General features: G+C 48.8%; 2 protein-coding genes, 1 long non-coding RNA gene and 1 pseudogene across 11 annotated transcripts; 1 reads left to right on the top strand and 3 right to left on the bottom strand.

The window, feature by feature from the left end:
* Positions 1–6747: 6747 nt before the first annotated feature.
* LOC130708753 (uncharacterized) lies at positions 6748–13327 on the bottom strand. Of its 3 annotated transcripts, XR_009009125.1 has the most exons (4): positions 13162–13327; positions 11330–11486; positions 9799–10070; positions 6748–7926 (listed from the first exon to the last, which is right to left on the bottom strand). It is a non-coding gene; the product is annotated as an uncharacterized LOC130708753 (long non-coding RNA). The 3 variants fall into 3 exon arrangements; XR_009009124.1 differs by having other exon boundaries at positions 11330–13327; XR_009009126.1 differs by having other exon boundaries at positions 6748–7494; positions 11330–13327.
* Positions 13328–15491: 2164 nt separating this feature from the next.
* On the bottom strand, positions 15492–36421 carry ASB1 (ankyrin repeat and SOCS box containing 1). Of its 3 annotated transcripts, none has more exons than XM_057551188.1 (5): positions 36297–36421; positions 32321–32462; positions 29950–30252; positions 22578–22963; positions 15492–21387 (listed from the first exon to the last, which is right to left on the bottom strand). In XM_057551188.1, the coding sequence occupies exons 1-5, from the start codon at positions 36334–36336 to the stop codon at positions 21182–21184; spliced, it is 1077 nt and encodes a 358-aa protein (XP_057407171.1). In that variant the 5' UTR covers positions 36337–36421; the 3' UTR covers positions 15492–21181. The 3 variants fall into 3 exon arrangements, with proteins under 3 accessions (XP_057407171.1, XP_057407170.1, XP_057407172.1); XM_057551187.1 differs by lacking the exon at positions 36297–36421 and adding an exon at positions 34590–35443 and having other exon boundaries at positions 32321–32467; XM_057551189.1 differs by lacking the exon at positions 36297–36421 and adding an exon at positions 34547–34581 and having other exon boundaries at positions 32321–32467.
* Positions 36422–53234: 16813 nt separating this feature from the next.
* Positions 53235–129175, bottom strand: TRAF3IP1 (TRAF3 interacting protein 1). 5 transcript variants are annotated; one of them, XM_057551721.1, is made up of 19 exons: positions 128940–129175; positions 125733–125801; positions 125146–125307; positions 123220–123363; positions 122710–123111; positions 120235–120306; positions 119109–119184; positions 115676–115777; positions 114064–114159; positions 106787–106807; positions 105733–105817; positions 105209–105292; positions 102386–102509; positions 102139–102172; positions 99262–99338; positions 55893–56116; positions 55326–55419; positions 54942–54973; positions 53235–53904 (listed from the first exon to the last, which is right to left on the bottom strand). In XM_057551721.1, exons 1-19 carry the CDS (start codon positions 129060–129062, stop codon positions 53895–53897), a joined length of 2031 nt encoding a protein of 676 aa, XP_057407704.1. In that variant the 5' UTR covers positions 129063–129175; the 3' UTR covers positions 53235–53894. The 5 variants fall into 5 exon arrangements, with proteins under 5 accessions (XP_057407704.1, XP_057407702.1, XP_057407703.1 ...); XM_057551719.1 differs by having other exon boundaries at positions 53235–55419; XM_057551720.1 differs by having other exon boundaries at positions 53235–55419; positions 102404–102509.
* On the top strand, positions 100830–100929 carry LOC114238223 (U6 spliceosomal RNA; annotated as a pseudogene).
* Positions 129176–144179: the final 15004 nt, after the last annotated feature.

Genomic DNA, 144179 nt, shown 5'->3' with positions numbered 1-144179 from the left:
ACGGCGGCCACAAGGAAGTGGGATGATATTTGTCAGGTGCTGAACAAAAGTGTCAGTGAAAATACCTTTCAGAAATGAAGGAGGAACCAAGACATTCTCAGATGAAGGAAAACTAAGAGAATCTGTCACCAACAGACCTGCCCTAAAGAATGACTAAAGGAAGATCTTGAAATGGAAAGGAAATGGTAAAAGAAGGATCTTGGAACATCAGGAGGGAAAACTGAACAACAACAAAAGGTAAAAATATAGGCAAATAGAATACATCAGGCTTTAGGAAAATATTCTGTTAAACATTCATGTTTTTTCAGGCCTTTTCAATGGTTATCATTATCAGAGGCATGGATGGTGAGCCCCTGGGAAATAGCTGATACTTTTTTAATTTTTTTGAAGCTAATTTAGAAGAGTTTTATTCAGGTTTCATAAATAAAAAACAATGTCTCTCTGATTACTTTGTTTGCTTCTCAAAATACTCACCATCCCTATTTATAGGTCAGATTTCCCACTGACAGAATTACATACTCATAAAAACTTTAACTTTATCCCCAAGTTTATTCCAAATAGAATTGCCAGATCTAGCAAATAAAAATATGGGGTGTCCAGTTAAATTTAAATATTACGTGGGACGTAGTTATACTAAAAATTAGTTGCTGTTTATCTGAAATTCAAATTTAACAGGGCATCCTGCATCGTCTGGCAACCCTATAGGGCTTAAATCATCAGCGTCTATAGGACAGAAAAACAACTCTCCTGGAACCTCAACCTCTCTCAGCAAGAACCTGCCAAGGGACCCGCCATCTCGTGTCGGCACGTATTAAACAATAAATAAAGTCCTTCTTCAGAAACGTCCCATCTCCATAGATGAGGAAGTTTGGGGGTTAAGTTTTAATTCGTAAGGGTAACACTTATCTGCTCCCAGGGACCCTACAGAAGAAACAAAAAGCTTTAGAGCTACTGCCCTGCAGAGGCCAGCTGGGGTGGGGGGTTGTATAACACAGACTCGCTGAGCACATGCCCCCAGCCCTGATCTACACACATTCAGGGCACAGACGTGAAGACCAAAGCCTGTACTCAGACCCTTACGACAAATGTCCAGGGGTGAGGTCACAGGCCTTGGGGAGCACAGGGGGCAGCGTTCAGCTGGGAGGGAAGGGAAGGCTTCCCAGCAGACGTGGCATCTCGGGGCGGGGGCAGCCCCAAGAGAGTTTGAAGCACAGCTTGTGAGAAGGAGCATGGCACGTGGGGGGGGAGGGGGGACGAAGCGGCTCCACGTGACGGGGGGGGGGGGTGGGGGTGGGGGTGGGGGCACATCAGCGCTGGCGATGACGGAATTTACACGGGCAGGCGGGGGGCGGAGCCACATTCGGGAAAGCGCCTTCCAGCCGCGGGGGAGGCTGGAGCAGAGCAGACAGCAGGCGGGATGCTCTCCCAGCTGGCGCAGGAGCCGCCAGGGGCGGACACGGGGAAGATGGAAGGGGAGAAGGCGGGCAGGAGGTGATGCAAGGGGTCAAGGTGCACTACCCAAGTCCTGTTTAGCAGATTCTTCCCTTCCACAACATTCTCTGAACCCCTGCCATGTGCCGGGCATGGGCCTGGGGGTCTTCCCTGCATTGCCATAGCAACGGATGGGGGAGGTGGGAGCAAGCTGAAATTGGCAACACTGGTCCACCAGGCTTTTCGAGGTCTGTCCTCAAGTCGTCCACCCTGGCCATTACCTGCACGTTAAGTGTGGTTTTATCTCGCACACCTGGAATTGCACATGGGTTTTTTCTTTTTTTTAATAAATTTATTTATTTATTTATTTTTGGCTGCGTTAGGTCTTCCTTGCTGCGCGCGGGCTTTCTCTAGTTGCAGCGAGCAGGGGCTACTCTTCGTTGCGGTGCGTGGGCTTCTCATTGCGGTGGCTTCTCTTGTTGCGGAGCATGGGCTCTAGGGCTCACGGGCTTCAGTAGTTGTGTCACGCGGGCTCAGTAGTTGTGGCTCACGGGCTCTAGAGCGCAGGCTCAGTAGTTGTGGTGCACGGGCTTAGTTGCTCCACGGCATGTGGAATCATCCCAGACCAGGGCTCGAACCTGTGTCCCCTGCATTGGCAGGCGGATTCTCAACCACTGCGCCACCAGGTTAGTGCCCCGTTTGGGTTTTATAGGCCATGAAACTCGAGCTCTCCCATGTCCTGGGCCCCTCGGTGCTCTAGAGCCACCCTCGAACCCACAGCCCCACAGCTTGGCTCACGCTCCTTCTGAAATAGTATGGATATCACATTTGGATTTCAAAACCATAGATGCACAGTTTCCAAGCCCCCTCCCCAGGGCTGCCAGCCGTGAAGCCAGACACCCGACAGGAGACCCGGGGGGAGAGGGAGCCTCGGGGGACCCACTGGTGCACAGTCACCCGGGGCCAGACGGCCCGCACGTCAGGGTCTCAGCAAGGGGCTCTCCGGAAGCTATTTCAATCCACAAAATGATTTCACTTTTGCTGAAATACATCATTCACCGGCATTTACGAGGCACCTACCGGAAGCCAGGCCCTGTACGAGGGGCCAAGGATACACAGCAAATGAATGGGCAGCCCCTTCAGAACAAAGGGCACTGGTTTCCCCAGAAAACACCAGTTGCTACTGCAACTTACTTCCCCAAAGAACAGCCTCTTCTTTGGCCGGGAAGGCACTGCGACCGACATCCAGGCGCAAACAGACATGCAGAGCTGAGGCCCTGGCTCAGTCCCCGCCGCCACGTGGGGGGGGCGTGAAAACGGCGGGCCACGCCCCCTCCTCCCTGAGCCTCAGCGCTTGTGGTGGAAGCCAGGCTGAGCCCAGGGCCTTCTCCGACCAGGAGGGTCAAAGCCAGTGTCCTCATGCTGGGGCCGCCATTCCCCGACGCTCACAGTGGGGTCACGTCCCCGATGCATGTAAAAAAGGCCGTTAAATCATTTGCCCTCTGTCCTCGGCCCAAGGATAAGCCACTTGAAACCACGGAATTGGCTTTACTCGTGTCATCAGTACATGTGTTTACACCCACGAGCACCTTGCCCTGGACCTTCGTGTACATCGATGTGCAGGACACAGCCTTGCACGCCCGCCTGCAGCACACAGGAGATGTGCTCACTGCAGTTCCTGGCCAACGTCAGGGCCGGCTGCCCGCTCCAAACAAAGCCGGCGTGGAGGGAGTGTGGACCCCCACCCACGCAGCAGCGCCCTCCTCGCCGCTTGCCGTCAGCACGGGTCCCCACATACCTTTTTCAGCACATCTCGCATCCTCCTGGAGCATAAATTTTCAGTAAAAAACAGGACCAGAAGTTCCAATTGTCCCTCCTCAGACATGTTCTGAGTACACGCCTCTGGCTGACTCACAGTCTGCACATCAAGGCTAAATCCAAGTCGAAAGCAAACTATTAGATGACACGTCCTTGGGACAGAGATTCTTCCACATCCCATCATGTATCAACTAAAAATATTTGATAAAGAAGCTCTGAGTTAACCCCTTTGAGTTCTCCCAGGCAAGGGGGCCAGAAACCCTGCCTCGCCTTTTGCAGCTTCTCGAGGCGGCTCATGGGTGCATCACCCCAGCCTCTGCTTTGTCATTACAGCTCCGCCTTGACCCTCCTGCCTCCCCCTTATAAGGAGAAAATCCAGGATAACCTCCCCATGGCAAGATCCTTAATTTAATGCCATCGGCAAAGTTCTTTCTGCCCTACTAGGTAACATATTCACAGGTTTTAGGGATTAGAGCACGGACATTTTGGGAGAGCCATTATTCTGGCTATCACAACACAATAGAAAGAATTTTTAAGATGAAAACTTAAGCATAAACAATAACTGGTAAGTTACATGAAAATACGAAGCCCAGATAAACTGTACTCTGTTGCCCGGATGGTAGCCCCCGGGAGCTAACACAAGCCTTGCTTTGCAGCCCTGTGGAACCTTCAGCATACGATTGTTAAGACCAGGACTCCTGTGAAGACCATAATCTATCACACACTTCAAACGTGTGAAAGGAATGCAATCAATGCCGGTTCACTGGTTTTCTTTATGAATTTGCCAGCCCTCTTTGGTGGTTCTTGGAGGGGCCCCCAAAGGCACACGCCGAGAAACATCGGTTTGCAGGCTAAAATCTAAACTCATCTCCACGGCACGCTCTCTCGTGCTCCATCCCACTTCAGCCCCGGCTCCTCTGCCCCAGCACCCCAGCCATTCTGAACCCGCAGAATCTCATGACTGCACACTCTCGAAAAGCCGCTTCCCTCCTCCTGGGACACCAGTCCCGTCCCGGTGCCCCGAACACACCCCCGCAGGCTTCCAGAGTCTTCCAGGCCACACCTCCACCCCACGCGCAACGGAGCCCTCATCCTAGGGGGCCAAGGGCATTTCAGGGACCTGCATGGACCATCTGAAGGTGTCAGGGTGTGGCCAGCATCAAGGGACTGTGGTACACAGAGGCCCGAGAGGGGCAGGGGCACAAACAGCGAGGGGGAGGCGGGGAGGCCACAGGTGGAGATGCAGGGAGTGGAACGCCTGCACACCCAGGAGAACCGCGCCCAGTGGAGGCGGCCTCTCTCCTCGGCCACAGTGGGGAGGGGACGGCAGATGGAGCTAGAAGTGGAGGACTTGGAACCACCCGCCCCCCAACCCCCCACAAGCCAGAACACCCACCAGGGTCAGCAGTCAGAACTTGAGAAATAGGTTCACAGGAAACTTGTGGGGTTTTACTTAAAAGTGATCGGCAGTTTGTACTACTCTGTTTTCCAATCATGCCGAAGGCACGGGATTGTGTGGCTTTATTTTTCTTCTTGCTGACTGAATACAAGGGGTTTGGTTTCACAGCTCTACTGAGAGATAAATAGACTTAACAGTAAACTGCACACATTTAAAGTGCACAGATGGATACACCTGACACACGTGCACCCCATCACCACACTCCAGGCAGTGAACATAGCCACAAGCTCCTTGGTGACCCCTCTCTCCTGCACCTCTCCACTGCCCCACGCCAGGCAAGGCTGGGCGGCTTTCTGTCACCATAGTCTGCATTTTCTAAAATTTTATATAAAGGGACTCATACAACGTGGCCTTTTGTGTCTGGCTTCTCTCGCCGAGCATGTTTTCACGGTTCATGTTGTTGCAGTATCACTAGTCCATTCCTTTCCATGCTGGGCAGTACTCCATTATATGGGTTTTCCACAGTTTACCTCCTCTCCTTGATAGATACTGAGATTTTTCCAATTTGGGACTGTTATGAATAAGTATGAATATTTGTATACAAGTCTTTGTATGGACAAATGTTTTCATTTCTTTGGGGTAAATCCCTAAGAGTGGAATCGCTGGGTCCTATGGTAGGTGTATGTTTAACTTTTTAAGAAACTACCACACTGTTTTCCAAAAGCGCTAGTGCCATTTTACATTTCCACCAATAGTGACGACTCCTGACTTTTTGCCCATCTGTTAGGTATGTACTGGATTCCCACTGTGGTTTTCAGTTGCATTTCCCTTATTACTACTGAAGTGGAACGCTTTTCATGTGTCTGTTGGCCATTTGGATTTCCTCTTTTATGAAGTTCCTGTTCAGGTCTTTTCTATTTGGTTATCAATCTTTTATTCTTATTGATTTGTAGAAAATTATTTACTTATTCTAGATGTAAGACCTTTGTCTCATCCCAAATATCTTCTCCCACTTAGTGATTTCTTTCATTCACTTTATACAGTGTCTTTTGATCAACAGAACTTCTTCATTTTAATGCAGATTAATTTATCAATCTTTTCTTTGTGGTTTACGAATTTTGTGTCTTTTTTAAGACTCTGAGGTCATGAAGATTTCCCTATTTTATCTGCAATTTTTTTTTTTTTTTTTTGCCATTCTCGTGTCTATCAATAAATGCACCTGGAATTGACTTTTTAGTATGGTGAAATGTGGAGATCCATTTTCGTGTGTGTGTGAATATCGATCCCCATTGTCCCAACATTATTATTCAACAGACCATTTCTGCCGTTGTTCTGCAGTGTCTGTTTCATCATAAATCAAGCACAAACACATACACATTGATCTATTTCTGGTTCTTTGTTCTGGCCATTTGTCTCCCCTTGTACATAACCCCATTCTCTCTCTTTAGCTTTATACTAAGTCTTGAAATCTGGTAGAGCAAGATCTCTCAGCATCTTTTTCTTCCAGAACCTGTTGACTAGCTTCATCCTTTTACATTGCCATATAATTATTAGAACTGTCTTTTCAAATTCAAAAAGAAACATGTAAGGATCTTTATCAGGATTGCATTAAATCTACAGGTCAATGTGCAGAAATTTGACATCTTTTATATAGCCTCCTTATTTGGTTCTTCTCTCATGTTTCCCAAAGTTTTCTTACGTGTCTTTTGTTATACATATTCCTGTGTACTTGATTTTTATGCCATTGTAAATTGCACCTTTTTAAGTCTTAATTTCTAATTTTCTGGTTTTGGTGCACAGAATGCAATTGGTTTTATAGTTGATTATGTATTCAACAACTTTAAAAACTTCCTTATTAATCTAAAAATGTACCTGTAAGTAATTTTGGATTTTCTACACTTACATTGTCAAATAAGTTCTGTTTTCACTTTTCTAATTCTTATATCATTTGTTTATTTTGTTTGGTTGCTAATTGCCTTAGTGGACCCAACTCAAAAGTAAAGCTTTAAATTTTTCACCGTTAGTTATAATGCTTGCTGTGGGTTTTTTATAAATAACCTGTGTCAGAACAAAGACATTCCCTTCCACTCCTCGTTGCCAGGGGTTTTTTATTAAACACTTTTTCATCTGTTAACACGATCATATCATTTTTATCCCTTAATAAGTTGTAAATATAGTGAACTATATAACTTATAAATATGGCTAGGTAAGGCTAAAACACACACATACACATACATACCTAAGCCGAAGTGGGCACTAGCTCAAAACATGATAAGTTTATCATCTGTTTAGCCCAGGATGGAAGCTGGATTGGCAGGAAGCTCTTCACACGCCACCACCTGGTAACTCCTCCATCCCCAAGGGGCTGGTCATCATCCGCACCACCCCACCACCGGGAAAGAGACGGGGAGGAGGCCCACGTGCTCTCTTCCTAAAAGCCTTAGCCTGGAGGCAGCACTCCACTGATGAGGAGGTCACCTGGTCACAGCTGGGTGCTTCACGGTGACAGCCCCATACTATGAAAGAAGAGCACAGATTTCGGTGGAGAGCCAGCGGACACCAATATAAACCCAAGGTGGTCTTAGTGCCTTACAGTTTATATATTGCTAAATCCAGTTTTCTGAGATTTCTTTAGCATTTTGCATCCATGCACATGTGACACAGACCAGTATTCTTTTTCTCCTGCTGTCGTTGCTGGGTTTTGCCATCGAGGGTGGGCTAGCGTCATAACATGACTTCGGTTGTGCCGGTGGTTAACGCGTGGCCTCTCAGCCCTGACACCACTTCCCACTGTCCTGCTTCTGGTCCAGACCACGTCTTCCTTGCAGCTGGCGCAACGTCAGGTTCTGTCGGTAGAGGGAGCTGGAGGGACACTGGAAGAGCAAGTTTCTCCTCCTCGTTCCCGGGTGCTTGGCTGGAGCCGTGTACCCAGGAGCTCGCCTCCCAGTGAGCTTCAGGGCACCTGAAGTGGCTTCCTGGTGGGGAGCTCAGTGGCACCCCTGTAAGCAGTTTCCAGAGGGTTCAAGGGCACTCCCTGGAGGGCTTCTCAGCAGCTCACCAGCAAGCCCAGCCACGACCCAGCAGGCTTCTAAGCAAAGTTGACAGCACCTCCCTTCCCCAGGGCAGCTTCCAGGTGAATCACGTAGGCACCCCAGTGCAGGAGGGGGGGGGCGCTGGGGATAGAGGGTCCCGCCTTCCACTAGCTCAGAGCTCTTGCCCATCAGTCATATGGACCAACTCTGGCCAAGATCAACCCTGAGAACTTTTCTGCCGTCTGTCTGTTGAGTTAAAACAACACCACTGGGCTTCCCTGGTGGCGCAGTGGTTGAGAATCTGCCTGCTAATGCAGGGGACACGGGTTCGAGCCCTGGTCTGGGAAGATCCCACATGCCGCGGAGCGGCTGGGCCTGTGAGCCACAATTACTGAGCCTGCGCGTCTGGAGCCTGTGCCCCGCAACGGGAGGGGCCGCAATAGTGAAAGGCCCGCGCACCGCGATGAAGAGCGGTCCCCGCACCGTGATGAAGAGTGGCCCCCACTTGCCGCAACTAGAGAAAGCCCTCGCACGAACCGAAGACCCAACACAGCCAAAAATAAATAAATAAATAAATAAATAAAGTAGCTATAAAATTAAAAAAAAAAAAAAAATTCTAAAAAAAAAAAAAAAAAAAAAAAAAAACAACACCACTATCTCCAACAAGGTATCAATCCAGCCTTAGGGAGGGCTCCCTGCCTTCCACATTTGTTCCTTCCGTGGGTACTCTCCCTTGGGGTATTCCTTCAAATGCTCTTTTATCTCCCTGGAAATAGTTAATAATCCTTATCTCAAACCTTCCTTGCTCATATTATTGTGTGGTTACTGTCTGCTGGACTGGACCCTGACTGATACAGAACTGGTACCGGGAGTGATCACAGGAGATAGACTTGCAAAGTGGGATCTGGGAATTGATCTGTTGTGATTTCAAGCTTAAGCAGTGTTGAGCTCATTGCCAGTGGGAAACGGGAAGCTAGTAATCCATGGCATGCCCCCATGCACCAGCATCAGAATTAATGAAGCCTTCGCCTTTGGTTGCTTGTGATGAAGTGCTAACTGAAGCAAGTGACTTGGAGCACCTGTGGCTACTGAACCTTTTTTTTTTTTTTTTAAATGGTAGTAAAGACGACTACAGGAAGTACGGTATGGGATAGAGCTTTGAGTGCACTGGAGTGCATATAGAGAGAAAATGACAAGTCATGGTGACTTAACTCTCAGGACAAGTAACAGAACCAGAATACTTCAATAAAGAACCTCTTTCTTTTCTTGCAGTCATAGGGCTGTTATTTCTAAAAATCATACAGAAAAGTTCATTGTATTGCTTGTGAACAGCTAGATCCAGTCTCACCAGTATCTCAAGGGAAAGTCAGGCACTGACTGAGAAAGGGTGGGAGCATGAAACTGGGAGTGGGGACATCTGGTTAGATCCAGGGAACTGATCATCCTAAAACCCCAAGTTGTTCTAAGCCTCCCTCACCAGTAGAGGTCGTCTGTCCGTGGCATCTTCCTTTGCTTGAAAATCCGGTGACACCCTTGCCAAGGGGAGATGCCTTGAAAAGGGACACCTATTCTCAAGACCCAGCACAACTACCCCCGTTGCCATCAGACACATGACTAAGGTCAAATCACAGCATGCTCCAGTGGGACAGGAATACACAATGCTCTGGGAAAGCTAGCTTACCCATCTAGAAAATGAGCAAGCCTTTTCTAATATATACCAGAAATATGGGAAACACGTGTGAAGTGGATTCTAAGGGTGTCAGACCACGGAGGGTGGAACATAACACTAGATCAGGCCAAATTTATGGATGATGGTAAAGGGACTAGAGTCCAGATGTAATGCACTCACTTGAGCAGCTGGAGGTGTTTCTAATCAACATATCTGACTGTTTGACTGAGACTTATCCTCAAAAATGGCCTATGTTTAGCTAGGTTGAGATGCCAGAGCTTCCCTGGCATGGAGGAGGGAATCCAAAGGCCTAGGGAGAGAGGAATGTTGGACTCGATTCATCCCGTGTGACCTGCACACCTCCCTCCCAACTACGGACTTCCGGAAGACCCAGAAGACGCTCCTTTCACTCGGGCACCGAGAAACACATTAGTGAGAGGAGCACTCACCTCCTTGGAAAGCTTCGGGACTGTTCTCCTTGACGGCATGCGTGATGGTGGGGATGCTGCCACTGATGGGGGCTCCCCGGTTTCAATGGAGACGATGGGATTCCAGGGGAGCAGAGGCCAAACGGCAGGCATCGACCACCAAAGGCAAGGTGGGTGCATCCACCAAGAAAGACAGCAGATGTGTACCCGCAACCAAAACACCTTGGTCCCCAGGGATCTTTAACAGTGGTTCACTGAACACGGTGCCCCTAAGAATAAGAGCACTGACTGATCTATAAAACAGGGGGACCAAAAAAAAAAACCTTTAGGCCTAAGAGCCAAAACCCTGACCCGAGTCACAACTGTGGCTAGGAACTGCCTCTCACCCGGTTCTCAGACCCAAGTCACTTCACAGGCCAGACCCCTTGACTGCAGGGGAGGCTGGGTCTGAGACCCCTCCCCCAAGCCTTCCCAAGTCCCAGCTCCACCGCTCAGCTGTGATACTGGAACTGGGACGATGTTAAGCTGGTCAGGAGAGGGTGCTGGAGGGACGCTGGGAAGAGGGGGGTTTCTCTTCGTAGTTCCATAGTGCGTCCCCTCTTTCTAACCCCCTAGGCACCTGGCTGGCATACGAGACACCGGTGGAGCGTACCTGCTGCAGTGTCAGCGGCACCCAGCAGGCAGCTTCCTGGTTGAGCTCCTCAGGTATCCTAACGGGCTTCCCAGAAACTTCAACTTCCCCACAGGCAGCCTCCCAGCTTTCCCCGGGAGTCCGGCCTGCTCCCGCCAGCTTCCCACCAGGTTCAACGGAACCCCCTGCAAGCAGCTTCCCAGCGAATTTCTCTGGCACGCCAACAGGTGGTTTCCCGCCCACCAGCCTTGGCCCAGCAGCCCAGGGCAGCCCAGTGAACCTCTCGGCCCTAGAGTAGGTGCAACCACTACAGAACCTTTAGATTATGTGCTGACAGTAAGCTTGGAGAGACACGCGTCTGGAGGCCTGGAGAATTTCTGTACACTCTCATTTTTCAGAGCCACAGTTACCAGCACACTTGTGAACGTGTGTTTAAAAGGGGCACACTGCCCCCTAACTTTGCCACAGTCTCCCCTGTTCCCTACTATCACGCCTAGTGTTTCTGCACTAATTATGGCTCCTACATGGCCCCTGTAGGTCTTATGGTCGATGACACATGTCTACCGGGTTCTTAACTTCAGGAGACGAGGCTCCTAGAGAGATGCTGGGAAAAAGCTTCCCCTCAGCAGTGCTGGGGAATGTGGGACACCCCCTGGATACAAGGGACCAAACTCATACGGCTCTGAGATGCACTGGGGCTGTCACACCAACCACCCCTCCTCAGCGTGATCTGTGTCCAAAAATAATCCTGCTTTCCAGGCCATGGGATTAAGCCCACTAAGCTTCAGTCATTCCCTGAAGGTCTTGGGCAGCAATACAAACTAAGCCAAAATGAGACAGAGCTCTTCCCTGTCATTTTCTCTCCCCTTCCCCACCCGCCCCCTTAACGCTGGCAGACCCCCAATCCTGTTCTCAACTCACCCTACACAGTTAGCCGAAATCCCCAGGTTCAAGGTGGCTTCAGTAACAAGGCCTTTATTTCCACACCCAGCAGACTAATGCGAGGCAGGCAGTACCCCTGGAAGTCTGACTTGGAAGCTGGACAAATCCATCGAGTCACATGAGGCCAACAATGTCCCTGAAAAAAGGTAAACCATCCCTGAGAGCCACAGAAAGGGCCCAGCTGAGGTCCTCCTAGCCAGTGCTGGGTCACACCCACGCCCTAACTAGTCAGGAAGGAGATGAGGCCCATCAACAGGCCAGGCTGCTCATGGGTCCCTCCAGGGCCTGGAACGAGCACAGGTGACGAGTCCCTCCCAGCTGGCAGAGTGGTGAGACGGCTTCAGCGAGAGAACTCTGGCAAGGGCCCCGGGCAGGCGAGAGCACCCGAAAGCTCCCCACACACCTAGCGCTCGTCAGGAATATCCCGTTCAACCCCATGAAGCGCAACTTCCAGCCCAGGGCATCCTCACAGAGGCTCTCGCAGCTCATCTCTGGCGCACATCCTGTTCCGCTGAACGAAGAGAGAGCACGTCCCCTGCACGCTTAAGGCCTTTCCCCAGCATGAACTTCCTGATGCTTTACGAGGTGAGGCCCTTGACTGAAGGTTTTCTCACATCGGCCGCACTCATAGGCCTCTCTACGGCGAACGTTCTGCTGCTGAATGAAGAAGCCTCTCGGGTGGAAGGCCTCCCCCATCTCTGCATCCATGAGGTCTTCTTCGAGGGTGAACCCGCCAGGGGTGAATGAAGCCGGACCTGCAGCTTAACGCTTTCGCACACTGGGCATACTCAACAGACTTCCATGCAGCACAAGCTTGACGTTTTGGCAGGAGGTTTTCCCACGTTTGCTGCACTCCTAACACTTTTCTGGTCTGTGAACTTTCCAGTGTAAATCAGAGCACACCTTTGGCAAAATGCTTTCATTCCATGCATTCAAAGGGACTTTCTCTAGTATAAACTTTCTGATGCCAACTGAGCTTAGAGATGTCGCTAAAGGTTCTCTGATATTACCGCACTTATCAGGCTTTTGGGGGGGGGGGGGCGGCGGCGGTGCTGCGCCCTTTGGCTTGCGGGGATCTTAGTTCCCCGACCATGGATCGAACCCGTGCCTCCTGCAGTGGAAGCGCGGAGTCCTAACCACCGGAACGCCAGGGAAGTACCAGGCCTTTCTGCTGAGAACCTTCTGGTGCCAAACAAGCGTGTATCCTTCGCTGAATGCATCCTTCCCACGGTGGCTGCACTCATAAGGCTCTTCCCCAGCGTGGATTCTCCGCCGTTGAAAGAGGCGGGGATTACCTTCACTCAGACCTGCCCCGGTGTGGTGGCCGTAGGCTCCCTCCCACTTGCCGTACTGTCCGGGGTGAGCGGCCTCCCAGCCTGCGGCGCTCCTGCCGGCCTTCCCCGTCCTGGTGCTGGAGGAGACCGGCGCTGGCGGGGACCCGTCCTCCCCGCACACTGAGGGCTTCTCTGACACGTGGACTCCACAGTGCCTCGCCACGAGGCCCTACCCTGCCCGCCTCTGCTGGGTTTCTCTCGGCTGGGCTGCTTTGGGGCCGGGAGCGCTGAGGCCGAAGCCTCTCCCACACGCCTCCTCACTGCAGCTTCTGCCCGCGGGGCTCCCCGGTGCTCAGCCAGGAGCAACTCGTCTTTCCAGCCTAGGCCACACATCTCAGGGAACGCGCCCAAGCAGACGGACCTGCGAGGGGCGTCCTGAGACGCGCTTACAAAAGCGCCCCGCTCGGCCGGTGCCTCCCGCTCTATTCCACACCGACCACCCCGGGGCCGCAGGTGCCAAGTTCCCCCACATCCAACCTCCACGCAGCAGGCGCCGGGCCACTCCTCCTCGGAGAAGCACAGGCCACATCCTCGGAGACCACGCGGCCCTGCCGCCAAGGGAGCCCCAGCCGAGAATCCTCCAGGACCGCCCCACCCAGCTCTCGGGTCCTTCGGGTAAGGGCCGACCCCTGAGCCGATGGGATCCCAGGAGGACGGTTCCGGAAGTCCCGCCCCCACCTCGTCCACACGCACAGGAACGCCCCCCTCCCGGGCCCTCATTGGCCCTCCACCGTCGTGACGTACATCACCACAACGGGCGCTGAGAAATGGCGTTCTCACGTGGGGCGGAGCTTCACCTCCTCTTAAAGGAGACGTGCCAAGATTTCCGCGTCAAGTACTCAAATGCCACTTCCTTTCCGGCAGTAGCTGCCCCCTCGGCTGTCCGAGTACTTCCATAAATTAGGTAAATTCTATTTTCTAGGAATGTGTCCATTTCCTCTAAATTTTCACATTTACTATCGTAAAGTTGTTTATAATATACCCTCTTATCTTTGTATATGACCTATAAAATTGCCCTTTTAAATTTTTAAATGATTTGTATGTCCTTTTTGTCTTGATTAGTCTCTCTGGAGATGTGTCAATTTTTTCCTTAGAAAGAAGCAGCTTTGGGCTTTGTTGCTGCCCTCTGTTGGTTGTAATGAATTCTGCTCTTTATTATTTAGCTTTCACCCACCCACACTTCCCCACCCTCCATCCCCCCAATAGCGTTTATGGTAGTAGGTGCATGTTATTAGGACTGTATAAATACTAATCACAGCTGAGGCATCTAGTATTACCGTGGTAACTTTTTCTTTCTTGCCCAACCTTTTGTTTTCCTTGGAGTTATGTCCCTTGGTTTCCTAGGTACTTGTCAATAAATCAATCCCAACTCCTATCTAAACATGTTCAGAGACAACAGGTATTCTAATAATTAAGGCGTCTCCTCTGGGGCCTCAGCTCCTCACATCTAGTCTAGACTGGGTGCCTTCTGTGCCTGATGCACAGCTGTCATCCTCAAGGCTTTCACTGTGCTCCTGGGAGTCACCTTGCCTCTTTGTGTTGGATCCACATTTCCTTAATACCTGGTTTTCTTCTTTCTTGGTTTACCCCTTTGTTCTGGAAGAGTACATCCTCTAATAGTTTCTTAAGAAAGGGTGTATGGAACATACATTTTTAAAGAAACTACAAGTCTTTTGAGCATGACTTTTATTTGCATTTCCTTCGGAATTCTGAAAGGTCCCAATTCCTCTGTTATCCAATGTGACATTTGAGGATTCCAAAGCTATTTTGATTCCTGATACTTTGTATGTGTCCTGTTTATCCGCTCCAGAAGTTATAGAATCTTTTCTCCCCAGCATTCTGAAATTCCACAGTGATGTGCTGTGGCTGGTCACCAGCCGCGGTCAGTACTTGGCCAGTCCTTGTAATTTGGAAACATAGCCTTCCTTCTCAGAATTTTCTTGAATTATTTACTGGACTCCACTGTTAGAAGTGTGTGATTTTCTTTGGCCACATTCAGTACTGGTATCTTTAGGTGTTTCCTTTTAGGCTGGTGAGATCTCTCAAGAAGTCTCTTTCTCCTTTATTTCCTGCCTGGAGGATACAGCCTGTTTCCTGAGCTGAGGATTTTACATACTGAAGGCCGATGTCTCGCCTCCCTCAGTCTCCCGCCGGGCTGGGGCAGGAACAACTGCCCAGCTGTGTGGAGTGGAGAGTTGTAACGGCTTCTGAAACGGGCCTTCAGCCAGCCCTCCTGCTTTCACTCTTTCACATCCACTTCTAGAGGCACCTGGAACTGCCAATCCCAGAGCCTCTGGGAGCTTTGCAATAAAATCAGATTCTCAGATGCTCTCAATTCTTTTTTACAACGTTGTCTCCTCGGGTATTTCTAAGTCAGTTACCATTCATCTATTTTCTTGAGAGGTTCCAAAATTTTGTTGCTATTTATAGTCATCCTAGTGGATTTATGCCTTTTTAAAAAATTAAAATTCCCTGTAATTTCAATGGGATTTCAGGAAGGAGCTATGGTAAACGGCCACATCGAGCTGTAAGAAGTCTGGGAAATGAAGACCTATTCAGAGAATTCAAGTCTCCAGCTAGAACTGTGGGTCTGTTATCACAGATGGAGACAATGAAGGAAAACCAGCAATCTCTGCCACACAGATAGATGCAGCTGGTTTTGAGGTAGACTGAAAGTGAGGCCATCTTTCAGTAGAGCAGAAGTGTACACATGGGGGTAGGGGGTAGGGGGTAGGGGGGCGGGAATCAGTGTGAGGAACAAGGAAAATATCCGAAACAGCAAACAGAGAGACATGCCAGGGAGTCACTGAGAGATGAATAAATGCTTTATTTAGTTCATTCATTCCCAAAGCTTCACACCTCACCCTCCCACTTTCAAACTAAGTCACAAAGAACAGGGGCCCGCAGCCTCCACGACCTCCCCGCCCGACAGAGCACTGTAGGGACGGTGTCACCTGACTGAAAGCCACGCGTTACGGACACTTTTAGGGGTGCACTCTGCAAACTAGAAACCCCACCACGTAAAGCAGGCTCACCCATCAGTTTAAACCTGTGCAGCATTTTGGGTGCCTCCCTAGAGCGCCGGGGTCCCTGAGCGCAGTTAAAACTCCTGTGTTACATAAGCCCTTCTCTGCGAATCATTAGAAACTCTCCAGAGAGCCAGCTGCTTCTACCTGAAGTTCATATACAAAGATTTCACATGGTCAGTTCTTCTATCCAATGAGATAAACAGTCCACAAAATTAAGGCATCTGGGGGGAATTAAAGGGGAATAAAGCATTTACTAAAGTTACAATAACATATCAAAGATGTCCATTGTATTTCTGAAAGCTCTTAACCAGGCACAAGTGCAAAGAATAGTCATGGTCCCAGCTGCTGCGGGCAAGCACACAGTCATTACCAAAGGAGGAAGGAGAAACTGAGGGCTGATGGTCAGCATTCCCCGTGTGCAGGCACACGGGCCCCAGTGCGTGTCACACCTCACGTGCTCGACACCAAACAGAAGCAGCGGGAGCTGTGCAAACACCGCAGGGCGGAGCAGGGGCACTGCCGGCTAAATCACAGCAGCAAACTGATGTTATACACACAGGAGAGCCTTGCTCACAAATACCACACTAAACTGCACGTATGCACACGCATACATCACTTGGGAGATATCTGAAATCCAAGCGACTTTAAAAAGAAAAGCTCCCCGTGCATTCCAGACACTGAGCAATTACAAGTTAAGGCAACAGAAATCACCCTTCCCCACGCCTCGCTTCTCCATCGGACTGTCTTCCTAGAATTCATAGCATATATTCCACACATCACTGCACTTCAAACTCTGCACGTCCCCCCCGTGGAATTCTCCTAGGACGTAATCCCACTAACCACTCATGTGTGTACATCAGTTATTTTATTCCACATCAAGAGAGTCAGGTTGGGGGCGGGGAATGGAGGGAAGTGAGGCATAAGCGAGCGAGGGAGAGAGAGGTCATGTGGCCAAATGAGGCACTTCCAGGAGGGAGAGCCAAGCTGGCGGGGAAGCCAGACCACTCGGGACTGGCCGCTGAGTGGCAGGCGGCTGAGAGGGGCACAAGCAGAAGCCGGCAGCCCCGGCGCCAGAAGGCCCACCACCAGCACCGTCGCCATCGCTCGGGGGTGCCTCAGGTGCGCAGGCCTGAGGTCAGGGGCAGCCTCGCTGACGAGGCCACGCGAACCTCCCGGGAGTGTCCCTCAGGGGATTCGGGAGGCCAGAGGCCCATCACCCCAGGGACGTTGCTCTGCCGTGGGCAGGACACAAGCACGCACTTCCTAACAGCTCACACAGTGACCTCAGAGCTTGTTCTTGGACTACCAGGCAGAGCAGACGCTGGTCTCTCCCTCCACCACGTACAGGCCGTTTCAAGACTCCAAGAGAAATTCCTCGGCATGTAAACATACACTGTAGCGAGACTGCGGGTCCCCGACGCTGGATTTCAGAGACAGGCAAACTCAAAAAGAAATTCTGTGCTTCGACAAAAGGGCAGCCAACATTTTATTCTGCAACCAGGAGCATTTTAAAATAAAAATATCGCCCTCTAGTATCACCTTCATTACATAAGAGGACATTTTGTCACCCAAATTAGGAAGGACGTAATCTCAGAATAAAAGACAACCCTTTAAGTTGAATGAACTTGACTTCCTATATTATTTAACATGTGTCCTTGTACTTCCGACCTGCACAGGAGGCCTATGCCGTGGGCGCCGTGACTCTTGCTGCCCCCTGGGGCACAAGCCCAGCCGACCACCAAGATCACAGGCTGTCCCAGCACCATCATGAGAAGAGGGACCATGCTCACAAGGACAGCAGTGTACACGTCACAGGGATGGCTTAAGTGCGAAGTGCTTTCACGTACATTCCCTCACGTGTCCTGCCAAAAGCTCCGTGGGAAAGGCACGGCCAGACCCGGCCCGTGTAAGAGAGCAGCCTCTCTGGGAACAGGACCTGCTCAAGGCCAGGCAGGAGGCAGCAAGCACAGGAGAGCGCTTCTCTCTAGGGCAGATTTTCCTTTGCTCAGCCTGACCTTGGCTGCGTGTTCCTCTCTTTCTATTTATGCGTGAACCTTTTATTTGAAGAATCAATTCATGGAAGCAAGAGGAAACAATTAAAATGATGGCCCTCAGGCCTGATAACAGAAACATATTCAACATCAGGAACCTGCTAATTGTCCTTTCTTTTTTTAAAACTACCTGTTTAACAACAAGTGCATGTTGACTACAACTTATCAAATGTCAAAAGAGACCATCAAAAACTAAGCACCACTGCCTTAAACCCTTTTCTGGAACAAGGTAGGGCATAAATAAGTAAATAAATACATAAATAGCGTAAGTAATACGAAAAGGCACGGATATGTATGACACTGATGGGCTCTGGAAGTACACGCAGCAACGCCACCCAGGACGCCACAGCTGAGCCCTCAGAGGTTCTCAGAGGCGTCAGCGCTGCCTCCACCACACCCCGCACCCCCCCCCCCGCCCCCCGCCTGTCCGCTGCAGCCAAGGCCCAGGCACAGGACTCCGTTCAGCGGCCGGCAGGCGCCCCAGCAGGGGCAACAGCAGGACACTCCCGGGACCAGGCTGGGGGGACCTCGGGTCCATCATGCCCCTCCCGGCGGAGGGCTCTGGGGCTGCAGCTTCATCAAGTACCACCACGTTTCCTGGCCGTGTGGGACTGGTGCCCCAGGGCTTAGAAACATGATTTTATAAAGTGCTCTGATGGAGACAGTTACTCTTGCCTATGCTGTATCCTATCCCTGCCAACAAAAGAAAAAGGGAGCTTTAGCAAAGCGTCACTCAAAACAAGCAGGAATGGCGTTAAGTAGCGATCTACGTTACGTGCAGATTCAGGTTTGGCAGCTGTGAAATGTCAAACTAGAGCCTGAACCTCAAAGTTGCTGGGATTGTGAACAAAGCTCTAAAGGGTGGCTGCACAAAGAGAAAGCCAACCTGTCTCTGCAAAGGAAGAGCTGAGGCCCTGGCCCCTGCGGACCGGCCCTGAGCACAGCATGCTCGGGGGCCCCACTCCCAGCTCAACCTCTCCCCAGTCCCACTGCCTCCCCGGCCAGCTCTGGGCCAGGCCCAACAATGAGCGGCGACTCAGTCCACTCCTTCCAGAGAGACCCCAGAAAAACGGTTCCATCCCCCCGAAACAAGCCCTGCGCTCACTTCACCTGCAAAAGGAGGCTGACGCCCGCTCCGCTGGTGCAGCCCCAGGGTCGCACCGGCATGGCTGGGACCCCCGCACTGGCAGCATTCCCAGATGCTGCTCTCCAGAAGGTCTGAGAACAGAGCCACCCTCCTACCCGGGGCCGGGCTGGGGAGGCTCTGTCCCTAACAGACCCCTGCAGAAAACACCCAGCAGGGCGAACCCAGAGTGGCCTGCGAGCCTGCAGCACGGCTCAGCCGCAGGGAACCCTAGCCATAGGGCAGCTGCAAGAGCTTAAAAGTCAGGGGAGCTAACCACTCCTGATACTCCTCTCTCAGCCCGACCCAGGAGGCGACAAGCCAGTGCTGACACACCCCCAGCGACACGAAGCCCCCTCCAGTGGCCCAGTCCACCGCTGGGTGGCTCGAGCTTCCATACAACCCTTCCCTAAACGCAGGCAGAGCCCCAGCTCCCCACAGCTCCTGGCCCAGCCGCAGCCCAGCTGTGGTGTGCTCCCACCACAAGGGCCACAGGAGCACAGCTGATCCCCGGCCTGGGCTGAAGCCCGGCAGCGCTTGGCTCCAGCTGCAAAGGACCACATCGGTCACCCACCCACCGCAGCGCCTCTCCTCTCGGGAAGCCTCTCCTGACTGCCAGCTCTGAACGCGACCAGCCAAGCGGGCTCCCCGTCCTGAGGGGCAGCACACAGCCCGGTCTCAGGCCTCAGAAGCCATCCAACGCTTACGCCTCGGCCACAGCTTGTAATGAGGTGAAGCTTCCAGCGGCTACGTCATCCCCCCCAAATCATCGATGACTGTTCTCCCCTCAGACCTCATACGTGCACATACAGGCCAGCCTGGCTTTCCAACACACCGTCCATCCGTGACACAGGAGGTGGGGTTCAGAATTCCATCCTCGAGCCACGGAAGACAAGGACCAGACACTGCCTGTCTGGTCGGTGAAGACACATAATGACGCTAATAATTAAATAAACCCCTATCATTAGTTCGACTGTTACAAATTAGATTTCTCTTATTGCAGAAAATCCAAACACAGATTTGAAATCTGCCTGTTTCTAAACACTTCTAAAGGTCAGAATCACCATGGATCCACACAATGGCCCTGAGGCCTCAAATTACCAGATGTGATTTCCCTGGAAACAGCAGCACCTGGATGCTCTAGAGAGGCAGCCGCTGGCCCACCTGTGCCGACACGGCCGCACACCTGGCCGCGCAGCCCACGTGTGAGAGTGAGCCCTGCCCACAGCCGAGCCGCCCGTCAGGTGACAAGCCAGCTCATTCCTCTCACTTCTCACCACCCCCAGCAGGCCAGGGGAAGACCTCTGACCTCACTGCTATCCCCTTTCTACGGTTCTAGGAGCAACTACCAAGACATTAGGTCCAAAAAAGTGAAGATCAATCAACCAAACACCAGATGTTTTGTCCACTGAACACAAAGCAACTGAAAGCTTAGAACCATCCAGAAGATGACTCAAGTTTCCACTTTCCGGTACGTGCAGGGACTAGAAAACAGCGCCACAGGCATCTTCTTCTTTTAGAACTGGCAGTGAATGCTGTTGGACGGTCCTTGGTCCGAATGTAGGCAGTCAATTACTGGCTATTTCAGCGTTGGCCTCCTAAAATCAATCAACTGTCTGGAAGCTCCCCAAAGTGAAATGGCAGAGAACTCATGAGACCTGTTGGCGTGATGCTAGGCACAGGTAGGTATCGGAACAGGTGCAGCACTGCAGAACTCTGAGCGTTACCTAAAGAGGCTGTGAACAAATGCAGGTATTGACTCTGAGGCAGTAAAGCCAAACCATGTGGCCAGGAAACCATCCTTGAATGAAGACAATTAATATGACGCCTCCGCCACAAGGAGAGAACAGTGAAGCGGCAAGGAAAGGGGGTGCGTATGATAAATGTCACACGTCTACCCCAGGAGCAGGGAAAACAAACTAGTAAGTTCAGGAACTGCATCTCTGTACTTTTATACCAAGACTCCTTTTCATTTCGCGTTAATCAAGCTATCAAGTTGAGAGGCAAACGCAGAAGCACAGTTCTGGAAAGTGCTAGTTCTCCCTACTGGGGATGTTAGCAGGCCTCCAAACTCAGCCTGAACTTGCTCACATTTCAAGGCCCATTTCATTTATTTCCAAAACAGAGATACTGAGGAAGAACAAAATTAAGTTTGGTATGAGACTGTCGGCTGATACCGACCTAAGGACTGTCCGACACCCCAGGCACCTGAGATGGAATACAATCCATGAGAACAAGGCTGAGTCCGCTTCACCAGCAGCCAGGTGGGATTTAGTCAGCAGCACAGGACGCGGTCACAGGGGCAAGAATCGGTGTCGACTTGCTCTGCAGATTGCTTCCTCCTCGCTGCAGTCAACCACTGCTCGTGAATTCTGCTCATAAAGTAGAAACTTTTTTATGGGGTCTGGCAGAGGCAGCGAGGGAATCAGATGGAGTCGGTGTTTGCCAAGCGCTCTTCTCACGGCCACGCGGCACAGATTCAGCAAGGTCCTGGGGACACCTGGAACGCGTGGGAAGAAAGGGAGAGACAGAGAGAGAGAGGTTAAATGCCTCTCCTAACCCTACAGACCAGAGGCTGGCTGTGAGGACAAGCGGAACCGCGCCAATGCTGGCTGCCGCTTCCCACCTCCGGAGGAGAGCAGGCTCTGGTGAGAAAGGTCCTGTCAGCTGCTCAACTCTGCGGAATTCCCTAGACAGAGGAACAGAGCTGACCACTGCAAGCCCCAGCAGCTGTGAGAAACTGCCCTCTGCCCTCTGTCGGTCTCTGCTCTTGGTCCCTCCCAGAAGCTCCACGGGGGTCTGAAGGGGACGGGCCGAGCAACACAGGAGGAGGGCAGGCTGACAATTTTGCTCTGGGTCAAAAAAGCCTCGCCGTGTCTCTGCCTGTGAGACAGGCATGAACACAGGGAGCCCGACTCGTCAGGGTGGCCCCGGCTGGCCAGCAAGCCACTCTTTCGGGGAAGGCTCAACAGCAGCACGTTTTAATGACTGGTTTACGGAAAGCCAGTAACAAGAACACAACAAACAAAAGTTCTGCGAGAGGTAAGGGACTGGGGAACAGGTGGTCACTCAGATGCCCTCAAGACCCAGACGGGAAAGGGGCAGGGTGTGGGCAGGTCAGAGGGCGCACAGGGTCAACTTCTGAGTCCTGGAGAGAGAACGACAAGAAGGACCAAGCCACGGATCGGCTGCAAACTCCCTGACCATCAACTTAATTCACTGGCAAAATCCTTCTTCATGAATAAGCAAACTGTAGACCTTATTCTAACAAAAATCATCCTTAGCACGCAATGCAGAACAGTGGTATTTGAGTGGAACTGAAGAAGGGGAAGTGAGGCTCCCTAGAGAAGGAAGGGCTTGTAATTTGTTGTAAAGCAAACACTTAAAAGCCGTACACACACCAGTGAAAGAATCTGGGACCACAAAGCAGGGCAAAGGGGTAAAGAGAACATAATTCTAGGAACTCTGAGAACATGCACTTTGATAGATTTCTTGGTATTAAATCTTAGTGTCTGGGAATTTAAAAAGAGAAGACCAATGTGGAAGACCATTCTAGAAAATTCCTAGTCCTCACTGAAGGTTTTGACGAAGTGCGTAGTTGGAGGCGGTTTTTTTTGTAAATTGCTACAACTTGGTTCATTCAACTGCCTTAAAGAGCCTGCCAGTCAGAGTTCAACTAAGGCCACTTACTTCGGGCCTCTTTAAAGACCTGCAGAGCCTCAGGGTCCACCTTCCTTCTGCCTCTCGACTCTGGGCCCGAGGACTCCCACCGCACCAGGCTCAGGTTGGCCCCGAACTCCACAAGCAGGCTGACGAAGGCCGCCTCGCAGCCGTGGCGCAGCACGGCGTCCATGACGCAGCCGGGGGAGCCCCTGGAGAGGCCCTGCGTATTGACAGGACCGTTGCAGTTGAAGTCCGGGTTTGCCCCAGCCTGCAGGAGCAGCTTGAAGCACTGGAGGTTGTGGTAGGCGGCGCTGATGTACAGGGGGCAGACCACCAAGGAGGTGAGCCGCCGGGAGAAAGGGGGCTGGACGTCAGGGGTCAGGTGGTGGTTGACATCGACGTCGGCCCCGTACCTGCAGGGTAGACACACGGACAGTGAGACCTCACAGCGGGCCAACCGCAGCCAACGCATCTCCACGGCACCCGGTGGAGCCGGGCCCGAACTCCAGGAGCACTGGGAGCACCGGAGAGGCCCCCAGTCACAGTGGTCCCGTGACCACCAGCAGGCACCACGGCAGTTAGGAACCTTGGAATCCACTCACACAAAACAACTCGTAAGGGAGTTCTTCCAAACCTTTGAAGATCCAACAATCTCATGGCTATTTTAACTGTTTCAAAGCAAAGAAAAAGAAGGAAAGCTTCCAAATTCAGCTTATGAAATTAACAAAACAACAATCTCCAAACCTGACAAAGGCCACACCATAAAGAAAAACCACCAACTAACGCACTTAGGAATATCAACTTAACAATCTCCAATAAAACGTTAGCAAGGAGAATCTAAAAACATTAAGAAAGCAACATACGATGACCTCATGGGGGTTATTCCAGGGGCAGTTCTTAAATTAGAAACTCTATTAACATAATCCATCATATTCATAGAACTAAGGGGAAAATCCATGATTATCTCCATAGATGCAAAAAAAAAGGCATATAACAAAACTCAACACTTAAGCATGTTTGAAAATACTTAATAAAAAAGAAAGTAACGGATATTTCTTTAACATGATCAAACATATTTCCTCAACCCAGAAGTCAGCCCCTCGCCCAGCAGGGAAACACAAGCAGCAGCTCTGCCAGGAACAAGACACACAGTCCCACTTTCTAGCCCACTAGTTTTAAAGACTTTTTTTTTTTTTTTTTTAAGTACTAGTGCAATTAGACAAGAGAAAGCAATTAGCTGACTAAAATTGGAAAGGAAGAGGTAAAACTTTCCCTATTTACAGAGGATATAACCGTCTGGAAAGCCTTAAATAATTAATGAAAATGCAGTTAACAAGCAATGAGAGAATTTATTAAAGTAGCAAGTTTTAACCAACAGCCTTCTATATACAAACAAAAACAAGTTGAAAGATAAAATGAAAAAGACCTCATTTCTGATAGCAAAATAAATTTTAAAGTGAGATTTCTAAGCATAAACTTAACAGTATATGTCCAAAATTTGCATGAGGAAAATTATAAAATACTACTGCAAGTCACATAAGTAGACCTAAGGAAATATAAAGACATACCATAGTCTTAGATAAGAAGACTCAATATCATTAAGATGTCATTTTCCCTAAGTTTATTATATAAATGAAAATACCCTCCCCAGAACTAAGTAAGTTGACTATAAATGTAAATACATAAAAATAACATCCCTGGAGTTACATAAGTTGATTATAAAGTTGATTTGGAAGATCAGGAAAAGATATAAAAACAAAGCTTTTTTAACATAAGTAAAGTAAAACAATAAGTGACAAATTGGGGGAAATGTTACAAAGGGTTGACATCCTTAATATATAAAGACCTTCTAAAAGGAAAAGATCAACAGCTCTATAGATAAATGAGCCAGAGATGGATACAGACATGTGCCAACAGCTCTCAACCAGATGAAAAGATGCTCAGCCTCACTCATAACAGAAATGCAAATTAAAACTACTCGGAGACACCACTTCTCACCTATCAGATTGGGAAAAATCCAACAACTTATTGACGGAGCTTTAAAGAAAAAGGAAGTCTTATTCATCGCTGGGGGCCAGGCATAATGGAGCAATCCCTGTAGAGGGAAATCTGGTGATAGCTGGCAAACTTACCTATGCATGTACCCTCTGACTCACCAATCACAACTCCTGCAATCTAGTCCCAAGACACATTTGCAAACCTCTGAAAAGATGCATACACAAGGCAATTCATTAAAACAGTACCCGTAATAGCCAAAGGCAGGAAACGAGCCACAGGTTCGTCAAGAGGGACTGGCCCGTGCACAGAAAGGAGCACTGTACCATCTGAAAAGGAATGAGGAGCAGTGCTAGGGACTGCCCTGCAGTGACCTCCAGGACACCCTGATAAGTGAGAAAAGCAGGACGATGAACGTGAAGTACGCTACTGTTTATCCTGGGGAGGAGGCTGCAACACCAATGTGTACATGACACACACCTAGACACATACACATATCTGCCTATTTTTTAATGATGGAAGGATAAACCACAAAACCTTTTAAATGGTCATCTATAGGGCAGGGGTGAAGCAGATGAGGATAGAAGCTAGACTGCTTTTAATATACTTTGTTTTATAGATTTGACTTTGGAACCATGTAAATACATACTGTAAAAAATTAAACAGTGGGGCTTCCCTGGTGGCACAGTGGTTGAGAATCTGCCTGCCAATGCAGGCGACACGGGTTTGAGCCCTGGTCTGGGAAGATCCCGCATGCCGTGGAGCAACTAAGCCCGTGAGCCACAACTACTGAGCCTGCGCGTCTGGAGCCTGTGCTCCACAACAAGAGAGGCCGCGATAGCGAGGGGCCCGCGCACCGCGATGAAGAGTGGCCCCCGCTTGCCACAACTAGAGAAAGCCCTCGCACAGAAACGAAGACCCAACACAGCCAAAAATAAATTAAAAAAAAAATTAAACAGCAATCCTTGAAAATTGCAAGCAAAAAGAAATACTTTAACCCAACCGTGTACCCAGTTGCGCCCTCATGTCCTGCCCGCCAGGGTGGCTCTTCTTTTCAGGCACCCTGAACACCCAGAGCAGCCAGACCGTTCCCAGCATCAGATTCACCGAGAAGGACCTCGGGCAGGAAGCACAGCGAGGCAGCCTCGCGCAGCCGCCAGAGGTGGGGGCACTCACGACGGTCCCCGAGCTGACCCGCATGGCTGCCAGGAGCCCTCCTCTCCTGACTCCCAGAGACAGCCCAGATGTGCGGATGCATCTCACACAGGCCGATGCAGGGGCCGCCTGACCCGGAAGCCTCCTTCTCCACCAGAGCCAGTCTCTAAACGACTCTACAGGCAGAGCCTTCAGGATCCCCTCAGGGGACCTGCCCTCGTCCTTGCACCCAAGGACGCCCAAATACATGGCTTTCTATGGGGCATTTAGGGTTCGCCCAGGCCAAGCACTAACTACCAACTGGGTCATTTTACACTAAGCGGGGGCCGCTGACTACAGCAGGGAGGGTGGCCTGCTCAAGCTGTTGGAGTCCTGGCCGCGTGAAGAGGGTGCCTGCTAAGGAGGCTGCCTTGCAAGGGTGCGAGAGCCCACAGCGGGTGAGGAGGCATGTGTGGGAGGGGCAGCAGCGCAGGAGACTGGTTCAGTACGGGGGATTGGCAAAATAAGCCAACATGTTAAAGATAAGGGAACCAGGTCTCTCAGTGTTGCAGAAGAATAATAAATCTGGAAAGGGAGAAAAGTAGGCTGGACCCTGTGGTGCTGGATTGGATTAGAGGCATCAGGGTGAACTCTTTAACTGTCAACGTATAACAGATACAGAAACGTAGACAGAAACATTTTAAGTAACCTTAGCTCTGTCCAGTAGGAGAGCCTGAAAACAGTGACACCCCATAAGCAATAAGCACTCCTAGTGTCCACATCTTGGCTTTTAAACAGCATTCGCCACGAAAAGAAACCAGGATTCCTTGGAGAAATGACTAATTCCAGGGATGAATCAGGCAAAGTACACAAGAGCCTAGAATAATTGTAACTCCACAGGAAACCATGAGTCTAACATAAATAAATGAATAAATTAAAAATCTGATGAGGAATAGGATATATACATGGTTCCAAAGTACCTAGCCACAAAAATACTTTTTAATTACAGAGGGAAAAAGAGGAGCTTTACAATGGAAAAAGCTGGCAGACACCACCTTAATCCAAAGATGAAAGTGAACATCAGCAGTATTGGGACCAACGGAAAGCATGTGCAACCTGAGAGGATGTAATGAGAAGAGCACAGCCTCACTTCTGTGAGACTGCTGCCCAAAAGGCGTTACCCAACTCTACCGTGAGTAAACATCAGACAGCCAGCACCTGTGTACTTGAGCTTCCATTGCCCCAGACGGTCCTGCAATGCCTCACAAATTTTGTCATCACATATTTCATCTGAATTAGGAAATGACAAAACGTAGGAAGTAATGATGATGGGGCCTGACATGCAGGGGTCCAGGGCGGAGGGAAGAGCATCGTTTTCCATGCCTTAATAAAAATAGCTGGCCAACACTCACAGCCAGCAATCACGGTTTATCACCCGTCTCTTCAGCACCATTCCAAGCATCCAAAGGAACTTCCCCCTAGAAGTGACACTGCTGCCTGTCAGCAGCACAGAGCTGAGGAAGAGAAAAGACAGCGCACAGACCAATGAGCTCACGTGACGACCTGCTCCCCACTGATGCCGTGCAGCACCATCAGCCACTACAATGCAACTATCACCCAGTGTCCTCCAAGACACCCTAGGAGTGACAAGAGAGACGTTCTAAAACACGCACCAAACCAAGCAGAAACCGGTATTTCATTTCATACACTCAACAATTAAGAGAACTAGATTTCAAGCAGTGATATTGTTTTTCCTCCTTATTCTTACAGATATGTCTTCTAGAATGTTTGTAATTTTGGGCAATACGACAATCTGGTATTAGCTGAGCTGTGGCAAAGACAGTCATTCATCCACTCATAAAAATATACTGGATGGGATCCAGTTAATTTTAATCCTGAATATTTTCCAAAATTCCCCTACTGCTTTTAATATCACTGGCAAGGAACCACCAGGACGACTCAATAAATCAGTATAACTTTTGCACATACAGAAATACCACTCCTTTACCTTTTTTAAAAAACATCAGCAATATATATCAAGGGAAATGAGAAGTAACAAAATGGAAGTTACTTGCAGAGGGACACCAAATCACAACAGTGACAGAAGAGAGCCCTGCTTATGAGGGACAATGACACAGGGAAGGCAGGAGTTGTGTTTAGATTGTATTATCTGTTCAGTAACTTAACCCCATTTTCCAAAAGTCAATTATCTGGTAATTTAGAATCCGGAAAACTTTTCAATAGAATAATATATGCTCTTGGTACCTCACTGTAAAAGTAATGTCCTGTGCTCCAGCGGGGCAGCAAAATGTCTTAATAACGTTTCCTCAAGAAGGGCACCTGTAAATATATCTGAAAGTCAAGTCTGCAGTTAATTCAAAGCAGTTGTGCATCATGAATTGACTGAAATGCCCTATGGGATTTCTGGAACCAAGATGAAATTTCATGGATTGATCCTACTGAAAAACATTTCCAAATTAATGACTTACATTCTCCAAGATGCAAAGATACGGGACTGAGGTGGTTTAGATTATCAGGCTAGAAATCCTTCAAAAGAAGGGGAAAAAAGCATCATCACATCTTTATCACCCTCCAGTATAACCACCATATCACCCTCAATTGTCTTTCCAAAAGTCAATTCCATAGCCATTTAATATATAAATCCTTTTGATATAATAAATATATTCTCAGTACCTAATTTAAAAAACCATGTCCTGCACTGGGCGAGGGGGACGCCAGGTCCCTGCTCCTCAGAACACCCCCAATGCAGCCCGTAACAATGCTGTAAACCTCTCCTGTAATACTTTCCCACACCGACAACCGGCTACCTGAACTGCACTCAGTCCAGCCACAGAACAAACAGCCTCCAGAGCCGGGGGGGTGGCGGGGGCTGCTGGGCAGGGAAGCATCTTTGGTAGAAAGAAGTCACTGGAGACATGAGACTGAAAATGCAATCTGGCTCAAACTTTTAAAAAGGTAACCGTTAGTACAATTAAAATAAGAGCAGAAACCGTCTAAAACCACAGAAAGGGAAAGCAAAGAAAACACAGATCATGGAAAAAAGATATAAAATAAAGGTACAGTTAAGACACAGAAAGACAACAGTAATAGACCTAACATCAGCTATGGTAACAATGTTAACTGTATTAAAAAACAAAGAATCCCTTTATCCTACAAAAGCTTCTTGCTTTTCACCCCATTTTGCAGTTCTCAGAGACTATCCACTTCCTGAAGTGTGAAATAAAAGTTCATTTGCATCACCTAAAAAAATAAAAGAATCCCAGACAGTCAAACAGTAAAAGTGAGCTCACAAAGAATTACTTAAACCCACTAAGATTAAAACTAAAAGTTACAGAATGCTACATAAATGAGCCCTCAATGAAGCCAATGGTTTCCTTTTGTTTTGATAAAGGGCACAATCCATAAGCAAGAACTTTCATGAGCCCGATGAGCATCAAAATATGGTAAAGCAAAATTATTAGAAATACAAGGGGAAACTGACAAATCACAACAGTAATTACAGACCAATAGACTTCTCTGAATGTGGGGCAGATCCAATGGTTAAGGATGTAAAAAAAAAAGAGAGAGGGAGTCTGAATAACATAACTGAGGCTGTCATCTTGTACTATACAAATAAAACCCTGTGGTTATATACTTTGTTACAAGTATCCATAACAACGTAGCTGGATATTAAAAAAAAATTTTTAAAAAGCCCAAAGAATCTTCAAAATGGAAATTATATGATCTGTGTTATCTGAGCACAATACAATAAAACTGGAAGTTCACAAAAGTTTTTATTAAAACTTTCTCCTCCATAACTATAAGAACAAAGAGGAAATCAACTTCGATTATACTGATTCAAAAAATGAGAACAAGCTTAGCAGACACAGCCAAAGCTATAGGCAAAGGTAAATTAATAACCTTGAAAGTTTACATTATTAATCAAGAAAAAAATGAATAAGCATGCAACTCAAAAAGTTAGGGAAAAAATTAAGTAAAATTAAGGAAAATGGGAAAAAATAAAGATAAAAATAGAAATTAATCAGTAAGTAAAAAAAATAAGAAAACTGATAAAGCTAAGAAGCAGCTCTTTAGAAAGACTAACAAAACAGACAAATCCTCTAACAAGTCTAATTGGAGAGAGAGAGAAAGAAAAGGCAAATACAGAACACAAGAAATGAGCATGGGGCTGCGAGAACCTGCCGACGCAGCCACGCTCCCCGTGGCGGCCATCGCAGGGCAATGGGGGCCCAGCCCCTGTGGTACTGACCTGATGAGGGCCTTCAGGATGTCTGCCCTGCCCACCCGGGAGGCATGGTAGACAGGGGTGCTGCGGTGGTGCCGGCTTCCATTGGGGTCGGCGCCGGCTTCCAGAAGGATCTGGGCGCTCTCCAGGTGCCCGTTCACCACGGCCACGTACAGGGCCGTCTGTCCCTTCACGTCCACCAGGTCCACCTCAGCCCCCTTCCGGATCAGGAAGTCCACGCAGTTCCCGTGGCCGGCGGTGGCCGCGATGCGCAGTGGCGTGCAGGGCAGCCAGCCACAGCACCACACTGACTTCTCGTTGATGCGGCTGAGAGAGAGCACAGGGAGGCAGGCTGCGAGGGGCGCTGGGAGACCGGCCAGCCGCCCTACCTCCTCTCGGGCGGGACCCGGAGACGGGGAGCAGGAGGGCAGCCTTCGCTTTAATGATGCTTCCAGGTGCCCTGCTTCATGAAATGCTTTCATATACCCACCCTGCTGGGTCCATGCCTGAGGCAAGACAGGCAATAAATTAAGAGCCCAGTTCTACAGATGAGGAAATGCGAGGCGCAGGTAAGACTGTTGAGCACTAGAGCTAAGATCTCCAGTTTCCTGACTTGTGGTCCAAAGCTCTTTGCTCCACAAAGGGGAGAAGGGCCTGCCCGGGAGGCAGCGCAGGATGGAGGACAGCATACCTGCTCGGGACCTGGCTCAGGGCCCCGAGGCCCCTCTTCACCAGCTACCACCTGTGAAGGCCTGAGGCTGGACCGTTCTCTGGGCCTCGGTATCCTCACCGGGGCTAGGTGACCACTGTGGTCCCTCTACCTCTGACACAGCACAAATGACAGCCTGCACGAATCACCACACTCCTGGCCAGCAGCAGCAGAGGGAAACCGTCCAGGCTCAGCCCTCATTGCAAGTGACACTCAGACCAAGACTCCCCATCAAGGGATGCCAGGGTCATGCGGTGCACGAACCCATCACGTCACCAACTGAGGCTCTTCACCGCAAGCTCCCAGCGCAGCTCTGAACGAAGCTGAGGAATACAGATCACTAAGGCAGTGACCCAGAGACATGCAGCAGGTCAGGGTTCCTCCCTCAGCTGCTTACAGCTTCCACTAGCCAAGGAGGCCAAGCAACGCTCCAAGGACTCATCACCAAAGTACACAGCAATAGAAAAATATCGTCGAGAAATCAGAGATTCACTGAACCCGAGTGAAAGACAGAAAAACGGTACTTGAAGAAGCAATATGAACATACTTGGTCTATTTTAGTAGCTTAACTCTACTTTATTCTACTGTTATATCTGCAAATTTAAGGTTTTCTTTGGACTTGAGTCATTCATGTTAAATATTCATGTGCAATCCACCTAATTTCTCTTTATGACGATCCTTTCTGGCAATTTGGAGCTTTTTTATTTTTAACACGAATATCTGTTCTAAAGAAATAATGCTAAGACATTAGAAGGGAAACAAGAAAGAAACTTATTCTTGTATTGTTAGAAATCCTTCTCTTGGGAACTGTCCACGAAAAGTGGTATAAGTTTCAGTATCAATACACAGGCATTTCTTCTATCAACTCACTGCCATCCTAGCCCTGAAGGGGAAACAGAAACACAGAAAGAGCCTGAAGGAGTTTCTGGTTGCAGGTTGAGTTTCAAGTCTACTTGAGACTCGAATCTTAGACACACGGAGACCAGGCAGAGTCTCTGTGCTCCCCGGGTGTCTCGAGTGGGGAAAAGTAACAGCAAGACTCCGATGCCATGAGGGGCTTGAGCCGGTCTGGAGGAGCTAGCAGGATGTGGCAAGGCAACAGGCAGGGCGCTACCAACAAAAGGAGCATGTCCCTGGGTAATGAGACAGCTGGCCAGAGGCTGAGCCCCAGGCCCTGGAGGCAGATGACTGAGGCCCTGAGAAGCCAGAGGAGAGCGCATCAGGAACGCTGTACAGGTTTGGTCCATCAGGAAGTCCGGACCCAAAGGGGGATAACGATGCAATAATTAAGGGAGGAGAATTTATGCATGCGCCTTAGGATGAAGAGCCAGAAGAGACTCGCAAGGGAGCAGGGCCGCTGTTGAAGACAGTAATGACGCTGTCGTCAAGGGTAACGTCAGGGAAGCTGACGCCCAGAGAGCACCAGAAGTTGCTGGAAAATATAAAGGTCAGTGACAGAACTGGACTTGAACTCAGGTCTCTCTGCCCTCGCCATCAGGGTGTCGCCTGCAAGTCTGACCACGCTTCCGGCAGTCCCCTTTTCCCATCCTCCGAAAGTGGAAATGCTCAGGGTCTCCACCTGCAAATCGGAGACCGCCGTGCCCCCCTCACAGCCCCCGAGCCTTAGCTTCGTGCAGACCCACAGGCCAAGCCCTGGGCAGCCCCCGGGCGGTCAGCCGCGCTCACCTCCGGTAGCTCTCCTCCTGCAGCAGGCTCCGGAGGGTCTGGAGGTCCCCCACGTAGGCTGCATCGTGGAGCCTCGTGTCCTCACAGTGCTCCAGCGGGTGGTCACAAAACTGCTCCCTCAGCCACTCCTTCAGATTCGGACCTGCACTGAAGAGAGGGGCGCCTGTCAGCTCAGGGAAGCCTTGCCAGCGCCAACCGTGAGGGGCCGCCCTCGGCCGCCAGCCCTGCCTCTCCCCCACACGGGTGCTCTCCAACTCTCAAGAACACATCATTCCCCTGCTCCAGAAACTCCCAGAGCCAGAAAAATGTAGAAAGTTTCCCTTAATGAAGCTAGCGCACTCCTGACACCAAACCTGGTAAGGTTTTAAAACTTTGATGGGGTGGGCGATAATAAGCCAAAACTCCTTAAGGATAGAGAAGATCCTAAATAAAATATTAACAAAGTGAAATTTAAAATATGTATCAAAAAAGTCACCATAAAATTACTCTAATTTATTCCAAGAATGTCTTAGTATTGGTAAAAACCATATAATCAGCTGCTACGTTACAAAAGGACACCTGACTTTGGCAAAACTCAATAGCCAGAAAAACACTGCTGCTTGTAACCTAAATGACTCTGTCATGTGATCTGGGCAATGGCCTCGCCACGCGGGAGTCCCTGTGAGTGACACATCTGACGGTAACCTAAGATGGGTGTACTTTTCTGAATATAAGCTGCACCGCAGTAAAAAGGAAAAATTTTAAATACATGCATACAAATAGAAAGCCAGCCCTATATAATGAAGATAGAAAACAGAAAAACAACAAAGACTAGAATAAATGGTGAAAACCATACCATGTACTTGAGTGAGCGTCAATGCTAGGAAAATTTTAAGTGATACCAAATAAATTAAGAGGTTTAACAAATCTCTTTGGGGTTTTTATATGAGATGTGACAAAAATCTTCTAGAAGTTTATTTGGAAATAAAAATAAGAATCACTTTTTGTTTTTTTTAGTATGTATGAGAAGAGATCTACCCTACTAGATAATAGAAATTATCTCTCATCAGAATAAAAAGATAAATAAATCAAACAATCAACTGCTCAGAAAAGAGCTTAGTATAAAAAACTTGGTATGTGAGAAATGGGCAACAAAATCAGTGAGGAATGGGAGGAGTAGTTGCTATAAACTGAATGTCTGCGTCCCCCAAAATGTCCTGCCAAATAATATGCTGGGAGTCCTAACCCCCAAGGTGATTAGTAAGAGGTAGGACCTTTAGTAGGTAGAACCTTTAGGTCATGAGGGTGGAGCCCTCATGAATGGGATTAGTGCCCTTATAAAAGAGACCCTGGAGAGTTCCCTCATCCCCTCCACCATGTGAGGACACAGTGAGAAGACAGCCGCCTAGGAACCAGGAAGCAGGCCCTCACCAGACATCAAATCTGCCAGTGCCTTAGTCTTGGACTTTCCAACCACAGAGCTGTGAGAAATAAATTTCTGTTGTTTATAAGCCATCCAGTCTATTCTGTTATTACATCCTGAATGGACTAGAACAAGTACCACTGATCACTGAACAATGCAGGCTTCATCTGCAGGGGTCACTTATATGTAGATATTTTCAACAGTAAATAGCACAATACTGCACGATCTGTGGTTGGTTGAATCCACAGATGCCTAGGAACCTCAGATGCAGAGGACCGACTATAAGTTATATGCAGATCAACCCCCAAGTTGTTCAATAGTCAACTGTAGTCAACAAATTTGTACAATTAGATACCTACAGCTGAGCCTTGAATAGCATGGTCTGAACTATGTGGGTCCACTCACACATGGATTTTTCTCACTAAATACATACTACACTACACAATCCACAGTTGGCTGAATTCTTAGATGCAGAACCTCGAACATGGAGGGCCAACTATAAAGTTTTACGAGGATTTTTGACTGTGCAGGCGTTTGGCAACCCCTACCCCCTGTGTTGTCAAGGGTCAACTGTAACTGAGTTCTTCACCTCACACTGGAGCCCAAAATATCTCTAGATAATTAAGAGCTTTATAAACATAACTGCACAGACAGGGGCATAAGGAAAGAGCATGAACTTAGACAGCCTTCATTCAAGTCCCCACCATGCCAGCTGTCCTAGTGTGTGACTACGCACAGTTTAAAGCACGCCCTGCCACAGGTGGACTCTCTCCAATGCCGAAGTTGCTTTTTATATTCAAATCAAATCTCTTTTGAGTACCTACTGTATACAAGGCTGGGCCATAGTACAACAGGGGTGATGCGTACGTTTCCTTACACTCCAGGATTTGATAGTTCAATGGCAGAGGTAAGACACAAAGGCCACAGGCAGGTGGGCAGAGCAGCGAGGGTTCACAAACGCATGGGTCACTCGAGCTCATGCCACAGCCAGACCTGCAGGAGATCAACAGGCAGGCATCAAGGACCCCTTGGGCCCCTGTGCCAATCCTCCTTCGGTAGCTATCCTCCACTGTAGTTATCCCACGGTTTCACTCCACAGGCTGAAAAAGTTAAAAGTAGGGGTAAGATTCAGAAGGTGTAAGGAGACTGACAAACTTCTAAGTTCTCCTCTAGGCCTCCCTTTGCTGGCCTCTTTTTGACCCACTACCTGCCCAGCTCAACACAGCCTCCTCTTCCCCAGCTCCAGCTCCAAGATAACTTTAAGTTTGCACTTTTCTGATCAGCTTCTCCAATGACAACACAATTACTCGACACAGCACTTCGGCTTTACCTGTGGCCCCTCTACTCCCAGGCCTGCAACACACTAAACAGTAAAACAGCACCGCCTGGATACTGACAAGAGTGCCTCTGTGTAAGGCAGAGCCAGTCTTCCTGCCACAGGACTCTTCTCCACACTGGGAAGCAGCTGTCAGTCCTCTTCCCCCAAGTGAACACCTCTCAGTCCATCCCACACTCTCACATGAAGTGATGTCCCAGACCCTAAGGTCCTGGCTGTCCCTGGGGTCAAAGTCAATACCAACCAAAGCCCAGGACGGAAGAGGCTTTGTTTGTATTTTTATTCACTGCAGTATCCCCAGCCCCAGCCAGATCCAGCCAATAGCAGGTCCTCAATAAACCGTTTGTTGGATGAATGAATGGAGGGAGGGAGGGGAGGGATGAAAGGCACTACTTGCACCCGTCTCCAAATCAACATTACATCTTAAATTTTGGCACATTTAAGAGTAATAAGCTCCTTAGTTTATTACTAACTAATAAATTCTTTGGAGGGTTCTCTCTCCACAGACACAGATGAGCGTGTAAAGTCCAGAGCACATAGAAGCACTTGGTACCCGAGACAACAGACAAGGAGGGAACCTCCCCCCACCCCCGACCCCGCAGGTTAAGAGGAAGCCTCTCCCGAAGGCGAGCAAACGCACTTCCCCGCAAATCCACATTTGTTTGGCAGGAATATTTCAAGGTGGAGACCCTCAGTCAGATGACTATTTTGGGCACGGGCCTTTCTAGCCGCCTAAACCAAACTATGGCCCGGCTGCCTCCTCTGCCGGTGGGCAAGGGCCCCTGGACCTGCTGTGTCACTGACAGCTCGCTGGGGGTGGCGTTATCGCTGTCCCTGGCCTGTGCGGGGAGGGGGGCGGTTGTTGACGGGGGCCGATGCCAGGCTGGAGAGAAGGCACCCGCCCCCCCGGGGGCTGACCTCTGGGGGCTCTCCCGACCGCTGCGCTCAGAGCTGGAGAATGACCCACGTTCTCTCCTTACAGTTGGGGTCTCATCCAGCCCTAGAGGCCAGCCGGCTGGCAGTTACGGTGCAAGCTCCACAGGAGGGGAAGTCGGCGCGAGGGCTGCTCTCGCGAAGCCGGGCAGCCGGGCACCCCGCGAGCCGCGCTTACCGACCCCCGGCTGCGGGGCGCGGCTCCGTGGGCCCCGGCCGGCCGCGGGCCAACACGCAGGGCCCCGGCCCGGGCAGCCGCCCCGGCCCCCCGCCGCCCCGCGGCCCGGCGGCCGCGCGCACGTTACCTGCGGGCCCAGGTCCGGCCCGCCCGCCGCCCTCCGCCATGGGTGCCGGCCTTCGGCCCGTCGGCTGCCCGCCTCCCCGCGGCCCCCGCCCGGAGCGCCCCCCGCAGACCGGAAGCAGCGCGACCGCGACCACTTCCGGCGCCTCGGGCTGTGGGCCGCGTCGGGGGCGCGGCTTCCGGCGGACGCGCGCCTCCCTCGGAGGCTTCTGGCGCCTCTAGCAGGGCGCCAGGGCCTCCACCTCCCGCTTCGCTCCGGATGTGAGGACGGACGAGCGCCGGTGGCGGGCGCGCGCTGTCGGAGACGCGTGCTCGGGGGCGCGGGCTGTCGGGGGCGCGGGCTGTCGGGGGCGCGCGCCGTCGGGCCCCACAGGGGCTGTGTTTCTCCACAGAAGCAGAGGAGTCTGGGAAAACACGCTCACCTGGGGGACGGAGCTAATTTGCATGTTCTGGGAACTCTGGTTGGTCGGGCCCGCCCCCGCCCCCACGGAAAGGGCGAGGCCTTCTGCCGGGCGGGTGTGGGCGGGGCCGCGGGAGGTTCGGGCCGGGGTTTGAATCCCACCCGAGCCGGGCTGCTGGGGCGTCCCCTGGGAGTGCCGGCTAAAGGAGGCCTGCGGCGGGCAGCGATGGCTCAGCGCCAGTGTGTCCCCGCGCGCTCAGCCGGGGGCCGGGAGCAGCCCCGGGAGAGCGTGGACGTGAAGGTGGGGGACTTCCAGCTCTGTTCCTTGCAACAGATTCAGTTGGAGGGGCACGGCACGGCTGGGCATGTATTACTGTGGCATTAGATGAATGCCCCCCCGAAGTTCCTTCCATGAAGTCAGGGATCATGTCTATCAAATTACTATAACCCAGTGCCTGACACAAAGCGTTTATTGAATAAATTAGTGAACAAAGGAATAACTTTTCTTGCCCACTCGCTTATTAAAATAATGTCGGACCATGTGTACTGAGTTTTGGTTTGTCAGCATGGATTCCTTAGGCTCCTTCCACGCTCCCCGCCGGTGGGGAGAAGGGTTCTGCGGGAGGAGGAGGAGGAAGTCTCCAGCAGGCGGGCGGGGAGGGGGGACTGAGGACAGGTGAAGAGCGGGTTCCGAGTTTTACAGGTGGAGAAAAGGAGCTCCAGCAGGGGACCGATGCGTGTGAGGCTGGAGACCCCCCAACAAGCGTGCGTGTGACCCGCGGGCCCGGCCTGGCGTAGGCGGAGCCACGCGGAGGGGATCCGCACCCCCAGGAGGAGCGCTCAAGTGCAGTGGGTGGTACCACCTGGGCAGCAGGCCCTGCAGGGGTGTCTGTTGGGGAAGGGAGCTTCCTGCAGCTCTGTTTGGGCTTGATAACAGCGGAGACCACCACTGGCAGGAAAGCCAGGAGCGACGTGCCCTCCAGGGAGCCAGGGGCTTGCCGTGCCCACTGGCCCTCCACCAGACCTGCACCTCGGGGACACCTGGGAGCTTGAGAAACTCAGAAGCCTGGACCACCCAGGTGTCCATCGGCGATGAATGGGTGGGTAAACAGTGTAGTCTACCCATGCGGTGGGATGTCATTCAGCCTTAAAAGGGAAGGAAATTCTAACACATATGACAGCATGCGTGAACCTTAAGGACATCAAGCTGAGTGAAAGAAGCCAGTCACCAAAAGGCGAATACTGTTTGATTCCACTCGTGAGTTTCCTAGAGAAGTCAAAGCCATAGAGACAGAAAGTAGACGGTGGTGCCAGGGGCTGGGGGAGGGGGAGCGGGAAGCTGTTTAATGGGCCTGGAGTTTCAGTTTGCGAGGATGATAAAGTTGTGGAGATCGGCTGGTTGCACAACAGTGTGAATGTACTCACTACAGAACTGTGCCCTGAAGGTTAAAATGGTAAAGTGTATTATGTATATCTTACCACAGTTATTTAAAAAAAAAAAAAAAGCAAGCCTGATGCCACCCCACCCCAGAGATCCTGGTGCAGGCGATCTAGGATGTGGCCTGGGCGTCAGGATTTTTGAGGCTCCCAGGTGATTCGAATGCAGCCAAGCTGAGACACCTGCCCCAGCCAGCTTCAGCTGCACTGTCCCCCGTCCCAATATCAGGGGCTTTGCATCCAGAGGTTAAGTGGCTTGAGCAGGGTGTCGCTCCCTGCCATTACCCTGGGGATCCCGTCTGTTCTCGAGAAAGACCTGAGGCCCCACTGGGTCAGCGGTATCCCACCCCTCCTCCTAACTGCCCGCTGGGCATGGGTCAATGCTCTCAACACCAGCAGGTACCGGAGGTAGCACTAATGCTCGCCCTGTTTTCTTCAGGGCCCTGAGGTCAGGGAGTCTTGGTACCGTGCCCACAACACACAGTGGCCCAGTCAGGACTCAAACCCAGGACTGTCCCGCCCTGCGGCCGCTCTCCTCAGGTCTCACCTTCCCTCCAGGTCCTTTAAGCCCAAAACACCCACCGACAAAGGGCTGCAAGTGAATGGAACAGACAGAATTAATCAGATCACGCGACCCCCTCCCAACAGGAACTCCCTGGTGCTGCCACAGCTCTGGGAGCACCAGCCCTGGACAGACACAGGGCCAGTGCCACCTTCAGGCAGAGTAGGGGGCTGTCCCTGCCCCCCTCCAAGTCCCAGGGGTACCCTGGCATTTTCCCACCCCGTCACTTCCTCCTACCCCAAAATCCCCCGTCGCCTCCTGCTGCCATCTGACAGCTCAGGCCTGCCCCACAGCAGCCCACTTATCTGTGTCCCCAAAACAAAACACCCAATGTCCCCAAATGATCCCTCCTTGGAGTTTGGACCAGTCTTTCTGGAGGGCAGCTTGGCATAAAATGTTCATAATCCTTGACCAGAAATTGCTCTTCTAAGCGTTTATTCTAGGGAAACAATCAGATGCGTGAGAGATGTTGCTACAGCGGTGCTCATTAAGCATAATGTTTATAGAAAAAAATGTCCAGCAATAGCTTTCTGGCTCAGGAGGTCCGGGAAGGGGCAAGGACTCCTCTCTTAATCAGCCCCTGGTGCCCTCCCCGCTGCAGGGAGCCAGGACCTCTGGAAACGCTGCAGGTGCTGGGGCAGCTAGAAGCCAGAGCCCCAAGCTGCGCGGGGGGAGGTCTCCTGCCCCTGGCTTGGGGGCACTGCTGCTGCCGGCAGCTCGACCCCCGGAGCCCGGCCCAGGACGGGGCGGCAGAGGGCCACCCCGCAGGGTGGGAATCGGGCAGCTCTCCTGAACCTGGGCCCCTGGGCCTGTGTTTGGGGCGTCTCCTCTCAGGGCCTCGGGCCTCAACCCCCTTTCGGAGATCTCCTTTGCTGCTTCCCTCCCCTCCTGCCCTTGGCCTCCAAGGAGGAAGCCACTCCTCACGTTTACCCAGGAGACCACGAGCGAGGGCAGCCCTCACTCTAGGCTTTGCCCTGCAAACACTTGACCAGCCCTGTTCTGCAGACCCTGCCTCGGCCCCTCAGAGTCCCCGTCGGGGAGTTGGTTTCAGCCGAGGTGCCTACCCTCCGAAGGGGAGCGGAGCCTGGAGTCCGCCAGGAGCCGGGGGCCACGTCCTTCTGGCCCAGCAACCAGCTCAAGGGGCAGCTCCTCCAGGCCTCGGTCTCCTGTAAAATGGGGCTGATGAGCCCTGTCTGCAGGATTATTGTAAAGACACAAAATTCCTCAGGAAGTGCACTCGCTTCCTGGTCCAGAGAGAGCCTCAGAGCAAAACGGGCATCGCTGCCACGGCCTGCTCCGTCCTCCACGCAACACTGGCCCGGGGCACCTACCGCGCTGCTGGTCCCTGGGGGTGGGGAGCGGGGTCCAGAGGTGGGAGAAGCCTGAACCTGAGTCCCCAGGGAGCAGAAGGGGCAGATTCTTGGAGAATGACTCCCCCATCCCAGGCCAGCCCAGTCTGCCCCAGGCTGAAGGGGTCGCAGAACGCAGGACCCCAGTTTTCAAACCAGAGTGAGCTGGGACCCTCCCCCGCCCCCCGGCAGTATTGCTCCCAACCATCCTGCCTCACCCTCCCTCCCTCCGGCCCCACCAGGTTGATTCTGTGCCCTGCGACTCAGGCTCTGTCGCTCTGACCAACAAACTCCTAAATGGTCCCCAGAACTCCTGAATGTTCCTTCGCTGGGCATCTGGGGCCCTTTACAATGCAGACTCCAACCTCCTCCCCTCCTGCAGCTCCCACCTCCCACCTAGAACCCAATGTCTGCACACACCCGGAGCCCCGCCCACACCCTCAGCCAGGGGACCTACCTCCCAGCTCAGCCGATGCCTCCCCCATCCCCACCCGACCAGCTGGGCGCCTGGGTTCCCTGCCAGCCTCCACCCGTGCGTTCTGGGCCCCATCTCCTCGCACCCTGCCCTGCAGCTGCGGGAGGGGCTGTCTTATCTCTCCTGGCAGACGTGCAGCTTCCTCGAAACCTGCTTCTGCCCCCAAAGATACTTAGATTCCCTCACAAGAGCTCGCTCGGGACTTGATATTGAACAAACAGCCAGAAGTGACAGCCACCTCGGCTGGGCACTGAGCCTGGTGCAGGGTGAGCCAAAGTGCAGGGTGACCATGGAGCCTGTGGCCCAGTAGGTGAGGTGAATGATGGTTCCCCAAAAAGATAAGTCCACCTCCTAACCCCTGAAACCGATGAATGGGACGTTGTTTGGGAAGAGGGGTTTTGCCGATGTAATTAAGTAAATGATCTCCATCATCCTGCATTTAGGGTGACCCTAAATCCAATGACAGATCTTTGGGTTTGAAAGGAAGAGGGAGGTTTGAGACTCAGACACAGAGCAAGAAGGCCACGTGAGCAGACAGAGCCTGGAGGGATGCGGCCACAAGCTAAGAGCCACCAGAAGCTGGAAGAGACAGGAAGGGTCCTGCCCGAGAGCCTCCAGAGGCAGCGTGGCCCTGCCGACACCCTGATTTCAGACCTCGGCCCTGCAAGCTGAGCAAGAGTGCGCGTCCGTTGGTTGGAGCCTCCCGGCGTGCGCGCCATTTGTCACGGCCGCCACGGGAAGCTCACACCCCGCCACGGACCAGGATCACAAATCACCCGCGGAGTGAGGGCCACGACGGATGGAGTGGGGCCGGCGAGCGGGAGGACGCCTGCAGGGTCAGGGAGGGCGAGACGTTAACCACAACGAGAGAGGACGCATCGCAACCGAGGCACCGGACCGCCGGGCAAAGGCCCTTCTGGGGCCCGGGAGGGGGGGCCCTGTGGGCCTGGTGATGCCGGGTCCTGTGCTATGTCGCAGGAGGTCAACAGGGTTTTACCAAGCAGCGTGGTGATCAGACCCAGGTTCGGACAGAGCCACGCTGGCTCCCGTGTGTGGGAAATGGAGGGGGAAAGGGCGCGGGACTCCAGAGAGACCCGGGCAACCCCGTCCCCGCACCAGCTGAGGGGACAGAAGACGCTGGCCTTCATGGGGCCGCTGCCCCCGCGTCCGGCGCTGAACAGTCCTGGGCATCCCCGGGAGCTAAGAGTGTGTCCTGTGAGAGACGGGCAGGCGGCAAAACAAACACAGACCAGACGTCCCCGGAAGCTGGCTCAAGTACAAGGAGCCTCTGGTTTGGTCTGGGGACACGGGGTGGCCAGGGCGTCAGGCCAAGCTGAGCTTGAAGGCTGGCTGCACGGGACCCGGCAGCCTCTCTGCTCTGTTTCTCTCCTTGACCTGCCGTGTGTGTCTCTTTGTGTCGCCAGGTGACAAAGCAGTGGCTTCAATAATCACCAGGTGTCGTCGTGTGCCATCCCGCATGGTTTCTGTGCGGCAGGAACCTGGACCGGGCACGGCGGGAACGGCTTGGCTCTGCTTCATGGCTGAGGTCTCAGCCGGGAGACCCCGAGGCTGGGGTGGGCCATCTGAAGGGACACGGGCTGATGCTGGCTGTTGGCTGCGGCTTAGCTGGGGCTGCGGAAGGAACACCCGCATGTGGCCTCCCCACGTGGTTAGGGCTCCTCACAACGTGGTGGCCGGATTCCACTGGGAGCATCCAGAGAGAAGGGGAGACAAAGAGGAGAGAGGGAGCGAGGGAGGGGGATGCATGTCTTACGACACCTTGGAAGCCATGAGCATCATTCCCGCTGCGTTCTATTGGTCCAAGAAGTTACAAAGGTCCGCCAGTGTTCAAGATGCCAGCATGGGCCCCACCTATCTCTCTGTGGAGGAACATCAATGTCACGTCCAAAGAAAGGATGTGAGATGGGATATATTTTGCTGCAGCTATTCTGAGTAATACAATCTCCTTTTCTCTCCATCTCTCTCTGTCTCTGCCTTTGTCTCTCACTGTTTCCCTGAACCTCGGTGTTTCTCTGTCCCTCTCTCTCCCTCTCTCTGTCTCTTTAGCACCCTCCCTGTCTCTCTCCCTGCCTGTCCTGTGCATGTGCCCATCCCCTCTCTGCAGATGGACTTCCTCGGCCTGGCCGTCTCTCAGCTTCTGCCCCTGGCAGCCCTCAGTCTCACTGAGTCAGAAACTCCACCCTGACCCCAGGTGACCATCAGTTCAGGCATCCACCTCCCCCTGGGTCTCTGGATTCATGTTCTGGGGACAGAGCCCTGGCCAGCCAGTCGGCCATGATCAGCTTCCTCTGGCCCAGGAGCCCCTGCTCCAAGCCTGGACTCCACAGGCTGTGTCGACCAGCAGAGTCTGGCCACCTGGATAATTAAAAGCCTTTGCTGTGGTCTGTAGCTGAGGGGTTGTTGCCAAAAGCTCGGCCTCTGTGCACCAGTGCTGAATCAGACCTTGGAGTTTTGGGTGAGGTAGAAAAGAGCAGCTTTATTGCTTTGCCAGGCAAAGAGGGCCACATGACCCTCAGAAACTGTGTCCCAACCCAGGAAGATTTGGTGAGGAGTTTATAGCAGTGGTTCAAGGGCGGGGTTGCTGGTAAGGATTAGGGTGTGTGCAGGGCCTGCACTCCTTTCATCTGGCCTCAGGTGGTCTCCTCCTAATAAGCTTCTCTGGTTCCTTTCATCTGGCCTCAGGTGGTCCCTTGATGAGCTTATCAAACTGTGATGTGCTCTGGAATGAAGAATGCTGACATCTTCCATTTGTTGGGGGTTTTAGTTCTGTAAAGAGCTCAAATACATTGTTATATGTATCCCTTGAGGAGGGACCAGGTCCCTGGCCCAAGGCTGCCCTATTGTTTCTTGGCTGCTCCTGCCTTGTCTCTGGGCCCCCTCCCATCCCTGATTAGCAGCTGTTTGAACCTGCCCTCTGGAACTCAGGGAAGGTCATGGAGGCTGGAGTCTTGTCCCTACAAACAAGAAGCAGGGGACATGGAAAGGCTTCGGTGCCCAGGAGCCCCACAGGGTCCTGCTCGGTTTCAGGGTTTCCCTCTGAACATCACAGTGAGTTGATGATTTGTCAGGAGAGGCTCTACTCAAACCAGTAAAGGAAAGAAGAATCTATTGGCCTGTTGTAGCAGAAGCTCTTGGTGCCCTGGAACCACTGCAGGGAGGTGAGAGAGAGAAGGACCCGGGAGTTGCAGCCCTTACCTGAGGCAGGGCAAACTCTGACTGTACTTCATACCTCAGAGCCCCCCACGGGATCCAGCTGAGGCCCGAAATCAGATTCCACCTGTTTCCACTCTTCCATGTCCCCCGTTGCCACTCCCCGCCCCCCTCCCCAGGCAGCCGCTGCCTTAATAAATCACTTGCACACAAACCCTTGCCTTAGGGTCTGCCCAGGGAACAAGGAGTTGGCGCATGTAATTGAGAAAGCTGGCAAGTGTGAAATCCAGGCTGGCAGCCTGGAAACTCAGACAAGAGCTGGTGTTGTCATCTTGAGCCCCAAATTTGTAGGGCAGCCTAGCAAGCTGGAAGCTCAGACAGGGTTTCTATGCTGCAGTCTTGAGTCAGAATTCCTTTTTCTCAGGGAAACCTGGTTTTGTTCTTAAGGCTTTCAACTGGCTGAGGCCCACCCAGATTATCCAGGGTAATCTCTTTAAAATAAAGTCAGTGAATTGTAGATGCTAATTCCATTTATAAAATACCTTCACAGAAGCACCCAGACAGGTGTTTGACCAATAACCTAGCCAAGATGACCCATAAAATTGAACCATCACACCTACCAAGACATCTACAGAATGGGATGTCAAGGGTGGGATGGTCTTCAGGCACAGCTGGATCCAGGAGCTCAAAGTCTGGCCCTAGGTCTCACCCACCTCCAGACTTGCTTTCCTCCATGTGCAGTCTCCACTGTGACAGTTTCTTCTGTGTTGCATCACCACAGGCCTTCAAGCTCCTCACTCAGTAACTGCAGGAGAAACCTCTCAGCCCACATCACATGTCCATCCCAAAGAGTACTCTGACTGTCCTGCTGGGCTACGTGCCGACACAAAGACCAGTGCAAGCCCGTGGCTGGGTCCTCCACCAGGGCACTGGGGTGAAGGAGGAGTTCCCCAGAGAACTGGAAAAAGGAGAGCCAGAAGGTGGCCAAAGGAGCCAACACAGCATGTAGCTCCTCTAAGCCGCGCTGCTCAAAGCGCCTTGCTTTGGTCACTTTCCTTCTCAGAACTTATGATATTTGAAGACAACATGAATTTATCTTATTTTCTCAAAGGTCGAAAGCCAGAAAACACATGCCATTCAACTGTCAGTGGACACTGAGATGGTCACCTTCATCCAGGTGACACAGTGCCACCTGCTCTGCTTTTCCCTGCAGTGGTCGGTCACACCGGGGTCAGGACAAAGGGTGCATACCCTGCACAGGGCCCGATGAGAGGCTACTTCTGAATCCATAAAGTAACAGAAGAACGTCCTGGGTTACAATTAATAAAGGTCATTGTTACTAGATGTGAACAAAGCCGGCCTTCATTTCTTTATTTGGTGGCCCATTTGGTGAAGCACTTAAGAAGTGCCCAGGCCAACATACACATATAATGGTTTTAATTACATCCTGTGAATTTATTTTTCCAGAGAGAAATATTTCTCAGGGAAATGTCCATAAAAGCAACTTTCGCAGCAGTGTGATTGTGTGTGTTTCCTAGAGGAAGTCTGTTTAGTTTAAGTCCCACTCTGAGTACAACTTTTTACAAAGCCAGGGGGCCCGAGAAGGCTGCCAACAGCCCCAGAGATGGTGATGTCGTGGCCTGGGACACCAGGGATACTGGGCGTGCAGCCTGCCCCCCATGAAAAGAAGGCAGAGTAGGTGAGGGCGGAGTGGTTCCCACTGACTCACTCTCTGGGCAACCTTTAGTGAGTTTGCAGGGTTACTTCCACACTCAAAATAAGCTTGACAGAATGGGCAAATATAGATACAACATCGTATGCAACAATTTGAAAGTACAGATTCTTTTCAAAATAACATGAGAAGAACACGTGTAGGCAAGTATGGTGGTTCCTCAACAAATTAAACAGAGAAATACCATATGATCCAGCAATTCCAATTCTGGGTATGTATCCAAAAAAATGGAAAGCAAGTATGCAAATAGATATTTGCACACCCACACTCATAGCGGCATTATTCACAATAGCCAAAAGGTGAAAGCAGCCCAAGTATCCACTGACAAGTGAGTGGGTAAACAAAATGTGGTCCATCCATAGCATGGGATGTTATTCAGCCTTGAAAAGAAATGAAATTCTGACACAGGCTACGACGTGGATGAACCTTGAGGACACTGTGCTGAGTGAAAGAGGCCAGTCACAAAAAGACAAATACTGCATGACTCCACTTATATGAGGTCCCTGGAAGAGTCAGATTCATCGACACAGAAAGTAAAATGAGTGTCGCCAGGGGCTGGAGGAGGAGGGATGGGGAGTTAGTCTTTAATGGGGACAGAGTTTCCATTTGGGAAGATGCAAAAGTTCTGGCAATGGATGGTGGTGACGGTTGCACAACAATGTGAATGTGCTTAATGTCACTGAATATACACTTAAAAATGGTTAAGATAGTGAATTTTATGTTATGTGTATTTTACCACAATAAGAATAAAAGGGGGGATAATGACATGTCAAAATGTTGTTTGTTAAGCCCAATAAAGTGATAAATTGTGAAAAAAAGTTACATGGCATTTTACAAAATTGGCTACGTGCTAGGCCATGTGCAGCCTCCACTCAACTCAAAGGTGTGGCTGGTCCCATTCTCTCATGTGATGCAATCAAACCAGGAATCAAGAACAAAAAGATAAAACGGGGGAGGGGGAAGTATGCATCTGACAACAGGCCAAAGAAGAAACGATTATGGAATGAGAAAATATTTGCAACTGAACCAAAATAAGCCCTCCATTCAATGAAATAGTATTCAGCTATCAACATGATGGTTAAGAGAACAAAATGACAAGGGGGAAATACACTAAATTCTTTCCTGAAGATAAGAAGTCAACATTGCATAACAATATAAGTCACATTGTCTCAACAGTATAAATATGTGTGCTGAGGTGTATGTGTAGCATATGCATAAAAAATAGATGCGATTGTAAAAAAAAAAAAAATTTAAAGATGGGAAAACAGATACCAGCAACTAGCATATAAATCGTTAACTTTGGAAGATGGGATTATGAGTCATGTTTATCTCCTTCTTGATGTTGTTTTCTAAGTGAACAAAAATTAAGCCGGAAACCGAAACAATGAATGTCACTGGGACGAAAGTAACAGTAGCTGTGTGGGCGGAGCACAAGGAACCCCCAGCACCCACCTTTTGGTCCCCTGGGTGTTGATCCAGCCACTCAGGCAGGATCAATGGAAGGGCCTTGGGTGGTCAGAGAAGGACACGAGACCCCCGCTTCCATCCTCTGCCTTCCCAGGTGAGGGGTGCACCGGCAGGACCCCTGGAGTTGATGAGGCCAGTTCTGCTCTGTCTGCAATGCCCCCCTAAGTCCTCTGGTTCTTCTCTCATCCTGGAGCCCCAGCTGACCCTGCCAGACCCCGGGGAGCACCTCAGTACCCCAGAGCCTGCTAAATCAAGGGGACTCAGAATTTTCAGGAGGCCCTCCAGCCCCCAGCCAGAACCAGAGATCTAAACAGAAGACGTCTCCTCCCTTGATCGGAGGGAAGGGAATTATAAATATCAACAATGAGACAATACATAATAATATATTCTCAAAATATTAGTGGTATAAATATGTGTAGCACACAACTTACAAACAATAAGATACAATACTCTATTATAAATTCCACAGAGGTCATAATCGATTCTCACAGAATGCTTTTGTGGATTTTTGCTGAACTCTTGTGTTCATAGTCAACCTATGGCTGTAACTGACAAACAAGTGTAGTTCTGACCTGAATGTCGGTTAACATTTTCATTTATTTTAACAAGTAAGAGGAAAGAAATACAACAATTCCTGCAGAGGAACTTCGCTTGTTTGGCAGTGACACGAGTGATGACGTTGCTGAACTGAATAATCATTTTTGAACACTGGAATGAATTGCCTCCGTTTTTTGTGCTATTCACCATGTAATGGCTACAGATACGCATACTTCATTATCACTCTCACTCTATCAAAGTTGCCAGTTTCCATGGTGTAAATACTTCAACCTTGGCCAAAAGGGACTTAACTGAATTTGGATTCAGGGAGAGATGCAACAACAGTAGTATTCCACCATACAGATAGCCCCAAAGGCAGACACGAGAGTAGAAAGTGATAAAATAATTAAGAAGTGATGCGTTTTCAGTATCCACTACTTTTGTTTTTTAACACAACAGCTCGCAGAGTTCCGGAAAGTTTAACAATTGCTCGTACAAGCAGCTCCAGACCACCGTGCACCCCTCGACCTGTGCTCTGGCCCTCGGGGTGCCAGTGTCTGGGGCATGTGGCCCTGGAGGTCTGGAGGTGCCCCTCAGGCAGGGCCCTGCCAGGCTCCTCCTGGGGGGACAATGAGGGGGAATGCTCACCCCAGAGACAATTCTTCTCTTTATAAACTGTGACCTTTTCATTCCGTTGCTAAGGAGTCTAATAAGAGTTTTATTTTAAAATCACAAATGGTTGTTTTGGCAGCTGTAAAAATAGGGGAAATACTGAGATGGGTGTGCAGTTTTACAGGCGATAGGAGGGAGGCTTGTGGAGGGCTGGAGGCTGGTCCACAAGCCCTGCCCGCGGGTTGTGCTGGCAGCGGGACACAGAAGCCACTGCTAAGGGGACAGCTTCCTTCCACAGCACTGTGGGCTGCAAGAGGCACGTCCACATGCTGATATGAGGTTCTGATTTTGCATCCATCCGAACGAGCTTAATGCCTGCCTAAAAGCCACGGTTTAAGAGCTTCTATTTGCAAGTTCTATTTTTAAATGCATCCCGGTGTTTGTACTGAAACTGCCCCAAAGATGCTTTCCTTCAGAATCATAATCCCTGGAAATGGAAAACCCACGGGAAGAATGCAGCTCTGCTCCACTCCCTGGGTGCGTCCGGGTAAAGTGAGGACTGAGGTCACCTTCGAGGTGGGTCCAGCCACACTGGGGACAGGACGGGAGTGAGTCGCAGCGGCCGGGCGGCACTCAGGCTGCATGATGGTCCGTGGCACTTGTGCCTTTGTGGGCCCTTCTTTCACAAAAAATATTAAAAATTCTATTTTACAACCACATTGTTATAAAGGCAGTTGTATTAATATTATATATTCAAACATTTACTCTGACCTAAAAGTTAATTTTTTTATTATAAAAAGTTACAACACTTTCCTGGGCCCCTCAAAGTGCTGCACCTGCTGTGCCCGGTGGGTTGGTGGGTCCTGCCGACGAGCCCAGTGGCTGTGGCCCTCGGGCTGATGGGCCAGGTATCAACGTCTTGGCTCAGGTGTGCAGTTTGAGATGGGCAGGGGGTGACCGTCACCCTACAGACCCGGGCGGTGAGGCGTCCTTGCTGGGGCGCCAGCCAAAACAAACAGGGGCTTTTAGAAATCACTGACTCGCCCTTTCTTAGCTGTGTGCTCACCCAGATGACAGAACAAGGAACCCACCCCGGGGACCGGCAAGCGATGTGTTCTCAGCCCAAAGGCCAGCAGCCCTGGGCCCGGCCTCATGCTCTTCAACTCAGCCCAGGTTTGCTCACCCCAAAGGCAGCCGGAAAACATGCCTGGGGCTTAGACCTGGCAGAGGCCTGAGACTTGCTATCACAGCCTCGGTTTTCTCATCTGTAAAATGGGTAGCTAAGGCCTGACTCCCAGCCCCAGAGAGGCTCACATGAGAAGGTGGGAGGGAAAGATCTTTGTAAACAATTCCATGCCAGGAGGGCTCTTTCTTTTTCCCCCGTAGCTCTAACAAAAGAGCGGAAGGGGCTTCCCTGACAGAGGGAATTCCAGGCCCTGACCAAGGTGCCAAGCCCTGGAAACCCGCAAGGCAGCTACAGCCAACCCAGAGAGCCAGTGCCAGGCACGCGATCGCAGAGGACAACTTTCCCCGGGGTTTAAATGAAAACTTCGGAACACCCTGGAAGGGTCTCAGGCTACTTGAAAGTGAAATAGAAAAATTAGCACATGCTCTTGTCCCAATCGGTCTCTGTCCTGAGAGGCACATCCCCCTGAGGCTGCCTGCCCGCCGCCCCCAGCTTCCTGGGGCCGCGACGAAACCTCCCGAAAGGCAGTTTGTATTCAGCAGAGAACGATGACATCCACCCCGGCTGGAGGAGGGCAAGGCGAGGCCTCTCCCGGCCTCGGAGGGGAATGGAGGGTGTTATTTTTGAAAAAAATAACAAGACTAAAATTCGAGCTTTCTACTTTGATATTCATGCTTATTTTTCTTCTCAATAAGCAACTTAAAAAATGATAACGGGGGGCTTCCCTGGTGGCGCAGTGGTTGAGAGTCTGCCTGCCAACGCAGGGGACACGGGTTCGAGCCCTGGTCTGGGAAGTTCCCACATGCCGCGGAGCAACTAGGCCCGTGAGCCACAACTGCTGAGCCTGCGCGTCTAGAGCCTGTGCTCCGCAACAAGAGAGGCCATGATAGTGAGAGGCCTGCGCACCGCGATGAAGAGTGGCCCCCGCTTGCCACAACTAGAGAAAGCCCTCGCACAGAAACGAAGACCCAACACAGCCAAAAATAAATAAATAAATAAGTAAATAAATAAACTCCAATCTCTTTAAAAAAAAAAAAAAGTGGAAGCCATATTTTTAAAATTATAGTTATGCCACATACAAAAATGTGAAATGACTAAGAATACTGATACGTGAGAGCAGTTAACGGTCATTTTCTTTTTTAAAAAGACATTTACACGTAACACTGTCAGCGGGTGTCACGCCGGGCTCCGTGGGAACATGGCCCAGCCCTGCCGTCCACGCGGACCAGCCGGGCCTCGCCCCCACGGGCACCTCCTGAGGTCGCGCTGTGCCGGCTTCAGCACGGAGCGCCCGGGGAGGGGCCGTCTCCACGTGCCCGTCGCGTCCTGACGGCGGTGCCAGGAGCCCCGGGGCTCTTCCTGCTGCTTTTCTGCAGGCAGGGTCAGCCTGGTCCCATCTGGCCGCGGCCCGGGGAGGTCCTCCGGGGCCTCTGTCCTGCCCGGCCAAGGTCATGCCAGCTGCACACGGCACAGACCCACTTCCTGCAGCTCCATCCGGACGGCTGGAAGGGCGTCCAACAGGCCCCCTGCGATTCCCTTCAGGCAACGCCAGCTCAGACGGGAGCCTTTGGGGAAGGCCCTGCCACAGTCGTGAATCCAAGACACACGTCCACGTCTCGTCCCGGGCAAGCAGAGGCCCTGTCACCTGTCTGCAGTGTGGACGCGTCACGAACGCCCCCTGACCTGCGGCAGAGCTGTGGCGACAGTGGGACCCACACGGCTCTCCTGTCGCTCAGAGGGGCCCCGTCACCCCTTCACGGCCATGTGTCACCGCTCCTGGGTATCAAATAGGGAGAAGGAGCAGGTCATCTGTCATCCAAACCAGGACCCTCCTGCAGGCGCGGAAGGGATGTATTAATAATTATGCCTCAAGAAAAGGCACGGCTGCCACCGTCCTGAGCAGATCGGGGCTATGGCTCCGCTCCCGGGGGGTGCGCGTCGCGCCCCAAGTACAGGAGGGCGCAAGAGGCACCGCGCACCCGGCGTTCAGGCCGGGGTCCGGCAAGCGAGGCCCGCGATCGCTGGCCGCCATCACCCGGCAAAGTGCTGGCTTTGACGGGGATCGTAAACGGCAGACCTAAGTGTTTTTTAGTTTGTTACGTCACGGCGAAAGCAACGCTAAGAGCCTTTTCCGAGAACAGAACGGGAAGTCCGCGAGTGCAGTGAGGAACAAGACAGACGCTGTGAACTAGCCGACGAGCGGTGGCTGAAAACTGGTGCGGGCGGAGCGTCCTCCGAGCTGCCCTGACTTGCCGGCCCCGCGCGGGGTGTGCTGAGCCGGCGGTGCGGGGCAGAGGGCGGGGCTGCCGGGGAAGCTCGCACACCGAGCGCACCCACCGCACTCGCTTACAAAGCCCTGGTTCCGCCTCGGCGGGCCGGCACAGCCTCCGTGACTTACGGCCTTGACTTCCTTCTGAACCCCGTTTTCGTTTTTTTTTTGGGGGGGGCGGGGGGTCTGCACCACGAAGCTTGTGGGATCTTAGTTCCCCGACCGGGGACTGAACCCGCGCCCTCGGCACTGCAAGCGCGGGGCCCTAACCACTGGACGGCCAGGGAAGTCCCTGAACCCCATTTTCTCACCAGAAAGACCAACTTGCTTGATTTAAGAAGCTGATAATCAATCTGGAACTCAGCTCTAAATACGGACTTAAACACTAGTTTTATAGCTTAAAAAGCCATTTAAATGTCATTTCTCTCGCTGAATTAAAAAAGAAAAGTCCTTCCCAAACTCCCTTTATGAAAACACACATAAGCGGCAGAAGGGGACTCTTCCAGGGGCCCCCTTCTGCCCTCTTGCAGAGATTTTGTGAACTGAACTCACCCAAACACTTCTTAGGAAAACATGAGGCCTTGTGACTAGTGAAGGGCATCCCAGGATAGAGGTGAACACAGCCCCGCCACGGCAAGGGCTCACCCCGGGGGTGGACAGGCCTGGGGCTTCCTCCCAGCTCGGGCGGTGGGCTCCTGGGGGCGGGGAGGGCATGAGGAGCGAGGCGCTCTGCCTCTGCCCCCCTGGGAGCGGGCAGAAGACCCCGGAGCTGGGAGGGGGTCTGGGTCTGTGCAGAAACCCGTCCTTCAGGGCGGCCGCCTGAGCACAGGGTCCTGCGTGCGGCCTCACCCTGAACCCGATTCTTGTGGAAACTCAAGCAGACTGGTCGTCCTAAGCCTGTGACTGGTGACACCAAGCCGTAAAGGTCCAGCCACCTCTCCTCTCGCTCGTGTGCCCCAGGGCTGCGCACGTCAGCAGAAGACACACCCCGGTCAATTCAGGGCAGCCTGGAAAAGAAGTCTGGGAATATTTCAGGGGCACTTGTCAACAGACTGAGAATTCCAGACCCCCCCCCCAATCCTAAACTCACTTCTATTGTCACTAAATAACATCATCTCTCTTCACAGATTCCAGTTTTTTTTTTTTTAATTTATTTATTTATGGCTGTGTTGGGTCTTCGTTTCTGTGCGAGGGCTTTCTCTAGTTGCGGCAAGCGGGGGCCACTCTTCATCGCGGTGCATGGGCCTCTCACTATCGCGGCCTCTCTTGTTGCGGAGCACAGGCTCCAGATGTGCAGGCTCAGTAGCTGTGGCTCACGGGCCCAGTTGCTCCGCGGCATGTGGGATCTTCCCAGACCAGGGCTCGAACCCGTGTCCCCTGCATTGGCAGGCAGACTCTCAACCACTGCACCACCAGGGAAGCCCCCCGTTATCATTTTTTAAGTTGCTTATTGAGAAGAAAAATAAGCATGAATATCAAAGTAGAAAGCTCGAATTTTAGTCTTGTTATTTTCTTCAAAGGTTTATGCATTTCCTTTAAATATAAATATGTCAGCTCAACTTTTAAATTAAAATTTCTTTTTTTTTTTTTGTGGCCGTACCATGCGGCATGCGGGATCTTAGTTCCCCCACCAGGGATTGAACCCGTGCCCCCTGCGGTGGAAGTGCGGCGTCCTAACCACTGGACCACCAGGGAAGTCCCTTAAATTAAGATTTCTGAAGTATGACTCCAGTACTTCTTGAAAATTTACAAGCCAAAACAGAGAAAAACATTTAATAATCCCATTTGTGTAGTCTATCAAAATAATAAATAACAGGATTTAATTCGTTTGTGATAAGATACAGTAATAACTACATACAGAGACTTTCTAAAACTTCCTGAATGGTCTTAAAATTTCTGATAAATGCTTACCTGCCTTATAAGACTTCAATTTATACAGAAAAGGGGTGGCACAATGAGTGAAAATATAAATTTCCCTGAACTTTCTTCAAAGAAAAACAAACTGCACACATTTGAAAACTAAAAAATCCAAATGCTTATACATGCTTTCTTCCAGGTGTGAACTGAACTGCACAACCCATACACTGATAGAAAAAATATCTGATTATTTTTAATGATTTATGTATAAAAGAAAAATAAATTTTATGATACAATTTGAGAGACTACTTCATACAAAATTCTACTCAAATACAATGTATGCAATTTTTTGCAACACAAAATCTCTAGTCTTATGTACAAATGCATTAAAGGTGGACACCTTAACTTGAAGCAAAACAGGGTCCCTTTAGGATGGTGGCTGCCATTCAAGTCAGTGGAAAAGAGAAGATGAGCGTGTGGAGGACTGGGGACTGACACGCCTCCCCTCCGCCAATGCTGCGTTTAGTGGAACCTCGCCAAACAGAATTTTACGGTAAACTACAGGAAGGAGAAGAAGACCAATGTTTCACGACAGCAGATCTTAATAATCTGACCTTGAACTTACTCAGCTTCGAAAATCATAGAACTACCTTTGTAACAGATTTATTTTGGAAATTACACTAAGAAAAACTTAACTGTGCCATTTGTGCTAGTCTTTTAAGGAAACAAAACTTTCTCAGGCAAATTCTAACACTTAAAATGGCCCTCCTTGGGTTACATAATAAATACAGTGTCTAGAAATAAAAGTATCAGGACCCAGACCTTAAGACCCGTAAGTATGTCTCCAAACAGTGAAATCCTTTATACACAAATTGAAGACTGTAGTATTTACAATATTATATGTAGTGAAAAACAAAATATAAACCATGTTTAAAAAAAAAAAACTTTTGCTTTAAAAAAACAATTTCCAAAAAAATGCTAACATTAAAAAATTTTGCAAATCCACGTATCCTTTTAAGTCTTCCTTTTGCAGTTTTCCCTAAGCTACCTGTCTCTCAGGTGCACAGGTGCTTACACCTGTGCGAAGGAAAAGGCATGATGCCAAAGCCTTGGAGAGCAAGCCCCTCTTCTGGAGAGAACGAGGCAAGTGACACAACTGTGCACGTGGCAAAAACCCAGGGGCAAAATGTTGAAGAAAGTGAGGATACAGCCTGTGACAATCTCATGTCCAGACGATGTCCATGAAGGCCATACTCAAATCTTTTTAAATGTACGAACTTTAAGGGCTGGAAATATAAGCAAAAGATAAAAGGGACCAGTAAGAAAATTACATAAAGTGTATGCAATTACAAAGAGGTTAAAAATTAAAGTTCGTGCGTACCTTATAAAGATATGGGCCGAAATTAACCCTTTTCAAGTGGAAATGAGCTAAAAATATAATTCATTCATTTTCAGGCTTCATTGGATTTATGAAGTTCCTATCAAAAAGTACAGCCATCCTTCACTCAGTGCTTGACTCACAGAAGTCCTGTCACTAGACTCAAGCGTCTGAAATCACGGACTCCCGCAGCCCTGGCTGTGCCAGCGCCACTCACCTGCTGGAGAACCTGGCACAGGAGTGAACAGCCTACGGCGGAAATACAAAGAACAGGCTTGTAAAGACACTTTTCACACAGGCATTTGCAAGAGCTATTTATAACTAGCAAGTATTCTAGCCGGAGGAAGGTAGGAAAACATGGTCTTTCATACACTGAATATGCCTCAAGCTGTAAAGCTCTGAAAATTAGCTGGATAACCTTGTAAACTGTTCATTGTCTTCAAACTGAAACGTAAGGAGTAAGGATGTTCTAGCCTCCTTTTTACGTGCAAACTGAGGACCACCTTCAGTCTCTGAAACGTTTGAGCTTTCACCTTCTGGAACTCAAATTGATACTATGCACCATTTTCTGAATTTTCTCTTCATTCTTTAGAATACTGGCCTTCACAGCACAGATCTTGTCCTGCTGGTCTCGGACCAGCTGCTCCAGCTCCGCCAGCTCCGCCTTCAAGGGCTCCACGGCACAGTCTGTGATGCTGACGGAAAACAAAGCCAGTGGCTCATAAATATCTTTCTCATTTTACATTTGCTTCTTAATTAAAACAATGGATGACAACAAAAGTGAATTAGTCATTGCATCCAAAGAAAAAGGGTAAAAATATAAACGTACTCTTTTAGAGTGAAAAATCAAAATACTTTCAAATTACAGTCACAAAGCTTTGGGGATTTCGATAAGATACATGAAAAATATGGTACCCAAACTGCAAAGTTTGCTGTCTGTTTTAATGTCTAAATCTTGTTTTTGAACACTGACTGCAGATCTTTTCTAATTGCTACAAAGAAATGCACGTTAGGCTATGAACGAAAAAGAAAAAGCAATGTGTTTCCTTCGGGGGAGGAGGTAAGAAAGCGAGGGTCGAGAGGCCGTGGGCTCTCGGAGCGCTCCCCCTGGGCTGCGGGCACACGTGCGCCCCGGCCGCTCACCGGCCCGCCCCTCCCCGGCCCCCACCTCCGCTCCGCCTGCAGGGCCTCGGCGTGCTGCCGGCTCTCGCTGCGCCACAGCTGCAGCTCCTTCTGCATGGCGTCCACGTCCTCCTGGAGGTAGTCCATGATCTTGCCCAGGGGCAGCGCGCTCCTGCACAGGCTCTGGATGGACCCACGGAGCTTCTCTATCTCCTTGGAGACTATGTCCTTCTCCTTCTTCCACGCCGACTCAAAGACGAGCAGCTTCTCCTACGGTCAGTGGGAGGAGAGTGAAGAGAGAGCAACACCCTCACTCCTAAGGCAGGACAGGGCCTGCTAAGGGCGGAAGGGGCATGGGCGTGGGGACAGCGCCGGTTCGGGACCCACCGGGCTGCGGGGCACTGCTTCACGCCTGTGACCGTGAGGCTAGGCCAGCAGTGGCCCCGGGGTGCCAAGCCCTGTGTGAGCACGTCAGCAGCGCCCCGTAAGGGCCTGTCCCTGGAAGGCTGTCCGAGGGGCACATTTCTGTAGGGTACGATTTTCATTTCCCAACTGACCAGAAAACTTACTGCTGTTATTGTTACAAAAGCTCAGGCAGGGCCACTGATGATCTTCCCAAACCGTCTGGCGGGAAGGGGACCTGGCCCTGCATCTCACTCCTCGATGCACCACCTTCCCAGCTCAAACGACTCTGCAACCCAGCCTGCCAGGCCAGAGGAGGGCAGCCATCAGCCGAGGAGAGCAGGACCGCTTGGTGGAGAGAGGGAGGTACGGTGTGCGGACGGAGGGCGCGGCCAACGGCAGCGTGGGGGCAGCCGGTGAGGTCGAGGAGGGCTGGCCTGCGCTGGCTGGTGCGGAGGTTATGGGGCCTGGGGCCCCGGTGGGCATCGAGGGTGCAGGGTCGGCGGGGGAGGGGCTCATGCAGCAGCAGGTGAAGGAGGTGACGATGGAGGTGACCAGGGAGCTTCATTCAGTTTTGGCCAGGAGTTCTTGGGCTCTTTGACAAGCAATATTTAATTCCCTTCATATGAGGTTTTACCACAGACATCTCTGAATTTCAAAAACTGGTGTAAGAATCAACAAGCAGTTTGGCTCGGGAAACCTTTCCTGGAGAAATGAACACTGTTCAGCAAGTCCCCCCTGGGTGCTCCCACTCCACACAGGCTGACTAAATGTCCCTGCTTTACCCACTGACACTATGAGTCAGATGCATTAAGTTATAATTAATCAACGTCTTGTTTTATTTTTAAACTTCTTTTATTAAGTTAGATAACCGCTTGTGTCACTTCTAATTCCGGTTTCAGACCGTAGGCCCCAGGAGGGCAGGAACCCTGTGTCTGGTCCATATAAGTGCTCCTTAAATATTTGCCAAATGAACAGATGAAGTGAACAAGTAATTTATGAGTCAAGATCCTAGCCCCACCACATCCTGGCCTTTGGCAAACACATGAAAAGCCTTAACATAATGCCTGGCACATAGAAAGTGTTAAGTACGCAGGACTAAAAATAAAAGGCCAAGCTCATAGAAGTAATAAGCGAGTTCTGCAAGGTTGCGGGATACAAGATAAACATACAAAAATCAACTGTGTTTCTATTTACTGGCAATGAACACACGGATACCAAAATTAAAAATACAATACCATTTATAATTGCTCAAAAAAAGAGAAATACTAGGTGTAAATCTAACCAAATATGTATAGAACTTGTATACTGAAAACTACACAATGTGGATGAAATAAATCAAAGGAGATCTAAAAAAAGAGAGACATACCCTGTTCATCAATTGCTAGATTCAACATAGTAAAGATGTCAATTCTCCCCAAATTGATATTTAGGTTTAATACAATTCCTACCAAAATCCCAAATTCTCTGTAGACATGGACAGGATTATCCTAAAACTTATATAGAAAGGCAAAGGAACTAGCATAGCTAAAACATTTTTAAAAAGAAGAAATAAGAGGGAAGAATCAGGCTACCCAATTTCAGGACTTCCCAGATAGCTACAGTAATCAAGACAGGGTGGTACTGGCAGGATGGACACACAGATCAATGGAACAGAACAGAGAATCCAGAAACAGATCCTCACAAATATGCCCAACTGATTTTTTTTTATTTTTTTTATTAGCACCTTTAATTATTATTTATTTATTTATTTATTTTTTTTAGCTGTGTTGGGTCTTCGTTTCTGTGCAAGGGCTTCCTCTAGTTGTGGCAAGCGGGGTCCACTCTTCATTGCGGTGCGCGGGCCTCTCACTATCGTGGCCTCTCTTGTTGCGGAGCACAGGCTCCAGACGCGCAGGCTCAGTATTTGTGGCTCACGGGCCTAGTTGCTCCGCGGCATGTGGGATCTTCCCAGACCAGGGCTCGAACCCGTGTCCCCTGCATTAGCAGGCAGATTCTCAACCACTGCGCCACCAGGGAAGCCCCCCAACTGATTTTTGACGAAGGTACAAAAGCAATCCAGTGGAGAAAACATAGCCTGTCAACATAAGGCACTGGAGCAACTGGACATCCACAGGGAAAAATGAACCTTGATCTAAGTCTCACATCTTGTACAAAAATTAACTCAAAATGGATCACAGACTTAAATGTAAAACAGAAAACTATAAAACTTCTAGAAAAAAAGCTAGAAGAAAATCCTTGGGATTTAGGGCCAGGCAAAGAGTTCTGACTTGACACCGAAAGCATGATCAATTAAAGGAAAAACTGATAAACTGGACTTCATCAGAATTAAAAACTGTCGCTGGGCAAGAGACCCTGTTGAGATCATGCAAGACAGCCTAGAGAGTGAGAGGACATATGTTCAAACCACAGACCTGGTGAAGGACTAGTACCTAGAATGTAAAAACTCTCAAAAGTCAACAGCAAAAAAAGCAAACAATCAAATTAGAAAATGGACAAAGGACAGACATTTCACCAAAGATGATATACAGAAGGCCAATGAGCACGTGAAAAGATGTTCAAAATCATTACCTATTAAGGAAATGGAAATCAGAACCACAATAAGATAACACTCCACACCTATCAGAGTGTTTAAAACAAAAAACAGCGACCACACCAAATGCTGGGAAGGGTGCAGAGAAACTGGATCCCTCATTCACGGCTGGTGGGAATGTAAAATGGTACAGCTGCTCTGGAAAACCATTTGGCAGTTTCTTTAAAAGCTAAACATGCAACTGCCATACAACCCAGCAATTGTACTCCTGGGCACTGATCCCAGAGAAGAGAAGACATGTTCACACAAAAACCTGTATAGGTATGTTTACAGAAGCTGTATTCAAAGGAGCCAAAAATTGGACACAACCCAGATGCCCTTCAAGGAGTGAGTAGTTAAATAAACTATGCTACATCTGTATCATGGAATACTACTTGGCAATAAGAAGGAATGAACTGTTGATTCACACAACAACCTGGACGGACCTTGAGTGAGCTATGCTGAGTGAAAAAAGCCAGTCTCAAAACTTACATGCTGCGGGCTTCCCTGGTGGCGCGGTGGTTAAGAATCCGCCTGCCAATGCAGGGGACACAGGTTCGAGCCCTGGTCCAGGAAGATCCCACACGCCGCGGAGCAACTAAGTCCATGCGTCATAACTACTGAGCCTGCGCTCTAGAGCCTGTGAGCCACAATTACTGAGCCCGTGTGCCGCAACTACTGAAGCCCGCGCGCCTAGAGCCCATGCTCCGCAACAAGAGAAGCCACCGCAATGAGAAGCCTGCGCACCGCAACGAAGAGTAGCCCCCGCTCGCCACAACTAGAGAAAGCCCGCGAGCAGCAATGAAGACCCAACACAGCCAAAAATAAATAAATAAAAATTTAAAAATTAAAAAAGAAAAAAACTTACATGCTGCATGATTCCATTTATATAACATCCTTAAAATGATAAAACTATAAAAATGGAGAACAGATTAGTGGTTGCCAGGGGTTCAGGACGGGGTGGGGTGGAAGGTAGAGGGTGGATTGTGGTTATACAAGGGCAACACGAGGGATCCTTGTGATGATGGAGATGTTGTATCTTGACTGTATCAAGGTCAGCATCCTGGGTGTCATACTGCACTCGGTTTTGTAAGATGTTATCAGTGGGAAAAACTGAGTAAGGCGTCCCTGGGATCTCTCTATTATTTCTTACAATTGCATTTGAATCTACAGTTATCTCAAAATAAGTTTAATTAAAGAAAAAAGGTAGTAGCTATAAAAATGCTTTTAAATTAAAATGCTAAATGACTAAAATGAATCAATACAATGACAAACGACTTCCCAGGAAAAATTGTGTTGTCTTTATTATATTGACTACTTACTTAGTTGAGACATTTAAAAATTCTATTTAAACCCACTCATAATGATTATTAAGTAATTCCTATGTATCTGGCATCACGTTGTCTCTAACACAAAACCACTGAGGGCACAGAACTTAGGATGGAGACTAACAGGCACGACGTCTTGCAAAATCGGCAAAAGTCCCGACGTGGATGAAGACAGTAAGGGGTCATCTGTCAAAGTCCTTCATGTTTCTGTGGCACAGAACCAAGCAGGATTCGGAACACTAATCTTAAAAGTCATAATTTTACTTTTAAGAGCCTAAGAATTTTTAACAAGATACATTTGGGCTTGGATTATGATAGTCGGGAGAGGCTTTTATTATTGCTGCAAAATACCAAAATTCTGGCATTTTTCAAACGTTCACTTAATTAAAGTGGCAGGTGGGGTGGATAAGTCAAGCACTGATCATGTGCTTTACAAGCACCCTCCACTGACGACAGCCTCTGATTTACACATAGCTTCTACTGCTGTATCAGCAACTTTCCAGACAAACATACCCATTATAAACCCTTGTTTTACAGACTTTTAATATGTACGGTAGAATTTGAGAATCCACCACCATACTCACCACACAGGAATTAGTCACATGAACTATGCTTAATTTTTGAAAACGGAAGAGCAAAAAATAACAAAACTGTATCATGACCCAAAATAGTACCTAAAACTGCCTAGAACACCGGAGGGCCCGTGGGCGAGGCGCGAGCGGCTGGGAGCGTGTGCTCCGCGGGGCCCGAGCCAGTCCCAGCCCGCCTCACCGCCTCCCAACTTTACGGCCTCGGGAGCTTGACGTGACCTCTCTGTACCTCGGTTTCCTCACCATAAAATGGAAGTAATAATATTTACCCTGCAGGTCGGATTAAATGGGATAACATAAAATAAGCAGCTCAGTGCCTCGCACAGAGTGAGCCCTCGATGAACGGTAACCATTCTCGTAAATTTCTCCACCATGAAGGACAAAACTGCGAGGCCTGCAGGCGCAGCTGGCGAGGTCCTGCTTCAGTGCAGGCGCCACGGCTCGAGGCACGGCGGAAGGCCGACAAATACGCTGGCATACTGTCAGCACCAACCAACAAGCTGTACGTCCAGCTTCAGGCAGACAAGTTCTTTCACCAAAAAATCATTTGCCTTCCTTCCTGACACATCCCCTTCCCCATCGCCACTCTATAAATAACCCAAACCATGAAATTAGCCCTTAAAAATCTTTACCGAAAGACTGCAGTGCTGAGCTCGGAGATCGGCTCTGAGCGACGCGGCACAGCCTGCAGCTCCTGCGTGTGGCTTGCCCGGGGATCAGCTGCTACAGGTGACACAGAGGGGCGGCAGCTGTGTGTCACGGGCACGCACACCCGCCCTCCCGCCTGGCTGGCCCTCCTCCTGCTGCAGGCTGCAGACTATTTGCTCAGCTGGCAGCATCTGGCCGGCCACTTCGCGCGCGCGCTTCAGAAAAAGTGACTTTCCAAGAGTTTTCAGGTGAACAGTTACTCCTGGGACTTAATATTATTTGCATTTACCACACACATACTTGTCCCAGAACTGTGGGCATTTGTGTTTACAGTGATTTTTAAATTTATAATGATTTATTATTATAAGTCATACACATAAAAACTGCTGAACTCCGAGATTTGTTTCTTTAAATTTCAATTGCAATGCTTCAGGGCAAAAAAGTACTATTGTTAAAATAATGCTTGAAAGCCTGACCCTTAGATTCTGCTAGAAGTCTCTCAGAAGCGGGATCTGGGGTACGACACTGCCCTCCACTCCGCCGCTGATCTGAGGGGTCACGGTCACTCCTGAGCAGAGCTCTACCCTACGTGAAGCCAACCCGATAAACAAAGGCCTGATTAATTGCGGAGGGGGGTAAAAAATCAAAGAGTGTGAGTATTTGCTTTAAATAACATACTCTCCCATGACTTCAGGAAGCGATTTATATACAACCTGTCAAAAGTTCATTTTCTTCATAAACCGAGGAATGCCTGCATCCAAGTTACATGAGAAAAGCAGAGACCCACAGAATAATGATTCCAAGCGTCCTGTTCATCCAGAAATACTCCATCACCAAACTTCTCTGTAAACCACACATTCATTTCTAGTGTGGGTCAAACTGGTATCTTGAATGCACAGTAAAACTGTCTGGAATCAAACACCTTATTAATCTTTACACACACACAGAAAAGCACCTAAGACATAAAAATGAACGGTTTAACAAAATGATAAAGTGACACCTGCAGTCATCATCTGGGTGAGGAAAGCAAACCCTGCCAGGGTCCCCAAAGCCCAAGGTCACTGTCAGTCTGCCGTCCCTGGTGTTCGAGTCTCGGGTCTGCATGACGGGCTGTGCTGTTTGCTGACCCGTGTGCCTGTCCTATGTGCACAGGACAAATGGAATCACACATGTATCTGCATGTGTTGGCCTCTGTTGCTCAACGCTGTACTTGAGAATCAACCATGTAATTACGAGCACATGTGTTCTGTTCATCTGCATTGCTGAATGGTTATGTCATCATATGAATACACCATGATTTATCCAACCACTCCACTGCTGGTGGACACTTGGGTGATTCTTGGTCTGGGGCCATGACAAACAAGGCAACTCAGAACAATCTTATACATTTGTCCTAACACACACAGGCACAGGATTCTCCACGGCATGCAACAAGTAGTGGCACTGCTGGGTCAATGGGTACGTATGTCACACAGTTTTCCAAAGTGGCTGTACCAATTTACATCAAATATTTTTCACAAGCCAGTATTTTACTTCTGTGCATATACAAGAACATCGACTCTGATGGCATTTCCACAATCTGACAGCTGCGGGTATAACTACTGAACACTGGCAGCAGAGAGAAAACCGCCGGTCCAAGTCAGGGACATGCTGCTAAAAAAAACCTCCCAGCTGGTAAAATCTGCTCACTGCAGCCACTATGGATAAGAAATAAACACGAGCAGGAAGCTTTTAGAACGTATGTATGAAAAGCTATATAGTGTAAGGTTCACTGATGTCCTACCTGTGCAACTGTCTACATAGTCTTGGGCAAGATAACTCTTGTGCCTCAGTTTCCTAACCTAGAAAATGGGGATGACACCTATCTCATAAATTACTGTGAGGATTAAATGAAGTGATGTATGCAATTCCTTAGGGATAGTAAGTGCTCTATCAATGTCAGCTGTTGTTATAATTATTATATTGTCTACGACTGAGAATATCTGACGGGTAAGCTTCTACAGGAGAAGAAATGCATATAAGGAACCACCTAAAACCTGGTGCAGAGAGAAATCAAAAGATCATTAAATGTTAGCTACTTCTACAAACATTAATGTCCTTGGAAAGGAACAAGGAACCCTCTCGGAAGGCTGGTGTGTAAGATAAGAGTACGGAGGCTTGGCGTGGGGTCACTGCGGCTGAAGCCAAAGGTTAGTGCACAGAACAGAGAAGATGTACCTTCAGCCTGGCCTTTCAGACTGACCTGAAAATGGAAAGAATTTAAAAATCATCTTGTCACATGGAGGATTGACCATACTGACACTAACAAAGCAGGCAACAGGGAAATGCAGAACTCAGATCCCCAGCTAAAATGATCCCTTCTCTACTTAAAGTAATGAAAGTAAGTTAAGAATATGACATTACTGGCCTAAACCTGGTCCTTTCAAACATATTTATGAAAGGCTATTCTCATATATTTATGCTTTCAGAAAAACTTTAGAATATTCCCTGCCAAATTCCAAAACATCCATTGAATATTTACTGGAATTGCATTAAACTTACAAGTTAACTTGAGAGAAGTGACATCTCTATAATACTGAGTTCCCATCCAGAAACACAACGTCTCTCTCGACTTTTTCCAGACCTTTTATATTTCTTGGTAAAATTCTGTGGCTTCTCAATACAGTTACTATAAATTCTTATTAAATGCACACATGCCTTGGAAACTTACATTTTTGTTTCCAGTTCTGGATGGGGACCTGATATACATCGTTTCCAACTGGTTATTGCTGACATATAGGAAAAATACTGACCTCTGTGTATTTATTTTGTCACTGGCCACCTTATAAATTTTTAAAATAGTTTTAACTTTTAGGGGGTTGATTGACTTGGCAGACTGTTGTCATCTTCAAATGATGGTGACCCTGTCTCCTTTCCAGAATTCAACGTCATTTCTTTTTGCACCAGTTAGACCCTCCAGAATATCTCAGCCATCCTTGTTCCTGAATTCCATGGAGACACCTGCAGCCCCTCCCTGTTGTGTAGGATGCAGACTGCTCGATGCAGGTACTCCTCCTCCTGTGGCCAGAGGTACCTTCCTGCCCCTCGTTCACTGCAAGCTGGTAGCAATAATGGACGTTGAATTTTATATGTGCCATTTATTCTTGAGACACGACCCACCCACTAGTGATTTTACCTGAGACACGACCCACCCACTAGTGATTTTACCTGAGACACGACCCACCCACTAGTGATTTTACCTGAGACACGACCCACCCACTAGTGATTTTACCTGAGACACGACCCACCCACTAGTGATTTTACCTGAGACACGACCCACCCACTAGTGATTTTACCAGAGACACGACCCACCCACTAGTGATTGTACCTGAGACACGACCCACTCACTAGTGATTTTACCTGAGACACGACCCACCCACTAGTGATTTTACCAGAGACACGACCCACCCACTAGTGATTTTACCTGAGACACGACCCACTCACTAGTGATTTTACCAGAGACACGACCCACCCACTAGTGATTTAACCTGAGACACGACCCACTCACTCACTAGTGATTTTACCAGAGACACGACCCACCCACTAGTGATTTTACCTGAGACACGACCCACTCACTAGTGATTTTACCTGAGACACGACCCACTCACTAGTGATTTTACCAGAGACACGACCCACCCACTAGTGATTTAACCTGAGACACGACCCGCTCACTCACTAGTGATTTTACCTGAGACACGACCCGCTCACTCACTAGTGATTTTACCTGAGACACGACCCGCTCACTCACTAGTGATTTTACCTGAGACACGACCCACCCACTAGTGATTTTACCTGAGACACGACCCACCCACTAGTGATTTTACCAGAGACACGACCCACCCACTAGTGATTTAACCTGAGACACGACCCACTCACTCACTAGTGATTTTACCAGAGACACGACCCACTCACTAGTGATTTTACCTGAGACACGACCCACTCACTAGTGATTTTACCAGAGACACGACCCACCCACTAGTGATTTAACCTGAGACACGACCCACTCACTCACTAGTGATTTTACCAGAGACACGACCCACCCACTAGTGATTTAACCTGAGACTCGACCCGCTCACTCACTAGTGATTTTACCTGAGACACGACCCGCTCACTCACTAGTGATTTTACCTGAGACACGACCCGCTCACTCACTAGTGATTTTACCTGAGACACGACCCACCCACTAGTGATTTTACCTGAGACACGACCCACCCACTAGTGATTTTACCTGAGACACGACCCGCTCACTAGTGATTTTACCTGAGACACGACCCGCCCACTAGTGATTTTACCTGAGACACGACCCGCCCACTAGTGATTTTACCTGAGACACGACCCACCCACTAGTGATTTTACCTGAGACACGACCCACTCACTAGTGATTTTACCTGAGACACGACCCACTCACTAGTGATTTTACCAGAGACACGACCCACCCACTAGTTATTTAACCTGAGACACGACCCACTCACTCACTAGTGATTTTACCAGAGACACGACCCACCCACTAGTGATTTAACCTGAGACACGACCCGCTCACTCACTAGTGATTTTACCTGAGACATGACCCGCTCACTCACTAGTGATTTTACCTGAGACACAACCCGCTCACTCACTAGTGATTTTACCTGAGACACGACCCGCTCACTCACTAGTGATTTTACCTGAGACACGACCCGCCCACTAGTGATTTTACCTGAGACACGACCCGCCCACTAGTGATTTTACCTGAGACACGACCCGCCCACTAGTGATTTTACCTGAGACACGACCCGCCCACTAGTGATTTTACCTGAGACACGACCCGCCCACTAGTGATTTTACCTGAGACACGACCCGCCCACTAGTGATTTTACCTGAGACACGACCCGCCCACTAGTGATTTTACCTGAGACACGACCCGCCCACTAGTGATTTTACCTGAGACACGACCCGCCCACTAGTGATTTTACCTGAGACACGACCCGCCCACTAGTGATTTTACCTGAGACACGACCCGCCCACTAGTGATTTTACCTGAGACACGACCCGCCCACTAGTGATTTTACCTGAGACACGACCCACCCACTAGTGATTTTACCTGAGACACGACCCACTCACTAGTGATTTTATTTGGTTCAAGAATAATTTCTTGGTTAAATATAAGGTAAGTAAGCTAAGTTTAAAGGATGCTACAACAGCTGACTTGAATTTTTTTTTAACTGAAACAACTGACTCTTTCCTGGATGTGGCAGCCCAAAAGAAGAAGAAACACTGACTAGTAAAGAAAACGGACAAAAATATATTTATCCACTAGGGAATAGAGTTTCCATTCCTAGAGTGTATTCTAGTTCACTATTAATCATATAATAAAATAAATGCTTTAGAAAAAAATAAGATTAGGAATTCGTAACCATGAACCATGAACCATGAATGTATTTCTTTATCTTTGTTTAAATCTCTAAAATTCATTCTAGCTGGAGATTTTTAGGATTCTGCAATTCTTTTAAGCTACACCAAGTAGATTCTGCCCAAATAACAAAACTGAAACCGAACTAGGGGACAACTACAAAACAGAACACAATGTCAGGGGCACCCATGCTCAGGAGACGGACGAAGGCAGTGGACGGCTCAGAGCCGGACAGGGGGACACTCAGGCCGCCAGCCCGCTCTCGCTCCGCTCTCCACGTGGGGACCATCTCCCGACTGCGGCACAGAGTAGGGGCCACCAAGCTTTGGGGACTCCACCACAGGGCAGCGGATGTGCTGACTCTGCAGGCAGGGAGCCCTTGGAGAAGGCCGTCTTAGGCGATCACCCACGATGGGAGCCTCTGCGCAAACCCGGGTTTCCGCGGAGAGGTCCAGCACACCACCAGAGCAAAACAGTCCAAGTGTGGATGCACTGGAGAGGGAAAGAGAAACAGCCTGACTTCACCCGTGGTGTCACTCCTCCCCGAGGTGGAACAGCTTAGGGCCAAGAGAGACCACCATGGCCTGTGATTTCTCCCGAGGGGGACAGTGAGAGTGCCGCAGTGGGCACTCCGCTTCCCCAGCTGTGCGGGAAGCTGCCGAAGAGGCTCCTTTCTCTCTCGCCCCATCCAGAGTCGTGAGCTGCACGCCTGGGGGGGGGCTCGGAGTGGCTGGGAGAGTGGCAGGTAGCTAAACTGATGCAGATCCTACTACCCCCACTGCAGACTCCACCAACAAGTCCGCCTACGAGCCGCTGGGAACGCGTCACTTACAGACCCCCAGCTGGCCCATGGGTGCCCCCCAGCGCTCAGCGTGCCTCACCCACATGCACTCCCACCCTGCGGCCACTCCCGTGTGTGATCCCCGCATGGTGAGAGCAAGCTCTGATGGACGGCTACTGAGCACGTGCAGAGACCCAGCCTGAGTCTGTGGAGGGAGAGACCACAACCTTCAGCTTGAGCTCCACTCCTGGGAAAAGAGAGGGAGGCTGTCATCACCCAGCCGGGAGCTGTAGGGCGGAGAGAAGGCATAGAAGCTGAGGAATTCTGCTGAAGGAGGGAGCAAGAAACAGCAAGAAACATGGAGCGAGCGTACGCATAGGAGATGAGAAAGCCTCAGAATCCCTAGCAGGGCTGGTGGAAATATTTATCACCCAAAGTCAGTTAGTAAAGATTGGAGGAGATGGCTGCTACTTCAAACGTGAAGACAGCAACATAAGACTCAAGGAACAAGGGGCTTCCCTGGTGGCACAGTGGTTGAGAATCCACCTGCCAATGCAGGGGACGTGGGTTTGAGCTCTGGTCTGGAAAGATCCCACGTGCTGCAGAGCAACTAAGCCCATGCGCCACAACTACCGAGCCTGCGCTCTAGAGCCCGCGAGCCACAACTACTGAGCCCACATGCCACAACTACTGAAGCCCACATGCCTAGAGCCCGTGCTCCACAACAAGAGAAGCCACCGCAATGAGAAGCCCGCACACCACAACAAAGAGTAGCCCCTGCTCACCGCAACTAGAGAAAGCCTGCGTGCAGCAACAAAGACCCAACACAGCCAAAAATAAATAAATAAGATAAACAAATTAAAAAAAAGAGACTCAAGGAACATGAGAAATCAAGAAAACATGACACCACCAATACTCTTCCAGTAACCAATACCAAAGACATGGAGAGCTCCAATTTACCTGATAAAGAACCCAAAATAGCTATTTTAAGGAAGTTTGATGAGCTGCAAGGAAACACAGACAGTTCAACAAATCAGGAAAATAATATAGGAAAAAAATGAGAAGTTTAACAAAGAGATAGAAACAGAAATTCTGGAGCTGAATAACACAACCAATGAAATGAAAAATGTGACGAGAGCATCAACAACAGAATGGTTCAAGTGGAAGAAGAATCTGTGAAGTAGGAGACAAGAACTTTAAAATTATCCTGTCTGGGGGGAAAAGAAAGAATTAAAAAGAGTGAAGAAAGCCTACGTGATCAATGGGCACCATCAAGAGAAGCAATCTACAAATTACTGGAGTCCCAGAAGAAAAGAGGGAGAAAGGGGCAGAAAGTTTATTTAAAGAAATAATGGCTGAGGACTTCCCAAATCTGGAAGAAGATTTGGACATCCAAGTTCACAAAGCTCACAGTTCATCAAACAAACTTCACCTAAGGAGATCTTCTCCAAGACAGACGATAATAACACTGTCAAAAATCAAAGACAAGAAGAGACTCTTAAAGCAGCAAGAGAAAAGCAGCTTGTAACTTCCAGCTATCCCCATAAAGCAATCTGCAGATCTGTCATCAGAAACCTTACAGGCCAGGAAAGAGTGGGATAAAATATTCAAAGAGATGAAGGAAAAAATTGCCAACCAAGAATACTCTGTCCAGCAAAGCTGTCCTTCAGAAATGAAGGAGAGATAAGACTTTCTCAGATAAACAAAAGCTGAGGGAGTTCAACACCACTAGATCTGCCTTATAAGAAATGCTGAAAGGAGCTTTTCAGGCTGAAACAAAAGGACACTAATTAGTAACATGAAAACATGAAAATATACAACACACTGGTGAAGGTAAGTATACTGTCAAATTCAAAATACTCTGATACTGGCCTCTTGCCTTCCAAGATGGCCCACACTCTGCCTATGGAGTGTGTATCTCACTGAATAAACCTGCTTTCGCTTTAAAAATAAATAAATAGATAAATAAATAGGTGCATGTATAAATGCAATTATTTTTCTTGAAATGTAGTATTAACCAAATTTAAAACATTTCATCTGAAACAAAATGCTGATTTTGAAGGAAGCAATCTCAAGATAGGACCTCATAGTTCTTATGTCATGACATATAGTTACTCTTAGATTTATGGCCGTTAAATAAGAAGCCATAAAGTCTCAAAAATAGCATATTTGTTAACTGTAGACAATCCCATGTAAATCGTGCCTTCTAAAGTGTCACAGACAGAGAAGAAATGTCACAAAGCCTTATCCACGTCTAGCGTTTCTGCTAAAGCCAAATGAAACAACAACAACAAAACTCTAGTACTGTAATGTGATGGAGGTATTAACCACTTAACTCTAGTATAAAGGTTCGAGGAAAAAAGTATTAAAAGTAACTAAAGCTACAATAATTTGTTAATAAATACACAATATAAAAAGAGGTAGATCACAATATCAAAAACATAAGGGGGAGTAAAAGGGTAGAGTTTTTGTATGCAATTGAAGTTAAGCTGTTATCAGTGTAAAATTGACTGTTATATCTATGTTTTATGTAAGCCTCAGAAAAAAACAAAGCAAAAAAAAAAAAAAACCAAAAAAAAAGCAAAGCAAAAACCTACAGTAGATACACAAAAGATAAAGAGAAGAGAATCAAGGCATACCACTATGGAAAATCATGAATTCACAAAGGCAGGCAGAAAGAGAAGAAGAAAGGAACATGGGAATCAGAAAACAGCCAGAAAACAACAGGATGGCATTAGTAAGTCCTTACTTATTGTAATTACCCTACATGTAAATGGATTAAATTCTCCAAGCAAAAAGCATAGAGCGGACCCAGCAATTCCACTTCTGGGAACATATCTGAAGGAAATGAAAGCACCATGTCAAAGAGCCATCTGCAGCCCCATGTTTATTGTAGCTCTATTCACAGTAGCAAAGACATGGAAACAACCTAAGTGTCCATCAACAGATGAATGGATAAATAAGTTGTGGGATGGATGGATAGATAGTTATACACAGTGGAATATTATTCAGCCACACAAAGGGAAGAAATCCTACCATTTGCAACAACACAGGTAGACCCTGGGGCATTATGCTAAGGGAAATACATCAGGCAGAGAAAGACAAATACAGTATGATGGGGGTAAGGGGAGAAGGAATTGGAGGAAGATGGTCAAAAGGTACGAACTTCCAGTTATAAGACAAATAAGTACTGGGTATGTGATGTACAACACGATGGTTATAGCTAACGCTGCTGTACAGTAATATATGAAAGTTGTTAGAATAGATCCTAAGAGTTCTCATCACAAGGAAAAAATTTCTTCTTTTTTGTATCTATAAGAGATGACGGATGTTAGCTAACTTGTTATGGCAATCATTTCACGATATATTTAAGTCAAATTGTTATGCTGTATACCTTAAAAGTACACAGTGCTATATGTCAATTATATTTCAATAAAACCGGGAGAAAGAAGGCATAGAGTGGCTGGAAGGATAAAAAAAAACAAGACTCAAGTACCTGCTGCCTGCAAGGGACTCACTTCATCTTTAAAGATACACATAGGCTAAAAGTGAAGGGATGGAAAAAGATATTCCACAAAAATAGAAACCAAAAGAGAGCAGGGGTATCTATACTTGTATCAGACAAAATAGAGTTTAAGCCAGGAAGTGTAAGAAGAGACAAAAAAGGTCATTATATATAATGATAAAGGGGTCAATTCATCAAGAGATTATAACAACCATAAATATATATGCATATATATATGCATATACATTATAAATATATATGCACCCAACATCGGCACACCTAGGTATATTAAGCAAATACTAACAGGAGAGAGGAAGATAAACTCTTGGCCTCAAGCTGCCCCATCTGACCTAGAAGTTCCACGGAAACAGAATTCTGAAAAAGTATCAAGCCTCCTACTGAGTCCTGTCATCAAGGCAAGAAAACCAGTGGCCATTTTGTAAAGAGGACGGATGACTCTAGGAGTACCCTCAGACGACCAGACCAGAAGCGCCAGGCTCAACAGATGGAGAAAACTGGTATCAAGCACTCAGAGGAACTTAAATCTGAGAAGACGTTCCCAGGAAGGGCCCTTGCTTTCCATCCAAGGCATCTCCATGGCATCTCCATGGCTACAGCATTCACATTTAAGCATCAACTAATAAGTCTTCAGGGACATCAAAGTTATTAACATCCTTTTATGTCATTTTCATTACATCTCACATTCCTCTCATCTCTTTACAAGTCTGTATTTGTTATTTAGATTTCTCAGGAACTCAAAGATTAAAAAGGTGTGTGCAGGCATTTCTCGTAAAATATTGTTAGGATGATCTCACTTTGGGGAAGGGGGGAGAGCCACGGGGTAAGTGAGTAAGCTTGGAGTGGCTAGGCTCATGCAAGCCGGGGCCCACAAGAAACAGTGCCTGCTCCTGACACAGCAACCTGGGCAGACGCACCGGCGAGGAACAGGCCCCACTCCCTGCATGTCAGCAAGAGGAAGAAGCTATAACTGGAGCACACAGACCACCAGGCAGGAGGTAGTGCACGCTCCCTACTGGTTAGGACGATGCTTTTAGACCTGCCTCAAGTCCACAGCTCCACAGCCCCCCCACCCAAATGAGCCAGGTCCAAGAAGGACACTGCTACCACCCAGGGATGGAGGGAGTGGACGGGCTCTCTCCTCCCCAAGCATTGACCCCAGGTCTTCTAAGGGTTTAATGGGATCAGCCCTTGTGCACAGGAACCAGAAGTGCAGGTTAAGCAACTCCTACCTCATCCCTCCAGGGATCATCGACCACCTGGAGCAGAAGCTTGAAGGCACCGTCTCATTCCTGGCTGTGCATCAGAATCAGCTGGGGAAGTTTTTAAACATACCCACACCAGGATCCTGCCCAAAGGCTGACCTATGGGTCTGGGGCAGACCCAGCACCAATATTTAACAAGACCCTTTGGACAGGGCTAACGCACAGACTGTTTGAGCAGATGTACCTTCAGGGAATTTCAAAGGATACAGGGTTCTAAAGTTCACTTGCTTTATACTTCATAATCACCTCCCATGACGTAGGCAGTGGCAGCAAATGAATCTAAGTTTAAAAATATACTTTGGAAGCATTTTTCTCTTTTCACTATCATCTCTGGAAATGCCCATTAGGATTATTAAATTATTTTGCTTTTCCTTTCCATCCCTTTATTAACTAATTGAATTTGCTACTTTAAATGTCTTTCTAAAATATTTATCATTTTCTATTGAACCTATTGCTCCAATCTGTCCTTATCATTCTGGCTCCAGTTTTATTTTTTCATATTTAGACTTCTAAATTCTTACCATATTTAATGGCTCTAAAAATACCAGATAAAATAATCACACCCAAATTAACCATTAACCCCCAAAGGCAGTTACTGGGCTAAGACCCCAATGAATTTCATGGTTGGCATGTGAAATGGAGAAGAAACCAACACTCAAACCTGTAACTGGAAGTAACGGGATATCAGAGGTCTTCAGCAGAAAATAAATGTCACAGAATTAATGATGAGCATGGGGCTAGGAGGAGCAAAGGAAACTCAAATAAAGGACGCTCGGGTCCCAGACCCCCTGAGGGCACTGAGGACAGCGGCAAGAGCGCTGCAGGTGCCCTGCAGACACAGACGGCACCATTAGGTCTTCTGAAGCCGGGACTCATTATTCTTTGCTCCTCCAGCACTCAAGTCAGTCCAAAAACACATCCTACAATTCCAGTTAGCCACCGATGCCATGAAGAAAATAGTCGGGTCGGACACTCGTGGGTGAGGGGCTGGAGGGAGGACTGGTGTCGCCGGCAGGCAGGGAGGGCCTCTCTGAAGAGGCGACATGTGAGCGGGGACTCGAGCGGGCGTTTCTGTCACAGGTCCTGACACTGGCCACCTGGCCCGAGAGGCCGGAAGCCGCCTGCAGATAACCATGGCCCGCAGCACAACCCAGGGGAGGAGGCGGCTTGCCCGCAGGAAAGCAAGCCGCTAATTACACCCTGACAACAGCCCCGCCCCGCCTCCTACAGACAGACAGACTGAGGGAGCGCAGAGGGGACAAACCTCAGCTCTGGGATCCCGCCGAGCCCCCGCAGGGCAGCTGCACCCAGTGTCCCTCCCAGGGCTTCCCGGGGGTGGGGGGGAGGGCAAGCTGACCCACGTGTGTAGGAGAAGGACCCCTACCCAGGCCTATGTGCCCCGCAGGCAAGAGCATGGGAACCTGTGACCGTCAGCAGCTGGGGACCAGGGAACCCTGTGAGCTCCGAGCTACTGGTTCTCAGGCTGTCGTCAGATAAGAAGTGAGCTCCTGCTTCTGACAGCAGCCCTGGGGAGAGGAGCCCCCAAAGGGACCAACCTCTGTCCCAGAGGAAGGAAGGGCACCCAGCCTCACGGCTCCATCAAACCTCTGTGAACCACATCACTCCTCTGACTTAAACTGTCTAGGGCACAGGAAAAAAAACGAATTTTATAAAACCAACATAATCTTGATCATAACACCTGATGACAATACACAGACACATTCGAACAAACACTCCAGGTTAATTTCACGTCAATAAAGATACAAACTTCTATTTTAAAATAGCAGTAAATTGAATATAGTTCTACAGTGGACAAATAATAGTCTATGACCAAGCAAAGGTTATTTTAGGAATGTAAGAACTGCTCAACATTAGGAATTCTATTAATATATGATAATCTCAACAGTTGCCAAAAAGATATTTGATAACATTTAACATCCATTTCTGATTAGATGCCTAGAACAGTGCCCAGGATATGGCAGGTGATCAATAAACGGCTGGTGAGTGAATGAACACTGACTTTTTTTTTTTTTGGCTGTGCTGTGTGCTGTGCGGGATCTTAGTTCCCTGAGCAGGGATGAACCCGTGCCCCTTGCAGTGGAATCGCGAAGTCTTAACCACTGGACCACCAGGGAAGTCCCGAATACTGACTTCTAAAACAAAATAACTTATAATCATAAAACAAGTTTATATTAAGGTTTTTTTAAAAGGCTAAATAAAAACTAGTAACAAGTGTCCAACGTAAGAAATTAAAAAACAAAACAAAACAGAATAAACTCAAAGAGTAGAAGGAAGGAAATAAAGAAAACTTGAGATATCAGCAAAAAGTAAAATCAAAGATACAAAGTGAAGATCAACAAAGCCACAATTTGGTGGTTTTAAGAGAGTGACAGACAAATTTCTGTAAAAACTGATTTAAAAGAAAAGGAAAAAGCACAAATAAGTAATATTATTAATTTAAAAAAAAAAACCTAGGTCATTGGAGAAGATGGCGGAAGAGTAAGACGCGGAGATCACCTTCCTTCCCACAGATACAGTAGAAATACATCTACACGTGGAACTGCTCCTACAGAACACCCACTGAACGCTGGCAGAAAACGTCCGACCTCCAAAAAGGCAAGAAACTCCCCCCGTACTTGGGTAGGGCAGAAGAAAAAAGAAATAACAGAGACAAAAGAATAGGGACGGCACCTGCACCAGTGGGAGGGAGCTGTGAAGGAGGAAAGGTTTCCACGCACTAGGAAGCCCCTTCGCAGGCGGAGACTGCGGGTGGCGGAGGGGGGAAGCTTTGGAGCCACAGAGGAGAGCGCAGCCACAGGGGTGCGGAGGGCAAAGCGGAGAGGTTCCCGCATAGAGGCTCGGCGCCGCCGAGCAGCACTCACCAGCCCGAGAGGCTCGTCTGCTCCCCCGCCGGGGCGGGCGGGGCTGGGAGCTGAGGCTCGGGCTTCGGTTGGATCGCAGGGAGAGGACTGGGGCTGGCGGTGTGAACACAGCCTGAAGGGGTTAGCGCACCACAGCTAGCCGGGAGGGAGTCCGGGGAAAAAGTCTGCAGCTGCCGAAGAGGCAAGAGACTTTTTCTTCCCTCTGTGTTTCCTGGTGCGCGAGGAGAGGGGATTCAGAGCACCGCCTAAACGAACTTCAGAGACTGGCGCGAGCTGCAGCTATCAGCGCGGACCCCACAGCAACAGGGGCGCAGAGGAAAAACGGAGAGATTCCCGCACGGAGGCTCAGCGCCGAGCAGCACTCAGCAGCCCGAGAGGCTTGTCTGCTCACCCGCCGGGGCGGGCGGGGCTGGGAGCTGAGGCCCGGCTTCAGTCGGATCGCAGGGAGAGGACTGGGGCTGGCGGCGTGAACACAGCCTGAAGGGGTTAGCGCACCACAGGTAGCCGGAAGTGAGTCCGGGAAAAAGTCTGCAGCTGCCGAAGAGGCAAGAGACTTTTTCTTGCCTCTTTGTTTCGCGGCGGGCAAGGAGAGGGGATTCAGAGCGCCGCCTAAACGAACTCCAGAGAAGGGCGCGAGCCGCGGCTATCAGCGCGGATCCCACAGCCACAGGGGCGCAGAGGGAAAATCGGAGAGACTCCCGCACAGAGGCTCGGCGCCGAGCGGCGCTCACCAGCCCGAGAGGCTTGTCTGCTCCCCCGCCGGGGCGGGCGGGGCTGGGAGCTGAGGCTCGGGCTTCGGTCGGATCACAGGGAGAGGACTGGGGCTGGCGGCGTGAACACAGCCTGAAGGGGTTGGCGCACCACAGCTAGCCGGGAGGGAGACCGGGAAAAGGTCTGCAGCTGCCGAAGAGGCAAGAGACTTTTTCTTACCTCTTTGTTTCGCGGCGCGCAAGGAGAGGGGATTCAGAGCGCCGCCTAAACGAACTCCAGAGAAGGGCGCGAGCCGCGGCGATCAGCGCGGACCCCAGAGACGGGCGTGAGACGCTGGGGCTGCTGCTGCCGCCTCCAAAAAGCCTGTGTGTGAGCACAGGTCACTCTCCACACCTCCCCTCCCGGGAGCCTGTGCAGCCCGCCACTGCCAGGGCCCCGGGATCCGGGGACAACATCCCCGGGAGAACGCACTGCGCGCCTCGAGCTGGTGCAACGTCACGCCGGCCTCGGCCGCCGCAGGCTCGCCCCGCCTCCTCCGTACCCCTCCCTCCCCGCGGCCTGGGTGAGCCAGAGCCCCCGAAGCAGCTGCTCCTTTAACCCCGGCCTGTCTGGGCGGGGAACAGACGCCCTCAGGCGACCTACACGCAGAGGCGGGTCCAAATCCAAAGCTGAACCCCGGGAGCTGTGCGAACAGGGAAGAGAAGGGGAAATCTCTCCCAGCAGCCTCAGGAGCAGCGGATTAAAGCTCCACAAACAACTTGATGTACCCTGCATCTGTGGAATACCTGAATAGACAACGAATCACCCCAAATTCAGGAGGTGGACTTTGGGAGCAGGAGATATTAATTTTTCCCCTTTTCCTTTTTTTGTGAGTGTATATGTGCATGCCTCTGGGTGAGATTTTGTCTGTATAGCTTTGCTTTACAATAGCTTTATTTTACTTCACTATATTATAGCCTCTTTCTTTCTTTCTTTCTTTCTATTTTTTCTCCCTTTTACTCTGAGCCGTGTGGACGAAAGGCTCTTGGTGCTCCAGCCAGGCATCAGGGCCGTGCCTCTGAGGTGGGAGAGCCAACTTCAGAACACTGGTCCACAAGAGAGCTCCCAGCTCCACGTAATACCAAACGGCAAAAATCTCCCAGAGATCTCCATCTCAACATCAAGACCCAGCTTCACTCAACGACCAGCAAGCTACAGTGCTGGACACCCTATGCCAAACAACTAGCTAGACAGGAACACAACCCCATCCATTAGCAGAGAGGCTGCCTAAAATCAAAATAAGGCCACAGACACCCCAAAATACACCACCAGACGTGGACGTGCCCACCAGAAAGACAAGATCTAGCCTCATCCACCAGAACTCAGGCACTAGTTCCCTCCACCAGGAAGCCTACACAACCCACTGAACCAACCTTAGCCACTGGGGACAGATACCAAAAACAACGGGAACTACGAACCTGCAGCCTGTGAAAAGGAGACCCCAAACACAGTAAGATAGGCAAAATGAGACGACAGAAAAACACACAGCAGATGAAGGAGCAGGCTCAAAACACACTGGACTTAACAAATGAAGAGGAAATAGGTAGTCTACCTGAAAAAGAATTCAGAATAATGATAGTAAGGATGATCCAAAATCTTGGAAATAGAATAGACAAAATGCAAGAAACATTTAACAAGGATGTAGAAGAACTAAAGAGGAACCAAGCAATGATGAAGAACACAATAAATGAAATTAAAAATACTCTAGATGGGATCAATAGTAGAATAACTGAGGCAGAAGAAAGGATAAGTGACCTGGAAGATAAAATGGTGGAAATAACTACTACAGAGCAGGATAAAGAAAAAAGAATGAAAAGAACTGAGGACAGTCTCAGGGACCTCTGGGACAACATTAAACGCTCCAACATTCGAATTATAGGGGTACCAGAAGAAGAAGAGAAAAAGAAAGGGACTGAGAAAATTTTTGAAGAGATTATAGTTGAAAACTTCCCTAATATGGGAAAGGAAATAGTTAATCAAGTCCTGGAAGCACAGAGAGTCCCATACAGGATAAACCCAAGGAGGAACACGCCAAGACACATATTAATCAAACTGTCAAAAATTAAATATAAGGAAAACATATTAAAGGCAGCAAGGGAAAAAAAACAAATAACACACAAGGGAATCCCCATAAGGTTAACATCTGATCTATCAGCAGAAACTCTGCAAGCCAGAAGGGAGTGGCAGGATATACTTAAAGTGATGAAGGAGAAAAACCTACAACCAAGATTACTCTACCCAGCAAGGATTTCATTCAGATTCAATGGAGAAATTAAAACCTTTACAGACAAGCAAAAGCTGAGAGAGTTCAGCACCACCAAACCAGCTTTACAACAAATGCTAAAGGAACTTCTCTAGGCAAGAAACACAAGAGAAGGAAAACACCTACAATAACAAACCCAATACATTTAAGAAAATGGGAATAGGAACATACATATCGATAATTACCTTGAATGTAAATGGATTAAATGCTCCCACCAAAAGACACAGGCTGGCTGAATGGATACAAAAACAAGACCCATATATATGCTGTCTACAAGAGACCCACTTCAGACCTAGAGACACATACAGATTGAAAGTGAGGGGATGGAAAAAGATATTCCATGCAAATGGAAATCAAAAGAAAGCTGGAGTAGCAATTCTCATATCAGACAAAATAGACTTTAAAATAAAAACTATTACAAGAGACAAAGAAGGACACTATATAATGATCAAGGGATCGATCCAAGAGGAAGGTATAACAATTGTAAATATTTATGCACCCAACATAGGAGCACCTCAATACATAAGGCAAATACTAACAGCCATAAAAGGGGAAATTGACAGCAACACAATCATAGTAGGGGACTTTATCACCCCACTTTCACCAATGGACAGATCATCCAAAATGAAAATAAATAAGGAAACACAAGCTTTAAATGATACATTAAACAATATGGACTTAATTGATATTTATAGGACATTCCACCCAAAAACAACAGAATACACATTTTTCTCAAGTGCTCATGGAACATTCTCCAGGATAGATCATATCTTGGGTCACAAATCAAGCCTTGGTAAATTTAAGAAAATTGAAATCGTATCAAGTATCTTTTCCGACCACAACGCTATGAGACTAGATATCAATTACAGGAAAAGATCTGTAAAAAATACAAACACATGGAGGCTACACAATACATTACTTAATAACGAAGTGATTACTGAAGAAATCAAAGGGGAAATCAAAAAATACCTAGAAACAAATGACAATGGAGACACGACGACCCAAAACCTATGGGACGCAGCAAAAGCAGTGCTAAGAGGGAAGTTTATAGCAATACAAGCCTACCTCAAGAAACAGGAAACATCTCGAATAAACAACCTAACCTTGCACCTAAAGCAATTAGAGAAAGAAGAACAAAAAAACCCCAAAGCCAGCAGAAGGAAAGAAATTATAAAGATCAGGTCAGAAATAAATGAAAAAGAAATGAAGGAAACAATAGCAAAAATCAATGAAACTAAAAGCTGGTTCTTTGAGAAGATAAACAAAATTGATAAACCATTAGCCAGACTCATCAAGAAAAAAAGGGAGAAGACCCAGATCAATAGAATTAGAAATGAAAAAGGAGAAGTAACCACTGACACTGCAGAAATACAAAAGATCATGAGAGATTACTACAAGCAACTCTATGCCAATAAAATGGACAACCTGGAAGAAGTGGACAGATTCTTAGAAATGCACAAACTGCCGAGACTGAACCAGGAAGAAATAGAAAATATGAACAGACCAATCACAAGCACTGAAATTGAAACTGTGATTAAAAACCTTCCAACAAACAAAAGCCCAGGACCAGATGGCTTCACAGGTGAATTCTATCAAACATTTAGAGAAGAGCTAACACCTATCCTTCTCAAACTCTTCCAAAATATTGCAGAGGGAGGAACACTCCCCAACTCATTCTACGAGGCCACCATCACCCTGATACCAAAACCAGACAAAGATGTCACAAAGAAAGAAAACTACAGGCCAATATCACTGATGAACATAGATGCAAAAATCCTCAACAAAATACTAGCAAACAGAATCCAACAGCACATTAAAAGGATCATACACCATGATCAAGTGGGGTTTATCCCAGGAATGCAAGGATTCTTCAATATACGCAAATCAATCAATGTGATACACCATATTAACAAATTGAAGGAGAAAAACCATATGATCATCTCAATAGATGCAGAGAAAGCTTTCGACAAAATTCAACACCCATTTATGATAAAAGCCCTGCAGAAAGTAGGCATAGAGGGAACTTTCCTCAACATAATAAAGGCCATATATGACAAACCCACAGCCAACATTGTCCTCAATGGTGAAAAACTGAAACCATTTCCACTAAGATCAGGAACAAGACAAGGTTGCCCACTCTCACCACTATTATTCAACATAGTTCTGGAAGTCCTAGCCACAGCAATCAGAGAAGACAAAGAAATAAAAGGAATCCAAATCGGAAAAGAAGAAGTAAAGCTGTCACTATTTGCAGATGACATGATACTATACATAGAGAATCCTAAAGATGCTACCAGAAAACTCCTAGAGCTAATCAATGAATTTGGTAAAGTAGCAGGATACAAAATTAATGCACAGAAATCTCTTGCATTTCTATACACTAATGACGAAAAATCTGAAAGTGAAATTAAGAAAACACTCCCATTTACCATTGCAACAAAAAGAATAAAATATCTAGGAATAAACCTACCTAAGGAGACAAAAGACCTGTATGCAAAAAATTATAAGACACTGATGAAAGAAATTAAAGATGATACAAATAGATGGAGAGATATACCATGTTCCTGGATTGGAAGAATCAACATTGTGAAAATGACTCTACTTCCCAAAGCAATCTACAGATTCAATGCAATCCCTATCAAACTACCACTGGCGTTTTTCACAGAACTAGAACAAAAAATTTCACAATTTGTATGGAAACACAAAAGACCCCGAATAGCCAAAGCCATCTTGAGAACGAAAAATGGAGCTGGGGGAATCAGGCTCCCTGACTTCAGACTATATTACAAAGCTTCAGTAATCAAGACAGTTTGGTACTGGCACAAAAACAGAAATACAGATCAATGGAACAGGATAGAAAGCCCAGAGATAAACCCACACACATATGGTCAACTTATCTTTGATAAAGGAGGCAAGCATATATAGTGGAGAAAAGACAGCCTCTTCAATAAGTGGTGCTGGGAAAATTGGACAGGAACATGTAAAAGTATGAAATTAGAACACTCCCTGACACCATGCTCAAAAATAAACTCAAAATGGATTAAAGACCTAAGTGTAAGGGCAGACACTATCAAACTCTTAGAGGAAAACATAGGCAGAACACTCTATGACATACATCACAGCAAGATTCTTTTTGACCCAGCTCCCAGAGAAATGGAAATAAGAACACAAATAAACAAATGGGACCTAATGAAACTGAAAAGCTTTTGCACAGCAAAGGAAACCATAAAGAAGACCAAAAGACAACCCTCAGAATGGGAGAAAATATTTGCAAATGAAGCAACTGACAAAGGATTAATCTCCAAGATTTACAAGCAGCTCATGCAGCTCAATAACAAAAAAACGAACAACCCAATCCAAAAATGGGCAGAAGATCTAAATAGACATTTCTCCAAAGAAGATATACAGATGGCCTACAGACACATGAAAGAATGCTCAACATCATTCATCATTAGAGAAATGCAAATCAAAACTACAATGAGATATCATCTCACACCGGTCAGAATGGCCATCATCAAAAAATCTAGAAACAATAAATGCTGGAGAGGGTGTGGAGGAAAGGGAACACTCTTGCACTGTTGGTGGGAATGTAAATTGATACAGCCACTATGGAGAACAGTATGGAGGTTCCTTAAAAAACTACAAATAGAACTACCATACGACCCAGCAATCCCACTACTGGGCATATACCCTGAGAAAACCATAGGTCAAAAAGAGTCATGTACCAAAATGTTCATTGCAGCTCTATTTACAATAACCAGGACATGGAAGCAACCTAAGTGTCCATCGACAGATGAATGGATGAAGAAGATGTGGCACATATATACACTGGAATATTACTCAGCCATAAAAAGAAATGAAATTGAGTTATTTGTAGTGAGGTGGATGGAGTTAGAGTCTGTCATACAGAGTGAAGTTAAGTCAGAAAGAGAAAAACAAATACAGTATGCTAACACATATATATGGAATCTAAGGGAAAAAAAAAAAAAAAAAGGCCATGAAGAACCTAGTGGCAAGACGGGAATAAAGACACAGACCTACTAGAGAATGGACTTGAGGATATGGGGAGGGGGTGGGGTGAGATGTGACAGGGTAAGAGAGTGTCATGGACATATATACACTACCAAATGTAAAATAGATAACTAGTGGGAAGCAGCCGCACAGCACAGGGAGATCAGCTCGGTGCTTTGTGACCACCTAGAGGGGTGGGATGGGGAGGGTGGGAGGGAGGGAGATGCAAGAGGAAGAGAAATGGGAACATATTGTATATGTATAACTGATTCACTTTGTTATAAAGCAGAAGCTAACACACTATTGTAAGGCAATTATACTTCAATAAAGATGTTTAAAAACAAAAAAAAAAACAAAAAACCTAAACTACAAATAGAGCAGATGTTTAAGAGTTCTATCAAAAGCTTTTTTGCGGGCTTCCCTGGTGGTGCAGTGGTTGGGAGTCTGCCTGCCAATGCCGGGGCACAGGTTTGAGCCCTGGTCCAGGAAGATCCCACATGCCGCAGAGCAGCTGGGACCGTGCACCACAACTACTGAGCCTGTGCTCTAGAGCCCGCGAGCCACAACTACTGAGCCCGTGTGCCACAACTACCAAAGCCTGCGTGCCTAGAGCCCGTGCTCTGCAACAAGAGAAGCCACCGTAATGAGAAGCCCACGCACCGCAACAAAGAGTAGCCCCCGCTCGCCACAACCAGAGAAAAGCCCATGCACAGCAACGAAGACCCAACGCAGCCGAAAAATAAATAAATAAAATAATAAAATAAATTTTTTTTAAAATGCTTTTTTGCAATAAGCTTGATAGTTTAAAAGAAATTAATAACCAGAACTGACTCAGGAAGAAATAGAAGCCTGAATATGCCCATAATTAACACAAAAATAAAAGCAGTAGTTTAAATTTTTCCCACAAAAGAAACACCACATTCAGATGGTTTCACAGGTGAGTCCCACCAAATTGTCAGGAAATATACCATTCCATCATTTACAGTCTCTTCCAGAGAGAAGAAAAGGACACTCCCCAATTCATTCTTAACCTGGGGACAAAAACAAGACAAAGACGACATGAGGAAGAAAATCAGGGGCCCATTTCACCCACGAATATAAGTGGAAAAATACTAATCAGCAACTAGAATCTAGCAGTGGATAAAAAAGATAGCATATCATAGCAATGCTGGTTTTATACCAGGAATGTAAGAAATGAGAAAAGCTATAAATGATATTTATCAAATTAAAAAAAGACAGTAGAATCATCTCAATTAATGCTGAAAGAACATTTAATAAAATCAACACCCTTTCAAGATAAAAGCCCCATACTGGGAAAAATCGTACTTTCTCAACTTGTTTTTGCTACAACAATATCAGGAAGGGGGTAACTTCTAGAAGCATGTCCATTAAAAATCAGGAAGGAAACAAGACTGCTCGCTCTCACTATTACTATTTCATTACTACCCCAGCCAGAGCAATTAGACCCTAAAAAGAAAACCGTGAGGACCGGAAAGGAGGAGGTGAAGCCACCTTGACTCGAGGTGGCGCATGGGCTGGGGTCAGAAGGCCTGGGTGGGAGTCCCCGCTGGGTGCTGACCAGTCCCTTAGCCTCCTGGAGCCCCCCATCTGCATCTCAATATCATCTACCTTAGTATCCAGTGGCTATTACAGCATAGACCACAAAAGCATCAATAGATGCATTTTGAAGATAATCAGTTTATCGAGGAAGCTGGTTATGAATCAACAGCACTCCTACCTACCAGCAACAAACAGAAAACAGTTTTTAAACATACAGCACTTACAATAACTGAACGAACTCTGGAGTACCCAGACAGAATCTAACAAGAGATGTGCACAACCTCTACAGAGAAGATCCTCAACATTTACTGAAAGACCCAAAAGAAGGCTAGAATAAATGCAGACTCTTGTGCATGAACACGCCCACTGAACTCAAGAAGCTGGCTGTAACTTTTACATGGCAGTGGAAAGGGCCAGTAACAGCCAAACTCCCAGACGTGGGGCCTTATTATAAAGCTACAGGGACTGAAGCATGGTGGACAGGGCAGGGCCAGCGAGACAGTGCAGCCCACAGCCCGCAGCCCACAGCCCGCAGGCTGGCCCACCGCCTGCTTTTCATACAGCCCATGAGCTGAGAATGGTGACCTTTCACTTTCTTAAACACTTGAAAAAATATTTAAAGAATAATACTCTGTGACACACACAAAAGTCCTATAAAATTCACATTTCAGTGTCCACAAATAAAAGTTTATTTATGGATACGTTCATGTGCGTGTTGTCTACGGCTGCTTTCACTACAATGGCCACATTGAGTACTGGGCAAGGACCGCACGGCTCTCACAGACGAAAATATTTACTACCTGGCCCTTTACAGAGAAAGTTTGCTAGCCGCTCGTGTAGAGAATCCAGGAAGAGCCTTCATATACAGCAGAGGCAACATCACAGATCAGTGTGGAAAGGAGGAAAAACTGGGGGGAAAAAATTGTAGCTCTACCTCAAGGAATGCAGGAAAATCAACTCCACATGGATCAAGGACTTAAATGTCACAACAAAGCGTTAGTTTTTTAAAGAGAATAAATACCTTTCTGGCCTTAGAAGAGACAAGGATTTCTTAACGAAGACACAGAAAGCACCAATGATAAGGGATAAGACTGAGAAATTTGACTAGATTAAAATTAAGAACTGAGTAATCAAGAGACACTGAAGAAGGACAAGGAAAAGCTGTGAATAAATGACGCCGTTCATGCGACTTGACCTCCCTTGACTCTCTACCCCACCACCTGCTACCGTGTTATTTTTCTATAAAACTGATGTTTTGAAAGCCGTCTTAAGGATTTCACATTTAATTCTGTAGCCCATTCAAATTCTCTTTGCTTAACTGGTTTTAATGCTCAATTTTAATTCATTTTGTTCACACCAATGATGCCCACTACAAACGTGTGAGCCACATACATAACTTAACATTTTCTTCTAGTTTCATTAAAAAAGGGAAAAGAAATAGGTGAAAATTAACTTCAATTTAATTAACATTGTCCAAAATCTTGTTTCAACATGCAGTCAATATAAAAATTACCAACGAGATGGTTTCTGTCTTCTTTCCTTCTACGTCTTCTAAACCCGCTGCGTCTGCTAAGCTTACAGCACACTTTTCAGCTCAGACCAGCCACTTCCGGGTGCCCAAATGCATCTGACCAGTAGCTCCTGCACTGGCCAGGCCTACCTTCCCCTTTCCAGAGGGGTGGGCTTGGGCTGCTTTTTTTGATCTCTTAGTTATCTAGATAGACTGTATTTTAGGCAATCATTTTTTCCAAGAAGAATCCAAGAGCAATATTTTTTGAGCCCTTGCATTATCTGGGTATGCCTTTCATTATTTCTGCATATGAGACGCCAACCTGACTAAATAATAAGAATCTTGGGTCAATCTGTTTCTCGCCAAATGCTATAACCACTATTATTATTCCATTTTCTTTGGGCATTTAGGGCTGCTGAGAAGTGTAAAAGCAAATCTGACTTTGGTTCCTTTGAAAAGAACCTATCGTTTCTTGCCCTACGGTATACCTATAGAACAGTTAAAAACAAACAAACAAACAAAAAAACCCCTCAATCCCAACAATACTGCCAGTATTGTGAGTTCTCTTTTCACCCAGAACATAAAAGCCCTTTTAAGTGCAGGCCCACTGCAGGTTAAGCTTCTTGCTTTTGTGAAAGTACCAAAGCACCTCTTAAAAAGCATACTCATGTTTAACATCACACTAATCTAGGTCAGAAAACCATTTAAGCGTCATGCCTATCACACTTTACTCGGAAATCTGAATTACTGTTCAAACCACGAACTTCCAAGTTGTGGCAGAAAACCGCAGAGCACGGGGGCCGTGTCTGCTCCCCACCACCCGGGCGGCCTGCGGTCAGGCCGCCCGGGGCTTCGCACCAGGAGAGCTCCGCTGGAGGGGCTGGAAGCACCAGCCAGCGGTTAGCGTGGGGCTCCCGAGGCTGCTGCCCCTCCTGTTTATTTCATCTCGGCCAAGGGCTTCCTCACGTGTTAGCATTCCTTCTCCTCCATGTCCCTCTTTCTCTTCTAACTTTTGTTCAGTAGCTCTGAAATTCACCTAGTCAACAGGTAATGATCACTTACTTATGTCCAACACTATGCGAGCCACGGGAGGGGGAAATGAGATGCACGGGTCCTCACCTTACGAGATTCCCTTCCGAGGGAACGTCAGGAAGTGGCCTTTCCCGGCCCCTTTCCCCCCCGAACCATTCCGCCCTGAAGCCATGAGGTGGGCAGAGCAAGGAAAGCATCTGCACGGGGTGGGAAGCCTCGGGGGCCCAGGGTGGGGAGGGGAAAGGGAGGAAGAGAGCAGCAGTGAACGCAGGCTGCAGAGAGGACACCCACGCGGGGAGACTGGCCAGCCCAGGAGTGATGGGGAGCTCGTCCACAGCGCAGCGGTCACACTGGTGTTCCGGCGAGGGCTGCTGGAACCCAAGGTGGGTGAAGAGCGCAGCCACACAGGCCAGGGGTGACAGCAGCAACGGGGACCGGTTACATGCAAGGGGGACTCGTGTACAAGTTCATCTACAAAGGATAATGAGAGCCAGGTTTCACACTGTTGGAAAAGAGAAGTACAAATACAGCAACAGAAAACTGGAACACACACACACACTCACACACTTTTTCTCTTTAGCTCTGACCAACGAGAGGGCCAGAGAGCAGAAACACTTCAAGAGCAGTGAGCACACCTAGTGAGCAGATCTCGGTTTCTAAAGACCCTTCTCCACTGCAAGCAACCAGGAGAAACGGCTCATGCCAGGGCTGAGGCGGGGAAAGTACAGGCAAGGCCTAGAACATCTTGGTGAACCAGAAAGTAAGGAAGAACTCAAAGAATGACAGGGGCAGAATGAAAGGACACAGAAGCCAGTCTGAAGGAGCCCCCACTGGCCAAATCAGAGGCCATTTGAGCGTTAAAATAACGATAAAACTAAATTGGAATCTGTGAGCCCATAGTGATATAAATAATTAAACTGAAAGCTAGTGAAGAACAGGATACTTACGTGGTTCCAAAGCACTTCCCCACAAAGTATTATTTATTACAAAAAGTAACCTGACAGTGGAGAAGCCTGGCGGACACCAGAGACCGAGGCAGCACTAACAGTAACGGGACAGACTGAACCACATGCCCCGTGACAGGGCCCAGTGAGAAGGCAGGGCCTCGCTGCTGGGCTACTCCCACCCAGGACGGGAACGAGGGCAGCAGCGTAGCAGTGCTCATGCCCTGGGGACGGTGGCCCTGCTGCAGCGGTGAGAACGCCCTTGTCCAGAGAACTTATTCAGGAAAGTATCCGGGAGTGATACCAGCGATTCGTTCTCAGAGAGCTCAGAGGGGAAACTTCTTTGTACTGTACATGCAACTTCTCTCCAAGTGTAAGATTACCGTGAGAAATAACCGTGGCAACATATCCAGGCACGGGGCTCAGGGCCTGGCCCATAACACAAGCTCACCAACTCTGGGACACGAGGATTATTGCTGCCACCCCAGGATGGGCTTCGGAGAAGGCCTTCCTTCCCTAGAACCTAAGCCAGCTTCACCCACTCGAGGGCTGAATGTGGAGCCAAGACTAACCAGAGGAGCAGAGCGGGAGGGGCCCCGGAAGGAGGACCACGACACACGCTCCTTTTTCACATTAAACATCCCAATCAGTCATCTCTGAAGTATCTGAAAGTGCTCAAAAGTGGTCCTCACAACTTTCAATGCTTGACCTGCTTCTAAATCTGCTTTTCTTCAAAAGTAGCTTTTAAAATTGTTTAAAAGTATTTTCTTTGCCTTGTTTAGTTGTTACTATTACAACATAATTGTCTATCATTTTTCACTGCAAGAGACTCTATTTGTAGTACGATAAAGCTTTTAAAAGCTACCTGGAAACCTAATCAGTCTCAAAAATATTAATATGTGGAAATTACTCCTGAGTTTCAAAACCTAACAAATAAAACTTTTATAACACATCTTGTTTGTAATATGGAGTACACATGGAAGAGTAGTAGGATACAGTGTATTTATTTGTAAATAATTTATAAATAGCAATGTCTAAAAAATACACATTTCTACTTTAAGATCTTTTTTTAAGGAATTTAAGAATATTCTCTAAAATTTATAGCTTATGTAGAGCAAAACTCTGACATAAAACAAGCCCTTCACTAAGTGGCCATCAGTCCTGGCCTCTGTGACAACAAGGATTATGGAAAGGCTTTATTAGTCATTAAAGAGTTCCGCCTCATGGGGAGAGGTCTTCGGCCAGAAGGAATGTTTTAGAGATTTGACCAGAAAACCTTGATAATGCTCCAATATGAAAAATTATACATGCATCACTGCTATAAGTAGGAAATCAAAGTATTTTAATGCCAAGCGTTTCAGTTTTCCTTGACTCTACAATACCCCTGTGACCTGGACCCCGGGAGAGTGACAGAGCCGTGCCCTTGGCTCCTCCATCTCAGTCTCTGTGCCATGGCCGTTTGGCCCAGATTACATTAAAAACTCAAGGAAACCTAATTTATTCATCCAGGTCTGGTCCCTCCAGCAACAGTGCTTCACTGGAAGCTGCTTTTCAAGTCATAAGTAAACACACAGGAACAATAAAGAGATGGGAACTAGCAAAATAAAATGAACATGTTCCTCACTTAAAACAGTAAGCACAAATGGGTATGTTTTAGAATGGACAAAAATAACTAATAGTTACCAGGAAATAAATGTCTTTGTTTAAAGTGAAGACAAAGAAATATGGGATTTCAGGATTAAACCAGTTCTAGGAACGAGCAGCTCCACCCAACCCACACAGCACAGGTTCTGCCCCTGCAAACTGGGGGCGGGGGGGGGGGCGGTTTCTGGTGAATCTGAGATGTGTCCCCAAGCAGCCCACGGGCCCTACTGCGTTAAGACCCTCTGCCCAGGAGTGGTCTAAGAGCTGGGCCCCAGGCCTTGGGCGTGAGACCTCGGCAAGGTATGTAGACGTCCGGACCCCAACTTCCTCGGCAATGCAGTCCTCCCCCGGTATCCAGGGATTGGTTCAGGACCACCCCCCCACCCCAGACACCAATATCTTCGGATGCTTAAGTTCCTTATGTAAAATGGCAAAGTATTCGCATATAACCAAGGCACATCCTCCCGTATACTTTAAATCACCTCTAGATTATTTGTAACACCTAATACAGTATAAATGCTATGTAAATAGCTGTAAATTTAACGTAAATGCCATGTAAACAGTTGCCAGCACTGCAAGTTTAAGCTTTGCTTTTTGGAACTTTCTGGAATTTTTTTTCCTCGAAATATCTTCTGTCTGAGGTTGGTTGAATCTGTGGATTCAGACCCCGTGGGTGCAGAGGGCCCACTGTAAATCGTCGATGGTACCGGGCAGGGCTCTGAGCAAGGTGATGAGATTACAGGAGATGCCGCATGGGGAACGTGGCTCTCCCACCTCCGTCACCCACGGACCTGCAGTCCACCTGGACCAGCAGAGACACCCGGGGACCCGCCCTGCAAGGCTGCTCTGTGCCGGGCTTCAGGGGACCAGGCCAGACCTGCACCAGCAGGCCAGCCAAGGCAGGCTGAGCCAGCAGTGGCTCAGCTAGATCATTTTTACGCCACTCCTTGTAAGCCTTGATTTCTAATGTTCTTTTTTCTTTTTTTCTTAAAAAACGGTTTCATGACATCTCATGGATATTTTCTAGTCTTCCTACCTCCACAAACTAGCGAGAATTACCCTTCAGTCAGGGCAGCGCACCTGCAGTCTCTTCCTGTCGACGGAGCCAGAGTCTGGCAGCTGGAGCTTCTGTGACGTGTGACGAAATCTCTCTTATTTGTCTACTTTCTGCTCCCCAGACTACCCCCTGCACTTTTCTACAGTCAATTTGTCTAAACTCACTCTGAATCCTAACCCTAACCAACTGACGTCCACCCTGTGGCTTCCATAGCACAGTCCCCTCCTGCGTTCGTTAACGTGTCACAGTGAGTCGAGTTAAGCCCCAGGCTCCATACTACTTAGTAACTGAATGTCCATCTACAGACTTAGAATCAATCAAACTAAAGATATTTTTTATGCAAAGCACAGAACTTTGGACTTGAGGCCAAAATTACTTACCGCGACAGAACTAAAATCTAGGAAAGTATAGATATAATATGATATGAATTTTAAGTTGACATTTTGAGTAAAAATAAAATATTTATTTGTCACATTATCATTCACTGAGTAAACATGTTAAAGAGAAGATGATGACCATTCAATGTGGAAATGTTTATAAGACTATAGCTAATTCTTATAATCCCAATTGTTAAGTCACATATATATTTTTTCAGGTAAAGTTTCCTGATCCACATAACAAACCACATCACAGGATATACAGAGAAGGCCTATGTCCTCGTAATTATCTTCACAAAGTTCAGATACATATAATGTTTTGATGGTTCCTAAACCACTTTTGTGGTCTATAATATATCCATGGTATATTATCTGTAAGTATTTTGAAGTGATACTGTTGATAATTCTATTTTAATTTTATATCTAAAACTCCAAATCCCCAGCCTGTGTATTGGAAAACACTGCACTACTTGGGAACATAAAACTATCACCTTATTTCCAAATAAAGAGAGAAAGAAAAACAAAAACCCTATAACTCTTCATGATTACAATCAATTTCAGTGGTTCCCCAGTTTAGCTATTAAAGTCTCACCAGTGAAGAAATATCGTAGCATACGTCCCCCTTTATTTCTTTCATAGCAATTTAAAGAGGAACAATATTCTTAGCAAAAGAACATCCAATAATACTAGGACCATGAACTTCCAAACTAAGAACGTATTTATCAGGCGCAGAATTTCAGTTAAGCAGGGATTTGGAATAGCATTTTTCTAACAGAGTTAAGGAATTTGTAATGAAATTGCACCATCTAGCTACCGAAATAACTTGATGATCTATTCAGATCACCAAAGTAAAAGAGAATACGACCGAAAGGAAACCCCTGACTTTCATATAAGAATTTAGGTTAATTACTATTAGCTATATTCTACTTATTACAATTAAAATATAACATGTTTGTGATAAGATCAGTTTATCCATCAAGAGGCATTTCAAGATACAAGAGGTTCTCATATGCCCAAATAAGTGCTTCTTTAAGACAGTCATCCATAATCTCTAAGACGTGTGGGTGCTACCTTAGGTCCTTATGACAGCTTTCCTTCAGAGGGGCAGTGAAATACATACATGCAGGTCCAATTCAACACATGCTCAGGTTCTCATCTGAAGAGATGTATGACCTCTAGCAGTCCCAGTACAATACATGGTTTATGTGACCGAGAAGATGAAGAGAGTAATAAAATCACCAAAACTTTAAATAAACGAAGAGAAAGAAATCTACGAAGAGAAATAGACTCTCTGAGTCTATTTCAAAATAAAGAATTTAAATGAAAAGAAAAAGCATCTGAACTTTAACATTCACAGAACAGATATAAAATGACAAAGCACCCGAGAGAAGACTATATAAAAGGAGATTGAAAAATTAGGAGTGAGAAATCTTTAAATGGAACTTTAAACTGAGTGAACCATCTTTGACACTGCTGGTTATTCTCCAAAGCATCTTCATTTATAAAGCTTAAAAAGCAAGCATTTTTAAAGCATAAGGAACACTGTAATAAAACTGCTTTTCTGGTTGTTTTTCAAAAACTTCATAAATCTGAAGGAAAAAAATACTTGGCATGGGCTAATATCTTACTATTAACGAAGTTTATATTTCCTCTTGAAAAGAGAGCAAGTAAGTCAGGATGATGAAGAAAATGCTCAAAGCAATCTGACTCACATATTTATTCTATAATGTATTCCTCAAGTCCATTAGCACAATAAGAAACGGCTTTTCTTCCAACACAACTTCAAAGACAGGCTGGAGAGATGCCCAGATTACAAATATGTATTTCCTTAGCGCTGAAAAAAATGCTCCTTCCAAAAAAATAAAAAGTACCGAAACTAAGGGCACACTACAAGTTATGTGAGAACAGAGAAAAAACACCTACTATTGGAATTTTTGAATAAGAGAGAGAAGATCAGCAATTAATATTATGATTAATACATATAAATCAATAATGATCATCGATAGATACGGTCTGCACACAGTCGTCCAATCGCCTCTCCGTGAAATCAACAGTGTGCACTGAAGTGTGGACACCAAAGAGAAAGTAAACATACTCTGCAAGCGCTCTGAAACATTTATAAAAACTGACCACAAACGAGGCCACAAAGAAAGTCTCAATTCCAAATAATCAACATCAGACAGACCATATTCTTTGAACATGCAACTATGTTAGATACTGTTAAAAAAACAAAACAAAACTTTTTAAAAACCTTTATGTTTAAAAACTAAAGACCAGACTCCTAAGTAGCCCACATGTTAAAGAAGAAATAACAACCAACTACTTCATATTAAAATTCAAGGTGTTTTTAGTATTCAAAAAATTTTAAACTTAAGGATATAAAGCATGCTTAAAGGGAGATGTCCAGTCTTAAATATATTTGTTTAAAATGATAAAGACTAAAAATAAATGAGTTGTGTCTTTTACTCAAGAGGCTAGAAAAACTAAACACCCAAAGAAATTAAGAGGAAGAATAAAGAGTAGATATCAATGAAATGAAAATAAAAGTGAATATCTACAAAACCAAAAGTTGATTCTTTGCTAGAGGGTGTCTCCTTCAATAGTTTTTTCAAAGTCTTATCAAAGGAAAAAAGATGCAAAAATTTTGGAAGATAAGGAAAACTATAACTATAGATATATTTTTTAAATCATAAAAGTATCTTGAAACATCTTTTTGCCATGACTCTGTAAAATGTGCATGAAATAAGCAACTTCCTAGAGAAGCACCGTGGAAGGGACTGCTGCTTGACCCCCGTGTCTGATCTCCCTTCTTATAGCAAAGCTTCCTGCCCTGTGTGCAGCCCACATGTGGTAGCCGTGCTGGTTCCAGAACCCTCGGCCCCTAGCCAGGCAGGAAGCCTCCGCCACTTACCCAAGTGCCTTGCAAAATCATCATTTTCTGACCATGCCAGGCAATGAGAAAATTTGGCAAGTTCTCGTCTGTATTAATGGAACCTCTGATTGCTAGCTAAGCACACGGATGCCTGGAATAAAGGTGTCACTTCATCGACCCCTTCGTGACAAAGATCTGGCCAATATAATGTAAGTAGAAGCAGTGTGCATCACTTCCATTAAATAGCCTAAAAGAGAAGAGGTGGGCCCTTCTCCTACTTCCCTTTTCCTTCTTGCTGGCTGGAACGCAGTCGTGAAGGCTAGAGCCGACAGCCACCGTGGCCCACGAGGTGCCCTGAGGAATGGAAGTCACGCATGGGGGAAGGAGGCAGAAGGGTCCGGATCACCACCACCTCCAGACTGACTCATGACCTTCCACCTCACTTAAGCCACTATTGCTTCAGATCTTTTCTCCACCCACAGGTAAGCCTAATCCTAACTGATTCAAATATTAATTACCACAATAAACTCAAAACGAAATACGAAATGGAATAGACTCACTTAGGAAAGTGACTTGGTAAAACAAACAGAAAGGACCAGTTTGAGAGAACAGAAAAGCTAGCAACACAGAGATGCCAACACTAAGAAAAGTGAGAGAGGAGGAGGAACCAGCAATGGAGACAGAGGAGAGGTGACGGGCACGGAGCAGGGGTGACAGGCACGGAGCAGGGGTGACCAACACGGAGCAGGGGTGACCGGCACCGAGCAGGGGTGACCAACATGGAGCAGGGGTGACCGGCACCGAGCAGGGGTGACGGGCACGGAGCAGGGGTGACGGGCACGGGGCAGGGGTGACCGGCACGGAGCAGGGGTGACCAACATGGAGCAGGGGTGACCGGCACGGGGCAGGGGTGACCGGCACCGAGCAGGGGTGACCAACATGGAGCAGGGGTGACCGGCACGGAGCAGGGGTGACCGGCACAGAGCAGGGGTGACCGGCACGGGGCAGGGGTGACCGGCACGGGGCAGGGGTGACGGGCACGGGGCAGGGGTGATGGGCACGGAGCAGGGGTGACGGGCACGGAGCAGGGGTGACCGGCACGGAGCAGGGGTGACCAACATGGAGCAGGGGTGACCAGCACGGGGCAGGGGTGACCGGCACGGGGCAGGGGTGACGGGCACGGGGCAGGGGTGACGGGCACGGGGCAGGGGTGACGGGCACGGAGCAGGGGTGACGGGCACAGAACAGGAGCACCAGAGAGGCACGCTGCTGTCCTGGGAGCCAGAGGGAGAAGGCACATCAAGGAGCAGCGCCCCACTGAATCAGGTGCTGCTGCTAATTCCAGTAAGATGAGGCCTGAGAATTACACGAGGCGGCTTTAACAACCAGGAAGGCAGGTGACCTTGACAAGAGCAACTCAGAAGAGTCATCCACAGGAGGATGGGAAGGGGTGAACTGCAGCTGGTGAGTACATCCAGTTCCACCGAGAAGTTCTGCTATACAGGGAGGCAAGGCAATGGAGCAAGGGTGAGCAGCCAAAGCAAAACCAAGAAGGATGGACACAATTCCAGTCAAAATCACAATAGGATTTCTAACGGAACCACACAAACTGATTCTAAAATTCATACAAAGCCAGAAAGATTTAAGAATAATAGCCAAGACAACCTGGGGTGCGGGAGGAGTGGAGGGGAACAATTAGAACGTCTTTCCCAGACATAAAAACATAGGACTTGAAACAGGAGGAACACACCAGAGCCCAGAAATACACCCACACACGAGGGGTTTGGGTTCACTAGAGGGCGGCACCACTTACAAGGAGAAAACAAGCAGATCCCTACCCGCGACATAAACAAAAACTCCAGATTAGAGACCTAGATGTAAAAAAGAAAACAAACTATTTTAAGAAAACTACTGAGACCATCTCTATTACCAGGATAGGACAGTTTTTTTTTTTTAAGGCAAGAGCAAAACAACTTACAAAGAAAAAGGCTGATTAAATTTTATATCAAAATAGAAAAGTTCTGTATATAAAAAGACATTAAGTTAGACAAGTAACAGATTGGGAAGATGTTTACAGCATGAGACACAAGGGATTATTCCATAACACATGTAATAAACGCAACCATAACATATACCATATATGATATTTATTATTATAGGATATATGACATATGCAACCATTTTACACACACACACACACACACACACCAATAACAAAAGGACAAACACCACTAAAGAAAACGGGCAAAGACGTGAACAGGCAACACACGAGAAGAAACCACAGTGTCAATTCCAAAACCCACAAGCGCTGAAAATGGAAAAATTTTTTCATAAACTTGGCACCAAAACTCATGTGAGGTTATATTTAGCATTCTGCCCACCCCCTTAGTGGGACTCTTAATCCAGGCTGTTGTGGAACTGTTCATGCATTTGATTACCTCTGACCTCAGCAGGGATTAGAGGATATACAGTGTATGTACCACATCACGCTTCTGAATCCAAATACTTCTGGCATCAGGAGTTCTGCATACAGGACTGTGGCTGAACCGACACCAGACAGTTGATATGAGGCCAGAGCAATCAACACAAAGTCCCTCGCACAGAGGGAGGCAACAAATGTGTGCTGCTATTAATACTAAATTAAAGAAACAAGAAGATACAATCGTACATCCTTCAGATTGGCCAAAAAATTCGTTAAGGGTGACAACTTAACAAATGATGCTGGAACATTTGGATACCATATGCAAAAATAAATAAACTTCAATATACCTCACATTCTATACAAAAATTAACTCAAAATATAAAACCTAAAACTATGAAACCTCTAGAAAATATATGAAGAAACCTCTATGACTGAGGGTTAGGCAAGACTTCTTAGACACAACACCAAAAGCACAAGCAACAAAAAGAGCAAACCGCTACATCTGACTGCTTTAAAATTTTAAACTGCTGCTCTTTGAAAGACACTGTTAAGAGAAGGAAAAGACAAGCCACAGACTGGATGAAAATATTTGCACATCATGTCTGATAAGGGTCTCGTATCCAGAATATAAGAAGAATTCTCAGAACTCAACAGGAAGAAAACAACCAGCCTAATTTTAAAAGGGGCAAAAAAATTTGGACACTTTACCAAAGAAGATATTAGAATGGAAAAATAAGCACAGAAAAGACGTTCAACATCATTCATTAGCAACTAAGAAAATGCAAATCAAAACCACAAGAAATTAAAAAGACTGGCCATACCAAGTGTTGATGAGGATGTGGAGGAACTGGAACTCAACTGCTGGTTGGAACGGAAAGTGGTGCAGCCACCCTGGAAGACAGTCTGGCAGTGTTTTAAGAAGGTGAACATTCATTTACCACATGACCCAGCAGTCCCACTCCTAAGTACTTTCCCAATGGGATGAAAGTATTTGTCCACACAAAGACTTGTTCACAGCAGCTTTGTCTGCAACAGTCCCAGACTGGAAACAACCCAGATGTTCCTTGGCTGATACATGGGTAAGCGCACGGCGGTACACCCACACCGCCGACTACTTACTACTCAGCGGTAAAAGAAAAAGTGAACTGTTGATACAGGATGCAACGTGGAGATATCTCAGAATAATCAGGATGGATAAAAGGAGCCAGACCCAATAAAAAGTATATACCAAATGAGTCCATTCATACACAGTTCTAGGAACACAAACTAAAGTGACAGAAGGCAGATGTGCGGCTGCTGGGGATTGGGGGGCGGGGGGACATGGAGAGAAGTGGGTGGGAGGGATGTCCAAGGGCCACTTCTGAGGGCGGTGGGCATGTTCGTTACCTTGGCTGTGCCTGCACGGATGTGTGGCAGCAGAGACTTTCATTCCATTCGGAGAACAAATCGGTCCAGCCTGTGACAGTGCCTGGTGAAACTGCAGCTCTGCCCGCGCTCTGGCAGAGCAATTCCAGGCCTGGCACGGCCTCTAAAGCAGGGGGGTCGCAAATCACAGGCCCAGGCCTGGTTCTGCTGTTGTGAATACGGTCTCACTGGAACGCAGCCATACATCTGTTTACTGGTATCTATGCTATAGCTGCCTGCAAGCTCGTCAGCAGAGATGAGGCGTCGCAACGGACGCTGCACGGCTCTGAAGCCTTAAATATTTACTCCGTGGCCTTTTACAGAAGACGCGTCCTGACCACTGCTGGAGAGAGACACTGGCTCTTGTGTGCCAGGACACACGCAGAGGAGCCCGTGGAAGCGCCGTTCACAACAGCGGAAGGCTGAAGAACCCTAAACGCCCTTCAGTGAAGGAATTACTTACTGACAAACACTGGAATACCATTCATCAATTAAAATGAATAAACTGGATCTACCGGTATCAAGACAGGCAGGGTCTCAGAAACATCACGCTGTCTGAAGAAAGCAACTTGCACAACAGATCAACAACAGGATAAAGTTACAAGCTCATAAAGCCATGCAGATACACATACAAGTAAGGAGCACACCAAGTGCATCTTAGTGGCTGCCCTCGTGAGAACAGGATTAGAGCAAGGACAGAAAGCACTTCAACTTTTCCTATACATTTTAACTTATTTTTGAAAATCTAATTAAAATGTTTTTAGAAGACCCACAAGTTAAATTTAAATCTGATGTCTATAACATACCAAAGAAAAAAAAGCAGAGAAACTTGCTGACTTTTCCCGCTCAACTGTAATACACATCGCCCCTGACTTTAGAACACTCAATAACTGTACTTCTTTAAAGCAGCAAATGTTCACCAAACAAGGGAATTTTTTCCCTTTTATCTTCTGAAGTCAGAAGATCTACTAATCTGAAATTTACTCTTCAGAGGAAACTGAAACACAGGCCTAGTGTGCTTTGCAGAAAAACATAGCTATAAAATTTAAACCAACTGAAGCTTCAAAGGTTACCTACAGTAACAGCCCGAGGCCCACACTGGAGGTTTCCGAGAGGGTTGTAGAAACACTGCCAGGGACACCGGGACAAGTCCTCAGGCCTATGAAAAGGACTATGACATATTAAAATTCCACAGCAATAGACAATAAACGGCAGAAAGAGTTTTTCTCCTTTCAGAAGAGCTGGCGGTGGTGTTGCCGGCAGAACTCGGGCTACGCTACTCTCCCGTTACTGCTGTAAAGGGCTCCCTCTAATGGTGGGCTCTACCGTGCGGCTCTCCTCAGTAGCTATGAATCCTGCAGGCCGTATCTGCATGCCAAACCAGGACATTTTAAGCAAAATTATCTAAAACAAATAACCGTTCATTCAACTGGAAGGAAAGAAAGGTGTCTGTGGGAGTGTGTATGCAAAACTTACTGGAACTGTTGGCTGCTGATAAAGCTAACTAACCAAGAAACTTCTGTTAAAAAACCCCAAAAGGAAGATTTATTCTTATTTTTTTAAGGCGCGATAACGGAAACCTCACCGTGGCATTTGAGGCACACTACCCGGCCTGCAGGTATTCACCCCAGGTCACGTGCCCAAGGGCAGTGGCTGGTACGAGGCCGTGGGTTCCAACAAAGCCACATCACACACCTGTAAGGGAGACGGCTGGAGGCCAGATACAAATAGCACGTGTATTTAAAAGCCAGCCCTGAAAACCTGCCCCGACTCTTCCTTCGTCATCAGCCAGGGCCATGCGGACAGCCTGTCCGTTCTGCGCAGGGAGAAGGGATGCACCAGGCAGGAAGGGGTCAACATGGGGTCAGAGCAGAACAGGCCTTGGACCCTGACTCCTGAGCTCCCAAGCAAGGCCACTGCCCCACCCGGGACGGGACTGGATGTGGGTCCAGGGAAGCAACGTCGCAGCCCAAAAGCCCCAAATCTTCTATCCTCCCAACTGGAGGGTGGGGGAGATGGGAAGAGGCTTGTAAACACGTAAACAGACATTACTGATAATCACAACATTTGAAAGATGCTTCTAATTTTTAAATGTAAATGTGTGAAACAGACTGCTAAAATGCCACTGTTTACAATAATCATTTTGTTACCTTCTCTCCAGGTTTGGGTGACTGCTGCAACTTCTCATAATCTTTCTTAGTCTCCAAAATTTTTTTGACAAGTCCTCCTGTTGAAAACCAGTGGTTTTATGTTAAAGTGATTCTCTGCCCTAAGAAGCTATCCTGTTCTAAAGGGGTGGGGGGCTGGGGGTGAGGAGGAATACTAAGTTCTTATTCTTTCTCTTTCTATACTGAAGCAACTTCAGATAATCATTATATGATAAAAGATCAAAGCAATTCTCTCAGCCTATTGTAGACTAAGTACAAATACTTTTTTTATATTGGGACAAGTCATCAACTTTTTTTTTTTTAAAAAGGATTACTCGTGGGTTAAATATCATATGAAAAACCATTTGAATATATCTTGTTTGGTACATTTGACCTTGGAACCATATGAATATTTTACATAAGGGAATATTTTACATAAGTAAAACAAAATTAAATCAAAAATTTCAAAGTCTAAAAGTTGAAAGCAAAATGAAACTATAAACATAACAGTATCGAAACCCTGAAGCATCATGAACTGTCAGCTCATATCTGAAATCGTGTCTTCACTGAATCAGAAGCTGGAGCAGTACCACAATCCATGCTCTGCAGGACTGAGACCCGAGGAAGAAGAGGTTCATCCGAAACCCTGAAATCAGACCTGCCTCCTTCCCCTTGACCCTGTTCCCGCCCCACCCCCCGTTACAGCTCTGCAGGCCAAACACACTTATCACCACGTCCACCTTCTCCCATCATGCCTTGCAACCAGAGCCCTAAGACCCTGGAGGTACATCGGAGAAAACCCGCAGGAGCAAATGCCTCCCTTTTTCCAGTTCTGAGGGACCATGAAGCAAATATCATCAAAGAGTCCCTTCTAATTGCTCCTTGAGGACAGAAGTGATGGTGACTTTTTCATTTTGGTTTTTTTGCTTTTGTTTCTTAATTTTTTATAAATAAATAAATAAACATAACAGTATCATGTTGGCAAGCATAACCGAACAGAGAAGAATTGGTTGTACATCCCTAATGGGATATGCACTAAGAACAAAAGGGCAAGCAGATCTGCCAAAAACGATCCTAAGGTGTTTCCAGTAATCACGTTGTTGTTAACCACCAGTGGCGTTGCTCTAAATTGCTGTGAGTGCACAATGTAGGGTAAAGAAACAAACAGCTACTGCTGCTGGGAGCCAGGATTTTGGGGCAAGAGACAGGAATGTACCTGCAAAAATCAAAGAACTTAGGAAGAACCCTGCAATCATAAATCTAAGTTGGAAATACCAGTACAAACTCAGGATATACTTTCCCACAAAAAAAATTAGAAAACCCCCAGAAACAATGACCAACCCAGAAGCAAACTGCAGCCAGGCCCCTTAGAGACACAGGGCAGGAAATACACGAAACGAGCCTGAAACTTCTGTCCTACCATAAACAAGGAAGCTACAAAGTCCACTGGGACGCGTCAAAAGGCCCCCACGGTCAAACACTGGACAACAGAACATCAAGGAGAAAACTGAGATGGACTGAAATGGAACACGTCAAGTGTGTTAAAAACCATGACATCATACAGACATCAAGCGCTTGCTTCGGCAGCACATATACTAAAATTGGAACGATACAGAGAAGATTAGCATGACACTTGTGCAAGGATGACATGCAAATTCGTTCCATATTTTTGTAACTCAGCTACTCCAATAAAAATTAAAAAAAAAAAGAAAACCACCACCACCACCAAAGCCCTCATTAGTCACCCCTGAAGGTGCCAGGAGACAAATGCACTATCAAGAAAACTGATCAATAAAGGGGAAGCACGAAGCTGGGCCTCGGAGCGGCAAATTCCTGCAGAGGGAAAGCCTCACAGTGTGGAGATTGCCAACCAAAACGTGCTGGAGTGGGGAGGGGGCGGGATGAGAATGGTCACCGTCCCCGCAACCCTCATGAAACAACGGACTGAGACCGACCTCCAAGCACAGAGACGGGCAGGTGTGATGAAGAACCAACACCACCTGTCAAGTGTTCTTGCTCAAAAAACCTGAATCTGACCAAGTCTCTAGAACCAATTTACAGGAACCGAAGAACATGGAAGAAACCCACAACACTGGGGTGTGACAAGCAACACCCAACTGTGAGGAACTCTGCTGGACAACCGACCAACCTCTTCAACAAATAAATTACAAGGGGGATGCGGTGGGAGGGGACCTACAGGCTAAGAGAGGATTCAGAGTTAGATCCACCAGCTGCAAACACAGGGACCTTATTAGGATTCTGACTCACACAAACAAGAAAAAAAACACACAAAACAACTGGGAAAAAAAACAGGCATTTGATGATATTAAGGAATGACTGCTTTTTTTATATATAATAATGGAGTTATGGTTATGCTTTTTTAAAAAGAACATGTTTATGGCAGAAACGATGCTCTCCAGGGCTTGAAAGCAGTCGGTGGAGACTGAGATAAGACCAGATGACCGCTCACCGCAAAAGCTGCACGACAGTCAGGGGTTCACGAGACTATTCTCTCTGCTTCTATAAACGTTTGAAATCAAAGAAGACATTGTGCTTGGGAAGAAAACAATATGACAGAACTGTCGACCTGGGAAGGACTTCAGGGGTCATCCAATCCCACAGTCTAACCGTGCAGAAAAGAAGTGATGTCATCCCCACAGCTGCCTACAGCTGCTCTCCGGGGTCCTGGCCACGCCCCCCCTAGCAGCTTCCATCGCCTCCCAGAATAAACCACACACGAAGGAGGCATCCGTGCCCACGGCATCCTATCTACTGCTACTCAGACCCCTGACCAAACCCAGGCAGGCAAACTCATTTCACCAGATCCTTTCAAAACACACGGAGCAGACACACGTGTGCACACACAACCCCACGACTCACCGTGCTTCTCATCTTCTAATTCCACCGCTTGTACCTGAGCAGGAAAGGAAGGAGAAGAAGAGAATCAGATTTGTTGGAATCTCAAACTCATGCCTGCATGCATCTCAGCAGAGGCGACAAAATTAAAGATGGCAGAGAACTAACTGAAACGCTGGAGGAAAATTCTGTCTACACAAATCTCAAAGTGGAGAATTAATTCCAGTGCTGTCTGAGTGTGATTATAACACATCCGCTGCGGCTGACCAACCATTTCAAGCTCTGACACCTCAGAGAGCTGCGGGGCGGCCTCCACCACAAACTGATCGTCGTCCTCATTGTCAGAATTCTGTGACTCCACGATCACATTTGAGATGGTTTTACCACTTCCTGTCCTAAATGAAAAGAAATTAGATTAAATCAGAAACATTCCCCAGGTCACACGTCCTCATCAATCCCAGCGTCTGGAACTGTGTCTGAGGTTCCCTGAGAGGAGGCCGGAGCTGAGACGCAGTCAGCAAACGTGAAGTCTGGGGAAAGCCGCCAGGCCCCGCCCCCCCATGCTGCCCCGCCCCCACGCCGTGCCCTCTTCCCAGCCGGGCTCGCTGCCGCACCAGCCCTGGGCCTGCAGCCCCTCTCCAGGAGAGGCCCAGTCTCCCAAGTCGCAAACCTCAGGGCAGGGGTGGCACTGGTGGCCCTGCTGGCCAGCGCCGCCCCAGACCCCCGCTCCTTGGCCTCTCGCGGGAACACAGCAGCCTCCTCGAGGCCCCTCATTTGGCTGCTGGGCGCTGTCCCTGACCTACGCCCCCGCCCAGCACCCTCACTTACACACCTCCTCTCCCCGAGGGCCTGCCATCATTCTGGACCAGTCCGATGTCCACGGGCTCCTGACCTGGTCTCCCTGGTAACCGCCTCCATCCAAGGGCTCTCTCCTGCCTCCAGTGGCCACCGCCGGAACTGCCCTGCCTACTGTCACCTACCGCAGACCACCGCCAGCTGCCTGCTGCTTAGGCACTGACTTCTGCTGCGCCTGCACTTGGACCACAGCCCCCAGACCCAAACACTCCATGGCTCCCCACCAGCCCCTCCTGCCCTCATTTCTTCCCTACCGACCTGACACAGTCACGCTTCAACAAACACACTTCACCCCCTGCCACTATCTCTCCAGCACACGTACACACACGTGCACACACACCCTTCAGTGGGATGGGAGGTCCGGAAGGAGTTCCTGCACTTGGGTGTGAGCTCTCAACACAACACCCGCTTCCCATTAACACCTTCGGCTCCATCCCCAGGGTCCTCAGACACTCCCAGCTGCCCATCCTGCCCCACCAGGACCGACCTTGTCTCGTCCTTGGTCTTCCACGCCCTCTGCACACCCCGTCGGCCTACATCCCACCACTTCCAACTCCCAAAACCCTCCCCCACATCCTTTCCCTCAGCAAACCCTCTCCATCCTCACCCTCATCCCCAAATGCTGCCGCCACATGCCTGCCCTGCGAGGCCTTCCTCCTGGCCTCCGACCGCCAGGTCCCGGGGAGGGTCAAGGTTTTCCTTGTGCTTATGGAGGCTTCTGGATCTTTCTCCCTAAAATCTCCCAACTCTGAATCTCGCGTTGTCAGAGATTCCCCGAGAATCAGAGTCTCGCCCTGAACCCCACTATGAGTGCCGCCATCTGCCAACCCCGGGCCTCACCCCTGCACTCCAGGCTCCTGGCTTCACTCTTGAGGATTTCAAGGGCTGAGAAATGATCCTTCCCAGTCCCTGGGCTCTAGGGTCCCCGGATTCTCCCGCATCCGTCTCTTAGCCACACTCCCAGGGTGATGCCTTGTCACTGCCACCGACAGCAAATGCTTAACTGCAAATCCAAGCACCCAGTCTGTGACCACCCCCACCCATCTTCCCAACTCCGGCTGGAGAACAACGTCCATGCGATGGTGACCCATCACTTCACCCCACGTGCCCGGGAGGCACCCCACAGACCTCTGGGCTGGGGCTGCCTGCCCTCCACAGGATGTTCAGCAGCATCCTTGGCTCCAAGCCCCAACGAGACGCCAAGGGCCTCCCCTCCACCTCCTCCCCAGTCACGATGCTACAAAACGTCCCCAGACGTGGCCCCGGGCTGGGGCGGCCCCCGGATGAGGACCTTTGCCCTCGTCCGTTCACCAGCCCCTCTCGTGGAGGACGCTGTCCACCGCGTCCTCTCTCCTCTGAGCCCTGCTCCTCCTCCCCCAGACTCGCTGTTGGCTCAGGAGAAAGATGAAGAGCCAGGGTCTCACCTCCCGGGATCTCACCCGCCCGCCAGTTCCCGGCCTTCTCTGAGGCCATTCCCTCCACACGTCCTGGCCCACCCAGGGGCTCTGTTCCCACAGTCCCCTCTCTCCACCCCGCAACGCCGGCATCTCCAGCCTCCCCCTCTCCACTGGACCATCCCCCACACCAGAAAAATGTGCGAGCCGTCTCGTCTTAAAAACAGAGACCCCTAACTTCCCTTGACGTTGCACATCCCTCCGCTTCCCCGGCAACCACACGTAAAACACGGCTACGCCGCCTCCAGGCCCTGCCTCCCGTTCCATCTGAAGCCCACTCCGACCAGCCTGTTTTCATCTTCCTAGTTTTTTGTTTTGATTTTCTGTACTGGATCCACAGGTAGATTTGTAAAATTTATAAGCCCTGCCTGAGGCTTGTCTTTATACTGCTCATGACTTTCTGACCACCTTTTGTTTTTTAATTTTTGTGCAATTAAGCCTTTAAATTTTTTTATCCTATTTTTCCCCTAATTGTTTTTATGCTTAGAAAATCCTCTATCTAGAGATCGGGGCAATCCACTTTCCCCGTAACTGTAAAGACATAACCGTACGAGCATGAACACCTGTGATTTCCCTCACTTCTATCTGAAGTGTGTGGCAGGCACGAGGTTTGAGGTCATGGTCTACCCCGGGTTCTCTTTTACTCAACAGCAAGTGCTCCCTGCACCGTCTGCTGCCCGCTCCGCCCCCATCTCTCAGCACACGCACGATCCTCACCCATCCCTGTCCCACCAGCGCCAGGGAAGCCCTGCCCCTCGGTGCCAACGCGAATGCCAGGCCCTCACCTGTCCGACGTCAGCACCTCCGCACTCTCCTGCCGCCTGACCCGGGGAGGCGCGGGCCGTGCGCTCCCAGGCCGAGGTATCCTCCTAAAAAGGGATACAAAACACTTGCACATTTCAAAGTGAACAGATGAAAACCCACATTAATGTTAATGCTAATTTCCAGGCCACCATCAATATGCCAGTTAGGACATAGTCTGCAGAATAGTAGGTACGTTCCATTAACCTGACAAGTCTAAAAGTATCCATCTTTTAATCTTACATTCTCGTTAATTTTAAGGTACAAAAAGTAGTAACATAACTATCAGGAATCAAACCATGACATAATTTAGCCTCAAGTACGAATTTCCCTAAATCTCTAAAACATTCTACGTGAGTTAGTTACACCTCAGATACAAGAAAATTAAACAGTTTTTGCTTTCTCTGTACACACACTTCCTCACAATTAAGCTCAAGCATTCAGTGAGCTGTGGGAGGTACGGAGAGGAGCAGGGCAGCTGCCCGGGCGGGAACCAGAGCACACGAACCTGACGGCGGCTGGGAGCTCGCCTGGCAGCTCGGAATTCTCCGGCACCTCACACTTCTGCTGGCCAGAAGGTCCAACGTCTCCTTCTGCACGGACAGCAAGCCAACCAGCAGTTCACAAAGAAAGAAACAAACAACTGGTAAATATGTGAAGAGACAGCAATCAAACAACTGCAAATACAAATGAGCTTTTTTTCATCTATCATTTTGATGAAGTTAAAACAGACACTTGATATCTAAATTTGGGGGGAGATTTGGGGAAACGGGCACACTCAAACCCTGGGAATACAAACTGGTTTACCTTCTCAAGAAACAGAATTCAAAAGGTAGGTTAATCAAGTCAGCAATTGAACTTAAAGGAAATATAAGCTAAGGAAAGAAGCGGACACGTGTAACCTCGTGTCAAGACGCTCACCCGTCAGCATTTACAACAGTGACAGACACTAGGAAACTTCAGGAAACTGCGGTTTGTGAGACCCTCGTATAAAACAGTCATCATGTTAATGTATGCATAATCAATAGAGTAGGGTAACATATCTGATAATTACATAAATATAGGTGGGGTTCTAGAAGGACATTCATTCAAGTTATGAGCAGGGGGATTGCCAGTGCTTTTCATTTTCTTCTTCATATTTTTCTGCATTTTTAAGGTTTTTTACTTTGGCTCTGTACCATATTATTTTTATAATCTGAATAAAGTTTTGTTCATTTTGATAAATATTTAATCAGTAAATAATAAACCCAAACTATAATATTAAGACAATTAAATTTACTCTTACTATTTAAAGTAAAAGGACTTTATACATTAGAAGATAGTAAAATCAGAATTTGATTATTGGAAATACAGTTTACACTCAGGAAGAAATTCTGAAATGTATTCTTTTGAAACATATTTTCATAAAATATGAAAATTAAATCTTAACTTGGTGTAGTTATGTTTTCTTAAGTTACTTTCACTAATACAATTTGTAAAACATAAGTCTGAGAGTACATGTTAATAACTATACACACGTACACAATTGATACCAAACAGATTTACTTAAGGCTATTCCTTACCTGCATCACTAGGAGAATCACCTAAAAAAAAAAAAAAGGTGCATCAGAAAATCAACTTCTGTGTTAGGAAACCTCAGTATATTAAATGAGCAGAACAGGATTAGAGAAAAATACATAATTAATAATTTTGGATGTCTACTGGGGAAAAAAATGGTCATTTCCTCATAGCCTTTTTTCTAGTTTCCTACAGCCACTGCTTTATTTTCAAAGAGAGAAAGACAAAGAACAAACAAAACTATGAATCAGAACATGTTATTACATGAAAACAGGAAGCAGCGATGAGAAGAAAGTGTATCCATCAAAGAGAGGAATGAAAGAAACAGAAGAGGGAGAAGGTGACAGAGCCTCGAAGCCACGGACGGACTGACTCCATGTGTGTGGGACGAGCCAGGGGTGAACTGGCAAACACACCTTGGGGCATTTTCAAGGCTCTGGATGGAAGCAAACAAGAGCCCGTCTTACATTAAGTCAGCAGCGAGTGTTTCTCCATCGGCTCCTAAATAAGAAGAAAGTGTCTCTGCCCCACACGGGCCTGCCTTGGCACTCTTCCCCCAGGACCCTTTCTCTTCAAGTGCCGCTTTATGGGGACAAACGTGACCGACGCTGCCACAGTCAACGAGTGAAGCACTGCAGGGGTGGGTGGACCCAGGAAGGTCTCTGTGTTACACTCCTAAAATGCATGAACACGTGTGCAGAAGGCCCAAAACTCCCTGGATTCAGGTGAGGGCCTGGACAGATGCCCCCCGGGGATGGGCCCAGCTTACCCTCGGGACACACAGACGTGACAGACAAGCGCCCCTCAGACCCCGGAGCTGTGCGCCGGTGGGGGACCTCGAGCGCTTTGGGTGGCCTGTGGACGCCGTGGTCAGAGCCACAGAAACGCTGCCCCAAAGAGGGCGGCTCTAGGGGCGGGGGGGGCCCCCGCTTAGGGCATCGGGGGGACCCGGGAGCCCTCCAGGACCCCATCTGCGTGGGACACAGAGCCTCCCGGAGGTCCCGCCCCACAGAGGGACAAGGTGAGGACAGGCCTGGGGAGCGGGGCTCCAGATGGAGCCTCTGGAAGACGGGGCGACGGGGGCTGCCCGGCAGGACGCACAGCGGCCGCAGCCGCCCTCCTCGCTGCCCTGTCGCCTGGTGCGCGGGAGAGAGACCAGCCTGAGAGCCGCTGGGCCACCGGGGCCCCGACGCCACAGCCCCAGACTCGCTTCACAGCCCATGCCCTCGGCGTCGCTGGGGACAGGCCGTGGGTCCCGGAAAGGTGGCTGAGTCACGAGCTGATGCCCAGGTGGTGAGGGCACACGGCAGCCCCGCCCACAGATCGGCCCGGGCCCTGGGCGCCCCGTCCTCGCGGATGCCCAGGTCCTCTGCGGCTCCACCTCCTGCCCAGATTCCGGGGCCGAGGCGGCCCGTGCAGGCGCTCTGTCCCCCTCGTCCCTCGTCCCAGGTGAGCACGCCCTCACAGCCAGCCGCGCCCCCCGCCCCTGAGCTCGGGGAGCCTGCCCTCAGGTGTCTGCGCGCCTCGAGACTCGGCCGCTCCCCCTCCCCGCCACGCCACAGCCCAGGCCGCTCTCGCCTCTGGACCACGCGCTGCGCTGCCCACGTGGAGGCCATCTGAGTAGGGCTCAGTCACTCATCGTAAAAATGCCATCGGCTTCCTGCTGTGAAGCTCCCTGACGTGGCCACTGGCCCCAGCTCTCACCCCTGCCCCTGCCCAAAGGCTCTCCCTGACCCTCCCCCAGAGCGTGCAGAGTCCCTCCCCCCAGACCACCCCCAGCACCCCTTAGGGCAGCTACTGGCTTCTGCCCACTCATGCACTCACTGCCTTAGGGCCTAGCACACAGTATAGGCCTTCAACCAACATTTTCTACTGGAACAAACTGACAAACTTCGGCCCTCACCTGGCCGTGCCCCTGCTGCCCCGGTCCCAACACCCAGCACCAGGCCCAGCACTGGGGCACGACTCACGTGCCAGGGGGCACGTGCACCCCTCCATGCTCGAAGGAGCTCCAGGGCCTTAAAAAGCAAATGCTGAACGTAGACTTTACCATGACTTTTTTTTACTGCTGAGAAAAATTATGCCAAAAGCAGAACCCCACTGAGGTAGGACTTAAGACACTCAGAGAACATCACAGACAGAAAAGTCACGGTTGTGACAGCGCTCTGAGCTGCTTAAAAGTCCTCTTTGGACCTGAAACCTGGGGGATGCAGCTCGGCCTCTGGGACCCCCAGCAGCAACTGAGGCTTGTTCCTGTCGTCCCGACACCCCGGGCTCTGCCACAGTATCTCAGAAGGAACACTGGGGACACAGGAGAGTCTGCTGCCATCAGGCAGTGACTAGAACATGCTTTCTAGTTTCTGTAAAAAGGCAAAAGTGAGCCATTTGCCACGTTCTGTCCTGATGGTGTGGAGAACAAGGGACTGGACTCTCTGGGGGCGTCAAAGACCCAGGGAACCTGTGGTTGCAGCCATGGCCTTGGGATGAGAGGCGTCCACACAAGCAGCGCCACATCTGGGGTGCTGGGTCTCCCTCACGGGACAGGAGTGGTTGACAAGGGGCCCCCTTCTCACCTTTCTGCTTTACTGCTGGTTCTGGCTCAGCACTTTCTCACTGCAGACTAGATGAATTCGCATCAGAAACACTAGCTGAGTGAGTATTAGCTTCCTTTGTTCCTGATGTAAGACGGTTGAATGTGTTATTAAGAGGGAACTGGTCATCAGCGGCACCTTACTTATCTATGCTTCCCCACCGCAAGCTTCCCAAGGATGACCCAGGGCAGCTTCTAGAAAACGCACCTAGAACACTCCTCCCAGGCCTGGCTCTGGGATCAGGAGAGCGGGAAGGGGCACCCAGACGTGAGCAGACCCCGCCCACGTGGCCCAGGCAGAGGCCTGGGCTCCCACAGCCAAAGCACCTGGCCCCCCATTTCCAGGACCACCCGACACTCCCAGTCTCCCCTCATCTCCCCACGACAGCCAGGCCTGGGAGTCACAAGCTGCAAATAGGTTGCAACTTCAGGAAAGCAGGAGGAAAAGGAAAAATATTTCTGGCCTCGTGCACAGCCCTAGACGTGTCAAAAGCTCCCAAATACTTGCCTCCTGATTACTGACTGATGTGCGAATGTTTATAAAAATAGAAAAAAACACCAAATACCTGAGAAATAAAACATTTTTCCTAGTAAAAACAAAAGGAGCGGTGCTGGGGGAACAGATTTTGAACTGTGGCAGGACCCAGGGAGGAAACCTGACCCGTTACTAAAGGACCCTCCCACACACTCTCTAAAATGGATCAGGAGACAAAAATAAAATTAGGAAAATGTTCCCTTTCCTGAAACACGATCTTATAATTTCTTAAAAGTACTCAAAGAAATAGTTTATGTCAGAATTAAACTGTCACTAACTATCAAAGAACTGCTTGATTTTATGTAGTGGAACTACATAAAATAGACAACATATAATTTTCTGAGGAAATTTTTTTTTTGATCTGCAAAAACGATGCTGACTTAAACAGTCTGATTCAAGTCTATACTTAATTATTTATGATATCTCATAGGACCAACAACAAATACCATTAAGTTCTAAAACAAACAAATCTAAAAATAAGTATAAGCTAGGCAGCTGTAGATTATCAATTTTAGAAGAAAACACCCCAATAACTTTAAGTTGTCATATGTTATTTGAAAGTATCAAATATTTTCTATATTGTACAAAACCCACCAGCACAGTAAGTAAATTACAAATGCATTATTTCTTTCCATAGCTTGAGGAGACCAATGACACTCTGCACAATTTTATCTCCTCAAAGCTCTTTCTTTCTTTACTTTTTTGAGAGGCCTATGACGGTTGTTTTAACGTTTCTAGTGGTATTCTTAAGTAAGGTTTACTAGACCCCAAATTCACACAAACAGAAAGAACATAGAAACAGACTATCATTCACTAATAATACTACAATCGATTCTTAATCAGAGGGCAGGTTAACCAGCTTGCCAAGCAACAGCTTTTAAAAAAATAACGCACCCATAAGAAATTAAAATTACTATGAATTGGCAAAAAAAAAAAAAAAAAAAAAATCAGTGCATTAGCACCATCTGCTGTCTGAGTTAGCAGCAATTACTGAGCCCCGCAGGTAAGGACGTGGGCGGAGCACCGCACCTTGAGGGGGTTCTCACCCCAATAAGATCACCTGCGCAAAGCTGGGGGCATCGGCTGGGGCCACGGTGTCTGCACCAGTCACTCTCCCTGAAACTCACCAAGCAGTGCAGAGCCCACAGCACTGCACAAGCAGCTTGCCGTTCTGCCAGGCCTCTGTGCAAAGTTCAGCTGCACAGAGGTGCTGACTACATCTGAGGGTAAATGCAAATAACCAGGGTTTAAAATGGGCGGATCTGCCTGGCCCAGTGACCGCCCTTAGCATCATATCATGGGATGCAGAGACATTAAGTGCACCCTGACAGGACATAAGGTAAAGGGCACAGCATCACCTACGCAGGGGTGAGGGTGAAGCAATCTCTTCAACCCAAATCTGATCAGGCCTTTAGATCTAACAGAAATACGGGGGGGGGGGGCGGGGGGGGTGTGCCACAAGTTAAATGACACCACAAGGAAGCAATCAGACAAACACAGAGGAGGGCACGCCGTACAGGACAAGCAACCTCACCTCTCCAGAAAGTCAACGTTCTGGAACAAAAGGGGGGGGAAGGGAGGCTATTCCAGATTCAAAGAGGTTAAAGAGACAAAAAGAATAATAAAAAACATACAGTGTGTTCTAGATCCTGGTTCTTAAAAAAATAACATCATTGAGACAATAAGAATGCAGACTGGGTTTTAGAAGCTCTTGGGGAATGACAAGTCTGTTGGGTGCAACAATAATTTTACGACTATGTAGGAACATTTTTTTTTTTGAGGTGTATGCTGAAGTATTTAAATGGAATTATTTAGAGATAAAGTATTAAAATATTTTTTAAATACTCTGAAATATTTCATAAAACTATGTCACTACAGATGAAGCAAGTATGTCAGAATGTTAGGACTACTGAATCTACGTGAGAGGTACATGGGTGCGAATCATTCTATTCTTTCTATGTATTTTCTGTATTTTTCATAATGAAAACGTCTAAACGATAAAACAAAATGAAATGCGCGAACCCAAGCAAACTGAAGACATGGATGGTGTAAGGTTCCGGGAAAACATAAGACGATCAAACAGCTGTAGAAGGAGCGAGTCTCCTCAGACAGCCTGCGTGACAGTGTGAGCAGGGGAAGGAGACGTTCATGTTTTGAAAAGAAATGGATAATTTCCTTGTTGGATTCTTCAATCCACCTGCAAAGGCAAACGAGAACCACCAAGCCCACCCATTCTCCCGGGCACCCCAATGGTAATAACGCAGGCTGGCCAGGCCCTGGAGCGGTCAGCATGACACGGCCAGGCGCTGGTTTGAAGCGCTGGCCAGGAGAGGAAGGGGACCGGGAGGACAGACCCAGTGGCCTGGATCTGGAAGCCACAATCAGTCTGGGAACTTAAAGAGTCCTAACAACTGCTGGCAAACCCTGAATTCCGGAAGTAAAATGACTGCCCGTGCAGGACGACGTCTGTGACGACAGGGACCCGGGGTGTGTGCAGGGAGGAAGGGTCTGCGGGGAGGGAGGCTCACGGGGACCACCCAGGGACGCGGAGCGCACAGGACTCTGCTGGCGGCCACCAGGTGGCACCAGGCTTCCTTCTAATCTCCGCAAAGCACGCAACTGAGAATCGCCTGCTGCAATGTTCTGTGCTTCTTAAACACTGAGCTTTTATTGTTTTCACACAAGCAGATAAAGATCTGTAAAGATCCCTAAAGTCTAACATATGTCTAAAGAACTGCCCCAATTTATTTTAAATCCATCATACCATCTCAGAACACCGCTGACTCACCCTGACTCGGGGCTCTCGGTATACTTTATATATAAAGTGATCGGTACTAAAGCAATGGTGTACGACACGTCTGTGACAAGCCGGCCACTTCACGAACATCACCTCGTTTACCCTCAAGGCAGGTCTTCTCACACCCGTGTACCCACGAGGAGGCACTGGCTCAGAGAGCACACCTGTGCGGCTAGTTCCAGGCCAGCAGGTACGCAGGTTTGGGTTTGGATGCGAGGTGTGCCCACCAGGGCCACCCAGGGCCTGCGCAGGGCAAGCCCTCCCTCAAGCTTCGCGCCGCCCACTCCCCTCTCCTGCAGTGCCAGGACTGCCCCGTGCTGCCCCCCACAGGACCCGCCTGTGGCTGAGAAAAGCTCCCACGGAAATGAAATAAACCATCACAAGGCGCAGCTGAATTGCAACGTGCGTGGCCCCTGAGAAAAGCATTTTCATCCGTAAGAACTCATTCTGTCCCAATTTAGGTCATTCGGTCCTCCCACACTGCTCAAGACCCAGATGAGCCACACAGAGCTGACCTGCTTGGAACAGAATAACCACAGACCATCACTGCTGAGCCCGCGACGGAGCGGACGGCTTGCAAACACAATCGTCTTAGAAAAGCAAAAACTAGTAAAGGGAAAACACGAGTATGGAAAGATGGGCTTATTGTTATCCTAGCTACAGTTACAGAATGTTAAAACACCAGATAGATCCGAGGCAAGTTCAGCCTAGACAAATTTTTATCTTTCCCTGGGGGCAAGATTTACACTATTTTCCCCCTCAAATGTCACTCAAGAATTGCCATATTTCTGAAGAATTAAACATCACAGAAGACTACATACAGTTACGGTCTTGGATCACCCCACGGAAGTTCCGGATCCGTGCGTCTGATCACACGGCGGCAGCAGGGTGAGGAGCTGCACACACGCCAGCCTCGAGTGTAAAAGGGGAGCCATGGGGACACTTTCCCCGGCCGCGCCGAGCAAGCACTTTAAAATATTTATCGTGGAGCATTTTCTCAACACACCACAGCAGAGCACGCCGGAGAATTGAAAGATAATTTCTCTAACTATCCAGACATTTTTTAAAATTCCAGGAGTAAGATAAAGAAAGCATTTTGACTTAGATGCAAAGATGTTACACATAATAAAGCATGTAAAGGTTAACTTAAAGCTGAGTTAATCTTCTATATCATAAAACTTAGCAAATTAAAGCAAACAGACTATCAAGTCATTTCTGTTCTTCGGTACACTGTGGGAAAAAAAATCTGATGAACATTAAAGTGGTTAGAAAAATAAAGAATAATGATAACCACAGTGAGATGTAAATATTTCATACCAAAGTGGCGAGGAATTTAAACTAAAGAATATATTTTTCTTACCTATTTCTGAAGTTGTAGTTTCCTGATCTGGTTCATTATTTAATCCAGACACTATGGGGTCTAAAATTTTAGCTGAAATATCATCCTCCTTTCTTCCTGACATAAAACAGTTAACAACAGATTAAACTATTGCAAAGGTTTTTGAGTTTGGTTGCTTTGGTTGGGATTTACAAGGCTTTATGCCAAGGTCACCAACTAACTGTCCCATCAACTCAACGGTCAACTCTCAGCCTCCACGGGACCCGTCTCAGAAGCGCTGGATAAGCGCCTCCCTCTCCCGGAAACCCCTGGCTTTCAGGGCGCCGGCTCTCCAACCCCCCCCCCCCCCAACTTGCTGGCCTCTGTCTCCTCTGCCAGAGCCGTCTCCTCCTCTCCGACCCTCGAATCCTGGGCTCCACGCTCCCCGGAGTCCATTACTGCATGAAGACCCGCACGCTAATCTGGGAACCCCCAAGTTTTTCATTTCAACGTCAGCTTCTCCAGCTCTCCCCCTGAACCCCAGGCCCACACACCCACCCGCTGTCCCAACACCTCCACCTGCTTGTTTCAGCACAGGCATCTTGAACTTAAGGCCTCTAGAACCGATCCGCCAACCAGCTTCTCCCAAAGCCTTCCCCACTTCAGTAAATGACACTGCGGAGGTGCCGGACACCCCCCGACTGACCCCACCTGGGATTCCTCTCTAACAGGCGCCGTGCAGTCCATCGGCGCGCTGTCGCCCCTTCCGTGAGGGCAGCCTACCCCACCCCACCCCCCCAATCTCCGCAGCAGTGACCTTGGATCCCAGCCGTCACGGCCTCTCACCTGGACGCCACAGCACCACCTACCTGCTCTCCGGCCTTCATTCCCGCCCCTGCAGTTTTAACGGGGGCGCTTCTCAAACCTAAGCCAGAGCCTGTCTCTGTCCTGCTGGGCACCCCCGGGACCTCGCTCCCACCTACTCTACCATGCCCCCAGCCTGCCTGCTCACGAGCCCGTTCTCCTGGCACTTGCCCTCTCTCTGCTCCAGCCTCACCACCGGCTTCCAGTCACTCAAACAGGCAGGCCTGCCCCCAGCTCGGGGCCTCTGGCCATTCCTGGACACCCACAGGTCATGTGCTCTGTGACGCTAGTGGACTCTGTCCAGACACCCCCTCCTCAGGGGCCCTCCCTGCCTACGCCCCCCCTCCACCTCTCTCGGCTTCATCTCCCTTCAAAAGACTCATGGCTAACGAACACGAACGTATACACCCTGAGTTCTCTTTATTATGTCTTCTCCTTCTAGATCGTACTCTCCACGAGGGCAGGTACTCCACAGATATTGGCAGAATTAAGAAAGGAAGGCTCACATGGACGATTTCGGCCAGTGACGGAGTCACGGACGGGAATCCGCGCACGGCGGGGGCAGCCCTGCGGCTCAGACAAGGGGGCCCGCAGGCCCCCTGCCCCTGCTGCACGTGGGGCCGAGAACAGTGCTCTGGCGCCCGGGCCCGCGGCAAACAGGGTGCATCTGCTCTGCACCACCCACAGGGCTCCGTCTGTTTAACGACCAGACGGAAGCAAGGCATCAGGCGGCTAAAGGTTTCGAGCCGCAAACCCTCCCTTGCAGCCTCCCGGGTTCACTCAGTCTTACCGAGCTGTTTCCCGGTGTGTTCCTTCTCAGCTTTACTGCTGGAAGAGTTACGTTCTTTCTCAGGGGAGAGACTATTTTCACTGGTTCTAGAATCCCTTCTTCCTAACAGGAAATTGCACAATGAAAATACGTATTAAACTTAATTTGTGATGCTGCATATTTATCGAACAAATGAAATTAAAATGCACCCACTAACTCAAAGTGATTTGCTCTGCTAGTCTCCACTAGTTAAGAATAAGCAAAAATTATCATATTCTTATGCAGAATGTTTTTTGGATCCTATAGAGATTCTAGTATGGCCTTAAGATTCTAAGTATGTCTAACAAACGTGATGCCCTCCCTCTCTAGTAAAGGCAAGGCTTCTCTCCTCGGCGGGAGCACAGAGGGCCTGTGTCTCGCACACCTCCTGGGTGCTGGACCCTTTCCCTAATGCTACCCACTAAAGCGAGGCAGCAGGATAGGGCGCAGTGCCAGCTTTGCTGGGCAAGGACCCAGGGTGAGGTCAGTGCCCGACTAGCAGGCAGGGAAGAAAGAGTTCACCAACTTGTCGACAGCTCAGGAAACCTTAATGTCATAAAGCTGGCAACTCCCTGATAACCAAATCTCTTAAAGATCAAATAAAAGGAACCCTACAGTTCAATCTTACCGGTTAACTCAGATGCAAACATCCTGAGTTATTAAAAAAGAAAAGCAGATGATACGACCATCAGCTTAGAAAATCAAAACATCAATGGAACAATTATGGGTTAAGATCCAATACAAGCTAGATTTAAGATACATTTACAAAAATCAATAAAGCTTCTATATTCCAACGATGATCACTAAAAATTAATGAGGGGAAGAAAGATACCATTTCCAAAAAAACTGAAAACAAAACAAACACTCGAGCAATCCCTGACTGACAGACACACCCAAGCACCCAACACACGTCTCGACAGAGGAGGAGACCCCTGTCTAACTTGAAAGTAGAGGTATCCAATCTTCCCAGCAAAACGAAAGCCTGAGTTTCACCCAAGTCCAATTACATCCTGATCCATTTGTTTTGTGGGAGGTGGGATTCTTTGACTCATGAACTGATTATAAAATACATCTGGAAGAATAGCAAATAAAAGGGCTTAAAACTTCTTTGAAAAGAAAAATGATAGGGAACTAGTAGTGAAACAGAAAACAGTAAAGAAAAAACAAAAACAGAAACACCAGACTCCAGACTCCAAAAGGCATGTGGGGAGATCACAGAGCAGGAGGGAAGGGAACAATTATTTAGTAAGTGACCCTGGAACACCTGATGAGTTATTATGAAAAAATAAATTCAGAGCCTCATTTTACACCACGAATTAAAATTAAGAGATAACCAAAAAGATTAAATATTAAAACGTATGACAAAACACAAACCTTCATCTCTCAAATCCCTGGACAAACTACAAAAAAAAGACTGGTAGCTTCCCGTGCATAAAAATTAAACACCTAGGCAAGTCAGAAACCAAACATAATTAGAATTTTAAAAGTGGGAAAAAAATATAAGAAACAAATACTTATTTAAAAATCAGCAAGGGGTGGTGGTGGAATGAATTGGGAGATTGGGACTGACATACATACACTAATATGTATAAAATAGATACCTAATAAGAACCTGCTGTTAGCGCAGGGAACTCCACTTCCCTCTACAGTAGAAACCAACACAACACTGTAAAACAACTATACCCCAATAAAAAAAATAAAACAATAAATACTTTTAAAAAAAAATTGGCAGATGTCCTTAACGTACAGGGAGCTCACGCAAATTAAGAACACTCAGGGGCTTCCCTGGTGGGGCAGTGGTTGAGAATCCGCCTGCCAATGCAGGGGACACGGGTTCAAGCCCTGGTCTGGGACGATCCCACATGCCGCAGAGCAACTGGGCCCGTGAGCCACAACTACTGAGCCTGCGCGTCTGGAGCCCGTGCTCCGCAACAAGAGAGGCCACGACAGTGAGAGGCCTGCGCACCGCGATGAAGAGTGGCCCCCGCTTGCCGCAACTAGAGAAAGCCCTCGCACAGAAACGAAGACCCAACACAGCCATAAATAAATAAATAAATAAATAAATAAATAAAATTAAAAAAAAAAAAAAAGAACACTCAGACTCTTGAGTGTTTTCCATGTATCAAAATCAGCAAGCCTTTCAAACAAATCCCCGGAGAAGGTGTGGGGTAGAGGGTACAGACAGTGTCCACTGTAGCTAAAACCTTAAAATGTCCATAATGGCCCTCTGTGCCAGTAATTATACCCTGGGAACCCATCCCACAGAGATCGCCCAAAAGGGAGAGAAAGTTTCTGGCACAAAAAAGTTCACTAAAGCATTTATCAATGTCAAAGAGTGGAACTTACCACCTAAGTTCCATTTCTCAGTGAAAAATTCCAACTACTACATTCTTGCCATACTTCTTTAAGTTTTACAATTTAGGAAAAGGATGACTTTTCAGGACCTAGTACTGCTCATTCAAAGTAACTTCACGCTCCCACTGAAAGCCTCCGACCCTGCCGGCCTCCAGCTGTACTTCCCCGCGTCGGACTGACATTCTTTCCCGACTTACTGCTCTGGCATAAGGAGGCACATCCTCGGGCACACCCAGGCCAGGCCCGTTTGCTTCAGCTTCAGCTTTTAGCCCGACTGCCAGTGACATCTTCTGCTATGCTTTAAATGCATAAACATCACCTGTCTAAGGGCAGGGTGCTCCTGATGTCCATCTTGCATCAGGACTAAACCAGCTTTACCCATTCAGAAGAGTCAGTGAGACACGCAGGACTGATAAATATTTCTGGAAAATTAACATTCAATCACACCTTTTAGATTGGAACACAGATCACGCAGGTGTACTCTGCCCCTGGTGTCGTGAGCTCACACACGTGTGCAAGGGCATGCACAGGCATGCGGGTGTGAAAGCCATGTATCTTCATCATTTTCACACAGTCTTTGTTCATTCCTTCCAAAGGCAAATCTGCTTTCTAGTCACAGACGCTTTTTCCTACTAGATGTTGTGATTAAAGCAAAGAATCTAGTATTGGGCTTCCCTGGTGGCACAGTGGTTAAGAATCCGCCTGCCAATGCAGGGGACACGGGTTCGAGCCCTGGTCCAGGAGGATCCCACGTGCCACGGAGCAACTAAGCCCGTGCACCCTAACTACTGAGCCTGCACTCTAGAGCCCACGAGCCACAACTACTGAGCCCACGTGCCACAACTACTGAAGCCCGCATGCCTAGAGCCTGTGCTCCACAACAAGAGAAGCCACCGCAATGAGAAGCCTGTGCACCACAACAAAGAGCAGCCCCGCTCGCCGCAACTAGAGAAAGCCCGTGCGCAGCAACGAAGACCCAACACAGCCACAAATAAAATAAATTAAAAAAAAAAAAGAATCTAGTATTTTCAGCTACATAGTATGATAAATTTTGCAGTACCTTCCACTGAATTTTTGGATCGCCGTTTTGATGTCTTTGTCGTCACTGACCTGGATGCTCTAGTGGAAATCTCAGTCTTAAAGAAAAGAGAATGAAAAAAAAATTAATTGATGCACCACAGAGCAACATCATGAGCAGATTTATTATTCAAGCTCAAGGAAGAACAAATAGGAAACACAACAATATCCGTACGCGTTCAAAGGGGAACTGACTCCAAGTCAGTGCAGCTAAGCACTTAAGACCTAAGAGTGTGAATTAGAAGGAAGCTGAAAGCTCTTTCACTCTAAATGCAGAATTCCACTTTTTGGTACAGCCCTAAAAAGGTCAGCCGTGCACTGAGAATCACTGTCTCGTCAGATGAGTTTATGAGGACTCAGCTTCTGTCGCTACATGCTTAATTACTTCAATGCATTTGTGAACGACTCTGAGAGTGAAAACATACACGATGTGTTTAAACAGAGCGCACATCAGAGAAAACAGCACATCCCGTCCCTCGCACCGCTGGCTCAGTTCCCTGGCCCGACCCCTCCCTCAACCTGCCACGAGGGCCTCTTAACTAGCCTCCCAGCCTCCACTCCACGCCTGTCCATCTTGCCTGTGGCTGCCCGGATACACTTTCTGAAATGCAGACTGGACGATGAAGTTGCGGTGAGTCTAACCTCCCCAAGACAGCCCGGCCTGGCCTGTACCTCACCCACAGGAAATGCACTGCGGGGTCCCGCCGGGCCAGGCGGAGCTTGGACGGGTCCCTCCAGCTGGCCCTCCGGTCCCTGTCTGCCTCATGACTTAATCCTCTCCCAGACTCCTCCGAAGTGCCACCTCCAACCTCTCCCAAACGACTGCCCTACCCCTCCGTACACCATACATCATACTTGTCACATAAAGGTACGAGGAGACCCAAGAGTCCACCGCAGAGAAGCAGACGATAAACACACCCCACCTACTTTACAGGCAGTAAACCATTTAAATCGGTACTTTTACAACAAAATAAATACGGACCTATTGTGTGTGAGCCTCCGCCACGCCCCGCCCCGTGCCTCCGTGGACGGGGGGAGGACCACAGAGCACCTACTATTTCAACACAGCTACGGGTTTACGTCTCTCAAAATTATGTTTTCAAGTTTACCTCTGTTTCAGCTTTGGAGTCTTTGAAAGATCCATCTGACGACTTTTTAGACATCTCTCCTGAGCTTGAGGACTATAAAAAAAAAATTTTTTTTTTCAAACTCTAGAATTATTCAAGTCTGTAACATCTAAAAACGCACCGAGATGTTTCCTCTAACACTGACCAACAACAAGATAACCCTTCACACGGGAGCACCACGTCACATCCCAGCCCCGACCCCCTGCGGTCGCCGTGTGGCCTGGATCTCCAAAGGCCCATCCAAGATCTCTGCCCACCGGGGGCCAACCAGGAGGCCAAGGGCATCAGAGGCGGGGCCTCGCAGGGGACTGTAGGGGGCAGTGTCTCCCAGGCCCACGCGGTCCGTACACCAGGCCGCGCTCCTTGGAGGTGTTCCAGGGACACACAGGGAACCCGGAAACGAGGGCGTCGCCCCACTCCTATCTTCTGTGAGGGAACCACTCTCACCTCCCAAAGGAGCGGTTCTTTTTGAGCAAAGTCTTCAGACGCTACATCAGGAAAGCACTCTCAAAACAAAAATGACGTGAAAACTGTAAGCATGTTAAATCAACGCCTTAAAAAATCTCACACTTAAATCAACTCTCAGAAAGACATATCTCGACATAAGGAGTAGAAGAGACACAATCACTGAGATTTTCCTCTGTGAAAAGCAATGGATGCTTGTTGAATACTCCAACAATTAACTGTCCTCATAACTTAATTATGAAGGTAGCAGACCGTATCCGAAGTAGTTTCTTGTGCGGGCCGGGCTCTGTGCCCGGGGTCCCCCAGCCCAGAGTGCTCAGTTCCCTGCAGACATGGGAGGAGGGCAGCACCCACACGTGGCCACTCTGACCTCACTCATCCTCCACCGCCACACGGGGACACACCCGTGACTTCTCAGAGTGCCTTCACACCTGCTGTTCCACAGGCTGAGAACGTCTCACCATCGTCTCTTCTAAGTCATGGGATTCGACCGGAGGCTGCAGACTGCCCGGCAGGGCCCCGGTGAGAGCCGAGTCTCCTCTTCCCCGGAGCTGCCCTCCCGGAAGCCTCGAGGCTCGGCTCTCTGGGGGTCCCACCACTCCTGGGGGAGAGAGCAGCCTGCCCCCAGAGCCCTGTTCCACAAAGGAGCCCCAGACAGACACAGAAGGGCCAGTCCAGCAAAATCACCACGACAAGTCTCTGAACACCTGCCTTCGGCCAACGGGGCCAGCTGGGAGCAGGAACGCAGTCCGTTCACCCTGGTCTCACACACCGTTAAACAAAACCGCCACTCGCTCGTGGCGCCAATACGTCCCATATATCCGCCTATAAAAGTTCTCTTTGGAACTGTCTCTCTACTTAAAAAACCAGTCACACCACCAGCAACCTCAGTGAACATCACGGGTGGGACACTGGGTCTGAAGGCCTGGAGGGCTGAGAAGGTGCCCCAGGCAGGGGTTGCCTCGTGCACAGTAAAGTGCGCTAGAATGTTCGAGCACCACACTAAAACCGGCTCAGTGAAAAAGACTTTTCTTAGACCTCTAAAAAGAAGCAAAAGACGGGGAAGGTCTTTGTTATTTCTAAAACCCCTATGGGAAACCAGGCTTTTATGACACATACGCCGTGGTGGGTTACGTGACTCCGGGGTGTCCCTGGGAGACCCCAGGGTCCCAGGTAGCATTCCGACAGCCAACAGAACCACCGAGCAGACCAGCTTCCAGGCCTGGAGCACAGTCCGTCCCACGGGGCCCGCTCACCTCCCAGTGCCAGGGATGCCAGGCCACAAAACCAGAGGCCGGCTCGGCAGGGAAGAGCAAGCTGGCCCCTCACCGCCTGGCCGCCTCACCCAGCAGACCTTGTACTTTTCCAGACCTCAGCTTCCTCCTTTCTAGCAGCTGGAGACCAGAGGATTTCCAGGACCTGCCCAGGACACTTTACAGTTATATGATGTCCCCACAAGAACCAGCATCTGCAACGCCAGCCCTGCCAGGAGACTTACCCTATCTACAGCGAGTCCGAAATAACCTGCACATCTAAAAAACAGGGTCTGAAACCAAAAGAATTTTCTGGAAAATCCTAAATTTACCTGAAAATTTAATTAAACAAAATTCAGTAAACTGAGGTCTCATTTTACTCATCTGCTAATGCTTCAGAGACTTAGAAAGTAGCCCTAATCCTTAATAAACGCAGCCCTGCCCACACCCCAGGGGACCACACACACTGAGGCTGCCTGGATACGCTGCTCACAAAGCCACGGGACCCACTGAGCCCCAGTCTCCAGGAGAACGCCCAAAGACACACACACAGCAGACAGGAGAAGCAAAACCCAGTGTCACTTTAAGGTTCTCCTAGGAATCCACGACTGTCAGAATTTTCAATTGGTGACAAAGAAATCCAGTTTCCTAATCACACTACAACCAAGACCAAAGGCATTTTGGAGAACACCACGAACCCTTTCCAAGTTAAAGGCAGAGGTTTTCCAACAGGACTTACCTTCTTCTCCGGCTTATCACGCTCGTGGCTCTTCTCCCTGTCGGGGTCCCCGCCGTGCTCCCCATTCCGCACCCTCTGCCGGTCCCGGCCCCTGTCTCGCTCGCGCTCTCTCTCCCTCTCCTTCCGCTTCTCCTTCTCTTTTCCGCCCTCGTTCTTCGGCTCCCTCTCCCGCTCTGCGTCCTTGGCCCTGTCCCTCTCTGGCCGGGTCCTGTTCTTGGCCCGCTCTCTCTCCCCTTCATGGTACTTGTCTCTCTCAGGATCTTTGTGTCTGTCTCGGTCATTCTCCTTGGCCTTTTCCCTGTCCCTTTCCTTTTCTCTTGGTTTGTTTTCTTCCTTTAATTCCTCTTTCTGTTTTCGACCTCCGCTTGTATTTCTCTCGTTTATTTCAGAGTTTCTTCTATCCTAGGAAAAAAAAAAAAAAAGCTGGATAACAATATCACTTATAACTGTCTACCTGAACCACAAGAAGCCTCATCACTTCATTTTCAGACGCACATGACTTGCACTCACCGCTTTATCTTTAGGGACCCTGGACGCTTCCTCCCTCACGTTCTTATTATCCAATTCTTGAGGTTTCGACGTCAGTGAGGACCTTCCTTTTGTTTCCGCCTTCTCTCCGGCTAACACTCTCTTCACCGCATCGTCGCTGGAGAGCTTGTCCCCACGTGAGGAAATAAAATGCAAGGTTGCGATGAAATTAGTACATTTAATAAACATGAATGTCAACAGTCAAAGATTGCTCATTAAACGGAACCTCTGTCTCCTAATGGATTTCAGAGGATAAAATACTAAAAGGAAATGGACGTTATCACAGACAACGTACAGCATCTCCTCTCACCGTCCCCTCCAGCACTGCTACGCTAACAGCACAGTCCGCTCAAGCTAAATGAACCCTGGGTCCCTTCTACCCGAGCTGCCAAGCGTGGACGTGTGTGCTGTTCAAGGACACCAAAGCTGACCACACGACGCTACGACACCCTTCACTTCTCACGGGGCCACAGAGGCCCAGCACCGAAAGGGCCTAAGGAATGATCTACCTGGAGCCCCATGAAATGCCAAAATCCCTTCTGCAGCATCCCTGACCACCCCCCAGAGTCTCTGAACACCTCGGGTCAGGAATCCCACTGGCCCACACACTCCCGCTTTCCGCAGGCCTGCACTGAGTGACTGCTACACGCCAGGCACGAGACCCCGGGCCGAGGACGCGCTGCACACCAGCGAGGCGGCCAAATACAACAAGCAAAAGTCAGTGCGCTGGGGGAACACGACGGGGGTTCCAGCAAGAGCAGCCAATCCCACACGGCTCCTGGGAAGCAGCTCCGCACAGAGAAACCAGCAGCACAAGCGAGGGAGTGAGACCAGGGCAGGAGACCTCAGGGGTGCAGGCACAAGGCGAGACACAAGAGAAAAGGAGCAGAGGAGAGGGGCTTCGTGAGCGGTGCACGGAGCTGGGGGCAAGGGATTCAGCAGGAAGACTAGTCAGATTTGCTTTCTGGAAAGATGATCAACGAGAAGGATCTGAGGATGGGGGTGGGGGACAGAAGCCAGAGCACTGGAAGATCAGCCTCTGCGTCTCCATGCCTTGGACCCAGCACACCAGGGCGAGGCTATCCTGAGGCCCCGGGGGCCAGTCTGATCCCACTCCCCATCTCCCACTGCTGCTATGTGAGCTAAAACCCACCTTTCCCATCTTGGTAACATGGAAGGTTAGCCCCCAGCCCCCTCAGGTCCATGAAGGGCTCTATTAGCCACGCCCTTGATAGAGGTCCAACTCTGCTCCCCTGGGGGCTACTCAGATCCCACAAAGAAGGCAGGCCCTGGGGATGACCTGCTCCCATGGCCCCGGCTGGACTCTGAGGCCAGAGAAGGCAAGATTCTAGCCCATGGTGAGGATCCCAGGAAATCCAGTCCCTGCACCAGTGAAACGGAATCTCTTTGAAGGCAGCACAGCTCTGCAGACACCCACCAGGGGAGAGGGAGGGATGGAGGGAAGGAGGGAAAGAGGGAGGGAAGCAGACCCAAGAGGCTGGAAAGGCAGGCAGAGAACAGGGACGTCCCACAAGCCCTAAAGACGAAGAAAAGCAGCTGCTCCGGCCACCCGGTTGGAAACAGTCACCTGCCCTGAAAGGAGGCCCAAAAGGAGAAAGAATGCAGGGCTCAGTAGGCTGGGCACGCAGCCTCCAGCCACGTGCCCACGAGCAAAGTGCCTGCGGCGTCCCTATGTGATACTGACAGCTCGTAGACCCTGTGCATAGCACTGCCTTATCTGTTTCACCCTACTTCTGCAACTCTGAGGCTCCAGGAGAGGTGGGATCAGATTGCAAGCACAGGGTTAAAACCCCCTCCTTAAACACCTCCGGCTCCACTGGGTGGCCTGCCCTCCCCGTCTGGTCATCCCTCCCGTGCCGGCAGCTTCCAGCTCGGGGGCGGCGCTACCTTGTTCAGACAGCACTTTCCGATTCTCTGGAGCAGCTCGTTGGTCCTTTCAGGCTCGTGCCCGGCCACGATCCGAGCCGGTTTTGCCAACAGTGGCTCTCCGGAGACCATGACCACCACATCTATGGCCTTCTGAAGGAAGCTAATTTTGGTGTCTTTATCCTGAAAGATTTCCATTTAAAACACAAATATTAAAATACTTCAAAAAGAGCTTGCATTATCTTCAGTACGTCCAACAGACACAGTTTCCGTTTAGATAAAAAGCTATTTTTAGATATGTGTCAAATTTAGAAATCCCGACTCTTTATAACAACCACCACCAAAATAAAATCTTCGGTAAAGCTTTTAGTTTTAGGTGGTGGGCTAGCATTAACCTCTGGAACACTCATTCCATTTCTCCAGGATAACGTCAGCGTGCTAGGCGGCTGCCGCAAAGACCACGAGGTGAGGAAGGGCACGTGGCAACTCCCAGAGCCACCGGCCTCGCATGCCAGCTGCAGGTCGGCCGTGAGCGAGGGGCCGGCACAGCGCGCTGCTCACAAAAACCCTGTTCGCGAAGGCGAGCAGGGACGGCGCCTCAAACCTACCTTAACGTTATCGGACTTCATCTCGGCGTCTGTGTAGAGGCCCTTCATGAAGCCAGTCGTCCTGATCACCTGCAAAAGATAAAGCGAGGCCGTGGTCAGCACCCCACGGGACGGCCCGTGCCCTGGCCTCGCCCACTGCCCACGCTAAGGGCCACCTGGATCTGTCTACGCCCAGGATCCACTGACACAACGAGCACTGAGCGTCTGCCACGTGCAAGGCCTCGTCCCGGGCAGAAGCCAGCCTGGTCCTCACAGAACTCAGCCTGGCTGTGACGACAGGTAAACACGATGGACCCTCGGGGCTATAAGGGGGGACAGGATCACTCCAGTCCAAGTGCAGGAGGCCCCGGGGGGTCAGGGAACACTTCCCAGAGCAAATCATATCTAAACTAAGACCAGAAGCTTACGGGAGAAGAACTGGGGGAGCGGGTATTGAGGAAGCACGTGCTGGGCAAAAGAAACAGTCCCACAAGGTCCAACTAGGTCCTGTTCAAGGGGCCAGAAGAAGTTTGACAAGAGGAGCCTGAGGCCAGGGAGTCAGCAGGGGCCTGACCGGATGGCCTTCGAAGCCATCAGGAGTACGGACTTAGCCTCACTACCACGAGGAGGCCCCGAGAGGTCCACAAACAGGAAACGGCCTCCTGCGAGGACGGCTCAGGGCAGTGGAGAGCGTGGATTTTGGGAAGAAGAGGCACTTCCCAGCTGGGTTTCTCCTCACCGCCGTGTCACTCGCTTCCTGGGACCGAGGGCTGCTCTGTGCCACGTCACTTTTGCGCTCCCCCCACCTCTTCCTCTCCTCAGTCAACCTGGACCTCCCAGTTAGCCCTCAGTCAGGCTCTGGGGGTGGTGATGCTTTCCGTTCCTCCCCACCTCCAGACACACCAGGGCCCTGGCTTCTCTCAGACCAGAGGTTTTCAAAATGCGGCAGGTCACTATAAAGTCAACGTAATGGGTAGCGATAAGCATTTTTTAAATAAAACAGATAAGAAAATATCAGACTGCACTGTATGTAGTAAGGATGAATATTGCCTACATGTGTGTGTCCTGGGTCAGATATAAAGAGTATTTATTACCTTAAAAAAGAAAAAAAAAAGACAGTCCCACACTAATATTAGGCTCCTTCCCTGAGACCAAGCTACAACTAGCTAGCTATTAATTAAGCTAGCTTTCATTCCTCAAACTACTGAACAGCTGTGCTATTTTTTTTCCCTGACAAGACAGGTGGAATATTAAGAGTATCCTGCATTTAACATTCCTGGAACTTTTGCATCCTCAAAAGGAAAAACCTTTTGAGGTTTTTCCAGTGTGCTGACAGTTAAACTTGTGAGCAATCATTTTCACCAACAAGAGACATGAATTTCACAGGATCAGTGCTTCAATTTATGAAAGAGGCAGAGTTGGTTTAGCAGTAGCTAAAATACTAACACGGAGATTTGAATACAGTACTCAGGGGCAGTGAAGAATTTTCGTACGAGGATCTGAACATATTATCTGAAAATGCTTTCCAGATGTCAATTGTCCTAACATCTTTGAGTAGGTGACAATTAGCGTATTTATCTTTACACAGGTAGAGAAATTAATTTTGACCTTAGATTAGGAAAAACCTGAGGAAGAAAAGCAGACCAGTGGGTCCCGATTGGGAACACGGAACTCCTTCCCCACACCCTCGCTACCTGGCCAACCAAGTCGATTCCTGCCCGAACCTTCCTCCTCCTTCCGACCTTCCAGGAGGTGGGGACAGCAGCCACCATGAGCCCAGGGCCACACCAAGACCCACAGGATGAGGTGTGGCCCCCAGCCTCCTTCCTGGCTCTGCTTCAGTGAGGAGATGGGAATCACGCAGAAAATGAAAGTGTGAGGCTGGGCGGCAACCGCTGTAGTTGGCCACTCACCTCCTGGCCAAGTGACTTGACCCCTCCTGGGTTAGAGGACGCTGCCTGCCTACTTCACGGGGAGGGGGTGATGCAGCTCAAGGCCCGGCTCCCACCAGGCTCTCCCCGCAGCCACGTCCCTTCCCCAAACACTGTCCAGGGCAGGTCTAAGTGCTGCACTAGCTTAGGAGGAGGGGGAGGCCAGTCAAGGCAGCCCTTGGGATGTGGGTGGGTTTCAAGAGAGCTGTAAGCACGATTAGGGTTTTTAACAGAGAGAGGCACACACTGTAAGCTAAGGTAAGATAGCAAAAACGAGCAAAGCAAAGTTTGTGTAAGACGCCGCACCTGCTGGAAAGAGTGAGAAGTGAAGTTTAAGGACACACATGGGGCAAGAGTGGGAGCCCGAGCCCCTGGACACCTGCAAGTTCGAGCTGACTCCTAACTCCCCAAGAGCATGCCCGAGTTCCCAAGGTCAACACTGCACTCAGGTGCACCAAGGAAATGGGTGCTGCCACCCTGAGTTACAGGAGCCTTGACCGATTCCATTCAACAATTAATGTTTGTCGTGCACCTTCTGTGTACCGTACCCAGGATATGCCAACAAACAAGCTACCGTCCGCGTCACTCAGGAATTCACCAGCCAGTGGGGAAAAGTTTACAGACAACCAATCTCAAGACATGCTCTGCCGTTTATCAGCAAATACTGACCTGCTCTTTTATAGCTTCTTCTTTTCAGGTCCCCTAAAACCACCTTCAATCAATTCACCCACAGGTACTGATTAAGCATCCAGTATGTAGTGACCACAGTGGAGCAGGTGGAGGGAAACTTGGGGAGAGGGGGTTTATAAAAAAAAAAAAGAATGATTCCATTCTCCCGGGATTTGTAAGCACTCTCCACATGCTAGACACCGCAGCAAAAAAAATCACAGAAACAGCTTTGCCAGGTAGAGTGGAGGATGTGCTCTAAGAAATACATGGGTAGGATGGGAAGAAATAAGAATGTTCTCCAACGGGCCGGGAGTCCCCCCGGAAGAGGGGACCCAAGGGGTTGGCGCGAAGGGGAGAGCAGGGGTGAGAGCAGAGGCGCTGCGGAATCCGGACAAAGCCCGCTCCTCGGGCAGGGGCCGCGCTCAGCGACGCGAGGTCCGACCCTGACGCCAGCCCTGGTCCCGACCCCCAACCCGGCAGTGACCCCCGACCCGCATCCCGGCCCTCACCCCGACCCCCACAAGGGCCCTGACCCCTGGCCCGCAGCCAGACAGCGCACCGGGACCCCGGCCCCGACCCTAATGACCCCCGGCCGGCACCCCGACCCCCGCCCCGGCCCGGGGCTCACCTCCGTGATGATGTCGTGCAGGTAGCGGAACGGGGGCTTGTTCAGCAGCTTCTCCGTCAGCGGCGGCCTCCGAATCACCTTCCCCAGAGCCTCCTGCGTCCGCTTCACCACCGCCGCGTTCATGGCGGCGCCGCCCGCGTCTCGCCGGCCGCCGAGCCTAAGCCCCGCTCCCCGGCCGCCGCCGGCCCCGCCGCCGCCGCCAGGTCCGGCCTGGACGCGCCGCTCGAGTTTCCATCCCACAGTGCACCGGAGTCCGCCAAGGCGCGTGCGCGGGGCCGCGGCCCTCGGTTGCCAGGGCGGCGCGGCCTTAGCAACGGACCCGCGGCGGCGCCCCGACCCCTGTCCGGCTGCGCGCGCACGCGGGCGGCGTCTGCGGTGGGGCTGCCTCAGCGTCCCTGCCCCGTGACAGCGCCGAACCCCTCCACCGCCCAGCAGCCTCGGGAAAAAGCTGTTCGCCCCGCGTTAGAGGAGACCGCCCGAGGACTGGAGGGCAGCAACACAGCTTCCAAGATTCATTTCAGGGGGACTGGACTTAGTTATCCCGAAAGACACATACCTTATCCTGTTGTTACTTAATATGGCTTCTTGGAAGAGTAACTCCTTTTCTCTGAGGCTCTGTTTCTGTTCCTATAAAGCAGGGATAATATGTGCCAGACTCCCTAACTCCCAGGGAGATGAGGACCAAACGATGCTTCAGGGCTTTGTAACCAGGATGAAGCCGCTCCCTTGTTGTTCTACCAGGTGTCTGTGGTTCTGTCCCATCTGTCTTCCATCCGCCACGCACAGGCTCACTGCAGATCCTTCTATCAATTTTGAAGCTTTGTGGTCTGTTTTTAGTTCTTCTATTGGATACCTTTATCATTTTTATTTACATTCATTTTTACCATTTTCAGTGCGCTACATTCTTTATGTGTTCTTTGCTCAAGATGTATCTGGATGTGGAGTTTTTTAACTTAAAACTTATATTTGATTTTTTTTAATATTTATTTATTTGGCTACGTCAGGTCTTCGTTGCAGCATGCGGAATCTTCGTTGGCGGTATGTGGCATCTATCGTTGCGGCGCTCCTTGCGGTGCGCGGGCTTCTCTCTAGTTGTGGCGTGCGTGCGGGTTTTCTCCTCTCTAGTTGTGGCCTGGGCTCCAGAGCGCAGGGGCTCTGTAGTTTGCGGCACGCGGGCTCTCTAATTGAGGCGCGAGAGCTCGGTAGTGGCGCTCAGGCTTAGTTGACCTGCGGCATGTGGGATCTTAGTTCCCCGACCAGGGATTGCACCCATATCCCCTGCATTGGAAGGCGTATTCTTTACCACTGGACCACCAGGGATGTCCCTGATTATTACTGACATTCAATAAAATTCACCCATTTTAAGTGTACAGCCTGATGCGTTTTGGTAATTTTACACAATTATGCTACCATCACCACAATCAAGATACAGAACAGTTCCTGTACCCTAAAACATTTTCTCCTGCTCATTTGCAGTTCATCTCCTCCCCAACCCCAGCCCCAGGCAACTGCAACTGTCATTATAACCATGCCTTTCCCAGAGTTGCATATAAATGGAATCATACAGTACATAGTCTTTTGTGTTTAATTCTTTCCTTTGTAATGTTTTGAGATTCATCCATATGTCATTCCTTTTTGCAGCTGAGTAGTATTCCGTAGTACAATTTGGTTATCTGTTCAACAGTTGATGGATATTTGAGTTGCTTTTAGTTTCTTATTATTTATGAATAACACTACTAAGACGATTCACATACAAGTCTTTGTATGAACATAAGTTTTCATTTCTCTTGGATAAATACCTAGAAATAGGATTGCTGGATTATATGGTAAGAATGTGCTTAACTTTACAAGATACAACCATACTGTTTTTAAAGTGGCTGCATCAGTTTTCATTCCCACTAGCAACGTATGGGATTCCCAGTTGCTCCATATACCCTGGCAACACCTGATGTGTCAGTCTTTTTAATTTTAGTCATTCTAATAGGTATGTAATAGTATCTTATTATAGTTTTAATTTGCGTTTCTCTGGTAATTACTGATTTCAAGCACTTTTCATGTATATGTACACTTTTCATTTTCATGGGCATTCGTATATATTTGGTGAAGATAGCCTACAGAGTATCATTCAGGCATTTATTGAATCACTGCTGTGTGCTGAGTATTGTTTAGGTGCTGGAGATTTTTGTGGAACTACATACCTTCTAGTAAGCAACTTCCACAACATCCACTGTTGTTCACTGCTCCTAGGACCATAGCCCTCTCTACTGCTAGCTGCATCCAGGACCATGTGAGCATTGGTTATCTAGCCAGAGGCCAGGTGAACAGCCAGAGCTCATCTCCCTCCGGCAGTGTCAACCTCATTTCCTTCCACACTTCACCATGCAGGTGGGCTGGCTGTAAGAGACTTTACTGAGAGGTTGAGAGAAGCCTAAGAGGTGACAAGCTGTGAGGGAAGGCATTTGATAACACTCCCTGTGTAGAGCTATTCCACGGTCCATGAGGAAGAAAGGCCCCGGAGAATCATGCTCTCAGAGAGATTCCCTCCTGGGTGGCCCTCGGTTATTAACCCTGCTTCCCAACTTCCAAGTCCACCCCTTGGCCAGAGCACCTCCATCCTCTGACCCCTGCCTTATCAAATCTTCCTGACTTTCTGGAAACCCCACTCTCTACCCATGGGAGCTTTTGTCTTCCCATCCATTCCCTTTCTCCCAGCAGTACAGTTCCCAGAGTCTGGGTTCTCCCGTCCAGACTCACAACCCAAGGTCTTGGTAGGACAGTCCCCTGTGGCATTCGGCACTTTGGTCCCTTGGGTGATGGTGGACACTGTGAACCAGGCTCCTTCCAGGGCTCTCACGTTCCTGTTTTTCTCCTTGCTGTCCACACACTTACCTTTATCACACATGTATCCTGTTTCCCAAGAACAAACATTCATTTTTTTTTTTTTTAAATAAGGAAGTTTATATTTATTTATTTATTGTATTTATGGCTGTGTTGGGTCTTCGCTTCTGTGCGAGGGCTTTCTCTAGTTGCAGCGAGCGGGGGCCACTCTTCATCGCGGTGCGCGGGCCTCTCACTGTCGCGGCCTCTCTTGTTGCGGAGCACGGGCTCCAGACGCGCAGGCTCAGTAATCGTGGCTCACGGGCCTAGTTGCTCCGCGGCATGTGGGATCTTCCCAGACCAGGGCTCGAACCCGTGTCCCCTGCATTGGCAGGCAGACTCTCGACCACTGCACCACCAGGGAAGCCCAAACATTCATTCTTAAACAGTCCATCAAACGCCATAAAGAAGCATAAACCAGTTTCCCAACTGCCTCATCATTTCTGAGTATCCTCACCCACGCGGGTGCTAGTATTTCACATCACGATGGAGAATGGTATTCACTCCCTTCCCCCTCCCCGTCCACCACCGACCCCACCTCAGGCCCCCTGGAAGTCTATTAAAAGGGGGGCCATAATGGGACTGTGTACTTCTCCATGGCTGGGCCCTTAGTTCATGAAGCTTGGCCCAAAGCTCTGAGGTGATTCAGCCCTTAGGCGAGGATGCACCCGCTCCCTGCCCTCCAGGTGTCAGGGCGAGAAGGAAGGGGAACTCACCGGCACGGGCGGCCAGGTGGAGCCCCTCGGGGCTGCACCAGATGCAGCACATGCCGTGGAGTCTGAGAGCTGGCGCGTCCCACCCGGACCTCCGTCCACCTGCCCACCGCGGCCAAGCGGGGAGCCCAGAGCCTCCCGTCAGGAGCACCCACCTGTGAGCTTTGAACACTGGCTGGGGTTGGCCTGAGCAGGGGCAGAGGGGGATCTCAGGGAGGTCACTGACCTTGGCCTCTGACCCCAAGTGCCCTGCCTTCTCAACAGAGGCTCCCCAGCCTCCTGCCCAGAAAGTTCACGCCGGGCAGAATCCTCCTCTGGGCCCAGAGCAGCCAGGGCAGCTGTGGCCAGTAACCGGCTTGTCTGTGAGCGGTGGGGGAGGGCGCGTGGCTATGCAGAGTCCTCTGGCTCCGAGGGTCCAACGAGGGCCCCAGCCAGTGCCGCACGAGGAGGAATCGTGTTTCTCCCACAGCTGTGGCGAGCAGGGGGACATCTAGGCCGAGGAGGCCCTGTGGAGGCCGGAGGGCACAGGCCTGGCCCCTCCCTGCGGGACCGTGAGAGGGGGTGTGAGATCTGAGATCTGGGACAAGGGAGCAGGATCACCACCCCGCACGGAGGGCCTGTCTGGGCGGAGGTGACCGTTGAGTGGACATGCATCTCCATAGGTCACGTCCTTAACGCTGTCCCTACGTGAGTCCTCACCTCCCACCCGGAAGGCAGGTGCGCCGGCATTCTGGGCCCTGGGAAAGCAGGGCTAGTGGATGCAGCTAAGGATTCCTGACTCCAGGAAAGAGACCTGGAACCAGGGCCTCAGGAGTCGGGGCGGGAGGAGGGGGATGCCAGCCTGGGGCCTCCAGTTCTGGGAGCTGCAGGGAGTGGGGCGTCTGTAACCTGAATTCCCCCTAAGCGCCTCAGAGTCATGAAAGGATTCGAGAAAAAGGCAGAGAACATTAAAAAAGCGCCATTCATAAAGAAAAGATAATTGATTAAATAACTAGAGAAAATCACAGCAAAGAAAGTGTTTGAAACATAAAAGCCTGGCAGGAGATGCTTTTGAAATCGGCAGTTTCTGAATGAATGAATGAATGAAGTAACCGTGGCCAGGACTCACCCCAGGAGGGAAAGTCCACAAAGCAAGGTGGCTTCCAGGCCCTACCTTCCCTTGCCTGAGAGGCAAACATTCCTAGAGACAAAGGCCCACAGAGGCTGGGGAGGCCCAATCCTGAGCTCCACATCTGAGAAGAGCCCAGAATGTAGGTCAGCCAGAGGGACGGGCTGGGAGGCAGGCACCAGGAGAAGGAGAAGTGGCCAGAGCCTGGGGACGGCCTCAGAAGGGCAGATATCAGTCTGTATGGCCAGTCAAGTGCCCTGCTGTATACTCCATCATCTAGGCCACGAGGTAACTGGCATCATTTTGTGAAACCTGAGGGGTCTGCCTAGAAGGTTTTGTCCCCTCCTCTCCAAGTGAGCCTAGAAGGCAAAACCTTCTATCTGTCCCTAAACTTGCTAAGACCATTTCTGCCCCAGGACCTTTGAACTTGCTGGTCCTTTCAGCTGAATAACACTGGTCCCCCAGATCTTCATATGGCTGCATCCTTGCCATTATTTGGGTCTCAGCTCACGTGTGACATCCTCAGAGATGTCAAAAGTAAACCACATCTGAACTCTCCAGCCTGTTATCTTTATTTTCTTCAAAGTACTTATCACTCTCTGGAAGTAATGTTTTAAATTCATATCTGCCTTTTCATTTTCTGTCTCCTCTCCCACCCCAGATGCCCCCCAGAAAGTGAGTTCCATGAGTACAGGTTGATTTGCTCACCTCTGAATCCCCTATACCTTCAACATTGTCAGATGCATACAATACTCAATACCTATTTGCCAAACGCTGATCAGCTTATGCACTTAGTAGAATTGCTCTTTCCTAAGGGCTCTTAGTAACATGGTTCACTTATACCGCAAGTTTAAATGAAAAAATCAAACTATGATGTTATGTGGACAATATGATCTCAGTCATGTTAAATGTGTACTTGTGTGAGTGTGTTTGAGTGTGTGAATAAGTCCAGCAGTCCCAAGGTTTCAGAGATGATCTTGGAGTTGGGATAATGGGACATTTCTCTGCTTCTTTATACCTCATTGTAATTTAGATTTATTTCTCAATAAATAATAACTTTTCAATCAAAAACAAAAGTTAAAAGTTGTCAGAGGAAGCCCCCACTTAGGAAAAACCACAGTACTGATGCCTTGTTGGTGAATGTTCTGGGTGCCCATTTATACCCCATTCAAATATAACTGCATCTAACAGGATCATTTAGGAGACTGAAGTTTACCTGGTACTGTGGTGAGCTCCCCAAATTAGCAGTGACCAGCTGTCACTGTACCTGTAACCAGCTGTGTGACTTTGGTCAATTCTGGCCTTTTTAGTCCTCATCTATTTCACCGGGAAAGTGAGGGATTTGAATTAGATAAGCTCAAACGCCTCCTCCAATAATTATCCCTAACGACAAACCCTTGGAGCAATGCCGCCCCCGCGGAAGAATCCGGGCCGAGCCAGATTCCACCAGGATTTTCTTAAACCAGGGTCTCCCAGGACCTAGAGATCTGATGGAGTGCCCTTACATCCATGACAACACAGACAGAATAATTGTTTAGGGCACCTTCCTGGAGTGGAGGAGGGGGGCGTCCATGGCTTTCCTCTTATTTGAACAGGGGGGCTGGTTCTCAAACAAAGGGCAAGAATCATCTGCTGTCAGAGACCCAAGCAAGCCCTTTCCAGGAAAGCCTGGTTAACTAGTGTCCAAAGTCAGCCACGGTTTGCCCGAAAGCACGAGGACAAGGCACACACGTGGACGTGGCACTTTCTGCCAGAGTAGGTGTCACAGGAGGGCAGGCGGGCGGGTGCCGAGGCCTGAGGAAGCTGTCCCTCCGCCTGGCTGGGCCCAGCCCCTCCGGAGCACCGACCAGCGTGAGCCACACCGTCCACGCCTCAGAGCGGAGTTTAAGAGCACAGCTTCTGTCTGAATCACGTAAAAACTGAGTTTTCCACCCAAACTATGCCAGCCTACCACCCCTGCAAGCCCTGTAGGCTTGTGGGTCATTCCTCGGGGAGCTTCCCCTGACCTGCACCTCTGGGTGCCTTGTCGGGTGGCCCATGGCCGCCCATCGGCTTCCTCCAGGCTGCACTTAAACGAGAATTGTATAAAGGGATGTACAGTGTCTCCTCCCCACTAGAACGCAAGCTCCAGGAAGACAGGAGTCTGCTCTGCTGTCTCCTCGGTACACATGGTGCATCTTGGCTAAATGAGCCAAAGTCTGAAACCACCGTCACGGATGCTGTGGACGGCCACCCAGAAGCTTCTTGGACCAAAGCCCACTCCACAAGGAGTACTGGTCCTTGTTGGCTCCCAGCTAAGTTCCTCTGTGGGGAAATTCAACCGAAGCGGCTTACCTCCCCCCTCCTACCCCCGGGGAGTCCCCATTCGAGTCGGGGCTACAAACCCACTTTCTCAGGGACCTCCACCTAATACAGTTGCTATCAGGAGTGGTCTGGGGAAGCAGCCCCTAACCTGAGACTTTGAAGCGGAATCACCCACTGGCCAGCTGAACTGAAATCCCCATGATTAATGTAAGAGTGGGAGAACTGAGCATCTGGTGCAGTAGGGATGCAACTGTGAAAAATCTCCCCAGCGCTGGAGGGATGGGAGTCCAGCAAGTGGGTGCTATCTTCAGCATCTGAAAGAACCATGGGGTCAGTTGGTGGCTGTGGGGTTGCCAGGGCAGTGGATAAAGACAATGAAGGCCAAGGCTGAGGGTCAGAGGACCTCCTTGGCAGGTCGTAAAGAAACTCTTGTCTCTTGCAGCCAAAGATCAGAAATAGCTGAGGATCGGGTCCAACATTAATTTTAAGGGCAGTGGAACTCCAGAGAAGGTTTATTTCTCAACTCCAGGAAGTCTATTCTGCCCAGATGAGACGTTTGATTGGGAAGGAATGGAACTGAGATTTGAACAGGACATCTGGATTGATGTGCTCAAAAATCTAGAATCCCCACGTTCCCCTGAATCTTCTGGGCTTACAGAAGTGGTCCACCCCTCCCCATAAAGGTCTAGCATTCCCCCTTCTCGAAGACAATATAGAGGTCATTGCATGCAAGACAACACGCGCCTTTCTCGGGGTCTTCCCCATTAGCCCCCTCCTGGCCCCAGAGCTGTCACTAGGGTCAAGTCATGACATGACCTGTCTGGGCCTGCTGGGCCTGCTAAGGGAAGAAGGCACTAGACCCTACAGGAGCTGCAGGACCCAGCAGAGCCTGGAGACCATATTTGGGACAGCATCCCAACATGCTGGATCAGCAGGGGATAGAATGAAAAGTTGGATGAGAGAGAGTTAGTCAGTATGGGAGGACTTCTGCCATACAGTATAGGATTTACGACCCTGGCAAGGGCCCAGGGAGACGGGACTAGGAATGGACGGGGAGGAGTGGACCACTTCTGTAAGCCCAGAAGATTCAGGGGAATGTGGGGATTCTAGATTTTTGAGCACATCAACCCAGATATCCTGTTCAAATATCAGTCCCATTCATGTTAGTTGTTAGTATGGTTCTTGAAAGCCTGCAAAACGCTGTGGCCTTCACTAAGTGAAGGAAAACTGCCATCCCTGCCACGGGATATGGTGGAGAAAAGGGTCAAAGGCTCAGAGAAGTAGTCCTGCTAGAGTAGATATAGTATGTAACGCCAGCAAACCCACCAGCCGACTTGCTTCCATGGGAGGTCCTGGTGGATCACTTCTTTTACCAAAGCAATGACTGGTGAGAAGTGCACTCGGCGGGGGCTTGTGGTAGGGAGATGGTGTTGTGAGTCTGAGCTCCCTGATAACAATGGGGACGACAGGATCTCAGAATAATAGAGGCCAAGTAGCGGTGCTTAATGATCAGAAACAGGGTAGATACAATTACAGTAAAGAGTGGCAAGGTTGGCGTGGTAAGCAGCAGGAGCCGACATGCAGACAGCTCTGAAAATGGTTGATAGACACAGTGTTCCTAGGGGCCAGATGCACAGGCAGCCAGTGAGGGTTAAGCAACCAAAGAAATCAAAGATAATCCAGAGGCTGAGCGTATCTGCCCCCAATTAAATGCCTCTATCCCTTACTCACTTTTCAGACCTGGACCCCACTGACTGAAGGAAAGCCCAGATTCCCAACATCACTGCCATTGTATATAGTCATAATCTCCCCCAGTCTTTCTCCAAAGGGACCTAAGGTCACTCATCCAGGTAGCCCTACACTGGGGGGATGGGGGTGGGGTATTCACAACCATTTCAAGGAATATTGGACGCAGGGTCCTGGGGGCCTGAAGCATCATCATGGCCCCTGTTAGAGGGAGGGCATTCAGGGCCGAGTGATAAATAAAGTCCTGGCCAAGATTTGCTTCAGTTAGCTGTAGGTTTGTTTAGATTTTGTGAGGTCCACTGAGTCTATGGACCCACCTGGTGGTCCTTTCCCAAGCCCTTAAACGCATAGTTGAAATGGACACACTTAGCAGGTGGGATAAGCCCCGTGTTGGCCAGGTCCTTGGACTGTGGAATAAGAGCTATAGAAGTGGGGAAGGCTGTGTGGGAGCCCCTGCTCAACCTCGGCCAGGAGAATAAACCAAAACGATACTGTATACTGGTGAGAATGACAGCAGTTATAAGAATGGGATCTGCCCCACTCTTAAGATGGATAGTTTTCCCCATCATACAGCCATTTCATTCATCAGTCTAACTCCTATAAAATTCAGTTGGATCCTGGAAAATGACAGTGGAGTACTGCAAACCCAAACAAGTAGTAGTCCCAATTATTGTATCTTTTCCAGAGCAGGTCAACACATTCTCAAGTCCGTGGCAGGCAGCCAATACATTCTTTTCCATCCCTACTAAAAAGGAGGACCAGAGGCAGTTTACATTCATTTAGGATGGACAGAGGACACACTGATGGTCTTGCCCCAGGGTTATGTTAACTCTTTTCCCTCTGTCCTAACATAGTCTGGACTGTCTGGACCTCTGCATGACACCATATTGGTCCAGCATATTAGTGGTATCATATTAATTAAACTAGATGAACAAGAGGAAAACACATCAGAGGCTTTGGTAAGGTACACCTGGGCTTTCCTGGTGGCACAGTGGTTGAGAATCTGCCTGCTAATGCAGGGGACACGGGTTCGAGCCCTGGTCTGGGAAGATCCCACATGCCACGGAGCAACTAGGCCCGTGAGCCACAACTACTGAGCCTGCGCGTCTGGAGCCTGTGCTCCACAACAAGAGAGGCCACGACAGTGAGAGGCCCGCGCACCGCGATGAAGAGTGGCCCCCACTTGCCACAACTAGAGAAAGCCCTCGCACAGAAACGAAGACCCAACACAGCCAAAAATAAATAAATAAATTTTAAAATAATAATAATAATAATAATAATGGGAATTATTCTTTAAAAAAAAAAAGATACACCTGCTGCAGAGGGTGGGAGAGAAACCCTATGAAGACTCAGGGACCTGCAGCACCAATGTTTAGGAGTCCAGTGGTTTGGAGCATAACGGACATCTGCTCCAAAGGAAAGGACAAATACTGCATTTTGCACTTCTCACCACTCAGAAAGACCCACAACGCCTCGTAGCTTCTTCAGATGCTGGTGGCAGAGTGGCCACACTTGGGAATAATGCCCCGATGTACTTACCAAGTGGCTCTGGGAAAGGTCCCAGAACAGCAAAGAACTCTAGCAGGTGCAGGCTGTGGTACAAGCATCCCTGCCACTTAGACCATATGATCTGGAAGATTCTGTGGTTCTAGAGGTACCTATGCTGGCAAACGATACCATATTCCTTTAAACCACTAAGACTGTGGTAATTTTATGGCAAGCCCCAGGAGGAGAATCATAACGTAGACCCCTAGGTTTCTGGAGCAAGGCCATACACTACCTGCAGCAAAGACCAATAGCTGCTGGCACGCCTCTTTGTCCTAGAGAAGGAGTGCCTGACCGCGAGACACCAAGTGGTCACCACGCCACTAGAGCTGGGTTCCACCAGACCCTCCAAGTTGCAAGGTCAGGCACAGCCAACTGCGATCCACTGGAAGAAGAAAGTAGTATGTCAGGATCGGGCACGAGCAGGGCCGGAGGACAAAAGCAAAGCTCATAAGCCCAGACCCTCGTATCACCTACTGCTGTTGCCCCAGTTGCCTGTCCCTCACCTACACCTATTGCTGTGTTGGGTTAGGGTGGCACTTGTGACCAGCTGACAGAGGAAGAAGGGAGCTGAGCTTCCTATGTGGATGGGTTGGCTCAGGGTGGGGCGCAAAATGTGCCTAAAAACAGCAGCACTACACTACAGCCTCACTCGGTGTCCCTGAAAGGCAGAGGTGAAATGAAATCTTCCCAAGCTCCCAGGGAGGAGAAACTTGGTGTGTTAGTTTCACTGTTGCTGCTACAACAAATTGCCACAAACTTAGGAGTTTAAAACAATATACATTTAATATCATATAATCCTGGAGGTCAGAAATCCAAAATGGGTCTCACTGGGCTAAAATCAAGGTGTTGGCAGGGCTGTGTTCTTTCTGGAGATTCTTGGGGAGAATCCACTTCCTTGACTTTTCCAGCTTCTAGAAGCCACCTGAGTTCGTTGGCTCGTGACTTATTTCCAGCAATGACATCACTTCAACATCTGCTTCTATTGTCACATCTCCCTCTCTGACTCTGACCCTCCTGCCTCCCTTTTTCACTTTTAAGGACATTTATAGTTAAATTGAGCCTGCCCAGATAATCCAAGATCACCTTCTCATCTAAGAATCCTCAACTTAATGACATCCACAAACTCCCTTTAGCCATAAGGCTAAAACCCTCAACCTAAACCCTCAAACCCTAAAAGGGGCAATGATTCATGTTGGCTGATTCATGTTGGCTGAATCAACGCATATTCCAAGTGTGGATTTGTTCTTCCTGCCTTTATGGTCACTCTCTGGGGCTTATAAGAATGTTCGATCGTCAGGTATAGAGCAGCACATAATACTGCTCCAGACCAAAGGACCCACTTGACAGCAAAGGGGGTGTGGCATTAGGCCCATGAGCGTGGGGTCCACAGGGTCTCTTGTTCACCTCTCCACCCAGAAGCTGCGCGCCCAGGCGAGTGATGGAGCGCTCCTCTTGAAGGCTCAGCTGAGGTCCCAGGTGGGAGAAAATACCCTGTAAGGATGAGACTCCATCCTTTAGGACACAGAATGTACCCTAAATCATTATAAATTGCTGTCTCCAATTAATAAAATGCATAGGTCTGGGAACCAAGGAGTAAAACTAGAAGCAGTGCCCTTTCCTTCACTTCCAGGCATTCACTGGGAGAATTTGTGCTTCTCCTCCAGAGGGAGACCACTTCCACCAGGGTACCCAGTAAGAGTGCCACTGAACTGTAAGTCATGGCTGTCACCAGTCACTTTGGGCTCTTTGTGCCCAGAGACCAGCAGGCAGGAAAAGGAGTCACCACCGGAAGGTGGGGTCCCAATGTAAGGTCAGACCTCCTCAAGCACAAACAAATGGGAACGTGGTTGAATTTTTAAATAAACTTTTAAATAAGCTGTAAATCCGGCTACATGAACTATGAAACCCAAGCCTCTGTTCTGCACACTATACACAACATACATTTTTTGGGATAAGATTAAAAAATAAAAACAAACCAAAGGATGCCCAAGGTTGCATCTCCTGTGAGACCTTCGACTCCCACCTCAGCTGGTCCCCAGGGCCCATCCACCTAACCCCTGTCTCAGGCCACGTCCTGGGGATCATTTTGATGGTCAGACCCCAGATGTCCTTTGACCCTCCCCTACCACGTCCCACAAGGCCTGCACTGTCCCCTCCCCACAGACCCCACTCCTTTTCCTTTACTTTGTCCATCAAGTTGGTCTCTGATCCCCCAAACAAGCCTGTTTACCACCATCTGAACAAGATTTGGTATTTATTTCCCTCTGATGCACTCGCCTTCAAATCAAATCAACATTGTAAAAACAAAAATAACACAAGCCAGAGAAACAGGAAAATAACATTTATATCAATTCCCACAATGTTCACTGAACACAAACAAAAAGCTGAGGCAGAAGTCCAGGCGTGACATGTTTCTTCAAAAGGCAGAATTTGGCTAACAATTTAAACGTTAGTCTTGTCCATTCACTTTGTGCAGTCCAAACAGATGAATTTTATATGTGCCCATCAATTGTTACAAATTTAGGACAGCTAACACTAGGCATAATGCCAGCTTCTAGAAGAAAGCAGGGCTGCATCATTGTACGGAGCCATTAAGTGAGGCCAGGCCCACCCCTGAGACTCCTGGAGAGTCCACACGCAGGAGGAGCATGGAACAGTTTAAGAGTTAAAGCAATTGGTTTTATTGTAAGTGCAATGAAATTTTACAAACAAACCAAAACCAATTCCACTTGCTGGGGCTTAGTAGGCTCTCAGCAAATGCTTAGTGCACTCGGCTTTCCTTTCACTGAAGCTCTCTGCAAACTCAGGGCTCAGCCGTGTGCCAGAGCTGAGCCTGGCGCCCGTGAGGCGTCCATCACCACGGGGAACGGGGGCTTTCACAGGCCTGAATCCCAGGTACCAACAGGGGGTGATGTTTTCAGGGTATTTTCATTGCGCCCCGTTGACTTTATGCCTAAAGAGAGGCTTCCATTATGACTGAGCGAAAGGAAGCCAGAGTCTTGTAAATTTTCCAGAAAGAAAGGAGGTGAGGTTTCACAGGAGAGCCACGGCCAGGCTTCCTTCCCACCTGCTAAGCCCCTACCACTTCTCTTAAAAACATCCCGGCCCAACTGGAGACAGATTTCCGCTCTCCCATACAAACTGAACAAAGGCTTCTTCGGCTGCAAGAAGGTGGCTGCAGAAAATGGGTCAGTCTTTCGATGCCGGTGAAAGACGCTAGTCCCTGATGATAGGCATTCACACACACACAAGCGCACGCGTGCACACACACACACACACACACACACACACACCCCTCACTGGGCCATGCAGCCGGAGCCCCAGAGCCCCCCAGGGACAGACATGGCTCTCCCAGGTATCCCACGCAGCCTTGGCCTGAGCACCCTCCAAAGACCTGGAGGGACAATTCCCAGTCAGGAGCTCCACGTACAAGCCTGCCAGGAGCTCCTTTACTGGCCGGCAAAGGGTGTCTCAGAGGAGAGTTCATCTCTGGAGTGACACAGATGTGGCCTGAAATCTTGGGGACCTGAACAACGAGGGGGAGGGAAGAGAATATTGAGGGGAAGGTAGGGGACAAAAGAGTTAAACAAAAACAAGGCAAAGGACTTCCCTGGTGGCGCAGTGGTTAAGAATCCACCTGCCAATGCAGGGGACATTGGTTCGAGCCCTGATCCGAGAAGATCCCACATGCCATGGAGCAACTAAGCCCATGTGCCACAACTACTGAGCCCTCGTGCCACAACTACTGAAGCCCGTGCACCTAGATCCCGTGCTCCGCAACAAGAGAAGCCACCGCAACGAGAAGCCCCGCGCAACGCAACGAAGAGTAGCCCCCGCTCGCCGCAAGTAGACAAAGCCCGCGCGCAGCAACAAAGACCCAACGCAGCCAAAAATAAAATTAATTAATTAATTATTTTAAAAGAGGCAAAAACATTTGGATAGGATGAGGTGAAGCTTGTCCTTGGAAAAAAGAGTGAGTTCCAAACAGATTTGGAGAAAAGCGCTCTTAAACCTAGAGCCCAGGGTGGCGAGAGCTTAGTCCCTCAGAATAAAAAAGGATCCATGATCCCCGGCAGGGACGCCATCAGATGTTTCCCGAAAGCAGCAGTTGGATGAGGAGTTCCGAGTGTTAGAAGAACGCTGGAGTCCCGAGGGTGAGGACAGAGAGGAAGTCGGGGACGGGTGGCAGGCATGGGCACACAGTGTCCCCGCGTCAGGGCCGGCGGAAGGTGAGAGCCGGGGACAGATTCTGCACGAGGCGACTTCCAGGATGCAAATCCGCCCGCACCCAGCGCTGACCGACGCCGTCGTGTCGGGGCCTGATGTCTTCACCCAGATGACACCCAGGGCCACGTCCAGTCTTCATGGATGGAGAAGCACGAGCAGGCAACCCGTGTTCCAACCCGGAGCCTCAGGGGGTCGGAGGGGGAAGGGGCTGAAAAGTGACCTGGAGGTGCGCTAAAGCCTCGGGGGTCCAGCTGTGAGCAGGCGGTGGGCAGCGGCAGGGTGAGCCCCCCGCCCGCCCCCAGAGCTCCCCCGCACTGCCCTGACCCGCTCCAGGAAGAGCCTCTTGCCACATCTCCGCCTTAGCTCCCCAAAATCCCACTCACGAGAGATGCCTGGTCTCTTTTTTTTTTTTTTTTGAAGTAGAGTTGATTTACAATGTCGTGTTAGTTTCAGGTGTACAGCAAAGTGATATATATATATATTTATATAATTTATATTTATATATATATGCATAACTGAATATATATATTCTTTTCCAGTTTTTTTTCCATTAAAGGTTATTACAAGATATTGAATGTAGTTCACTGTGCTACACAGTAGGTCCTTATTGGTTATCTATTTTATATATAGTAGTGTGTATCTGTTAATCCCAAACTCCTAATTTATCCCTTCCCCCTTTCCCTTTTGGTAACCATAAGTTTGTTTTCTCTGTCTCTG

Source organism: Balaenoptera acutorostrata, chromosome 8, assembly GCF_949987535.1.
Source record: "Balaenoptera acutorostrata chromosome 8, mBalAcu1.1, whole genome shotgun sequence".
NCBI lineage: Eukaryota > Metazoa > Chordata > Mammalia > Artiodactyla > Balaenopteridae > Balaenoptera > Balaenoptera acutorostrata.
Note: the sequence above shows the minus strand (reverse complement) of the source record. Positions and strands in the feature narration are given on the sequence as shown.

Excerpts from the sequence above, each read along its gene's own strand:
- ASB1 (XM_057551187.1), bottom strand. The coding sequence starts at position 34,702 with ATGAGCTCGAGTGACCCATGCGTTTGTGAACCCTCGCTGCTCTGCCCA. Across the intron at positions 30,253-32,320 it reads CAGGAGGAGAGCTACCGGAG|CCGCATCAACGAGAAGTCAG; the intron begins GTGAGCGCGGCT and ends GCTCTCTCTCAG. Across the intron at positions 22,964-29,949 it reads ATCCTGAAGGCCCTCATCAG|GTACGGGGCCGACGTCGATG; the intron begins GTCAGTACCACA and ends TCTACCCTGCAG.
- TRAF3IP1 (XM_057551719.1), bottom strand. The coding sequence starts at position 129,062 with ATGAACGCGGCGGTGGTGAAGCGGACGCAGGAGGCTCTGGGGAAGGTG. Across the intron at positions 105,293-105,732 it reads GAGCTCCCAGCCGCCGTCAG|GAGGATACCTCGGCCTGGGA; the intron begins GTTCGTGTGCTC and ends ATCCCTTTTTAG. Across the intron at positions 99,339-102,138 it reads ATTAGAAGATGAGAAGCACG|GAGGACTTGTCAAAAAAATT; the intron begins GTGAGTCGTGGG and ends GGTTTTCAACAG.